Source organism: Canis lupus, chromosome 3, assembly GCF_048164855.1.
Source record: "Canis lupus baileyi chromosome 3, mCanLup2.hap1, whole genome shotgun sequence".
NCBI classification, from domain to species: Eukaryota; Metazoa; Chordata; class Mammalia; order Carnivora; family Canidae; genus Canis; species Canis lupus.
Window position 1 is genome coordinate 65,912,902 of NC_132840.1, and position 144,179 is coordinate 66,057,080.

The 144,179-nt window shown below is 38.4% G+C and overlaps 2 long non-coding RNA genes and 1 other non-coding gene across 5 annotated transcripts; 1 reads left to right on the forward strand and 2 right to left on the reverse strand.

The window, feature by feature from the left end:
* Positions 1 to 3,567: 3,567 nt before the first annotated feature.
* Positions 3,568 to 89,432, reverse strand: LOC140630911 (uncharacterized). Of its 3 annotated transcripts, none has more exons than XR_012028591.1 (8): positions 89,234 to 89,432; positions 88,337 to 88,444; positions 29,298 to 29,387; positions 28,197 to 28,272; positions 9,399 to 9,441; positions 8,855 to 9,076; positions 4,639 to 4,700; positions 3,568 to 3,953 (listed from the first exon to the last, which is right to left on the reverse strand). It is a non-coding gene; the product is annotated as an uncharacterized lncRNA (long non-coding RNA). The 3 variants fall into 3 exon arrangements; XR_012028590.1 differs by having other exon boundaries at positions 4,627 to 4,700; XR_012028589.1 differs by lacking the exons at positions 3,568 to 3,953; positions 4,639 to 4,700; positions 8,855 to 9,076; ... (1 more) ...; positions 28,197 to 28,272; positions 29,298 to 29,387 and adding exons at positions 53,618 to 54,988; positions 56,600 to 56,703; positions 59,938 to 60,064; positions 63,862 to 63,924.
* On the reverse strand, positions 6,950 to 7,056 carry LOC140631364 (U6 spliceosomal RNA). Its single transcript, XR_012028989.1, has one exon. It is a non-coding gene; the product is annotated as a U6 spliceosomal RNA (small nuclear RNA).
* LOC140630912 (uncharacterized) lies at positions 23,305 to 113,042 on the forward strand. The gene is made up of 5 exons (XR_012028592.1): positions 23,305 to 23,431; positions 26,124 to 26,197; positions 28,915 to 29,003; positions 111,942 to 112,010; positions 112,267 to 113,042. It is a non-coding gene; the product is annotated as an uncharacterized lncRNA (long non-coding RNA).
* The last annotated feature ends 31,137 nt before the right edge of the window (positions 113,043 to 144,179 follow it).

Genomic DNA, 144,179 nt, shown 5'->3' on the forward strand with positions numbered 1-144,179 from the left:
CAATCGGCTGTTGTAGACCAGTATGAGCTAGCTCACTACTGTCTATGTCAATCCTCAACACAACTAGTTGAGGTTACTAGCTGCTCCTTTTAGAGGAGGCACCATCTCTCTTATTCTCCATATTTCCTACCAAATCTGTGTCTCATATTTAGATGACCTGCTAGTCCACAGAGGGACTTTGTGTTTGTGACCTCTGGCTTAAGGAATAATTCTGTTGAGAATTAAGGCCTGCTACCTCAGAAAATGAAATGAGCTCAGTGTTATTTATGTGTGTACTGTGTAGTGAAGGCCTTGTGTTGCAAGAGCGGACCCAATCAGGACGGCATGACAAACCGGGGGCAAGAAAAGCAGACATGGACACAATGTGCCAATATCCACACATCTGAAGGGTGGAGCGCTCACCTTTTTCTGAAGAACAGCTTTGCAATGGGTGGTAGATAAAGGCTAGAGCAGGGATGGTGGCAACGCTAGGATAACAGTGTTAAGTCAAAAGAAACAGCCCCCCGGAGGCAGCCCCCTGGAATGTCTATGTAGAGCTGGTAACCTGAGCAAGCATCTAGGGATCTGAAATGGTCTTGTACTTCCCCAGGTGCCTCTGGGGATGTGTGGCCAGATAGCTGCCATACCCACTCTGGCCCTCTGTATATTCTATGCTCTGCTTTCAGGAACCAAGGCTGAGCCTGCCCAGAAATGCCCCATATGATGGTGAGGGGTGAAGATGGTACAACTTTAAGGTGGTGCTGTTCCATAGACTGTGCCTTAGATGGTCCCTCCTTAGCCTCCAGCATATAGCCTGTACAACCATACCTGTGTGAAAATAAGACCAACCAACTTTGCTCAGAGCTCACTATAGCAAGGGAGTCAGCCACCATCACTTGCATTTTGATGGAAACTCAAAGATAAGCAGAGGAGTGGGAAAGTTTTATAGTGGAAATAATGGGAAGCCTCAGGTGTGCCTTGATTGGGAGCTGTTGGTGTGGGGGGAGCTGTAGGTGGGCCAAATGGAAGCCTATAGGCTTGACATCTTGTATGATTGGTTAAGGGTGCATATTTGGCTCTCTCTGGTTGGCCCTAAATTAGAATGAGGGGCAAAAATTAGGAAGCTGGGACACTGGGTGGCTCAGGGGTTGAGCGTCTGTCTGCCTTTGGTTCAGGTCATGATCCTAAGATTCGGAATTGAGTCCCGCATCAGGCTCCTTGAATGGAGCCTGCTTCTCCCTTTGCCTGTGTCTCTGCCTCTCTCTCTCTTTCTCTCTCTCTCTCTGTTTCTCATGAATAAATAAATAAAATCTTTAAAAAAAAAGAATTTAAGAAGCTGTCAGTTATTAATCAAGTCCAGTCATTTTGAGCTGGATTGTTACAGAAGTTATTGCTTGGTTTCCTGAATTGTTAGTAAAGATAGCAATCCAGCTTCCTACAAGTCTGACTTAAATAGCTGGTAGACTTCCTAGGCTGATTATTGCAAATAAGGGGGTTGCTCCAGGTTGTGGGTCAGTGTTCTATTTTCACATATGGTCTGGGCATTGTCTATTTGTATATTCAGTCTCAGATGGTGGCCCTGACTGCCCTTCTCAGAGACTGCCTTTTCTCTGTTATACATTTTATTTCTGAGAGTATTTGTAAATATCTGTCAATATTAGGTCCTCCAACAATTAAATGAAATTTTACAAAATGCATGTTTTAGGTGGTATGATATTTATGGTAAGAAACATATATTTGGTCTTCATCCACTATTCCTGGCACATAGCTCCTAAAGCCCTAGGAATTTCATAAGTTATGCTAACTAGATGAATTTTGGAAAGCTGAGAATGAGAGTTGGTTGTCAGGGGAACCCAACCTCTCAACCTTCAGGGAGAGGAGAGGGGCTGAGGATTGAGTTAAATCACCAGCATTCACTAATTTAATCAACAGAGCTTCCATTAACCCAAAAGGATGGGGTTCCAGTTTGGTGAACACGAGGAGATGCAGGAAGGGTGCATTCCTAGAGCATGGAAGCTCCATGCCCCTTCCCACATACCTTGCTGTAGGCATCCATCTACATAAGTTAAATCCCTTTATAATGAACTGGTAATATAATTAGTAAAATGTTTCTCTGAGTTCTGTGAGTGCTCTAACAAATTAATCGAACCCAAGAAGGTAGTCATTGGAACCTCTGATCTGTAACCAGTTAGTCAGAAGCACAGGGGACCACCCATACCTACAAATTGCATCTGAAGTGGGAGGTAAGGGGTCAGTCTTGTAGGACTGAGGCCTTAACCTGTGGGATCTGGTGCTATCTCCAGTGTCAGAATTGAGTTGAATTATAAGATATTCAGTTGGTGTCAAAGAATTGCTTGGTGTTGTGGAAAAAAACTCCACATGTTGGAAATGGATAATACCAGAATCCTAGCAGTGGGAAAGGGAGATTGATGGAGGTGGCATAGAATAGACCATATCATTGAGCTGCAAAGGGAAGACAGGAGAACACACAGAGAAAGCCTGGCGCTAGCAACAGGTCATGCTCAAGAGACTGGGCACTCCTCTATGCTGGCTCTATTGTATTTTGGTGTTGCTCAAGTCTATTGTATTTTGGTGCCACTTAGTCTTTACTGGAGGAGTTTCCATCTAAAGTGATAACTGAACTTAGCTGCCCAACTTGAAATATCTAGACCAGCAAAGGGGTTCAATATATCTTAGCAAAGCAGTAAAGTGTAATATGCCCATAGCCAACACGGTAGCTTTTTAGGCCATGCTGTTGACCTCGAATCAGGCCTGGATCAGAGTCCAGCCTCTGTCGTCTCTGGTCAATTGACTCAGCTCTTGTTCCCATGCAGAGCAGCACACACACTGAACTGCCATTTGGATTCCTTTTAAAACTTGACAAATGGTGTACAGGGAGTTGTGCTTCCAAATTTCTTTGGTTTCATATTAGAGAGGAGTTCTTGAAAGTTGGAATTCCTGGATTCTGCTTTTTATTCCACTTCTATCTTGCAACTATCTCTTCAGTATTTTGTTTTTCTCCAACCCTCAGACATTGGTCTTCCCCACCCTTTTAAATAAAATTCCAACTTTTAAAGATATTTCCTTTGCTAATTAGAAGCAATAAAGTAATTTCTCTCTAGTTTTGGCTTATCTTAATGAAGCATGAAGACTTTCCCTCCCATTTTTCTGCTTTCTCTTCCGCCTCTCTATTTTTCCTTATTTCTTCTTTTTAGCTTATCTATGTGTCTTTTGGCTTAGCTATGCCTGTGTTATTGGGTAGTGTTGATGGGAATTTAGAAGGCAAGAGTATGTTATTGAATTTGCTTTGCCCTGCATTTAATACCGTTCAATATCCAGCTATGTTTTCTGGTTTGACAGCAGTGCCACCAGAAAATAGTTTCTCCCCCCAGATGACACACTGAACTTTTAAATTTCAAACCATCTATGCTAGATCTCTAGCAGAAAAAAAAGAGTCATATAATTTTGCATTATTTGTGGTGATGTCTGCTCAAATACATTAAGAGGTATAGAAAAGCAAAGGAAATGGATTGGGAACCACAAGGCATCCAAGGTTGTAAGGATACTGGGAAGTTACTGGGATTTTTTTTATTTTTTATTTTTTTTTACCACTGTGTAATATAAGGTAAGTAGTTGATAACCAAACAATGCTTTGTGTTAAGGTTTAAATGGTAGGTGTCCTCATGCTAATTGTCCTCAGACAGACACATTTTTAAAAAGTCTCTCCATCTCCCCTTTTGGACATATACTCCCTTTGGAACATATGACTCAAAAGTGAGCACAAAGTGCTTTCTCAAGAAGAAAAATTCACTCTATCCTTCTGGCAATCTTCCTCCTGCCAAGGTGGTCCATGACTCAGCAAATTTTGCCATTTGTCTCATTAGCTGGGTGGCTTTAGTAGATGGTGTCATTCTGTGCCCTTTACCCAACGGTGCAGTGATCACCAGCTGCTCTCAACCTCAGCTGCTGTATCCCTAAGGGTTCCAACAGAGAAACAGAACCAGTGGGGGAAAGAGAGAGAGAGAAATTGATTGATTGATTGCAAGGATTGACCACATGATTCTGAGTGCTGGCTAGGCAAATCTGGAGAAATCCATAGGCTGTCAGGAAGGACAAGCTAGACTCCATAGGCTGAATTTGCCCCCAAACTATTGTCTATAAACAGAATTTCTTCCTCTCCAGGGAAACCTCAGTTCTGCTCTTAAGCCTTCTAACTGCTTGAATCAGGCCCACCCAGACTATCTAGGATGATCTTCCTTACTTACTGTAAACTGATTATGGACTTTAATCACATCTGCAAATACCTTTACAGCTATACCCAGTGTTTTACTGGGTAACTAGAGACCACACTTAGTCAAGTACCCATATAAAACTGTCACAGCTGCTCTTCCTCCAGAGAATTGCTCTCAGGTGATGGGAGCTGCCTGGCTTGGAGGGATATGTCCCCAACTGAGGAGCATGCCAGTCATGCACTGGCTGCAGGGTCACAAAGACCTGCTTATTCTCTTTTAAGATGGGGATGGTTTGTGGTTCAGTTTACATGAATTATTATAGATGACATATAGTATGACTATCTAATATGTTACATATTATTATTATATAATAAATAATATTATAATATTATATATTAAATTCATAAATACATACATCCTAAATTACCATTGCCTTGTGTGCCAGAAACCAGCTTTGTTTTCACCAAATCATTTTTCCTTTTCTTCTTCCTGGGCACATAAGAGGACAACGTTATTTTAGGGTGGACCATGTGACTAGATCTTTCAGCTGCTATAAGCAGATGTGATGTGTGTCACTCAAGGCCAAAATATAGAAGGGCAAAAAAAAGTGTGGGTTCTCTGCATTTTCTGTTTCCTTCTGTGGCTACCTGGATAGTGTGAAAAGTTTAAATGCTGTAGATGCTCGAGGTAGTGTAGCTCTGTGATACTAACAGCAGTGCAAGTCCATGTGTCAATGCCTAGGAGGAAACTGCCTTGGAGTCATTAGACCTGGTGTGGATTTTCATAAGCAAAGATTGAACCTTTCCATGTTATGCCTCTAAAATTTTAGGATTTGTTTGTTACTAACCTAACATATATACACCTTTTCTTCTTCTCCTAGGGTGAAAGATACTATATCCACCTAAAGTTTTTGGTTTTGTCCTTGGTTTTTGTTTGTTTGTTTGTTTTAAGATACAATGTAAGTAAGCAATTTTCTGAAAATGCAGACAATGTAAGCAATTTTCTGAAGCCACCCTGCATTTTTATACTTCCATGATCATTCCAGTAATGTGTCCTCTTGGTCTAGAAAGTCCCAGCACAGACTTGCAATCAGTCTAGTCCCTATTCTACTCTTTAGAGGCATAGTCCTACCTAGATTACTTACGTTTCTCATTAATAAGAAAATGATAATTCCTAGTCAAAGTGTTGGGGGTTTTTTTGGACTTAATAAATCAGTGTTCACAGAAGCCCCTAGTGTAATCTGATTCAGAAGTTAAAATGCCTAGCAGAAACTCATTAATGGTTTTGCTGTCTTCCCCCCTGCCCCTTATTAAAAAAGCCTAGACATCCTTCAAGGCTTACTTCAAATGTAACCTCTTCTTGCTTAAATGTTTTCCATTTTTCCTTTGCAGTCACTAGGCACAATATATGCTCCTTTGTTTAGCTTTATTTCGTTCTGCCTAGAATTAGAGCTATTTGTTCACACATCTTACAGCTTTCTAGTAGATTTTCAATTCTTCAAGGGCAGAAAGACCTGTCTCTTTCATCTTTGCATTTTCTCCTTCCTCCTCACAGCACCCAGTGAGTGCCTGGCAAGTAGGAGGTTCTCAACAATATTTATTAAAATGGAATGAAATGAAACCTAAAGGGTTTTGCAAATAAAAATGGACCTGTCTTTTCCCAGAACCTCCAAAGGCATTTTGGAAAGGAGGGCAAATGAGATAGGCAAAGTGTACCCAGTGTACATTCTTTAAATCATTTGCAAGGTTAAAACGGAAGGTTCATGCTGTCTGAAAGCTATGACAAGGAATATTTGCAGTTAACCAAGTTTTATGAGGCAGTCATTCTACATGGATTTTACACAGCTCTGCTGGTAGCAAAGACATGCCACAGAGATATTTGATATTTTTCTTTACAGACCTCATTCCACTCAGCTCTGGACTCAGAGCTTCACTTAGCTTGCATAATGGCTGTCAGAAGAGGGAAGAAGCCTGCAACTTAAAGTCTCAGAAGGTGGCGAAAGAGAGAATGAAACCTGCAAAGGCGTTTTGGCTTTCATTGCCTTTTCACAGCTTTGACCACAGGGTTTAAAAATAATTGCAATAGCAGAGATTTAGATACTTAGGAGAGAACAGAAGCATGTGTTTTTAAGTGTTTGCTGTCATTCTTCTTAGATAAGCCATAATTATTAGAATAGCTCATGGAATTATGGTTGGAACAATTTTTAAAGCTGAGTTTTATAAATTTAGCTTTATAAAATTTAGTTTCGTTTTGTTTTTAAATATTTTATTTATTTATTCATGAGAGACACAGAGAGAGAGAGAAGCAGAGACACAGGCAGAGGGAGAAGCAGGCTGCCTGTGGGGGCCTGATGCAGGACTCGATCCTGGGACCCTGGGATCACCACCTGAATCAAAGGCAGATGCTCAATCACTGAACCACCCAGGTGCCTCAAATTTAGTTTTATAATAGAGGAATGGCAAAATATATTATGATCCATTAATTCTAAGGAATATTCTGAGACCTTTAAAATATCATATTTTTGCAGGGTATTTATCAACTGAGAAAAAGGTAAGAAGGAGCACGTTATCCAACCAGAGCAGCCCAGTTAAATATGTATGTCTAAAAAAGGATGTGTGTGCATATGCACGGAGAAAGCCTAGAAGGAAATATATCAAAGCAATAATATCTGTTATTTTAGGTTTTTGACTGGCAAAACTGTTGTGGGTAATTTTCAGGTGTTCTTTTTTGTTTTTGTTTTTAAATATGGAAGCTTCACAAATTTGCATGTCATCCTTGTACAGGGGCCATGCTAATCTTTTCCACATCATTCCAATTTTAATATATGTGCTGCTGAAGTGAGCACAACTTTGATGTTTTTATAATTACTTTTCTGTGTCTCACTTTATATTTCTATAGGATTTTCTCTGAATTTTCCCCTTATATGTGCTATAAAAACAGAAAAAAATCAGAAAACAAAAGATGGCTTATTTTGACTTAATGTGATAGCTTCCCTTTAGGCAGTTAGTATAGGTTTGGCACTAAGCATTTTTCATAAGTTATCTTATTTCATCTTCATAAAAATCCTGCTATTATTTATATTTATTTACCAATGCAAAGAATCAAGGCATGGAAAGCTTAAGGAGCATGGTTGTGGTAACCCAGGTAGAAAGTGGCAGCACTCAGATTTCACATCCACTGATGCACTCCAGAACTGTGCTATTAACATTAGACTCCAGGCAACTCCTAAGATGCACAGAGGGGAGAGGATATTCATGGTGAAAGGCCCTTGTATTATTTGGGAGGAATTCTGTTCCTAGCCTAGCCTGCTGAACACAGTGAGAAAGACTGAGGACTGATCTTGAAATGGAGGAAAGATGATCTCTGAATTAACAAGGTAGTAGGACTGACTGGTAATACACATTGTATTATTATCCAAAACAGGTCCCCAATTTTTGATGGCCTGATTGATGGCTCCAGAAATTGATGGTATTTGAAGGTTTTGACAGGAGAGTGGTAGTCAACCCTGTCCTTTTTTTTTTAATAAGAAAAATATGTTTGTTTTGTAATGTGTGTTACAGTAAAAAGGTCATATCCTTAACATATATAAAGCTCTTCCAAACCAATAAAAATGAAGAGTACAAGAACAGCCACTTACAAAAGAACATGTATGACCAGAGAGCCCATGGAAATAATAATCTTTCTCATTAAGCATTTCATAATCAAGCAATAAAATGTGATACCTATTTCTCTTTTCAAATTGATAAATGATTGACATACAGCACTGTATGAGTATTAGACATACAACCTAATGATTTGATACATGAATGTAACACAAAATGACTACCAAAACAAGTGAATATCCATCACCACACACAATTACAAATTATTTTTTAACTCCATTCTATTCAACAAATATTATTTGAGACTGTATCCTAGGGACAAGTCTTCATGTAGGTGGTTTTAAAGGCTGGATGGGGGCAACGGGAGACTAGGGGCAGCCAGGACTGCAGGTAAGGAGAGAGGTCAGGTTGGGCTCAGCACATGAACAAGAATGCTGAGTGCTATCTGCATGCTGCCTTCCAGTTTCTGATGTGATTTATTTATTTTTATTTTATCCACTGAAGATCCTTATAAAAGGGAAACACAAGCAGTATTTAAGAAGTACTCACTATATGCTAGGGACTATGCTAGAATTTTTGCTCATTCTGGCTCATATAACCTCCTGAAAAGTTCCTTTTAGGAGGTCATGGTTACATACTAGCCACCTTAAGCTCAGAAGAGTGAATGAACACATTGTGAGCTCTGGAAACCCCCAGCATCCACATGTAGAGCTCTACCCACTGTACCACACTGCATGGGCTCTGGGTCACCTAAGCCTGACATATTGGTCACCTAAGGCTGACATATTGTGTCCCTCTCTTGCATTTCCACAAGAGAGAGAGATGTTCTTTTTTTTTTTTTTTTTTTTTTTTTTTTAGATTTTATATATTTATTCATGAGAGACACTCAGAGAGAGGCAGAGGGAGAAGCAGGCTCCCTGTGGGGAGCCCATTGTGGCACTCGATTCCGGGACCCTGGGATCACAACCTGAGCCAAAGGCAGATGTTCAATCACGGAGCCACCCAGGTGCCCAAGAGAGATGTTGTTAATCAACTTGGTACCTCTTTCAGCTTTTTTCTCATCTGTAAAAGGAGTTCCAGTTTGCACATGGTCACCTGGTAGTTTCTCAGAAAATCTCTCCCATTATTCACCAACTGGGTCAGGATCCACTTGAGACATTCATGGCACAGTGGTGCAGGCCGTAGACTTTGGGTTTAACTTTTTTCTCCTCATTAGCCTCCACTGGAATTGTGCTCAATAAAGTTCACTGCATGGGCTGATGCCTGTTTTTAGAAACAGTTTTATTGAAATATAGCTATGTTCATTTGTTTACATACACCTATGGCTGTTGTTATGCTGCAATGGCAGAATTGAATAGTTACCAGAGAGACTGGCCTTCCAGGTCCAAAGTATTTAGTATCTGGCCCTTTACCAAAAAAACAAACAAACAAAAAACCCACCCTAATCATAATACCCTTTGTCCTATTGTCTACTTGGGTCCCCTACTGCTCTTCCTACCGACTGCAGTTTTAGTTCAGTGCCATCTTAGAAGCCCACCATCTTTAAGCCAGCCCTGTCTACTCCCTGTCCCAACCCATCTTTTACCTTGGATAGGAGTTTGAGGAGAACACAGGAGCGTAGCTCAGGTCTTGGAGAAGTCCCCACAATTACAAGAAAAGAGGAAAAACAGAACTGTCAGAGGGCTTACGGAAACTAAGAGCCAACAACAGACAGATTTCAAAACTAGGCAAAAAAACAAAAGACAGGCATTTAATGGCGTCTAGAGTTGCAAACACACTTGAGAAAAGTGAGCAATGAGAAAGGCTGCTGAACTTGACCCTTAGCCGTTTACAGGTGACCTTTGGAACTGAAGTGTCCCTTGAATGACGTGGGTGGAAACCAAATTTCTGGCAATGAAGAAGCTAATGATTTGGATTTCCAGAATGGACTTTGAATTACTGGCTGAGGAGGTTAGCACTTCCTGCCTGCCTAATTTCTCATGGGCAATTTTGTGATTTTGTTTCCTTATTTAACTTCTCTACACAGTAAGAAGCGCTAGTTACGCTCATCATTTGTAATCAAGCAGCTGTTGCCTCTGGAGGCTCTCTGGACAATCCACGTGTCTGCTTCCCCAGGAGCTCTGAGTGTTTGGTTTCACACAAGTTTTTCTTTTTTCCCTTTTTTGAAAGTGTGGAGATATAGTCTGTGCCCTGGTATGTGCTCCTTGAATTCCTTGATAGGAGAAGCCTTGGAATGTTAATGAGGTCACTCCTTTCCTGGTGGACAGAGAGATCAATGGCTTTCAGGTGTTAATGAGAGGTCCTCAAAATTTATGCCCATTGTTAGAGAGCTGATGGCTCCCTGCTGAACTGTTAGACCTTTCTTAAATGGACAACCAAAGACATTTTTTCAGCCCTGCATAAATTTCAGTCATCAGGCTCGGATATGCAGTACATGCATCAGAAATTCCAGCTGTCTCAGTTATGAACTTCTTTCAAACTTTCATGTCTCTGACCTCAGATAGAATTGGTCCTCTCCCTTCCAACCACTCGTTTGATCCCCATTTCTATCACCTCCTGGCATGCACCCATCATTTATCCCATTTCTTTAATGTTTTTAACTTCTACCTCTCCACTGTGTCTTCTCTTCAACCTACAAATATATTTAAGCTGCTCCCTCCCTAAAAAAATTTCTCATGTTATCTGCCTTTTTCTCAAGTTATTGCAGTCCGTGCAATCACACACTCCCCTTTTACAGCAAACTGTTTGAAAGAGAACACTAACTCTAGGTATTATTCCCTCACTATTTTTCTTGCCTTCATCCAACTGGTGTGGGTCCCTGTTAAAAATACTCTGGAAAGGTCATTACTGATCTAACTGCCAAATCCACTGACTTCTTTCTCTTCCATCAGGCCCCTCAGGCATCTGGTCCCTTTCCTGAAACCCTCTTACATCACGTGCTAGGGATCCAATGGTTTCCTGGTTCTTCTCCCCTTCTGATCACTTGCTTCTTAGTCGTTTTTGTGAAATCCTGTTTCTCTCTTCCTTCATGCTATGTCTTCTCAGAGTTCTGTTCCAGGCCTTCTTTTCTTTATTTACAAATTCTTCCCGGGCTTCTTCATCCTCATTAATGATTTCATCTACCTTTCAAATGCTCAAAAAACTCCCAAACCTGTATCTCTGGTCTTTCTCTCCCTCTCCTGAGTTCAAGATTAGTGATACCAGTTAGTCATTTTTGCAATGATGGGAGCTTTTTTTCTGTACCAGGTGATGCAGTAGCCACTAGCTTCGTGTGGCTATTAAACATTTGAAATGTGACTACAGTAATGAATCAAATTTTAAGACTTATTTTTTATTTTTTATTTTGAGAGAGAGAGAGAGGGATCCCTGGGTGGCGCAGCGGTTTAGCGCCTGCCCTTGGCCCAGGGCGCGATCCTGGAGACCCGGGATCGAATCCCACGTCGGGCTCCCGGTGCATGGAGCCTGCTTCTCCCTCTGCCTAAGTCTCTGCCTCTCTCTCCCTCTCTCTGTGACTATCATAAATAAATAAAAAAAAGAACTCACCTGACCTTGTAGCTATGATTTCTGCATTTCCCCCTTTACAAAGCAGACTTTAAAAAAAAATTAAAAAAAAAAAAAAGAGAGAGAGAGAGCATGCATGGGTGGAGGGAAGGGCAGATAGAGAATCTCAAGTAGGCTCCATCCTCAGGGCAGAGCCTGGGTCTCTGAGATCTCACAACCCTGAGATCATACCTGAGCTGAAATCAAGAGTCAGAGGCTTAACCAAACCGAGCCACCCAGGAGCTTCGAACTTTATGTTTTATTTAATTTTAGCCAATCTGAATTTCAGCAGCCACACATGAATTTCAGCAGCCACACAAATACTACTGTATTTGATAACACAGCTAAAGACCCTTTAATTTAAATTCCCTATTAGATATCTCTTTTATTTTTTTCTATAACATATCCCAAACCAAGCCCATCACCTAATTCCCCAAATATCTCCTCCTGTTATATTCCCCATTTCATTAAAATGGCATCACCATCTGAACATTTACCAAATGTCAAATCTGATTTTTTTCCCTCACCTCACACTGATAATCAATTGTTTCTGTTGGCAAAGTATTCCTAAAATCTGATTCTCTTTTACTGCTAATGATTCCTTAATTGCTAACTATATGTCCAACATTCATTATTAATGGCTTTTAATGCATTTTCCAATCACTTCCTACACATGTGCACATGTGCACACACACACACACACACTCATGCTTGATATTTGCCATTATAAGTGCTAAGACACACCCAGTACAGCCAGGGAGATAATCTTAATTAAAAGTTTGAAAAGAACAAGATAACGAGATACCTTAAAGAACTATTAAAAATGTTGAATTCCTTAGACTGTTGTGTTCTCTGGGCACTCTTTGTAATCTCACCTCCCTGTTATCTTATACTCCACTTGTGGCACATGACAATGTTGCAATGGAGACTGCTAATTCTTCACTTTTCCTGTTCCTTTAAGATCAATCAGTAGTTTACTTCTATTCCTCCTTACTGTCTAGTGATTTGAGCAGCAACCAGATTGTGGCCAGAAACTACTTTGAGGGATGGCCTTCCAGTTCTACTGAAACCATACAACGGTCCCTAAGACAGTGTCATCTGGTTGCAAGTGTCAGAGCCAAGTGCCCCTAGAGTCATAATAGTTATATTATATTAGTTCCTCAAAAGTTGATCTTAGAGTTGCCATGTGACCTAGCAATTCCATTTCTAGGAATCTATCTAAAGGAATCAAAATATGCGTTCACAGAAAAAAAGTGCACATAAATGTTAATAGAGGCATTATTCATAATAGCCAAAAGATAAGGACAGCCTAAAGATTCATCAACTGATGATGGATAAACAAAATGTGGTATATTTATAAGATGGAACATCATTCAGGGACGCCTGGGTGGCTCAGTCGGTTAAGCACCTGCCTTTGGCTCAGGCCATGATCTCAAGTCCTGGGATCGATCCCGTGTCAGGCTCCCTGCTCATGAGTCCACTTCTCCCTTTCCCTCTGCTCCTCATGCCATCCCCACCCCCTGCTTGTACTCTCTCTCACTCTCTCTCAAATAAATAAAATCTTAAAAAAGAAAAAGATGGAACACCATTCAGCTGTAAAAAGGAACAAAGTACAGATACATGCTACAACACAGATTAAGTTTAAAAACATAATGCTAATTTACAAAATCTAGACACAAAGTTCACATATTATGTGAAGTATCCAAAATAGGAAAATCCACAGAGACAGGAAATAGTTTAGTAACCACTAAGCTATTTGTCATGGAGTGGGGAGGGAAAGATGGAGAGTGAACTAAATGGGCATGGGGTTTCTTTAGGAAGGGATGAAAATGTTCTGGAATTTATTGATAAATTCTATAGTGGTGATGATTATACCACCTTGCGAATATACCAAAAAAAATGGACAATTTAAAAGGGTGACTTTCATAGCATATGAATTATGTCTCAAAAAGAAAAAGAAAGAAAGAGAAAAAAGAAAGAGGACCTATATATGCAACTATGACATAACCCAACAATTGTACTCTTGGTCATTCATCCCACAGAAATGAAACCTTAGGTTCATTAAAATACATGAGTATTCATAACATGAGTATTCATAATAGCTTTATTCTAATAGTCAAAACTAGAAACAATCCCGACGTTCTTCTATGGGTGAATGGTTAGTCCATTCACTGTGTACATTCATACCAGGGAATGATACTAGCAATAAAAAAACATACACCATTGGTATAATCAACCACCTGGATGAAATGCCAGAAAATTATGCCTAGTGAAAAAACAGCCAATCCTCAGTTCTTACCTACTGTATAATTCCATTTCTGTAGCATTATTGTAATGACAGAGAAATGAGAAATAGGTTAATGATTGGCAAGGGTGAAGAATGGGGAGGGGAGGCGTGAGAGGGAGGGATGTATGACTCTAACAGAGCAACAGATACGATCCTTGTGGTGATGGAAATGCCCCACATCTTGGTTTTATCAATATCCGTATCTTGGTTGTGATACTGTGCTATCGTTTTGCTGATGCTATCACTGGGGGAAACGAGGGGAAGAGCATGGGGCTCTCTCAGTATTACTTCTTACAATTGTATGCAAATCTACAATGAACCTAACATTTAAAGGCTTAATTAAAAATAAAAAACAACCTCTAAAGTTGGCATCTGGAGGTACTTGCCAATTTAAACTCAGTGGAAGAACTTGAATACCCTAAGATATAACTGTGCCACTTAAATTCTCTGTAGAAGTAATCAGCTTGAAAGAAAATGCTAGGGAGATTGCACATTTGCTGAGCAGGAGCCAAATGTGACCATGAGATGGGGAGGGTCAAGTCAAAGGCATCTGTCAGTGTAAGGGTGTGTTTTGCGAGAGAGTTTAGCTGATAGGAAAACCTCAAAACTCCAGGCAGGATCATCTGACTTTGGAAAAGAGATTTTAATGATCAGTTTTATGTGGCAACTCGGCAAGGCTATAGGCCCCACTTACTCAGCTAAACACTAACAATCTAGGTGTTGCTCTGAAGGTGTTTTGTAGAGATGATTAACATTTATAATCAGGAAACTCGAAGTAAGGAGATTATCCTAAATAATCTGCGTGGGACTTATTCAAGCTGTAGAAAGGCCTCAAGGGCAGAACTGAGTTTTCCCTGAAGAAGAAGAAATTCTAGGGGTGAGGGGTGGGCAAAATGTTTGAAGGGGAATGGGAGATACAGGTTTCCAGTTAGGGAATGAACAGGTCACAAGGATGAAAGGCACAGTAGAGGGATTATAGTCAGTGACACCATCACAGTGTTGTACTATGGCAACTACACTTGTGGTGAGGACAGCACAATGTACAGAGAAGTGGAATCACTATATTATTCACTGGAAACTGGTCTAACTTTGTATGTTAACTGTACTCCAATAAAAAATTTTTTTAAGTAAAGAAGAAATTCCACCTGCTGATCGCAATTTCGGTTCATACAGATTCGTGTGTATGCTTGACAATTCCACTCTGCTCTTTTTGGTGGCCTACCCTATAGATTTTGGATTTGCCTGGCAACCCCTGCAATTGCATAACCTATTTCCATGCAATAAATATCTTAATCTATATCTTAATATATATAGAGATAATATATATATAATATATATAATCTATATCTTAATATATATATATATCTTAATATATAATATTATATATATATATAGTTGACCCCTGAATAACACTGTACAGGTCCCTTAATATGCAATGGGTTTTATTTTTTGTGTTTATATGTGTATATAAATACAGTGCAGTACTGCAAATGTATTTTTCTTCCTTATGATTTTCTTAATAACATTTTATTTTTAGTTTATTTTATTATATAAATATTGTAATAATACACAAATAAAATGTAGGTTAATCAACTGTTGGTGTTATCAGTAAGTCTCTGGTCAACAATAGACTATTAGTAGTTAAGTTTGGAGGGGGAGTCAAAGTTATATGTAAATTTTCAAAGGCACAAGGGGCAGGTGTCCTTAACCTCTGGGTTGCTCAAGGGTCAACTGTATGTTGCAAGCAATAAATCTCTTTATCTCTCTCTCTGTATATATATGTGTGTATCTCACCTGTTCTTACCCTCTAGTGAGACCCTACCTAATATAAGAAATCGTTATATTTAAAAAAACAAAACAAAACAAAACCTCTTTTTTCATCTAGCAGACTCCAGAAGTGTTTTGAAAACAACTCTGCAGACCCAAATTTTATTATGTTGTAGCTTTGATTTATTTCCTGGAAGCCTATGAGTTATAATAAAACTCTAATTCCTACAGTCAATTAGAAAATAATGGAGTTAAGTCTAAAAGAACTCCCCCTAAATTTAAAGACCAAATGGGAGTGAGTTGTTTGATCTTCAGTTTTGATGAGACATTATCAGCTACAAGATGGAAATGGCCTATATTGCCAAAAATAAACTCTTTTTCTTTCTTTCTTTCTTTCTTTCTTTCTTTCTTTCTTTCTTTCTTTCTTTCTTTCTTTCTTTCTCTTTCTTTCTTCTTTCTTTCTTTCTTTCTTTCTTTCTTTCTTTCTTTCTTTCTTTCTTTCTTTCTTTCTTTCTTTCTTCCTTTCCTTTCCTTTCCTTTCCTTTCCTTTCCTTTCCTTTCCTTTCCTTTCCTTTCCTTTCCTTTCCTTTCCTTTCCTTTCCTCTCTCTTTCTCTTCTTTCTTTCTTTCTTTCTTTCTTTCTTTCTTTCTTTCTTTCTTTCTTTCTTTCTTTCTTTCTTTCTTTCTTTCTTTCTTTCTTTCTTTCTTCTTTCTTTCCTTTTCTTTTTCTTTCTTTCTTTCCTCTGTCAGTTTCTTTTATCCTCCTGTCTTGTGTTTATCAAACTTCTATTGAAACTTGGCCACGTCAGGCTAGGTGCTAGATACTGATATTACAAATACAAGGAAGCTGAGTCCTATCTGGCTTCCAGGTCCTGCTTATGGTCTCTCATGGAAGAAATGAGCATAATTGACTAATATAAAGAGTGCCTTGTGGGGATCCCTGGGTGGCTCAGTGGTTTAGCGCCTGCCTTTGGCCCAGAGCACGATCCTGGAGTCCTGGGATCAAGTCCCATGTCGGGCTCCCGGCATGGAGCCTGCTTCTCCCTCCTGTGTCTCTGCCTCTCTCTCTGTGTCTATCATGAATAAATAAATAAAATCTTTAAAAAAAATAAATAAAGAGTGCCTTGCCCTAAGGAAAGAGATTAGTCTCCACCACCATCTTTGGAGATTCATTTTCCATTTTGGGGCAGGGTGAGGGGCATCCATGACATCATTTGTTCATGATTTTGAGGAACCTTTGAAACCTTTGAACTATTTTAACTGCATGCCCAACAGCACATTTGACATCAAAGAACAGAGTGGCAAATTCTGAGTTCTTAACATTCTTTACTCATGAACTATGCATTCCCTGCTGATAACATTAGGAAATTTATTTTACTAAAGCAAAATTTCTGGAATTACTCCCTATTGCATCTTGTCTGTCCTTTTTTCTGCATAGGCTGAACATGAATATATGATTATACTTTCTCACACAATATAGTGCAAGTTCATATTTTAGATGGCAAAGTAGTGGGCTCTGTGACATGAAACCTCTATTCAGGTTTTGATTTCACCTCTATTTTAAAACTCTATCTGATGTTCAAAAATAAGTTTTTGTTTTTGTTATTGTATCTGTAGTATGATTTTAAACCAGCAGAAGAGTTCTTTTTCTTTGCCAGGTTTTTGACATAAAAATAAAGACACTATGGCTTTCATTAGGACTCATGACTTTAATTTACTTGTTTAGGGTCTTCTCAGAGCAGTTAACCAGTTAAGAGGATGGCTTTGGGGATAGTATGGCAGGCTTATACCACAAGAGCCTGAGTTTCCTTTTGTGAAACAGGGATAATAGTTAATTCTGCAAGGCTTAAATGAAGCGGCTAGCTAAGAAATACACCTAGCATGCAGTGAGTACTCTATGAATATTAGCCATGGTTATATCGTCCCAGCAGTATTTTATAAGTACCCTATTGGTTATAGCATGTGTCCTATAATGCTCACACATCATGGAATTTTTAGGAAGACAGGCAGCCCATCATTGCTAACACTGTGTAATCAAGGTAAACCCTAATCTTCAAAACACTCTCTCTCTCTCTCTATATATATATATAACACTTACTATTTTTAAAGCATTCACCTCCTCATCTGCTTTACTTAACCATTTATATGGCCTGCAAAGGCACATCTAGTTTTCCATTCCACCAAGAAGTGGTTCTTCAAGAAACGGAGGAAGGTTCTCAAGCTTACAATCTCAAACATGGAAGACCTTGAACTAGAACTTCAGTTCTTTTGAGTCTAAATTTTCCCATCACATCTCACTTATTTTGTCTAATTCAAAAATTCACATTCCTTGAAAGTGAAGAATTTGAGTCTAATAAAAACATCCCCATTTTTTCAGTGACCTCCTTTTTAACATGCCTCACCGAAGAGTGGAGATACACAGACTATGTCTCTCAGGATTTACTCTGATTGCGCTGCCTGAGATGTACTCTTCTGTACAAATATCTCAGTTATTCTGTCTTCCAAGACACAGCTCAGTGCTCATATCTTCTTGATCACTCTTGCCTGTTCTTTTGTCTGTCCAACTCTCTGAACATTTATCCTATCCTCCTTTTTATTGTTAGTTACCTTTTTATATGCATGCCTATTTCTTCAATGTGACCATTAACATCCTTATGCAGAGGGACCATAGCATAGCACAGTACAGTTATTTGATGATGAAGACTGTGATAATGATAGTGATAATGATTACAATACCTACTGTAATCTCTCCAAGTAACCTTTTTGATGGTTTGTGCCCTATGGCAGTGACCTTGGCAAGCCATCATCAATTGGTCACCAATTGGTCACCTGTTCACTTGTATTCATTCATTTGACCAATATTTTCTGAGACTATATACTAGACCCTATCTACTTTCTAAGGTTATAAAGACAAAGAAGGTCTGAACTCAGGGACTTGCATTCTAATGGAAGAGACAGACTTAAAAGCAAATATGCAAGGTGGTATTATATATATTTCAAGTGCTAGAATAGTAATACTACTAGGATGGCAAAAATGAGGGAAAGATTTCTAAGTTATTAATGAGGGGAGAGATGGGTTCAAGAAAAACTTGAAGAGAAGAGAAGAGATAGAGAAGAGATGTGGTTCAGAGAAGAGCAAGTCCTAGAAAATGAGTAGGTGGGACAAGCTTACTTACATCTGTTTTTTTTTTTTTTTCCCCCTGCTATTGGCAGCTAGTACATCCCAAGGCATGACAAGACCACTAGTTTAAAGTGCCTGGAGCTAAAACAGAACTGGAGATTTTGACCTTCAACAACTGAGTAGAAGGTAATGACATGATCTAATTTAAAGAAATAAATTACCCGTTATTTGGAGAAGTTGACTGTGAGATGACCCAGAATTATATTAAGATCATTGTGGCCTGCTTATTCAGAAGAACAAGCCACTCTGTGGGATTCTAAAGAGCTCATTAAGAAAAACAGACTTGCTCTGTCTTTGAGACTTTCACAGAAATGGTGTGTAGATATGTCTCATTGTACAGTAGTAGGCAAAATCTCAATGTAACATATTTTACTCAGTATGTGGTACCCTGTGCCAGGTACCATTATAGGAGCTGAGACTATAGGAATGAATAAAGTAGAAACAAATTATTTCATTCCTGAAGCTTACATTCTAGTGGGAGGAAATCAGTAGTAAGCAAATAAGTAAATGATTTAGTGCATTAGGAAAAGAAAGTGTTATGGAGAAAAATAAAGTGGGGAAGGGCGGTAGGGAGTATTGAGTGGGGCGAGTAAGCAAGTTGCAATTTTTATTTTATTTTTAAATAATTTTATTTATTTATTCATGAGAGACACACACACACACAGAGGCAGAGACACAGGCAGAAGGAGAGGCAGGCTCCATGCAGGGAGCCTGACGTGGGACTCGATCCTGGGTCTCCAGGATCACACCCTGGGCTTCAGGCGGCGCTAAACTGCTGGACCACCGGGGCTGCCCGCAAGTTGCAATTTTTAATTGACTGATTTGAAGAGGTCTCACTCAAAAGGAGGCAATCAAGCCAAAATATGAAAGAGATGAGGGCCCAAGCAATGTAAATGGGAGAAGGGAATTCTAGGCTAAATAAACAACAGTATGTGCAAATGCCCTGGGGTAGGACTATGCCTGGTCCATTAAGGAACATCAAGGAGCCAATGTGGCAGGAATGGAATAAGTGAGGGGAAGGACATGAGGTTAGCAAGGTAATTAGGAGACAGATTATGTAGGGCTTTTATCTTTTTTGAGTATGTTGTCTTTAACTCTGAATAACATGGGGAGGCATTGGAACTTTAAAGCATGATCTGTCTTTTGTTTCAGTGGAATAATGTAAGCCGCTGTATTGAATATATTCTCTCAGAGAGCAAGGGGCAGAATTAGAAAGAATAGTTAGGAGAGGGCAGTCCCGGTGGCTCAGCGGTTTGGTGCCCCCTTCGGCTCAGTGCGTGATCCTGAAGATCCGGAATCGAGTACTACATCGGACTCCCTGCATGGAGCCTGCTTCTCCCTCTGCCTCTCTCTCTCTGTGTCTCTCATGAATGAATAAATAAAATCTTAAAAAAAAAAATAGGAGATGTTTCTTGATAATCCAGGTAAGAAATAATGTGGCTGGGTCCATGATGGTAGCAGAGATATGTATAATGACAATAGGTCAGAATCTAAACACAATTTGAATATAAAGTAAACAGGATTTGCTGATGGTGAGATATATTGTAGGAGACAAAATAAAAAGTAAAAAATGCTTTTGATCTCATCTGTTTGCCATTAACTGAGATGGGGAGGAATAGGGGAGAAGCAAGTTCTGAAGTAAGATCAAGTTTTGGACATACTGTATATGAGATATTTACTGGACATTTAAGTAGAAATGTTGAATAGCAATCAAATGTATGAAGCAAGGAATTAGGGGAAAAATCATGTTACAGATCCAAATTTTTGAGTCATTGGCACATAGATGGTATCTAAAGTCATAAGACAGGATGAGATCACCAATGAAACCAGTTGAAATACAGAAGAAAATCCTGGGGTACCCAGATTAGGGGCTGTGAATATGAAAGGAGCCAGCAAGAAGTCTAAGAAAGAGTAGCCATTAAGGCAGGAAGAAAGATATGTGGAACGTGTGCTATGCTGGAAGCCAAGCAAAAGAGGTTACAGAAGGATGTATCCAATATTATATCCAATATTTCAGTAGATCAAGATGAATGAGAAGGGAGAACAATCACAATCACGGCACTTAGCAACATTGTAATCATTGGTGACTTGATAGAAACACTTTTCAGTGTGGAGTGATGGTGAAGAAAACCTAACTAGACTGGATTTAAAAGAGAATGAGGACAGAGAAATTGGATACAGCAAATATAGACAACTTTTAAATGAGTTTTCTTTAAAGTAATCAGAGAATGGAGCTAAGGTTAGGGAATATAGTGTATTTCGTTTGTTTGTTTGTAAGGGGATATAATATTATAACCCTAAAATCTGTATGACCCCGTATCCTTATTGGAAGAATGAAACTATATTCCAGAGTAGGGACAGACCAAAATCTGGGTACCTATATCACTATGCTTCCCCTGTAAAAGACTAAAAGTTCTAAGAGATTGAATTCTTTCAGAAGAATTTTTCACCTTAATTTAACTGACATAGCAATCAGAAGAGTTTGACTTAAAGTAAACCAAATTGTAAAATCATAAGCCTTAAAGCTGACAACCAAAGTTAGGATTCAACAGTGATACCCCTGGTTGATTTCACTCTTAGAAGAACATTGGCAGCCTAATGACAACTTTGAAACAATAAAGATTTGGTGACCAAGCTATGAAATTTTGATCACATCAGTCTTCGCATTTAATTTAAGGATTATGCTTGGGAGAATCACAAAATATGGGAGTAAAAGCAGCTTTGAAGAGGATTTAATTTAATGTGCATCTTTTATCAATTGGTCACTTGAACCCCCAAAGAATAAAATGACTTAACTGAAATCACAAAGCCAGTAAAACAGAGCTGGGACCAGACCCTGGCTCTTATGATCCCCGCAGGGGCCCGGTGCTATGTCTCAGGCTCATTTCACCTGGGAGAGTGCTCTGCTGATGCCTAAGTGGCCTGTGTATCAGTTTATATGGCAATTTTCCATGAAGAACAGACATGATTAGAAAAAGCTGCTAATTTAGCTGGTAAATGCTGAAGTCAACACTTTGTTGATTGCTTTCCCTGGCAGTCAGCAGCTAAAATAAAGAATTAATGCCCCAAAGCTGTCTCATTCATATGTATTTATAGAGCACCTTCTGTATGCCAAGCATCATGCAGACCTCTAAGAGGGATATGATGAATTCTGTGCTTTCTTAGGGCTTATGTCATTTCCAGAGAGGAGAGGGAGAAAGGCGACTGACAATTTCTGGGCTGGGCACCTTTATGAATAATCCCTTCTTAAATTTCAGCATAGCCACATGGGGTGGGAATGGTCATTCCCTTCTTACAGGTACATAAAACTGGGGGTAAGCAAGGTTAATCATGTTGCTCAAAAAGAGCTATTCTGGACACACATTGCTGACTGTGGAGATCGTGTTTTCTTCGTGCACACCCAGTGGGCAACTGGAATCTGATATTTTACATACATGGTAAGGGGCTCTTTCATGTGGGAAACTACATTTTTGAGGGCCTAGAAAGAAGATTGAGGAAAAGATTCTAACAACTCAAGAGAAACTTGCATGTGGCTTGAACCAGTAACTCAAAGAAGGGGTGATGTGCTGTCCTTTTCTGTCTGGTAGGGGAGGGGTAGGGAAGAGGGCCTGGGAAGTCCCTGCAATTAGTTACTCAGACTTGCATTATTCTAACACAGGAAACTGACTAATTTTCATGATGCCCCAACACTAGATGAGAATTTCTTAACAAGCAGGTTACAAATTTTAATGTTTAGAGTTAGTGACCAGTCATGTTGTTCTATCTTTGGAAAAGTTGAGTTTCAATAACTTGAGGGACAGTAGATTTAAATAAATGGGTATTAAGTATAGTGGCAGAAAACATATATCTAGGAGTTGGGATACGTAGATTTTAGTCCTAAATCTGCCTCTTCCTGGCTCTGAAACTAGTGGCAAATCACTTTGGTAAGACTCCCAGGGTCCTACTTTGCTCATCTTTATTTTTTTTTTTAATTTTTTTTAATTTATTTATTATAGTCACAGAGAGAGAGAGAGAGAGAGAGAGAGAGAGAGAGGCAGAGACACAGGCAGAGGGAGAAGCAGGCTCCATGCACCGGGAGCCCGACGTGGGATTCGATCCCGGGTCTCCAGGATCGTGCCCTGGGCCAAAGGCAGGCGCCAAACCGCTGCGCCACCCAGGGATTCCCTCATCTTTAAAATGAACATAATGATGAGTGCTACTGGACATGATTCTTGAGAACAACTGAGATATGTAAAAGTGCTTTATAAACTCGAATATTGGAGTGACTGGGTGGCTCAGTTGGTTAAGCATCTGCCTTCAGCTCAGGTCATGATCTCAGGGTCCTGGGATCGAGCCCTATGTTGGGCTCCCTGCTGAGCAGGGAGCCTGCTTCTCCCTCTTCCTCTTTGTCTGCTATTCTTTCTCTCTCTGTGTCTGTCAAATAAATAAATAAAATCTTTTAAAAAAAACCCTCTAGAACACCAGTACAGATCTCAGTTATCATCATTTTATAAGTATTCTTAAATTTCTGATTGCAGTATAAGGTATTTTGAACATATGAGGGTTATTCAGGAATATTTAGTCATCTCTGCTGGTCCTTCTGAGAGTCTTTGCTTTTGAGTGACATAGAATTGCAAGATCCATTATATCTCTTGGGCCACTTCAAAGAATCCCTGGCTCTCAGAAGTTCTAGAGCCCTTGGAGGAAACAATGAATCTTGGAGTACCTTGGACTCCAGCCAAATTCCCAGGTGCTCTCCCGTGCCAGACCTCACAGTGGACATGGGATTATATAGGCTTTAGAAATGTGATAGTTTTTGGTGGTGCTGTGTGTTGATCATCAAAATCACACTGAAAATGAAAAATGTAGGCATTCTTTTTTTATTATTTATTTATTCATGAGAGACACACAGAGAGAGGCAGAGACATAGGCAGAGAAAAAAAGCAGGCTCCTCACAGGGAGCCCGATGTGGGACTGGATCCCGGGACTCCAGGATCACGCCCTGAGCCGAAGGCAGATGCCTAACTGCTGAGCCACGCAGGCGTCCCAATGTAGGCATTCTTAATGAAAATATATGCAACTATTAATGTGTTGAGCCTGGGTCACTGTACTTGATTATGTACTGTTGGTTCCTTGGAAATTTGGAATTTCCAATGTGTAACTGTTCCTAGCAACAGTTGTTCCTTGGAATTAATATGAAGGACGTGATTATTAGAAACATCCATCCTTGCATGGAAATCTATATCATTGGCTTATTTTGTGCAGAAATTTCATTTAAAATCTACAAAAGAAAAGATAGAAGGTGAAGTATTGTACTAGAAATGTGAGAAGATTTAATTAGAATTGTGGCTCACTTTTTCTTTTAAATTAAATGATTCCACATCTTTATTGTTTCCCACCTCATTATTGCATTCATGATGGCAATGGATGAAAGGTAAATTGTTCTGATTTAATGGGTTGAAGTTACTGCAGAGGGATTTGATAGTCAGAGTTCTTAGCTTTTGTAATTGAAATAGATTTGCACTAAAGATACACTGTTAACAATTTAAATAAAATGTTTTTTATCAGCTAAGAACAATTTTCATGGGACAAATTTAAGTCTGTACCTTTCTGACTTTGTGGGCAAAGAATTTGATTAAAATTGACCAGCTAAGTGTGACTGCCCTTTAGAGCAATGGAACATTCTAATGAAAAACCCATTTGCTGGGGACCATGTACTGGTGAGCTGTAGCTGACTGGAGTCACTGTGTGGTTTTGGCTGAGGAGCTGTTCTCTCTGTGAAAAGGAGAAGAGGGAGGCAGTAATAACTTGCATGGGCCAAAGTTGGCCAGATGAGATTGCAGTCACCTTGGTCGGGAATTGCTTGATTACAAGCAAGAGAAATCTGTTCAAAAGTGCTTTAATATAAATGAGACACCAATTGCTAAGAAACAGGGTATCTTTCAAAGCAGGGAGTGTAATCAGCCTCATGGGAGGCTGAAACCAGAGCCTGGACAGCAGGTGGGAGCCCAGGCAGCCTGTTTGCTTGTCAACTTATTTCTACATCAGCCCTTAGATTCACATGGTCTCTTACCATTGCCTCTTTTGGCATATCTGATTCATTTTTTATCTCTCTAGACACCAGCTTTCTCTGGCTACTTGCACATGGGCCCAATGAAGCCATCCTAGACCAAGGTGATGGAGCCAAGTCCTTGAAGTCTTTTGCATTCTGATTCAATTTCTTAGAGTTTAAGGCCTACTTAATTCACTCTGAAACTGGTAGTATAGTCTGGCCTTCAGGATCCCTGGAATTCTAAGTGAGTACCAGAAGTCCAGGGAGATGCTCTGAGGGCTGGGCCCCAACATATCGGCATGGCTTGGTAGGGAGGAATCTGAGAAAAATTGAAAAGTTAACACGTGCTCTTGTCTTTCTCCATGGTTTCCATCTGAGTGCCATCACCCCACTGGGGGCATCTGCTGCCCTCACACTGCCTCCTCTGATCCCCATGTTCTCTCTTTCTATAGACTCATTTCAATGATCTTCATTGGTTTTTACCTTCTCAGCTATGACCTCTCATTTATTCAGCTGTGATCTGACACCATCTAACAAACATAGAGTCCTCCACAATTTACAAAGAATACTTGTTTTCAAAAGTGTTGACTCAAATGATGAGAATGCCAGATGCAAGACAGGAGTCATGTGAGGCCAGAAGAGTCTTGACATAAATGTGAAGTCAGAAATATTTGGATTTGAATCCCACTTCTGTTACTTTTAGTTGTGAGAACTTAAACTTGGATGGCATCTCTGCTCTAGCATGTTCAATCATTTCATTTCTACTTACTGCACAGAGTTACCATAAGCATTGAATGAGGTAAAGTGGAGGCCTGGGTGGCTCAGTGGTTGAGCGTCTGCCTTTGGCTCAGGGCGTGATCCTGGAGTCCAGGGATTGAGTCCCACATCAGGCTTCCTGCATGAAGCCTGCTTCTCCCTCTGCCTACGTCTCTGCCTCTCTCTGTGTCTCTCATAAACAAACAAACGAATGAATGAATAAATAAATAAATAAATTCTTTTAAAAAAAGAATTAGGTAAAATATGCAGGTATATTAAGTACCCAGATTTGCTAGGTTTTCAATAAGTGATAACCCCTCAATCTTCTCCGTTCCCCGTGCCCTTCACTCACATCTCATTACAAGAATGGTCACTTTTTAGAGTGAGCTCAACACCTGGTGGGAACGTTTAGAAACTCTACGGCTTCTCCTTCCAAGGCAGGTAATTTCCCTTCCGTATGCACAGATTGGAGACAGGCTATCACACTCTTCCAGTGAAAGGTTGGTTACAACGTCCAAGACAAAAGGTTCCAAAGCAAAGAGCCATTTCAGATCTAAAAGGTGTCTGTGGGCATCATGGACCAAGGAAAAGATGGGGACACATTTCTAGTGATACCACCTTTTAACCCTGGAAGCTCCTTTTTAAGATAACTGTATTAACGTTATATATATAACTCAGGTATATACCCAAACATAGCCATAGTCATGAAAATAATAATCTTATGAACAAGTGCTGCATTTTTGCCACAGGTCCTATATCTACCATATCAAGGGTAGCATTTCATCTCATGCAAAACCCTCGGAGTCATTATCCCACTTTACAGGTAAGGAAGGAAGACTTAGATCTGTTCAGTAACCTGTCTGAAGTTTGAGTGTATTAAAAGATATAGGGATTCCAACTGCAAAAATGATGCTTCTAACCCACTTACAGCATGTTGCTGTGTGCTCCACTGTTTCGCGTGTTGCTCTCATTGTCCTCAGCCCCAATCACAGCGCTCACCAAGTCACCTGGGAGGTCCAGTTCCCCATGAACCCTAGCCCCGCTGGGCTGCATGGAGAAACTGCAGCCCCATAGCTGAGATCCACACCCCATCCATCTCATAGATGTAGAACTCTTGCCACTAACAGGCATACTGAAATTCTGTTACAAATGCAGAATTTCACCCCAGATGTACTGAATAAGAACTGGCATTTTAAAAAGCTTCCCAGGTGGTTTCTGTGCATACTAAAGTTTGAGAAACACTGATCTGGTGTGTGAACCACAGTGGATGCAGATTATCTTAATTGCTTGGGTATTTTTCAACGTGTTAATCTCCTTTCTGCATTAGCTCTAATGTTTGATCCCTGTTGGGAATCTCTGTCATGGAGCTTTTCACCTCCCTCTCCTTTCCTAGCTTTATTCAATAGCAGTTTCTTCATTGATTGAGGGGATTTGGGAACTAGGACAGAATTTAGTTTTGAGGGGAGTCTTTTGTCCCACCCCAAAGAGAAGGCACCGCTCAGGTCCTCTACCACAGAGGTCAGGCCCCCTGACTGGGAAAGAAAGCATTCACAGCTCAGAAGAATGAAGAGATGTCTTAACTGGCTTGCTGAATTTGAGCCTTCTCTCTTCTGTTCTCCTTTCCACTTCGGGCTTGAATACAATTACAGTTGCAGGCATGACACTTGTCCATCTCTAGGTGAGACGTGCTAAAGATGTCAGCGGCTGTGCACCGAGTTGGCTGCTTTCAGAACATTTCTGTCTTATTTTTAAGAGCAAAGAGAACCAGAGAAGGGTAATTGATGCCTTTAAGGTAGTAACAGAGGGGCACTGGGTCCTTCACTCTGGCAAAACAGAGATTTCAAGTAATTCTTAATACGTGGCTTTTAAATTGCATGGAGGTTGGTGAAAATAGGTCAAGCTGTCCTTGGTGCTGGCCAATCAATTATAATAGATGACTTTTAAATCTTTTAAAAAATTCTACAATTTAGAGATGCAGCAGAACAGGAGAGCTTCCCAGACTCTCTCCATCTCCGTTCCTTTCACTGAAGCCTGGCTTAGAAGGCCCCAGGAAGGATGTGGAGACCCTATGAAGGCTGGCTCCCCGGCTGCTGACAGTAGAGCTCAGATAAGGAGGCTGGGAACCCTGGAAGAGGGAATTCTGAGAAATCTGACTATTGCCTCTCATGGCTTCACAGTAGTTCTTGGGGAGAAGACTTAGCCATCATTTGTACTACAAATCACTTTGTTCTTTGGTTATAAAACTAATACATGCTCATTATAGAGAATTTAGAAAACACAGAAAGATCCATAGAGGGAAATAAAAATTGCCTGTAATCCCACTAGCCGGAATAATTATTTATATTGGGTTATAGTTCTGTTCAGCTATACACATTTTCTTCCACTTCACATCTTCATGATCATTAATAAACGTTGTTAAAAATGTGACTTTAATGATTGCTTCATATAAATGTGCCCAGTCTTACTTATGCAAGATTACTAAATTGATCATTTTAGCTATTTCTAATTCTTAGCTATTAAAAATATCTGTTATGAATGCTCTCTAACACAGGTCTTTAACCATCTGTGATTAGCCCCTTGGAATACAATCCTAGGAGCAGGATTATAAAGTGAAAGATGTAATTCATTTTAAAGTTTTGGATACATATTGCCTATTCGCTCCCTGGAAAGGTTGCTTCCAGTTTGCAGCTTATTAGTACCTATTGTGACCTTTTCAGATAAAGTCGTCAGTATGCTTTGACTCATAAATAATAATAACAACAGCTAATTCAAAGTGATTTAAACAGAAAGGAGATTTAGTGGTTTAAGTAAATGGATGATACCTTCCTTGTTTCTTCCCTGTGTTAGTTTTATCCTCAGTCTGAGATGGCTGCTGGCAAAGTGCTGCTGCTTTTATACCTAGAGGAGAAAGACAGTTCAGTCCCACAACTACAGATAAAAGCCATTCTGATTGGCCAGGAAAGGCTAGGATTACCAGGCTAGGGTAATTCTGTTACCTGATGGATGCTACCACTGAGCACCCTAGGAAGGGAGGCAGCCAAGTGAAGTCAGGCCCACCCTTGCCATACTGTTGCTCACAACAGCAAATGTATGTCATGCATGTTGGCAAGGCAACCACTATAGTCTTTATATCCTGTTAAATATTGTCAGTTTAAAAGCTTTACTAACATGATAGGCAAAAGTGATATTCCACTGCTATTTTACTTTGCATTTCTTTGATAATAATCAAAGAAAGCTTTAGTTTATTTTAAAAACTATTTAATGGCCATTTGTATGTCTTCTTTGGTGAACTGCTTCTTCAGGCCCTTTTCTGAGATTTTCCTGGATTCAATCCTTTCACTTGGTGGCACCTGGGTGGCTCAGTCAATTAAGCTCCCGACTCTTGATTTCGGCTCAAGTCATGATCTCAGGGTTGTGAGATTGAAATCCATGCCAGGCTCCACACTGGGCAAGGAGCCTGCTGAAGATTCTCTCTTTCCCTCTGCTCCTTTCACCTCCTCTCTTAAAAAAAATTAAATAAAAATTCTATTCTCTTTACAGATTGTAAAATTGTATTTATGAGCTTGAACATGGAGAACAGTGGCTCTCATCCTGGTTGCACATTAAACTCATCTAGGGAATTTCAAAAGGTATGATGTCATTAACCACCTCCAAAGATACTGATTTAATTCATACAATGTATGTTTTAATCTCTCCCCTGGAGATTCTAAATTATACCCAGGATTGAGAAATGTTAACCTTTTGAAATGCCCTCTCTCAACACTCAAATCTACCTGTATCTCTTTCAAATCCGACTAAACTTTTATTCTTTTATAGATTACTCTGAAATCCTACAAAGATATCATAAATAGCTCACGTAAGATGAAGCACTTATTCAAACACTGGAAAAAAACAGAATGAGATGAATATTCATAACCACTTACTATACATAAGTCAAGCAATCAGCAGCTTCTCCAGCAGGGTCAGTGCAGCAGTGCTCAGACTTGCTGGAATCATTATTGGCCTCTTCCTTTCTGATTAAGGAGAAAAGGCAAAGATGTCCCCGAGAAACCAAAGCCAGAAACAGTATATTTGTAAACAGGGAGCTAAACAGGAACGTGTTCCTGTTGAAAAGCAGGAAAATATTTACCTCTTCTTTGGTTGTTTATGGCACTTTAGCTGTACTACAGAAACAAATGGTGTTATGCTTGGTTTATTCCCACTCCTAAAGAGTCCGAGGAAATGTGAGCAGACATTTCTTTTAACAAATGACAGTGCTTCTATTAAGCAGCTATTCTGCATGCATCTGCCTTCTCTAGGTTTGGGGAATAGCAGGGTACTTGTTATTCCCAGGATGTGTTAAGTCAATGAAATCAAATGAGAAACTTTGTTCCTTCCAACATTGTGCTGACAAATTGGTTGGATTTTTTTTTTTTTTAAATCAGAAACACCTCACTGCTTCAAATCATCAATCAGGAGAAATTGTTTCATAAATGTTCCTTTTCTTGGCTGTAACTAAGATATGCTTCCTCCTTCAGTGTTCAGAGGGCTATTAAGGTCTTTGAATACTAAGAGGAAAGCTAGCATTCCATCCCAGTGGTTCCTGCCATTGCCTCTAAGTATTTATTTGATAAATAATCATGTATACTTGAAATCTTACTTTATGCATCCATCCTTGATTGATTATCTTTAATTATCTCAGTCTTCTAATAGATGTATCCATAAGCAGTTTGCTAATGTTTTATTTATCAAATTATAAAAATATTTGGCATTTTAAACAAACACATAAACACCATCTGTGCAAACTGTTGCAACTATTACTAGAGGTAAGTACTCAGTAATGAAGCATGGTGACATTAACAAGTACTTTCATTGTCCTCAGGGACAATGACAAGGTGAATGTGTTTCAAAGGAAGGCAAGACAAGCATAGTCCGTCTAGAAACCCTCCCCTATATAAGACAGAACTTTGTGCTTTATACATTTTAACTCAGACTTGCATACCTGCTTGTCCTAAAGGTATAATGGAAATGCCTAAAGGAGTTTATTATTCTAGTAGCCTAATTTTACCTACCAAGCCCAGAGCAGTATGCAGTTAATGAAAGGAAGTCTTTTTTTTTTTCTTGCTTCCTTGAGAGTTAATAATACAAAAATGCAGATTTTTGAAAAATATAATCAGTCCCTGAGGAGATTGCTCCCATCTTTACAATTTGCAAATCCAGCAAAGTGCAGCAAACTGTGCAGTTTAGCAATCAGTGAAGAATCCCAGCCCTCAAAGAGGCAACATAGTTTATTACTTTCTGAAAATTCAAATGTCCAAGCCCTGGGAAAGATATGGCTAAGATTTTTCTTGTCTGGCAGACAAGAGGAAAAGATAGGCAGTAGCCTAGGTGATACTCAATATAATATTTTCTTGAAGTGGAAGGCAAAAATAAACAAAATTCTAGAATAGACTCTTGTACCTATGACCCAAAAGATACTGAAAGAGCCTCTGGCTATTTTTGGAAGCACTTCTGTTCCTACCCTGTTTTCCTAGACAGATGCCTTCCCTTCTTATACATGCCCACTGTCCTCTTTTAAGTAGAGGAGTACAGCAGAAAGAGCAAGGGCTTATGAGCCAAAGAGGACTTTGTACAAATATCCATCACAGACACACTGTGTGACCTTGAAAAAGTTATTGACCTATTTCTTTCTTTGTGATATTGATACAATTCATCAACTTTATTCAGATTTCACCAGTTTTATATGCACTCACATGTGTGTGTGCATGTAGCTTCATGTAATCATCACAAGAGTCAAGACCCAAAACATTTCCAATCATAAAGAATCCTTGTGCCACTGATTTATATAGCTAAATCCATCCCAATCCCTAACTCTTTACAACCACTACCCTAACTCCATACAACACTACTCCATAATTGTCATTTCAAGAATGTTAAAGAGATGGAATCCTATACTAGGTAACTTTTTGAGATAGGCTTTATTTTTTTGAGATAGACTTTATTAACTCAGCATAATTTTCTTAAGAGATAGCAAACCTGTGTCTATTAATAGCTCATTCCTTTTTATTGCTGAATAGTATTCTGCAGATCAAATGTTTTCTTTCCATTTCTTATTTTTAATTTTCTTTTTCTTTAATTCTAGCATAATGAACATACAGTGTTATATTAGTTTCAGGTGTAACAACATAGTGATTCAACAATTCTATACATCATCCAAGTGCTCATCATGACAAGTGCCCTCCTTCATTCTCATCACTAATTTCACCCAGCTCCCCACTGGTAACCCTCAGTATGTTCTCTGTAGTTAAGAATCTGTTTCTTGGTTTCTCTCTTTATCTCTTTCCGTTTTTCCATTGCTTATTTGTTTTGTTTCTTAAATTATACATATGAGTGAAATCATGTATTTGTCTTTATCTGGCTGACTTATTTCTCTTAGCATTATACTGTCTAGCTCCACCCATGTTGTTGCAAATGGCAAGATTTCTTTTTATATATGTGTGTATATATATACATATACACACACACCAGATTATCTATTGTGCATGTGTATCTCACATTTTCTTTGTCCATTTATCTATTGATGGACACAGAAATAAATCCACAATTATATGATCAATTAATATTTGACAAGCAAGAAAGAATATCCGATGGAAAAAAGACAAGCTCTTCAAGAAACAGTGTTGGAAAAACAGGTCAACTACATGCAAAAGAATGAAGCTGGACCACTTTCCTACATCATACACAAAAATAAACTCAAAATGGATTAAAGACCCAAATGTGAGACCTGAAACCATAAAAATCCTAGAAGAGAGCAGAGGCAGTGATGTCTCTGACATTGGCTGTAGCAACATTTTCCTAGATATGTCTCCTGAAGCAAGGGAAATAAAAGCAAAAATAAACTGTTGGGACTACACCAAAATAAAAGGCTTCTACACAGCAAAGGAAACAACCAACAAAATGAAAAGGCAGCCTACTGAATGGGAGAAGATATTTGCAAATGACATGTCTGATAAAGGGTTAGTATACAAAATATATAAAGAACTTCTAAAACTCAACCCAAAAAAACAAATAATCCAACGAAAAATGGGCAGAAGACATGAAGAGTCATTTCTCCAAAGATGACACCCAGATAACCAACAGGCACATAAAAAGTTGCTCAACATCACATATCATCGGGAAAATGTAAATCAAAACCACAATGAGATGTCACCTTACATCTGTCAGAATGGCTAAAATTAACAACATCGGAAACAACAGGTGTTGGTGGGGATGTGGAGAAAGGGGAAGTCTCTTGTGCTATTGATGGGAATGAAAACTGGTGCAGCCACTGGAGACCAGTATGGAGTTCCTCAAAAAATTAAAAATATGATCCAATAATTACACTAATGGGTATTTAACCAAAGAATGTGAAAACATCAAGTTAAAAAGATATGTGTGTGCACTCCTATGTTTGTAGCAGCATTATTTACAATAGTTGTTATTGATCTTTTTATTTTTTATGTAAAGGGAGGGAGGAGAAGAGCAGAGGGGGAGGGAGAGAGAGAATCCTAAGCAAGCTCCATGTCCAGTGCAGAGCCTGACACAGACCTCGATCTCACAACCCTGAGATCATGACCTAAGCAGAAATTAAGAGTCAGACACTTAACTGACTGAGCCACCCAGGCACCCGATATTGACCTTTTAGACTCAGTTTTCTCAACAGAAAGATTGGCCTAAATAAAAGTAGGAGCTCAAACAATATAAAGGAAAGATGGGAGGGAGAGGAAGAGATAGAGACAGACAGAGATGGGAAAGAGAAGAGAGAAGGGGAATAGAGAGAAGCTGGAGGAAGAATGGGAGGGAAGTAGGAATATGGATGTTATTAGCATTGAATGAAATAATTTCTTAACCAACCTTAGTTTCTTATCCATTCTCTTTTCCTTCAGCTTCTCCCAGTTCATCTCCCTTTACTTTCTGCTCAGAGCACCAGCAACACCCAGTCAAAGCCTTTGATATAAGGACCATCCAGCTCTAGGGTTGCTGATGGACCTAACCATGTAGCCCATTTATAGCAGAGCATGGGGATGACATATGGCATTGGTCTGTTTGAGTCAGGTTAGTGTTACCTGAGGCTGCCTTCATTGAAGGTTGAACATCCCAAATACTATTGGAGCAGGCTGCTAGTAAACCATGTGCTGTTGTTAGACTTTTATTCAATTTCCCCTGTCCCAACTAAGGCTTATTTAAAAATTATCATTATTGTGCTCTACAGAGGAAGAAAAGTAAAACATAAAACCAAAAAAATCTCAGGGTTTTTTCTAGGAGTGGTGGGCATGGGGGAAAATAGGGTCAATAAAAGACATTAGCATTTGTTAAACGCTTACTAAGTGCTACTCAGTTTGTGATTTATATATCTTAGTTAATCATTATAACAATATCACAAGGTAGGTATGGCTATAGATCATCTCTTTTTACAGAGACAATGGAAGCACAGAGAGATTAAGAATTCTCAACTAGACCTTGAGCTAGGGAATGTGGAGCTGAAATTGAAACCCAGACACTCTTATTATAGAATTATTGAGCTTAATTTTATGCTGAGAGTGGGTATAGGCTTGGAGTTGAACAGACATGAGGTCAAGTATTGACCCTGCCATATGAGGGCCAAATGGCATTGATCTGCTACTTAAACTTTGTGAATCTTCTTTTGTAAAATGGAGATGCTAACAGAACTTTGCATCAGAGGTCTGGTTGAATGTTAAATGAGGTAATGCATGTAAAAACCCTTAGTATGGGACTTCAGATACAGAGTCATCTTTCTATAAGTGCTAGCTATGAATAGCCTCATTTTATGATCGAGGTGACATAAATAGCAACATTACTTTGTTTTAATTTGTTAATTTTTGTACATTCATCGGCACATAGGCACAATTGATGATGGTGCAACTGTTAAATACTTTTTAAGACACTAATTCTTACTTTGAAAAAATGCATATTCTGAAAATTTCTCCTGCATTCAGATGAAATGGTTTCTGCTATTATGGTAAACTCCTAAATAGGACTTAAAAATCATCCTGGAGAGAAGTGGACTGTGTACAATAATAAATTGCTACCCTATTATCCTGCTTTCTTAATACTATCTAATCCTTGTTGTTTGGTCTAGGTCATTAAGAAACTATATCTGTAGGGCTTAAAGGAAGGCAATGTTGTGGAAAAAAATTAGAGTTCAAAATTCAGATACTAAGATTCTTTTTGCTCACAAACTCAAGGCAAATACATGCTTTCTTTTCCCATGTTGGATATATTTGAGCACCGGCCACCTTTGATCTTTCTTTGAAAAGGGACATGCCACAAAATAATGGCTCCATGAGGAAACAACGTTAAAATGGTGCCAACTGTATCAAACCTAGTTTCATGACTATGTACCATTTATTGGCTCCGTGCTAGTAGATTGAGTAAAATGAGGGAAACAATTTAAGTACCTTTTCTGCCTTTTAATGATATGTTGAAAAGCATTTCCAATTCTCCTAAATGCCCCCAATCATCATACCTGAATAGTGTTTCAACTCTGCAATTTGAACCATTTCCTGAGCTGTTTCCGATCAATGTATATTGTTTTCACACCAGCTAATTCTAAAGAGTTCTAAGTAATTTTCATCTTTAGCAAAAAGGCCTGTAGGTAGGAAAAATGAAGGCTTCCAGGGGTGAAATACAGGTAAAGAGAGCCATGAAAGGGAAAAGAAAGTGAGGTCACTTAGGCCCCTGAACAGAGGCTGGGAAGGGGGCATCTTTGGGAAGAACACTGGGGTGGTTTTTCTAATTGCTAGCCCCATCCCCACCACTTTAAAGTGCCCATGACTCCCAGGAAGGGAAAAAACAGCATCTCTTTTCTCCCAAACCATGTGGAAACTAAAAAGATTCTTTGAAAAAAAGGTTGTCATGGTTTGAAGCATGCTTTTTTCATTTAATAGTGTTCAAACCAAAAAGAAGGAGGAGATAATGATCACACTGGATCTCTTTCCCACGTGCCAATGAAGTAAACACTTCTGTGTCATTTTTGATACTCATCAGAAACAGAAGGTAGTGACAGAAGATAAGAGAGGATGAGAGAGGAGGGGGAGGGGAAGTAGAGGCATGGAAGGAGGAGAGAAAGAGACTGGTCAAAGGGATGATCATGGTTGAAATCCCTACTTTGCCTGATGGATTTTTTCAGAGGCTATTCTATCCCATAGATTACATAAGCCTCCAAAAGGCCACTGCACTGTGTTACCAGCCATGACACAGCCTTGGGCCAGTTCTGGAAATGGTTACATGCACTTTAGTGTCCTCCCAAGAAAATCAAGGTGACTGGACTCTATGCGTGTTATTTGTAGAGACTTAATTTTAAGCACAAACTGAAGAATCAATGGTTATTTGCTACTTGCAAACAAGTCATATATGTAGGGACACATTCAGAACAGAACCAGTGGTACTATTCTTAGTAAAGAATTCTTAGGAAAGTCATCTCTTGTATTTATCAGAGAGAACGTGTGATGGCCAGACACACACATGGACAAAGACATTCAGGTCCTGGGCTTTTCTAGAGAAGAAAGAGAGAGAGAGAGAGAGAGAGAGAGAGAGATGATGTGACGGGCAGCCATAGAAACATTCCTCACCCAATACATCGAGGGCTTGAAGGACTCCTGTAAGTCTGGAAACTCCAATTTAAGGTGAAGGAAACTACATTCTGAATCAGAAATGATTTGTCCGATGTCAAAGGTGAATGTTTATTGTCTGGCATAAATAGTAAAAAACCCTGGTTTCTCAATCAGTCATTTTTTTAAAAATCACCCTCTGTTGCTTCTCAAAGAGCTAGGAGATCTGGGCCCCCATGTCTTTCTGCCAGTGTTAAGGACACGTGACTGCTCTGCCCCCATCACCGTCTTTCTGAGGCATCCCTAGCCTGCCCACTCCACACACAAGACCCACGAATACCCAATTTGGTCAGTTTTTTTCTGTGCAATATTTTTGAGTCTTTGTAAATTGGCATTTGGATGAAGAGGAGAGGGTGTTTGGTGCTAACAAACAAAATTACCATAGCAAATGCCACAGCGTTTTCTAGAAATTAAAATCTAGTGCACTCAGAATACCTTGTCCATAGTCTTTCAAATAATGACAGTCACAGTGATTCTTTTTTACCATGTAAACATCTAGAATTCCTATCTCTTTCATGTTAGGAAGTTAAATGATTATTTCTTCCTGTCTCTTCCTGTCTCCATCCTTTGATTACCTCACTGTATCAAATCAATCATCCCTATTTTATTGTGTCCACTATATGGACTATCACCTGGCACCACTTGTTACCTGCTCCCTTCAGGACAGAGGAAAAGCAATGTAACTCTGGACCTGCAGATCCAGAAATTCTTCCAGCATCTTCCCCATGGCCTGCCTAGGGGATTTCATTCACTGATTTTGCTAACTAGTGTCTGTATCTTACAGGTGCAGGAGGTTACCAAAACCAAAAAATAAATATGCTCCCTGTCCCCAGAGAGCTTTTAGCTCAAAGGAGAAGACAGATCCCTGTAGTATCAAGATCACCTGTGGCCCTGTTAGAAATGAGACTCTCACATGCATTTCATTGAATCAGAATCTGCATTTTAATGAGATTCCTGGGTGATTCCAATGCACATTAAAGTTTTGGGAGCTCTGATATCGACATCAGATAAGGAACTATAATGCAGCATGGCCTTTACCAATAACTGGGAAAATAAAAGATATTTGCTGTAGAAGCACACAGATGGGCACTTAACTCAGATTTGATGAGTCAAAGAGGACTACTGAAGCTGAAATCTGAAGGACACATTTATGTGCATATGTGTTAGGGAGGGGTAGTTAGGGAATACGGAGTGATTTGTTAGAATATGTCAGGTGCTGCTACAGTAACTAACAACCCCAAATTTTAGTGGCTTGAAAATATCAACAATTTCTTTCCCTCTCATTGTACTTATTTATTGTGGACCAAACTCAAAAACAAAACTGAAGGGAGACTCCACCTCTGCTTTTATGTTCTCTGAGACACAAGCAAAGGAATACAGTGACTTACACACTGGCTCTTCAGTCATCAGCCCAGGAGCAGTGCAAGATACTTCTGTGTAAATTCCATTAGCCAAATAGATTGACATGGCCATGACTAATTATAAGGGGGCAGGAAAATATAACCATGCCATGTTTGGATGGGGAAAGAGCTAGAATACTGGTAAACAATCCTTATGACTGCTATGATGGAAATAACCATTAAGGAAGTATTTCAGAAAAAGGAAGTAGTGTGTCCAAGAGACAACAGAGAGCAAAAACTATTCTAGGCTCTGATTGAACTTTTGAGGTTCAGAATGGGGTTCAAAAGGAAGAATTATAAAAGGTAAAGCTTGAGAATTAGGGCAGGAGAAGATTACTCAGAGCCTCATAAGCTCTATTAAATAACTTAGAATTTTATCTTAAAAGGTATGAGGAATCCCTGGAAGATTTTAAAGTTCATAGCAATGCCATCAGATCAGCATTTGAGAAGATCACTCTGGAGGGAATACTCTGGAGGGAAACAGGAATAGATTCATTCATTCATTTATCAAATATAATACCAGGAGTCAGGCACTGTGTTGGGTTGAGGAAGAAATGAAAACATATCAGATCCTTGACTTTGGACCATGAAATACAGTAGTTGCAGGGAGAACATTTAGCAGTACCCAGGCAAGCAGTAAGAATGCCCTAGACTAAGGTAGGAAGATATTGGAGATGGGGGTAGAGAGAAGTGGGCATATCTGAGAAAAAGCTATTGGGTATGGGTGGTAAAGGAGGGGGAGAATTCTATAAAAAGATTTTTCCTATGATTTAGGCTACAGGGTGGATGGTGATGTCATTTACTGAGATGGGGAACACTGCTGAAGGAGTAGACATGGGCAGGAAAGAAGTTGGATGAGTTCCATTGGGTCCCAGTGTTTGAGCTTATAACTTGGTTCCTGTTTTTATTTGTTTATATCAGCTGAATTTCATAATAATTTTATTTAAGTACTTAGTACATAATTTTTAGCTAACCTCTTGGATTTGGTGACTGGACATTGGAAATATTCTCTAGTTTGGACCCTGGCACTATGCTTTGGTATCCTATCCTTAGCTTTCCCCACAAGTTTCTGGATATTAAGTGAAGTTAGAGAAATTTGGAAGGCATTGGTATCACCTCACCCAGGAATGAGGAGGAGCTCATTCAGATAACTTTAGTAGTGCTCATTCAGTTCGAGGCTGTTATGGACTAAACGTTTGTGTACCCTCAAAATTCATATGTTGAAATCCTAACCCCCCAGTGTGATAGTATTTGGAACTGGGGCCTTTGGGAAGAGATTAGGTCAAGAGGGTGGAATCCTCATGAATGGGATTAGTGCCCTTATAGAAGAGACCCTGGTCCTCCTACTATGTAAGGGCACAGTAAGAAGAGGGCTGTGAACTAGGAAGTAGCTTCTCACTAGACACCAAAGCTGCCATTACTTTGATTTTGGACTTTCCATGCTCCACAACTGTGAGAAATAAATTTCTGTTGTTTATAAGCCACTTACCTATAGAATTTTGCTATAGAACCACAAACTAAAACAGAGACCTTTAAACCATCTATCTTATTCATGGATGTTTGTATTCCATTATGTAGTATTAAAAGCTAAGAGCCATATCAACATTTTCATGGCTTTGGATATCCAGGTGTAGGTGAGGATAGTGGATTAATGGGAATTTTTCTTCAGTGTTTCTGGGGGTTTATATGGCATATAGATCTCCTGGCATGGTTAATCCTCTTCCAGGTATACACGCTTGAGACCCTTATGCACATATGTCTGGGAAACATGGACAGTAATATACATATTGCAGAACAGTAATAATTAAGGTTGGAAAAATCCAAATATCCAGAAAAGGTAAAGTGTATGAAGAAATTTTGTATATTCATAAAACATTATATCTATAGTAATGAACATTACCAAAATCACAGCTTTGATCAACATTATAGATAATTTTCACAAACATAATGCTAAGCAAGACAAGAAAAAATACACAAAGCTGCCATATTACTTAGGGATGCGTGCTTAAGTGGTATATCATAAAGAAAAGTAGCAATATGATTATCAAAAGTGTCAGGATAACCCTTACCTTTCTTTGGAGGGAAGTTTGGAATTGGGTAAGGGGGAGGCACCCAAGGGTTGAGAGCTTCTGGAGCTGCCAATGCTCTATTTCTTGAAGTTAATTGTTATACTTTAGGGGAGAGGAATTAACCTAAATTCTGTTTTAAAATTTTGATTGTGAATTCAGAGGTTAAATCTTGTCTTCATGTGGGTCCTAGAATCTCTATGTTCATCAAAAGAGAGAGAGAGATTTGTAGCAGTAGATTGAGCTGGAGAAAAGTGGACAAAGGAATTGGCAGATACTGGATTATAGAAACTGGTGAGAAGAGATTAATGAAATGGGGTCTTTTGACTAGCTTTGTTCTGGGGATGGGCACACTGCTCTTCCCCCTGAAATCCAAGGTCATATCTTTTTCTTTTCCCTTATTCTGCCAAAATGGGGCATCCTATAACTTGATTCTTTTCTTTAAATTTGGCTCAGTCACAGTGGTTTTGGGAGCCTTCCATTCATCAGAGGGCAGAACATGCCCCAGAGTCACCTTGGCAGTATACACATATGTAGAGTGATAGTTTCCTAAAGGTCTTTGTCTGAATTGCAATTGCGTACATTTCTTCTTTGTAAATTCTTATTATAATGCTTTTATTTTCTGATTACTAACATAATACATGAGATCTATATGTACTAACTTATAAAGGCCACTAAGATGTAACATTGAATTTTTAGAAAAGCAAGTTATAGCTATGTACAGAAAAATGCCATTTTTAAAATTATACATTTCTATATGAGTGTACATGTGTGCCAGTGCATGGCGGGGAGGGATGATTTTTAACCCCAGAGGACATTTGGCAATGTATGGAGATATCTCTGGTTGTCATAACCAAGAGGTGGGTTCATGCTGTGCACCTCTAATCTAGCAAACAGAAATCCAGGTGTCTATGAAATATCCTACAGTACACAGAACAGCACACCCTCACTCCTAAAAAGCTACCCTGCCCTAAAATGTCCACAGCGCTGCAGATGAGAAGCCCCTCTATTAATAAAAATTAGGAATAATGTCAATTTCTGGGGAGGGGGTTGAAATGGTAAGGTATTTAAGGAGTATTTTAGCTTTATCTGAGTTTTTAAGTAAGAAAGTAAGTTTTATATTCTATAAAATATTAATAAGCATAATAAAGCATGAAAGTAATATGTGTATGTTATAAAAATTGGAAAATAGTTATAAAGAAAGATTAGTATAGTTAAAAAGAAAATTAAAACTATACAAAATTTACCATCTAGAGGTATCTGGCATTATTTCTCTGTAAGGATTTTTTCTATGTGTATATCTGTGCATATATAGAATTATATTTTTTAAATGATGTTCACACTCTACATAAAGTTTGATATATTTTACCACCTATGTTATATCCTGAACATCTTCCCATGTCAATAAATATTCTTTAAAAGCAGAATTTTAAGTGGCTGTGAAGCATGCGCTCTACATAAATGTACCAGAGCCACATTTCTAAAATAAATTCCAAACTATTTGTAATAAGGGAGTGTGTGTAAGTTTAGAATATATTCAAAGTGGAGGTGAATTTCTTTGGTTTTTGGAGAGAATAAGCCATAGTACAAAATGCCAACTTGAGATTTTAGTCAGATGATGACCTCATTCCATTTTCAACACTGGACAAATTATCAGAAATTAATAGATAACACACATTTGGAAATGGAAATTTGAGAGCTGGATGCCAACTTAGAAAATATATTACTTAGTAATGTTGCTACAGCAAGAAGCCTACTAAAATACTAGTAATTGCCACTTGTGGTTTAATTATTCCATTTTCTCAAGAACATAGTTTGGAGCTCAAATATGCATATTGGGTAGCGATTAACCTTCAGTGGTAATGTGGAGGACACCAAATAGCTTATTTAAGCATCTCCCTTCTCAAAATGCCACTAAAATGAATTAAATTCCAATTTCTATTCATGGATTAGAGCAAATTGCTCATTACGGCTGGACGGATGGAGACCTTGTGACAAGTGGGAGGACACTGGGGGAGGAAATAACTGCCTGCAAGAGGTTTGTGCCCATCTAAAGATGAGGAAGGTGGAAGAGCAGAGACCTCGGGAGCCCGCAGGCACTCTGACTTCCCCAAGCTTGGCTTTCCCACACCTGGACAAGCCTGTTAATTCGGCGCTGGCTGGCTTGAAAATGCTTCGAGATCTCTGCCAGGTTCTCATTTGCCCTACCTCTGCCCCGTCCACTTGACCTTGCATGCTTCAGACTAGCAGGACGACACAGTGGAACAGTTGGAATTAGCTTTCTAAAGCACCATAAACTCAGCAAATATTTCTCTCCCCTCTGGCAACGCAGTGATGAGGTCATGATTCTGAGGTGAGACAATGTGTGAAAACAGTCCCGTTTCTCTCTGGCTAAGGGGGAAGACTCTGGAATCCGAATCCTCACTGGTCAGCCATGCAGGTCTGGGCATGTCACCTGAACTCCCTGTACCTCAGCTTCCTCTGTCTGCCCCATAGTGAGAGCCCTGACACCCATTTCTTTTCATTGCTGAAGGATTACATGAGATGATATAGAAAGCAGTGTGCTGGGTATAGAGACAAGCTCAGTCCCAACAGTGGTACAGCTCTCTGTTGTCACCCCCACCCCCATTCAACTGCTGAGCTAAGTACAGAAGAATGGAAAGAGAAGAATGAGAGCATTGGGGAAGGTGTCATGGAGAACATTCATCTGTCATGGTCTCCGAGCCTCTCTCTAACCTGCTCAGACTCATGTACCTCTTGGTGGACCTGTTTCTTTTCTGGCTTTGCTTTGGCATGCTGGCTAGGCTGGTTTATCTTCTCCTTCTGGTTTAGGAGGGTTAGGGAAAGGAAGAACAGCTTTCTGACACAGTATCTCCAGGGGAATTGTCATTTACACATTCATTCATCCATTCATCCACTCATTCATATATTCAAATGCTCAAAAATATTGATTGGATACCTTCTCTCTGGGCTAGACATGAGATAAGGAGGTGAACAAAATGCACACCATATTCTGGAAAAGCTCGGCGTGTATTGAAATAAGGAGATATTTGAACGAACTCAAATGATGAGCCCTGTTAGCAAGAAAAACAAAGCAAAACCAAAAAAAGAAATCACTGACCCCCTTCTCTATATGACCTTCTCCTGCTTCCTTTTTTAGAAAACATCTGCCTCTTTCCACAGCTGCTGGTGAAGAGGCGGAACGTCGATATTCAACCTACAAAAGCTGTGCCTTACGTACCAATTGTTGAACATCTCGCAGAACATTGTTTGGAAATCTTGAAGAAGTAAATCTTTTACTAGCCTGGTCTCTCAGAATGCATTGGCATTCATTCCTGTTCGGGTCTCTCCCTTTATTTATATTGAAAGGAAAGTATGTCAACATTAAGGAAAAACTTGTGAAGTTTGAGTTGGATCCAGTTCTAGAACTTAACTCCAATGTTGGGAAGTATTGATTTCTGGACCAAACTCTCTGTAAGGTTATTGTGATGAATTTCCTAATTGTTTGAAATGTTTGGCTGTATGTTTGGTTGTGGGTTTGTCTTTAGGGCTGAGATATTTTTTCTCATTGGTCTTACTTAAAATGATTCCTTTTTGGCTTATCCTGGGAACTTTGTAACAGAAGCTATGACTTGGATACTTGGTAGAAATAGTAGATGTCAGAATCACATCTAGAAAACTACCATGAACAAGTTCAGCTCCACTGAAATTCTTAGACTGTGGAGTAGCTCCCCTAATGGTGTGATGACTCAGACTGAATCAGACATGGAATATGCATTACAGAATGGTATTTGGGAAAAGCACCAACTTGCAGGCCTGAGAAGGACATGAGTTCTCCACAAACAACTGGGTCCTGGGGTTAAGCAGAAAACCCTTTGAGGGAACAGTAAATGTAGTGAGCACTGAAGATCTGGAGATCTGTCCCTCTGCAGCTTCCAGGTGGACTGCCCAGTGATTGTCTAAGCAAAGTAACTACTAGACACAGCCTCCTAAGTCAGTTTGGCCTTTCTTATGATTGAATCACCTGACTTCCTCACTCGTTGTCCTCACCTCTTTCAGATCAACGTATTAGGAGCTCTTCAGCATTCACAGGCCTAACTTTTCTTCAGGCTCTAGATCCAACTATTTTCCTGAGTTTTAGGAAACCCAAGGATTCCTATGTTCTACATCTTCCACCTTGTTCTGGTCCCATTCTGACCTTGTACCTCAGACCTAATGGATGTATTCTGACCAGTTCTTGATGTCTGAACATTTATTTCATACACTGATTTCAGTAATTGGATCTCTACGTTAATATCTTGACCCATTCAGGTTCCTTTGGGACTGGGCTTCTCCCTTGCATTAGAAAATTTTCTTAAGGACAAGACTCAGGGTTCTGAATGCTAATTTCCATACTACTTGAAACTCAAAGCTAGATCCCTGCATGGAGACTTCACTATTCTCAGGAACACCCACCTGCAGCCCTAGCTGGCACTACTTGTGTATCTACCTAATATGTACTATGTGCTGCGTTCATATCTCAGTCTTCTTTATTACTCTACCTGTCCATCCCTCCCACCTCTAATTCCCTATTGGTACCACATAACATGATCTGAAATTTGTTCATCTGAGTACCTATGGTGGGTGCTTTGGACACAATAGTGTATAGGACTGAGGACATCTCAGTGCTTTTCATCCAGTGAGGCATGCAGACAAGGAGATGAGCAATTATGACAGCATGAAATGCTGCTGTAGGGAAAATGTTGGGTGCTCTGGAAGCATTTGTGTGGGGGAAGCAGACATGTAGTTTGGACATAAGATGAGAGATTCTGGAGGTAGTGATATTTAAACCAACACTGGAAGGTTAAGCCAGACAATGGGAAAAGGCAAGAGAAAGAGTAAGGAGACATTATATCAGACAGAAAATTAGATTAGTTGAAGACCAATGAATAAGAGAAAGTGAAGATGACCTATCTGAGGAGTTGACCAAAAGCTTGAGAGAATGAGCGATGAGAAAAGAGGCTGAATAGGGCCCAGACCACACAGGTAGCAAGCTTGTTCTCTATCCTAACAGCAGCGAGAAAGCCTTGAATACTTTTAGATAGGGAAGTGGCATGCCATGTGGGGGTATGGACTCCTCATCCTGGCCCCCCTGATCTGGTACATTCTGTTTACAACCAAAATCAGCATTCTAGCAAGCATTTCTGTCAATTACCATTGAAGGTTTTGTCAGGATAGGCTAGAAAAGCTTTATTCATGCCATGTAAGTATAGTCTCACCTTGATAGTTGATATGGATGGTTCTACTAAAAATAACTCTCTCGTATTTGATGGCCACAGGCAATTTGGGGGGCTGATAACTTTGTTATGCTTTCTAATGACTCTGAGGTGTATTTTGAAATATCAGTCCACAAAAGGCATCTTATTGTGGGAAATGAAGCCAGATTGTTCTCCAGATGCCATCTTCAGAAAGAAAACATTGAAGTCTAATTAAAATGCAGCCTAAGCTATATTTCACTGAGGCTTTATAATAAGTATTTCCAATAGCTAGAGAAAAAAAAATACTCTTCCTGATAATCTATGTCCACACTCTTCCAGCCAGCCTTATGTTTATTTTTAAATATTGAAAGAGAGAGCAAGTGAACTTTCAAGAATCCAGTCATATCTTCTATAAATACACAATATTCACTAATTAATTTTTTAATAAATATTTCTGAAAACCTGTTAACTCCTAGGTAGCTTATAAAGCTGACAGAAGGATTTTTTTCTCCCTCTGGAGAAAAAGCAACGAAAACATTAGAACCAACTTTTAGGAAGAAAGAGTTAATATAACATATGAATAAGATACTGCAATCCGCAAGACTATAACTATCATCTACTTTCTTCACTTTTCTATTTAGTTGGAGCTAGAAATGAGGGGGTAAGACAGAAACTGCTTCTTCCTATAACAGAAATGAGGACTGTCTTTTCTACTCTAGGCCTTTGCTCTGACTTTGATCATTATCCTCCCTTCATCTCTGTCTCTCTGTCTCTGTCTGTCTCTCTCTCTCTCACACACACACACACAAACGCATATATGCACACACCCACAAATATGCTCACATATAATCAACCAGATACTATATAGGTGACAACTGTTTCTTTGTTCTTGTTTTTTATTTTATTTATTTATTTTTAAAGATTTTATTTATTTATTCATGAGAGACACACAGAGAGAGAGAGAGACAGAGACACAGGCAGAGGGAGAAGTAGGCTCCATGCAGGGAGCCCAATGCAGGACTTGATCCTGGGACTGCTGGATCATGCCCTGGGCCGAAGGCAGGGGCTAAACCACTGAGCCACCCAGGGATCCCCAGCTCTTGTTTTTTATTTTATTTTATTTATTTATTTATTTATTTATTTATTTATTTAGTACAGAGATTTAAACAATTTCACTTATTTTCCTTAAGAAATTTCAAAACAATTCAAGAAACATGAAGTACATTATATTCAGGAGACTTTACTATTCAAGAACTACAAAACTCACTTTTTAATTCTGTCACAGAAAATGAAAGAAGAAAAACAAAGAGAATACAGGAGAGAAAATGAATATATTTACATATAGGAGTGTATACCTATATCTGTATGTACACATACCTTTATGAGATATACTCATATATTGGGGGTAAAGGCTACACAGCAGAAGGACACCACAAAGGGAGCTTCAGAGGCAACTACACAGTACAGGAAGTAGAAATCCAGAAACCTGCAGCGCAGGGGTGGGGGAAGGGGAGACAACAACATGGAGCCTTTGTTTTTTGTTATTGTTTTTTTTTTTTTTTTTTTTTTAAGCATGGAGCCTTTGGATAGACCTTCCTCTCCCAGACTGAGAGCATTAGAACTGGTGAGCACTGCCTATAACTACTCTTCAATACCCCAGTGAACTCTTCATCATTTGGAAATCATCTTTTTTCCTGGACAAAATTAATTCTTTTTTCCAGCCTTTTTGTTTAGATTTGCTGAGATATTGCTGATACACAAAAATTTGCACACATTTAATATACACATCTTGATGAGTTTGAACATATGCATACACTCATGATACCATCACCAGAATCAAGGTACTGAACATATCCATCACTTCTAAAAATGTTTCTTGTGTTCTCGTGTGTGTGTGTGTGTGTGTGTGTGTGAAAAGCATTTAACATGAGATCTGTCATTTTAAGATTTTTTAAAGTACACAATACCATGTTGTTAACAGTAGATATTATGTCATACTACAATAATTCTTTAGAATTTATTCTTGAATAACTGAAACCTTAATACTCATTAAACAATGAATGTTCCACCTCTAACTTCCCCAGTCCCTAGCAACCACCAATCTATTCTTTGCTTCTAGGACTTTTGACAGTTTTAGATACCTCTTATAAGTGGAATTCTGCAGTAATTTCTCCTTCTGTGACTAACATATTTCATTGGCAAAATATTCTCTAGGTTTCTCCATTTGTTGCAAATGGCAGGATATCCTTTTTAAAGGCTGAATAATATTCCTCCATATTTAGAGAACACATCAAAAATAATTATAATTGTTTCTTCTTTCTTTTATAAGTTACAAATTTTCATTTTTTTTTTTTTTGAGGCAGAGATCAACTCCAGAAGCCATAGGTTCTCCAGTCCTGTTGTCCAGGGCTCTTGGATGCATAGTCTTCCCTCTACTCTTTGTTGTTGTTGCCTTTGTTGTTGCTCTGAGGGTTGCTATCTATATTTTCTGGTTGATGACCTGTCTTAGTGGCATGCATGAAACCTGTAGGTATAATCTGGCCCCTTTAGGCTTGTGCTTCTTCAGAATCCTGCATATTGCTTCTTCCTTCTCTAGCTGCAGATAAACATAACAAAGAGATAGGCAAGGCAAGATATCCTCAGTACTTACCATGGTATTGGGGTTACGGCAGGCACCAAACAAATATTTTAGGAATATTAAATAAGTTAGAAACTGTGCTTTTTTCCCCCACTTAAAAAAAATTAAGCAATATACAAAAAATCTCTGGTATTTACATTTCAAATCCTATTAGTTTTTGATGTCCTCAACTGAAGTTCCCTGTATTGTCTCATGTTGATTAGTTCTTGAAATCAGCTTGGATTCGGGGTATTTGTTAGCCTCAAAATATTTTTAACATTTTAATTGTGTTATTCAGAAATGCAATTGCCCTTTGTTCTTTAAGTATTTTTTTCTCATTTTCACTTGAAACCGGGAATGTTTGGTCATTCTCCCTTGGGGGGTAAACAGAATTAGTTGGATAACCCTGATCTGAGTGTGCTTTAGGACATAACTCTTCTTTTTTTCTCTATGAGGATTTGCAAAGACATGCCCTGAACCATTTATCTGAATGTAAGACACTGGAAGATAAAATGAGCACATTTGCATCTTAGGACTCTTGCTGTAACCCCAAATATATTACTAGCTATCAGTTCCATTGTCAAGCTTCAGTGCAACTCTTCTTGGCAAGCGATTTTATTTAAGTCTTTCTTTCTTTTCTTCTGAAAGCTTTTTTTTTTTTTTTAAGCTTTTCTAATATAAGATATAAGATTGGAGTATAGCAATGGCCTTCACTGCCTTTTCTTTCTCCCCTTCCCAACCATGAGCAGCCATACAGGAGATTAAGGGATGAACTGGAAAGAAGCCAGCCTGTAGCCTTTCCATTCTTCTCGCTCCCCTGCCTTTCTCTATGTTTCCTTTACCCTCATTCAAATTTCAAGGTGAAGTGAGGCTCTGAGGAGGGCAGGTGGATGGTCGCTATATGAAAGTGAATTGGATGACAACAGAACCCAGAGGACAAGGATGTGTCATCCTGTGTTTACTACAGTTAAAATGCTTTTCAGTATTTTTGCATTGCAAGAGTGCATAGATTTTTATAAAATACACTTGATTATATAATCTAATCCTCATTCCAACTCTGAAAGCCAGGTGTAGGGCAAACTACTACATAGCTGTTCTTGCTTTTCTGCCTCAGCCCATAAAAATAAGAACTTTACTTATCTTAGAATTCTCAGACGATAAGTCCTTTCTTCTATCCCTCACTGGTTTCTTTCCATGGGAAAAGAGTGCTCTGACTAATTTGTGGTATGACAAGACATCAATCAGTCTGGACTTTTCCATTTTATTGGGTTTATGCATTTACAATTTTGCATAAAGTGACCTCAGCACCCTGAGCTTTAACTTCTCTTTGACTTGCTCTTTGGACTCTATGGACTTAATAGCTGACAGCAAGTCATGGTTCTCCATGGTACTGACCCATTTAGTGTCTACACAGCAGCCCGAAGTTTCTTGGGCATTCATAAGATCTAGGACTTTCAGCCACTTCAAACCCCAACAAAAGATTTTATTATTTCCATGTTCAGATGTGGAAAATGTCCCAGAGAGGTTAATAACTCGTTCAAATCCTTATAGCCAGTAGAAGGATTGAAGTTTAAATGCAGGTGTACCTTGGCTCCAAGCACACACCTTTTTATTGTTATTGTCCTGTAACATTGGCCCTGCAGATCATATGCCAACACTGTGGTTGGAAAACACCAGAACGCATTTTTCTGCTTGTAGAGGACAACGTGTTTTCCTAAAATGGTTAATCTGAGTTCTAAAATGTACATATGAAACAAGTACAGATAATCATCAGATGGGACTTCATCATGTTTTTGGAGTTCTCTGTCACTCCTCTATCACTAGGAAATTAGAGAATTCTGTGTCTCACCATCACAATTTTCCCCAGCCCCTCATGGGCAGCAAGTGAAGCTGAAGTCTCTTCTCTTGCTTAATTTTTGTAATCTAGTCGTTTATATATATATTTATATATATAATATATATATAAATATATAAATATCACATACTCATATTATCATATGAGTATCGTATGAGTAAATCATATGTATTAGGAAAATCATGAGAAAAATAGGCCACATGATAGTCACAGTTCTTTGAAGGTCAGCAGCTATACTGACCCACCAGAGAGGCAAGAACTCTTTTTTATGGTTATGAGACTTGAAAGATAAAAGTCTGGTGGTGCTTGTTGCCATGGGTTCTAAGGACAGCCAACCTCAGAGAACAGAGTCTGTAAAGGGGATGTGGAAGGAAGCAGGTGTCCTGAGGGTACACAAACCTCAGATTCCTGCCGCTCCCTGCCGTTCCTTCTGCAAGCCCATTCTCCTTAAACTGATGAGTGGGTTTTTCGTTGCTTAGAACTGGAAACCTACAAATGTAGCCCAGACTGTCATCATGTTGTAATATTGTGATATCGCATCCTTATGTTTCTTGATTCAAACCTTTCTCTCTCTAAAGGTCATTAGCTGGATATGGATTTGGTTGGGGTTTTGTGCCCCAGACCTCCCAAATTTCTGTGTGGTTGAGATCATCTTGAGAAGTACCTCATGCTACATGACCCCCAGAAGAAATAAGCATGGAGAATGGGCCTTTTCCATCTCCAGCTTGAGATGGGAAATGTCAATCTACTCTTGGAGACAGAAGACTAGAGGCACTTATGGGAAGAGCCTTCTGTCGTGGAAGGGGGGTTATGGGATGCAGACTAGGCTGATACATAAAGGAGCGTGGGTGTGCACTGTGGGTGTTTTCACACTTCTGGGAGAAGATTGCAGTCCAAAGCACAGCAATGAGGAGTATAACCAAATTTGAAAATGCAGGCGCCATGTGTGTCTTGAGCCTTCAGCAGTAAGACCACATCTCTGAATGTGTGGGAAGGGCACATACACTTTGCCAAGGTTTTATATCAAGGCAGTAATGAAAGTCACAGGTTAACTGGATCTCCTAAAAACACAGCAGGTTCTAGAATCTTCCCTCGCTCATGCTATTTTCACTAAAAAGTTGCATTTTTTAATTTATGGCCAGAGTGCCATCCCCCCTTTATATTTTCTTCCTTACCTCATAGCTGGTTGCTAATAAGTAATAAAATGAGCAAAGGCTGACAGCAGGAAAAAGAAGCAGAGAAGCAAATGGCATGGATCAGCCCAAACAACACGGACTTTCCCTGAGTAATCAAGAGTGCTGATTTGCAAAAGTATCATGCATCCTAAACAGCATGCTTTTCAAAGGCTGCACGCTCTCCAGTAATTACCTAACCAATAGGCACAATCCTCTGCATTGAGATTTGCCGTTTGCAGGTGGAGAAACAAGAGGTAGAGCCAGTGAGGGAATTGCTTTGTTAAGAAATCCTTGCATGTGTATCGCTTTTTATAGCTCCACAGTGAACTCTCACATTCATTATCCTGTATATGCCAGCAATGCTGTAAGATAGTTAGAAGAGATACAGTTTTTCACATGCAGTGGGTGGGAAAGCTCAGACTCAGAGAGGTTCTCTGGGCAGCCCAAGATCACACTCATGGACTGTCTTGGAGGTGGGACTTCAAACTGGCACCTGCATTACTGGCTTAGGAGTCTTATTACATGATCTGGGCTCCAGATCAGGAGTGTTGGCCCTTTGGACAACCCACATTTTTTGAGTGATTTTTTTCCCCTGAATATTTAACTAAGACAAGACTTTTATAGAACATTTATAACACAAAATGCACACAAATCACTCAAAACCAACAGTCTGGAGATTGGATGTTCAAAATATTTTAGCATGTATTTTTTCTTACATTTTTCTTGTATAATAACAATTCTAACATAAAAATATGCTAGGCACTACTTACATACTTTATACATATTAATTTATTTAATTCCCACAATAACCCTTTGAGGAAGGAACTATTATTCATTTTATGAATGAAGAAACTGAGGCATAGAAAGGTTAAGAAATTTGCCCAAGGGTACCTACCTACTGCATGTGACTCTTGAGCTTATGCTCTTAATTACAGTAATATATAAATACTCCCTACTATAACACACATGTATACACTCACACACGTGTGTGTAAACACACAAATTTGGGATCGTGCTTTTCAGTTCTTTGGAAGCTTCTTTTTGCATTTTTTAAAATATTTATTGCATCACATTATTAATCTAGGATAAAATATTTGCATATATATTTTAGATTTACTAAAATTTTCTTGACCTTCCCTTATTAATATGTATTTAATTTTCTTCTCTTTTTTCTTCATAAATAAAAGTTAAGATTCTTTTCTTTTTAAGATTTTATTTATTTGAGATAGAGAGGGAGAAAGCACAAGCAGGGGCTGTGGTAGGCAGAGAGAGAGAGAGAGAACCAGACTCCCCGCTGAGCAAGGAGCCTAATGTGGGGCTCAATCCCAAGACCCTGAGATCATGACCTGAGCTGAAGGTAGATCCTTTACCGACTGAGCCACGCAGATGCCCCAAAAGTGAGCATTCTTAAACATAGTCCACTTTTCCCAGCTCTGATTATTTTCTTAAGATAAATTCTTAGCTTCTGATTCAAATTTGACACATCTCCTTCCAGTAGCTTTTCTTTGCATGCTTACAATGTTAAGATTAAAATCACTTATAATTTTCACCCTGCTTTTTAATTTACTACCATAATGGTCATTTTCACATTTCATTTAAAGAGGTAATATATGTGTTAATATGACAAAAGCTAAATTGATATGAAGAGAGTGAAGGAAACAACGAAACACAAGAAGATTTGTGAGGCACCTGGGTCGCTCAGTTGGTTGAGCATCTAACCCTTGATAGAATCCTGCGATGATGATGACGGGCTTCCCGCTCAGCAGGGAGTCTGCTTGTCACCCTCTTCCTCTGCCCCTTCTTCTCCCTCTACTCCTGCTCTCTCTCTCTGAAATAAGTAAATAAATCTTAAACAAACAAACAAAAAAAGAAATTGTCGGCAATGGTGACTTATTCTCAGTTTTACTCTCCCTCGAATCCATCCTTCACACCATGGCTAGAGTTGTCTCTCTAATATGAAAAAGCACCATGCTGTCCTCTGCCCACAGCTCTCAGTGGCTCTGGGCACCCACAAGTTATTACCCAAATTCTTCTGCAGGGCACACGGTGTGCTTCATGACCCAGATAAAGGTTCATGGGAGACCATCTAGTCACCTCACAGGAAAATTTAAGGTTCTGCACCATACTATTTCTCATACCCAGTTTTTTTTTTTTTAAGTTTAACTGATATGTAACATTGTGTTAGTTACCGGTATACAACATAATGACTCAATATTTGTATATATTGCAAACTAATCACCACAACAAATCTAGTTAACATCCATCAGCACACATACTTAACAAATTTTTTTTTCTTGTGATGAGGACTTTTATGATTTACTCTCTTAGTAACTTTCAAATATGCACCACAGTATTGTTAACTATAGTCATCATGCTGTACATTTCATCCCCATGACTTATTTGTTTTATAACTGGAACTTTATAGCTTTTGACCCCTTCACCCATTTTGCCTACCTTGTGCCTCAGGCAACCACCAATTTTTCTTTGTATCTACGAGCTTTTTTTTTTTTAATCCCACGTATGGGAGATATCATACTATATTTGTCTTTCTCTGACTTATTTCACTTAGCATAATGCTCTCAGGTTCCACCTGTGTTATTGCAAATGACAAGATTTCATTCTCTGTTATGGCTGAATTGCATTCTCCTAAGTCCTACCTTTTGATGGTCCTCTTCCCTGGAATGCTTTCTCTTTCTTCTTCCCCAGATTGACCTTGTTAATTCTGTAGGACCCCGTTCAGATATTATTTCCTTCAGGAAGAATTTTTTCTTGGACTCCACTACACTCTGAGTTGAATAGATGAACCCCATCTGTTAATCACATGGCACCGTGGGGACAAGAGAGAAGCTTGGGAAGCCCTCCAATATGGGGAATAAATCCACTCAGGGACACAGTCTGCAGAGGCATTATATTTGAGGTTTTCCCCAGGCTCTCTGTAAGGAGTATTGTTCCTCTTGAGTGATCAAGGAATCCCGTAGGACTCCTTGATCAGAATTTCCCTGGATCATGAGAAGTCACTGGGGAAGGCCCCTTGTGACTGCTTTTCTTTGCCCCCTCCTTCAATAGCCCACCAGCTTTCCTGGTGCAGAAGTCAGTCTGTGTCTTAGAAGACTTTTCAAAAACGGTTCTCTACCTCTGCTGCTATGATTGCCAATAACTCTCTTTAGCTTCTGGTTTAGATTCATGAGAAAAACAGATTTCCTACAGGATAATAACTGTTTTTATTAGTTTTCTATACCTTTGTACAAATGAGAGTCTGAAAAAAGGAGAGAGAGAAGGAAGGGGACACAGAGCATTCTGAAATTTGCTGAAGGCTATATAGAATTAGTCTACCCTAGGGGTTGCAGCCACCGACCCTAGACAGTGAGTATCAGTGGGACCTGGGACTGGGACTCACCAGGACTTGCTAAAGTCCTGTACCCACAGGGGCTTGACTTGACTCTTTAGCCCCTGTTCATAAGGGCTCATTGTCTCCTCATTTGAGATCCCATAGGGATTACCTCTGCATCCCATGCTGGGATCTGGACAATTCCAAATGCAATTAAGCAATCCATTATTGCCTAGAGGATTTGTTGCTTATGGAAGATATAGCAGCTGAGATCATAAAGAATCTATCTTCCTCTCTGTGGTTTCTTTGTAGATAGTTTAACGTCACTTATTTCAGCAGTATCTGACTCTGCGAATGGGACAGCATCTGTGTGTTGCTTTTTTTAACCTTATTGCCTTGGTCAAAATCAAAGTAATCTTATTATAGATATTATTTCCTGTCCTCCCTATGCAGATCTTTATTTCAAGTCCCATCATGACACAGCTTACTGGAACCAGCATCCAAAATAGCTTAGCCCTCAAAGCAAATATTGCTCCTTTAATGGAAGGGCCTGGGACTAGAAGTCAGACTGGGATGATACTCTGCTTTCTTATACAGGCTGTCATGATCTGGATCAAATAATTTCACCACTGAGTTGCTATTTCCTCCTGAATCAGGAAAGTGGTATCTCCCTCCTTCGTCCAGGTGCTGATGGAGAGCAGTTGAAAAATGTCCCCAAGGCATCGGAGTTACATAGTTGCTTTTTCTAGTAGCATCTCTATCTTAGTAAAAGTTCTCTGGGGCTCATGTGGCTCAGGTAAAAATTGCCTTTCATCTATTTCTTCCTTGCTTTCCAGATAATCCGTGGCTAAAATTAGCAATGCTTAGTTCAGTAAAAAATATTGTTGCAGCAGGCAGCCATGGAAACGGTGTTTGAGCAGCTTGCCCTTCAGGGAGCTGCCTTTTGTGGGATATGCTTTCTCACTGATTAAATGAAACAACTCACTGCTTTTGAAACTGAGGTTTGAAACGAGTTAAGAGTACAGGCAAATCTTTCAAAAGAACCATCCTCCTCATTTTTTCCCCTTAATTTCCATCAAGGAAGGAAAAAATCAAGTGTCAGAATTTGCTTTTGAATAGAGTATGGGAAGATTAATCTGTTGACCCACCATCCTGCATCTGAGGTGTCTTTTCAGTAGTAATAGCAGGTAATGATATTAACATTAATTAATGCCTTCCTCCATAGATGATTTTGTAGTTCACAAAAGAAGCTTTCCTCTGCACTGCCACTGAAGTCTGATGAGAAGTCTAGAAGGTAAAGAGAACGTGATGGAGATATTCTTGAACAGATGAGGACACTCTTTGTTATTCACTTGCTAGTGACTGGAGACCATGGAATGAGAGCTCATGTCTCTCATTCCTGGTTCCAATGTTCTTTTGCATTCCCTGGCCTATCTCCTTGTACCTGGGGGTACCAAATCCAAGCAGCCGAGGTCAGACTCGTGTCCAATTGTTTGCATTTAATAAACTCTCAGCTTCATCCTGCTTAATCTCCCTGACTTCTAGAATTGCCCCCCTCTCAGAGAGCAGAGCCCTCCTCGTGCCCCCTGGGAAGGAGCCACATTCTGACCTGTTATTCTAAAGGACCCTTCCTCTGGGTCCTTATTTTCTTCTGATTTCTACCATACTCATTCATCCCTTTCTTTCCAGACTCTGCTGTCCTGCCAAAGATATCTAAGTTCGTTCACCAAAATGTGTTTATAGAGCCTAATGAATTAATAGATCCAAGGCAGAGACTTGTGGACTTTAATAGACTCTAATTGCTTAGGCTCTAGTCAATGGCTTCTTCATGCAAATTTGGCCAACCAGACTAAGGTCAGGAGCCTACCCCAGCGTCTTCCACTAGGGCCACACTGGTGACTGAAGGGTAATGATGTTGGGGAGAATGAGTATAAAAAATAAACTATTCCTATGAAAAAGTTTATCTTTTTTGCTGTTGGGTAAAGCATCCTTAGGAAATGGAAGGTTATGTTATTCAAATGATTTAATATTTTAAAAAATGTTTTTATTTAGTATTTTGAAGCTTACTATCACTATAATTTATCAGATAGATTTCTGTCCCCCTTGCTCCACTCCTCTCCTCCATCCAAAATGCTTCAATAGCTTCCCCAAAAGCTCTGTGGGCCAGAGTGAAGTTGCCCATCTCTGCAGCCACTATAGTCACAGGCAGCTGGCTTTCCTCTTGTCCTGGCTACCTGACCAGAGCTCCATCTTTGGGTCTTTAAGCCCACATGCCACTGCCACTGTATGCCATGAGGAGAGGGAAAAACTCATAATAGTTTCCTCGGCTCAGGAACTATCCAGCCCTGTTGCACTAAGATTTGTTTCTACTCTATTAATAGAGTATGATGATTAATTTGATGAGCTTTCAAAATTGGTGTCATTATCAATTGTGCTGTGTGGAGATTCTCAGCCCTCAGAAGTGTATGGGAAGGCAGTTTGCATAAGGGTCTCCTCAGGTATTCAGGTATTCATTCAAGGTTGCAAGAGAAGGTGTACTGTGTTGGCATAACCCTGACTGTCAAATTCACTGTGCAAAGTGGGTCAGAGAAAACAGCCACACATAGGACTTGTAGTTCTGTGTCAAAATTTGTGTATTCTGATTATATGAACATAGTGTTTTTTTCCTCCATGAAATCGTCCCTGTGTCTCTTCCACCCTCCACTCTGGTCTCCTCTGGGTTCCCATAGTATCCCGTGCTTATCTCTGAGGTCTTATCAATCTGTACTTTTCCCTTATTCTTAATCATTTATCTCTCTAGCTCCAGTATCTGCTATTATATCTGTTGTATGAATTTAGGTTAAGAGCTTGCACAAAAATACAAGACAAATAGATCTCATTTTACATCTTAATTCTCACCAGCTAAAGGTGCCAGGGTAGAAATCGTGCACTGGTTGATTGCTAATGCGTGATGCAGGTATGGATGAGGTCCAGGTGCCTCCAGTCTAGGGATAGATGCACCTCTAGTTAAAAAAAAAAAAAAAAAAGAATGTGGCATGTTGAGAACACTTGCATGCTGTGACTTTCATATGTGCTCTAATTTAGAAAATGCTATCTTTTAAAGGTCTGAATGGATAGATACAGATTCAGAAGGCCACTCTGCTTAGGTTTTCACCTTTACCCTCTATTCCGAATAGAAAGGTTCTTAGGTTTCTTTTTTTTTTTTTTATAAATTTTTATTTATTTATGATAGTCACACACAGATAGAGAGAGAGAGGCAGAGACACAGGCAGAGGGAGAAGCAGGCTCCATGCACCAGGAGCCCGACGTGGGATTCGATCCCGGGTCTCCAGGATCGCGCCCTGGGCCAAAGGCAGGCGCCAAACCGCTGCGCCACCCAGGGATCCCGGTTCTTAGGTTTCTAAGAGTAATATAAGCTAAATTCTTTAGGAGAGTTCATCCCTACAATACTCTTTTTGAAAATTCTTGCCTCTTAGTTGAAATATTGTGAAATGGGAAAAAATACAAAGAAAACATTGTGAAATGTTTCACATTTCAGATATAATGAATCCCATATCCTAGGAAAAAAAATACATATATTGTGAAGCCTTTCTTTCTTCCTTTCATTCTTTCTTTCTTTCTTTCTTTCTTTCTTTCTTTCTTCTTTCTTTCTTTCTTTCTTTCTTTCTTTCTTTCTTTCTTTCTTTCTTTCTCTTTTCTTTCTTTTAGAGCGAGAGTGTGAGATAGAGAGAGAGAGCATGTACGGGGGTGAGGGAGGATAGGAGAGAAAGAGAGAGAAGCAGGTTCCTCACAGAGCAGGGAGCCCAACATGGGGCTCGAGCCCAGGACCCTAGGATCACACCCTGAGCTGAAAGCAGCTGCTTAACCAACTGAGCCACACAGATGCCCCTGAAGCTTTTATTTTCAGTACTGTGATAGCTTCAGTTTCTATGTCTGGAATTATATTAGGTTCTTGTATTATCTTATATTTGCTCTCTCCATAATAAAATCAAATATTTATATATAACATGTATATTGTCAGTGTATATAAAGCCATATATATTGCTAGTATTACTACTAAGTGATTGAGTATATGTATTTGGTTGCACATTACCAGATATCTAGTAGGGATCCACCATAAACTGTTATCTTATGAACATCTAACACTTCTTTCAATTGAAATATGTACATAATTAACTTACATACCTAAACTAGAAAACTACTATTTTTCTCATTTAGAAAAAAGTAAATCATTACTGATGACCCTAATAAAGACTAAATTATAATTATAACATTTATAAAATATAAAACTGATATTTTTAAATGTGAAATTATTTTTTTTTAATTTTTTAAACTAGAAATATAATTTAAATATAAAATAAGCAACATAGAAGATTGAAGTCCTGGGTAAAACATCCTGGTGTTAATGGTGAGTGGTCTTAACCAGGGTGAGAAAATGAGTACCTAAATGTCCTGTCCTCCATTTATTAGTGCTCACCCCCTTCTGAACCTCTGAGAAACATCCTTGCTGGGTCAAAATTAATATTCATTACTTTTCTTGGCTGTAACAGAGACAGCTAGTGATCTGCTCTCCTTATCTTTTCGGAAATAGAACCCTCAAGTTTTTTTTTTTTTAAGATTTATTTTATTTTATTCATAGAGACACAGAGAGAGAGAGAGGGAGAGAGAGAGGCAGAGACACAGGCAGAAGGAGAAGCAGGCACCATTCAGAGAGCCTGATGTGGGACTAGATCCAGGGTCTCCAGGATCATGCCCTGGGCTGCAGGCGGCGCTAAACCACTGCGCCACCGGGGCTGCCCAGAACCCTCAAGTTTTATTTGGTATGTTCATTCTCCAAATTCCCTCTCAGCTAAGTGTACCCTGTGTGACTAGGTTCTTTTTTTGTTTTGTTTTAAGATTTTATTGATTTATACATGAGAGAGACAGAGAGAGAGGCAGAGGGAGAAGCAGGCTCCCTGTGGGGACCCCGATGTGGGACCCAATCCCGGGACCCCAGGATCATGACCTGAGCCGAAGGCAGATGCTCAACCACTGAGCCACGCAGGCGCCCTGTGTGACTAAGTTCTGACTAACAGGGGTAGTGATGTGGCCATTAGCAGTCATGTCTTCACTTCTTTTCTCCATTTCTGCTAGCTGGGGATGTGAAAGTGGGAACTAGAGAAGTCCTCTCAGACAAAAGATGGAAGCTGTATGCGGAGGGTGGCAAGTCTGGTAGAAGCCCAAGTCCTTGATATCATGGAGCTTTCTGGTCGGTCTTGGCCTGCCTATGCTCCACACATTTTGTGACAGGAACATACACTCTCTTATTTAAACCACAAGTATTTTAACTTTGGTTCTATCCTAACCCTTACAGTGGCTTCCTTAGTCACTCTTCCTAATCAGACATTAAACTCAGGATGTGTTTGCCCTGGAGTGGGATTGGCTTTGGAAGACTACACTGGAAGAGCAAAGGTGACCTTGGCCACATCACAAACACCAGATAGTAGAACACACCATCTCCTATCTTCTCTCCTATCTTCTCTCACAAATGGGGATGAAACGGTTGAAATGAAGGGCTTTGTTGTAAGCCCTTGTTCAAACCTAGGTTTGAACCGTAAGTCTGCCTTAAAATCTGTCTTTTTTGGGTTTGACTTAATTGCCCGTGACCGAGATGGTTAGCATATTAATCAAGATTCTCCAGAGAAATAGAACCAATGGAAGATAGATAGATGATAGATAGATGATAGATAGATAGATAGATAGATAGGTAGATGATAGATAAATAGATAAAGAGATTTATGATAGGAATTGCCATGTCATGAAGAGAGTGAGGGGAGAATCTGAAGTTTCAGGCATAAGGTGAAAGGGAAGAAAGAGATCATTGAGTCTCTACTCAGGTGGGAGGGGTAGTGATTCCTGCCATGTAGGTAGGATGAGGGGTAAGCCCTAGAGAAGAGTTACTTGGTGCTGCCAGCTTAATACAGCCACACAGGCCAGATGATCCAGCTGGGAGGCTGGCTTCAGTTATTGGTAAAAGCTGAGAGAGACAACATAGATAAGACCTGAATGGAAGGTAAACCCCTTGACCCCTGTGGTTACTCCACTTGCAGGCTCATGATTTTTCTCATATGCTTGTTTTAAATCTGCTTCCTGCACAGAGACTCAAGCTGTCAAGGAACTGGACAGGCTAAACACAGAGATGCCTCCTCTCCACAGACTTCTCTTGCCAGCGCCATTCCCCTTGGTCTCTTTCTCACCTTCATATGCACCTGTGCTGCAGTTCTGTCCACAGCGGACATATACTCATTCAGTTGTTTCTTCCTTTCCTTGCTGTGTTTTCTACCAGACCTGTGAGGATTCTTCTGATTTCTCTAGCTGTCAGCTCTGCTTAACGTTAGAATGAGTTAAGAGAGACCATGAGATAGAACAAAACTTTGAAATAACATGGACATTAAGGGAATTAAGTAACCTAGGCAGGCTTATGAATTTCACATAGCTTGGGACTGACTTATGTACCCCAGAAAAGCAGTCATGTATCAACACCTGCAGGATTTGAAGCTACAGGGGAAATATTTGAAAATTGTTGTGCTCTGATGTTTGAGCACATCTGAGCATGTAACAGAGGGGTTTCTCTGTACCTTCTCTCGGACTCTGGAGAAGTACAAGTGAGATTAGGGATATTGGCCTGGCATTCCAGAGTTGAATCTGGTCCACAGAATAGCAAGTAGCATTTGCCCAAAGATTTCTTAGAATTTGACTGATACACATCTATCTATGCCTTGTTTCAACAACAGATTTTATTGTTCACTAAATCTTGGATCGGGTGTCCTATGTGTGCAGGCTTATTTGTGTAAGTCATTGAGTAAATGGGAGTGGATTCTTCCTCTCATTAGCATGGCCAGTGCAGACCAGAGCAAGCACCTATTGCATATGGACTATTGTTATTATATGCCTGGCTTACCCCCAACCCAAAACCCAACCCCCTAACCACACCCCCTGACACCAATACATTGTACACTCTATAGAGCAAGGACGGATCTTTTTGTACCTCTCTTTACCACATAGTATCCAGCAAACTTGCAACAGAATATATCTTTAAATTGTATTTTCTAAAGATGGCTGCACCAACACATCTCATCTTACTTGCTCTGCTCGCAGTATGATGTTGACCCTACTCCCATTGAGAAGTAGGGTCTTGTTCTTTTCCCTTGAATCTGAGCGGCCCTGTGACTACAAACAAAGTGACACTACATGACTCCTGAAGCTGTTATAAAATGGCAGTACAGCTTCTACATTATCCTCTTTGGATGCTTGCTCTTGAAACCCAGCTACCATGTTGTGAGAAGCCTGAGCCACCATGGAGAGGTAGAGAGGCCACGGGTAAGTGTTCCCAGTGACAGCTCCAGTTGAGGGGTTGAGATCCCAGCTGTGAGCTAATATCAACCTTCAGACATGTAAATCAACAAGCCTTTAATTGATTCCAATTGATTCGCACTCCTGAAAGCACCCTAGTTAGTGCCTCTGAAACAGAGACTGCCTGCTGAACCCTCCTCACATTGCAGACTAATGAGCTAAATAATTGTTTTAAGACTAAGTTTTGGGGTAATTTGTTATGATGCAACTGATACCCCAAATAACACCTATTATTTCCTCTCTGCTGGTATATGTCTTCATGGTCTCATCTTCTCTCCTATCCTGGAACCTAGGCTTCTTAGAGTCTGGAGCTTTTTCAGTCAAAACTTCTAGAATTTTCTTTCATGCCATACAAAATTTCATATTAAGTTCCTGGCTGTTGTCCTTACATGGTCTTAGATATCCAGTCTTCATATGCTTGGTCATCCTATTTCTTTGTCATGCATGCTTACTGTTACCTGTGCTCACCCAAGTCTTACTCATTTTCAAGACTGAGTTAGATCCCATGAAGAATTTCCTGATTCCTTCAGGCAGAAGAGATGTCTCCTCTTCTAAATGCCCATAGAATTAGAGACAAATTTCTCTCATTAGTATTATCATCTTCTGCCTTATGTTACAGTTACTTCTTTACAGAAGTTTCTCCACTTCTAGATTGTAGTGTTTGTCTTTATATCCATTCATATATACAAAAATACTTATGGAATGTTTACTTCTTGCCACACAATGTGCCAAACACAGTGTAAAAAGCAGCAAACAAAGGAAGAAGTGGTCCTACCCTGTTTGGACTTTCAGTCAAGTGAGAGAAACACAAAAAATAAACAAATCCTTGACGATTATTCTTTTCTAGGGGTTTTTAACTAAGTCACTAACATTGAGGATCTAACATGGTACCCCATTTCCCTTGCACTCCTGGGAGGCAACCTGGAAAAACTGGAGATCTGGGTTTGAGTGCCATCAGCCTACTTACTATCTGAGTAGGAGCAAGGGCTTTGATTCTTTATGTATTACTGTCCTCATTGTTCAAATGGAGATACTTTTTTCAGCTGCATAATATTTTTGCTATTATTAATGAAAAATCTCATATAAACTTTGTGCTGAATATATATATATATACTCCTCTTGCTTAATATGCAGCCCCACTTTTTGGCTTATACTCAAGTAAGGAGGCTGACCAACTGACATCTGTTATATGGATCTTGTACTTGTTTTTTTGTTTTGTTTTGTTTTAAAGATTTTATTTATTCGTGAGAGACACACAGAGAGAGGCAGAGACATAGAGGGAGGAGCAGGCTCCCCATGGAAAGCCTGATGAGGGACTCAGTCCCAGGATCCTAGGATCATGACCTGAGCCAAAAGCATACCCTCAACCACTGAGCCACTCAGGTGCCCCTGGACCTTGTATTTCTGTACATAAAAAACCTTTTCAGGTGTGAGGGTGCTGAATTTTAAGCCAACTTTTGGTGCCATCTGGAGAGAAAGGTAGGAGGACCTCACTCTTTGTCACATGACTGACTCCTTACTCATTATGTAAAATTCAGACCTCGTGGCACCTCCTCGGGAAAACTATCACTAAATTGAATCTCCTTGGGTTTTAGGCTTCACAGCACCCTGTATTTCTCCATGACTTTGTCACAACTGCAATCAATTACTTAAAAAAAAACAAAAACAAAAAACAAAAAACCTAGCACTTCTGTTAGACTACAAGCTCAGTAAAGGCAGGGACTAGATCTGTGCCATGATCACCAGCACTAAATAAAGTGTCTGCCATATAGTGTTCAAAGAATATTTATAAAATTAATGAATTGGGGAAGGCTTTACAGTTGTAGCTGGAACCCCAAGAGATAAGTAAGCTCAATAACTATCAATAATTTTTCTTTATCCAATGGCCACTCCCCCAACTACTCTTGGAGACCATTCTCCTTGAGCATTTTTGATCTACCCTCAGAAGATTCTGAGGTCAGAGGGTGGAACCTCACTTTAATGGACTCAGAGGAAGAATGACCAATTTTATTTTGCCAGCTAACAGTTTTTTTCTGAACACCACCTCTAGATTTTTTGTGATGACCTATGGAAGGTATAAGAAGTGAACTTCTTAAAGCCTGATGGTGCAGTCAAACCAGCAAGCTGCTTCCAGCTGAGTCTGTAATAGCAAACCCCAAAAGGTAACTGACAATTTGAGAGAGTTATAGCTGGACTAACTATAGTCCCTGAGACAGTCATGCTATGGGACCATAGCCTTCCAGACACATCAAACCCCAAGACCATTAGAAGTTGAGCAGCTCAGAGAATTTTAACTTAAAAAAAAGTAGGTAACAGCTGTCCTGCCCTGTCATGGGCAGGTAATAGGCCATTCTCCCAAGATACTCTAAAATAGCCTTTTCTAGTCTCTGCTCATAGCCAAAATGGTTGCAATAAAATATCTTCCTCTTCAAAGTATGAGTCCAGATACAGCAGTGTAACAAATAAAAGTAACACTTGGAATCTTTTTGTGAATATTAGCATTAATTATTTCTGTAGAAATATGAGGCTACAGTCCTCATGATCTAGCTAAATAAACACTACAGTCATCACCAAAAATGCAGTTCATGGTGCCAGATCTGCTTCCTTGCTCATTAATGGGGCCTGCCAAAGCTTCACAGTATAAAGCTAAGTGTAGTCAGAATTAACATATCTACTGACCTAAGACCCTTAGTACAAGGAAGATTTATTAGAATATTAGACCATAATTTTAATTCAGGTTACTCAACTTCCATAAAAATCTCACATACCTTTTATATTTTAACATGTTGGAAGGGGCTGTCCTTGCATAGGATTAGAAAGATCTGCTGGGGCTAGAAGAGAATTAAAAAGAACTGGTACTTGTCATAGGCTGACTTTCATGTATCTGAAAAATATTGTACAGAAATTGAATAGAGTCTATTACCATTTTGCTCTTGTATTTTTTGTGTGCTAGATCCTGAGAAAATTCATTCAACTCTGCTTCTTTTTTGTTGGAGATGTATAACTGCTATTAACATGAAATAGGGAGGAAAAGCAAGGCTAACGCATCTCATTTTCCCAGAAAAATTTTTTCCTCTGAGATGCAAAAGGCTTTCTCTTCATCTTGCATGCAGAAATATTCTTTTCCAGTTTCTGTGAAGTTTCCTTGCCTAATGAGATCTGAATATTGCACCAACTGGTGGAAACATTTCTTAGTTCCTTAGTCTTATTCTGAAAATGAATACTATTTTTGCTTCCAATAGTCCCGGGTTAGAGAAATATCTTATACTGTTGATATTGAAAATGCACAGATGATACCTTTATAATAAAGTCTTTCATTTAACAAAAATTTAATGAGCACTGCACTAGGCATTGTTGGGATAGAAAATCCAGTGAAGAGAGAACTTCTATTTCCAGCCAAAATTGAAGAACCATAAATACCCTCATGAATAAACCAGAAATATACACAATACAAATCAAACAATGGTTTAAAAACATTAAACATCAGGCAATAATGGACAGTGATTCCTGTGAGATGTGAAATAGATGAAGTGAGACCTACAATTGCTTCATCTTAAAGCCTTGAAAGAATTTCCAGGCTAATGCACAGGTAAGAAGTCAGAAGGAACCTAAATGACTCCCTGTGTTGGGAAAACAAAACTGAAAGTTCAGAAAGTCCAAAGGATTAGAATTCAGAGGATTGTGTACTAGAAATCAGAGAACCCTAAAGATCTACAGAAGGTGCCCTTTGAGTATTCAGCAGAGTATTAATCTATGCATACCTGTGAAGAAACAAGCTATGATGGAGAAAGATTCATCTGAAAGAAATAAGACTGTTTGTAGTGGTTATACATGGGTAGGACTAGTGCCTATCACCACAGCCAGACTAGAAATCCTTATGACTCACAGAGTATGACACAGAATACACAGTCTGTCTTAAGAGTGGGAAACAATTAGTCCTGGTATGAGCAATGCACTGGTCCTGCTTGATAAATCTTAAAAGAAGACCTGAAATGATAAAGATTTTAAGTAACTTAACTGCATTCCAGAATGAAGCTCAAGAATATTTGTAAGAATACAAAAGTATAAGCATACAACAAGTTAAAATTCAGTGTTTGACATCCAATATAATACTTCTAGATACACAAAGAAACAGGAAAGTAAGACTGTCAATGACAACACTCAGACAAGTGAAACTGATCCAGTAGTGACATAGAGGTTAAAATTTGCAGCCAAAGACATTAAAATATAAGGAATAATTACTGTATATATTTGAAATATTAAAGAAAGAAAAAGAAGACTATAAAACCTAAATCAAACTTTTGTGGATGACAACTACAATGTGGGAGATAAAAAATACACTGGATAGGATTAACCATAGATTAGACACTGCAGAAGAAAATATTAGTGAACTCGAAGATGTAGCAACAGAGCAACAGAAACAATCCAAAATAAAACACGGAAAAATATTAATTTAAAAAAATCAAACAGTGCATTGCGTCCTGTAGAACAACTCCTTATGACCATATGTTAATATGGATAATTAGAATTCCAAAGAGGAGAAGAAAAGTGAAAGATAGAGAAAAATTTTGAAAAAGTAATAGCTAAAACTTTCCCAAACTTGCTGAAAATTGTGAATCCAATATCCAAAATGCTCAATTCCAGACACAGGAAACAAGAAGAAAAAAACCTACACCAAACACTTCAATTTCAAAAAATTGCTAAAAATTAGGAATATAGAAAAAAATCTTAAAAGCTGGCAGAGGAAAAAAGACATCATATAGTAAGGAAGAAAGATTAAGATACCAGCATATAAAGCATGTAAGAATATGCCATTTCTCCTGGGAAACAATAAAACCAAAAGACAGTGGAGCAACATCTTTTTCTTTAACATTTTTAATTTATTCACTCATGAGAGATACAGAATGAGAGGCAGAGACATAGGCAGAGGGAGAAGCAGACTCCTCACAGGGAGTCTGATGTGGGACTCAATCCTAGGACCCCAGGGATCATGCTCTGAGCCAAAGGCAGACACTCAACCACTGAGCCACCCAGGCATCCCATGAAGCAACATCTTTAAAGTACTGAGAAAAAAAAATGAACTGAAAAAATCTTGAAAGACAAAAAAGAATTCTATAGCCAGCAAAATATCACTCAGAAGTGAAAGTGAAAGACTTTTCCAGACAAATGAAAGTGGAAATAATTTATCTCTAACAAGGAATGCTAAACAACATCCTTAAGACAGAAGGAAAATTATACCAAATGGAAATACAAATCTACATAAAGAAATGAAGAGTCCTGGGAATGGTAACTACAAGGATAAATATAGTCTGTTTAATTTTTGTGATCTCTTTAAAAAGGTAATTGACTCTTCAAATAACATTGAACATAGAGTGGAGTTCTAATACTCATACAAATCAAATGTGTCACATTAACAGCACAGAGCCTGGGAGGAAAAAATTAGAAGTATAATTATTTAGGACTTTTATACTATAATAAAGGTAGTTCATTTTCACTTGATCATACTTGAATAAGTTAAAGCTGTATACTATAAACACTAAGAAATTAGAAAAAGAAGTTTCAGTTAACACAAATGGAAAAAAATAAGAGTAAAGGGAAATCAGTGTCTTAGAAAACATATACTACACAGATGAATAAAAAATAGTTCTAGCTTTTATGTTTAGATATTAATTTTTGTTTATGATGTGAAATTAATTGAAAAAAGTTACTTTCCCATCGGTACATTTTTGAAAATCAATTGACCATGTGTTTGTGAGTCTATAATTGGACTCTCTAATCTGTTCCATTGATATATTTGATATCTCTGTGCAAATGTGGCATAAAATATGCATTCTTTTTTTCAAAGATTTTATTTATTTATTCATAAGAGACACACAGAGAGAGGCAGAGACACAGGCAGAGGGAGAAGTAGGCTCCATGCAGGGAGCCCAATATGGGACTCAATCCTAGGACCCCGGGGATCACGACTTGAGCCAAAGGCAGATGCTCAACCACTGAGCCACCCAGATGTCCCCAAAATATGCCATTCTTAATCACAGTGGCTTTATATTAAGTTTTGAAATGACTTATTGTGGATCTTCCTGCTCTATTCTTTTATTCTTTTTTCTTTGTTTTGACTATTCTACCTCCTTCATTTTTCCAAGTCACTTTTAGAATTAGCTTGTAAATTTCTTCAAAAACAATTCCTTCTGAGATTTTTATTGTAATTGTTTCAAATCTATAGATCTATAATTCTTCTATAGGAAGAATTGACATCATGAACATTATTTTGTCTTCCAATCAATGAATGTGATATATCTGACCACTTCTTTAGAATATCTTTAAATATTTAAATATTTAGAAATTCTCAGCAATGCTTTATAATTTTCAGTATAGATATCTTGCTATCCATGGGGATCCCTGGGTGGCTCAGTGGTTTAGCGCCTGCCTTTGGCCCAGGGCATAATCCTGGAGTCCCAGGATCGAGTCCCACGTCAGGCTCCCGGCATGGAGCCTGCTTCTCCCTCTGCCTGTGTCTCTGCCTCTCTCTCTCTGTCTACATCTATCATGAATAAATAAATATAATCTAAAAAAAAAGATATCTTGCTATCTTTTACTAAATTTATTGTTAAGAATTTTAAATTTGATGATAGTTGTTTTTTCCTAAAGTTTCATTTTCCAATTACTATTTGTATTATAGATTCAATTAATTTTAGTATATTAACCTGTATCCTGCTAATTTAGAATTAAGATGCTTTGGGTGGAAAACTCTATGCTATATATGATAATGCACTTTCATGAATTCAAGCACTTACTGCATGCCTCATATATGCCAGAAATGTCCTGGATTATTTTCTGATGGAAATTTGATGATTGAGTTATTGCTTAGGGCCATTTTACCTGTCTTACTTTTTCTACCCACTTAATTCTGAGTTAGTATTATAGCATTATGTTCTATAATATAATTTCATGATATAACTTATTTTTAAAAATTATATAAGTAGAATTTGGACTAAACCATGAGGCCTAGATACCAGTCCATGATGTTAGTGGTCTATTTTGTTTTTTAATAGAGCTATAATTCTAGTTTAAGTTTACTCTAATTATTTTATTCTACCTTTTTGATGATTTTATAAATTTTGCTTATATTTTTGGATAAATATACTGCAGTGTAGTAGTAAGAGAATTGAATGTTGAGGCTCTAACTGACTCAGATACTTTGTGTAGTTAGTGATTCTTTCTTTGGATATAAAACACAAGTATTTCTTAGATAAGACACAGATAGAAGGCCTGATCTTTCTGCCCCTCCTTGATGAGTTATTCTGAAATGATTAACAGAGATGAAGTAAAAAATAAGGAGGTTTTCAGTCTACAATTCCAGATACAGCTTTTCATGTCAGTAGTAGCTCCCAGGATGTGGCAATCCCAACTGTTTTGTATAGGATCAGATACTAGATGCCCTAATAGTATCCTTGAGGCATTTTGCCTCAAACATCTTCTTTGTGTCAGCAGTTGGACAGCTCCAAATTATGGCCTTGACCAACCAACCTCAGCACCACTCAGAGAAGCCATTTCATAACGGGGTACATACCGATCCTCTTTTTTCTTTTTTTTTTTTTTTGAGAGAAATCTACAATGAGATATAAACACTGAGGTTCATTAAACACCATAAATATATAAAATCAAAACAAACATCGCAAAATGTAATACCTACAATATATAATGCCCACAAAATACAGTATGTATAATTTTGTATTCTACTTAATTCTTAAACAAGAACCACAACCACCTTAATTGGTTTCATGACTAATGAGGTACAAATTGCCATCTTAAAAAATATTACTCTAGAAGTAGCAACTATATGGAGACATAATCTTTAATAAAAGAGTTTAAGAATTAAACAAATTTCAGGTTTAGAGGAATGAATAATTCCCAACAATTTGAATATGAGGATCCCATATATTTATATATGAAACCTAATCAGAGATTCTTATAATAGAAAATAACACAGTTAAAAATGATATCCTAATGATTTCTGCACCACTGCCAGACATTTTTGGTAGCATTTTGTTTATTTCAGCATACATCTCCATATAATCACACCTCCCCAAAATTATTTACTTATTACACTGATACACAAAAGAACATGACTGGATATTTTTTAGCTTACTAGAGCATATGTTCTGCTTTTTCTTTTTTTTATCTCATGGAAAAAAATGACTTTGATTTAGGTTTTTGGAATTACATGCATCTGGATTTAGATGCACTGAGGTAAGTGCATGTGCATACACACACACACACACACACACACACACATCCCTTTGTTGTCTGCTTTCAGCTACCAACAACTCAGCTCCCCAGCTTGATATATTATTCCCAATTCTAACTCAAGAGTTAGGTCAGAGGATGATGCCAGAGTCCCACATGTAAAAAACTACCCACGAAAATGTTTTTGGGAAGGCTACTTGTGTAGCTTGGCAAGTCCAACATGGGCAGCATCTCCTCCAGTAGCAGCACAGATCTCAAATCTCAAGTGAGAACTCAGGAAGCCCCTGACTTGTGTTGGTGGTCAAGTTGTGTGAAAAATATGAAATCTTAAAAACTAGACTGACAGCAGCACAATGAGATTCATAGACTATGAAAGGCAGAATTATATCTCCCATTTTGCTCCAGAGCATAAGATCACTGAAAGGACACGCACATCGCTGACCGGTGGAATCATCTACTGTTTCCATTAGGATTATGTTTGCCCCAACTAACAACACTATAAAACAAAAATACTCCAATGGCGTAAGCATGTAGAAGCTCATTTGCTCCATGCAATAAGGTACGTAGACAGTCTAGAACAGCTTTTGCCGGCTCACCTATGCAACCAGAGACCTGGTCTTTAACTCTTCCTTCCACTATCCATAGCATATTGGCCTTTATCTACATTCTTATAGCTTCATGAGATCAAGATGACTGCTCAGACTTCGTATGCACATTTTTGGCAGTAAAGGTGTAGGACAAAAAAGCTGAGAGGAAAAGTAACTTCTCTCACAGAGGCTGCACAGGAAGCCCTCACTAGAGACTTTCACAGACATCTTATTGGCCAGGAATGGCCATTTCCTTGCTGGTAGAGAAAATGTAAAATCAAGTATTTTTAGTGGGCATATTGGTACCCTGCATTAAAATAAGTAAAACGGAAATTAACAGATGACTCTCTTTCTCTCTCTCCCTCTCTATTTTTTTCTCTGAGTGCATGAGTTCATGCACTGAGTTCAATTAAATACACTCCATGTATGACATGAGTCCACTATAATTCATTTACGAATACTAGAGAAGAAAATTTGGGAGGGAATTAAAATTTATTGAATATCTCAAATGTGTTAGGCATGTTGTTAGGCTGTGTGTGTGTATACATACAGATACACACATTTTATATATGTGATATATAAAATAAATATATTACCCTATGTATATTTTCTTATATATAATATATTATCCTTTATCACCCATTGTCCTATTATATATTACTTATATATATAATCCTAAAAAATCCTATAATAAAGGTATCATAAATATTGCTTATGTCTATGCTACGGATTAAGAAAATGATGCTCAGAAAGATTAAGGAGGTTGCCTACAGCCTCAGCCTCTTAGAGCAAAATTAGAGTTAGGATTCAGACATAATTCTGTCCATAGCCTATGCTGCCTCACATTGATAAGATAAAACAGGCAAGAAAAAATATGCATGCAGTGTTTAGTAGTCTGCACAAAATTTTAAAGTGATTATTACTGAGACACTCAAGTCACCAGAACAATATATTCAGCCAGAAAATAGTCTCTTGTGCCCAGTAGTTCATATGTAAATTTTGAGTACCTTCCAAGTCCAGTTCTAATGTGACAGGGGCTTGGAGAACCTGTTGCCAAGCAAGCAGCAGGGCTACATTTTTTACTCAACTGACTAGCTGTTCTGATGTCATTTAGGAATAGCCTGAGGGTAAATGCATCTTCTTGCTCCTGTTTCCTGAATCCCAGATGAACAGGGTTTTGTCAGAACCCCACGTCAGGCACAGCTTTGGCACAAATCCCAGAGCCACCATGTGGCCACCACAATGCTCAAACTCTTTCCATTCTGGCATAGTGAAAGCCAGATCTGTTCTGAATTGGAAAAGAGAGTGTGACATTGTTCCCAGAGGAGGAGATGGTGGAAATAAAATAAATTTCACTGTTATTATCAAAATATAGCTTGCATATTTCATTAGTAGGGAATTTAGGAGCATTTCAGGTATTGTTTATTAACATGGCTCTGGGATCATTTTCACCATATTCCACCTTCGACAGGGCATGCATAGAATAACAGGGTTTTCTGCATAATGTACAACTGTTTAAAGCTGTGTTATCTCTGAGGAAAATGAGATTTTCATCTACTAAAAAAATACAATAAGAAATGGATTTGTTTAAAATTGGATTGAGTTCAACACAGATATGCAAAACTACTGCTAGAATATTTGCATCTTGCCTCCTTTAAGAAAGTAACCAGGATGAGATCTCACAGTCATTTGAAAAACTGAAACTGTCTTCTCATTATTACCTAGTTACTGGTACACTGCTTCTACTACCTCTAATGATCAATTCTCATGGCAGCATCATACACTGTTTCTTCAAGTGGGAGGGAAAATGACAATCATCATTCTGCCTGTGGCTAATGCCTGTTGAGACCAATCCCTTTTGGGGAAGTGGGGGAACTGATAATAATTCCCTCTGTGATTTTCTCCAGGGCTGGGCAATATCTACACCCAAGGCCAAATAGGGAAACTTGTATTTGTAGTCACAAGTAGAAAGTTTGGCAACAAATATAGGTGGCCAGTAAACCCCCAATCCTACCTTTGAGGCTCTGAAAATCATCCGAATGAACAGAAAATCATTAACCATGGACTTTTCTGCCAATATAAGAAATACAAGAGAAGCTAGGATTTGCTCTTCATGTTGTGTGGGTGTGCCATTTTATTCTGTGCTCCCCTCGCTCAGGGAAAATGCAGGAAGTAAGGATTTTTTACAGATCCCCAACTTAGTATTTTTCAAGGCACTTAACATGCTTTTCTTTACCCTCACAGGAGATAGGTATTATTATTTTCATTGCACAGAAGAGGAAACTGAAGTTGTCAGTGGTAAAGAAACTTCTGGGGATCCCTGGGTGGCGCAGCGGTTTGGCGCCTGCCTTTGGCCCAGGGCACGATCCTGGAGACCCGGGATTGAATTCCACATCGGGCTCCCGGTGCATGGAGCCTGCCTCTCCCTCTGCCTGTGTCTCTGCCTCTCTCTCTCTCTCTCTCTCACTGCGTGCCTATCATAAATAAAAAAAAAATTAAGAAACTTCTGCATGGTCTCAAGATAATAAATAACAAGCCAAAATATGAACACATATCAGACTAGTTCCAAAAACCATTTTCTTTTTCTGTATCATGTTCAGAGATGGGAAAAACTAGTTGTGAGAAATGAAAGGTGACATTCCCATGGCAGAGCATATTCTACATTGGGGGCCTCATATTCTAGAAGGGGAATGGAGAAGCTGAAGGTCATTTTGAAGAAGGGTGACTTGGAATGGAGAGGCGTCTGGACATTATGACATAAGGAAAAGTCAGAGAAAGATAGGAAATGAAGAAGACTTGATCAAGGATCTTAATGAACATTCTCAGTGTAAGAAGGGCTTACACCGGGCAGAAGGATTGCCCACATCCCCAGGACCAATGTATAGCTGTTAGAGGAAAACATAATCCACCATAGGAAAGGATTTGTTGTAATTTGATAATAGTTCCAAAGCTGAATAGTCCATATCATATGGTGTTGACCCAGAGGCTTAACCTCCTGAATCTAAGAGGCTGAAAAGGGAACTTCTGCGCTGGGTAGAACATAGAATGAGGTGCCCTCCATGGAAGCTCCCACCATTTTTCTTTGATTCCGTGATCATAACTCTATGTGAGTTAAAAGTCGTGCATGACTTTTGCTTCTAGTGTAGAAACATTATTGGCATAGTCATTGTGGAGCAAACAAAGATGATAATGAGAAGTGAGCAGCAAGAGGAACAGGAGTAAAAAAATGATTTAGTCAAGAAGAAGCCAAGTCAGAAATAGGATTTCTGACCATGTTCCCCTTCTTACATCAGATATTCTTGAAAATAAAGAATCAAGTTTATAAATCTGTACTTGTAGATCAAAGGGGAAACAAGGAAAGAAGGGAAATGGCAAGATTAGAAAATTAGATTGGGCAATTAGATTATAAAACTGAAAGCAGTCAGGGGGAAATTTAAGGGCTTTTGGAGCTTAGTGATCATGTCTTATTCTTCTACTTGCCCAGTACATCCTCTACCACCTATTCTTGGCACACAGAACTTATTATATATTTGTTGGAACTCTCAGAAGGGGGATAAACCTTAATAAAAGACAGAATTCAGAAAAATGGAGAGACATGAAAGGAAATTGCATGCATTGTGCAAAAGGAAATATTTTATTCCATGCACACTCTACCCATTGTGGAAGTTAACAAATGCCTGCCTGAATATGAGCTGATCATGTGCCTAGAAAAGAAGATGCTATGTATTCTTTTGCTGATACAGAGAAATGTGAAAGATGTAGAGGCAAACCAGCATATCTAAAACCAGCATATCTGCTGTCTGAAAGAAATGGCATAGGGTAGAAGTATGGCTTTTTTGTTGAATCAGACCCAATACTGGGAATGCCATTCATAGACCCCATTGACTGGGCTGAAAAATCAGGAAATTCCTTAAGGATAAGTTTCCACGTATTGCCTGTGTGAGCCTACCATAGTGATCTGTGCTGATTGAGCTAGGGGCAGATTTCTTTTTTTTCTTTTTAAAGTTTTTATTTTAATTCCAGTTAGTTAACATATAGTGTAGTATCAGTTTCAGGTGTACCATGTAGTGATTCAATACTTCCATACATCACCGGGTGCTCATCACTGCAAGTGCCCTTAAGCCAGAGGCTTCTATCTATGCTTTATTCAGAATCATATTAGAGGTCTGTCAGCATAGACATTTTTTACTGGTGATTTGCCAAATAGATTAGCTTTAGGATTGTCAGATTCAGCAAATGAAAATACAGGACTCCCAGTTAAATTTGAATTTCAGATACATCATTTTTTAGCATAGCAAATATTGCATAGCATCACAAATATTGCATGGGTCATATTTATATAAACATATAGTTACTGTTTATCAGAAATTCAAATTTAATTGGGTATATTGTATTTCATCTGGCATGCCTCATCAGATTGGAGCTCAAGACAGAAAGTTTCACAGTAACAGAAAAATAGGAATTCTAGAACAAGAGACACAGCTGAACAAATGGATGGAATTCATGAGTAGGAAGCAATAGTCGGCTACTGCTGGAGGAACCAAAAATGCTCCAAGCACTAGAGCTGCCACTGTGTGAAGAGGATGCTGTGGTACCCCTGATAACATCCCAGTTCCTCATGAAGTCTAACCATGTCCTGCTAAGACAGCTGCCCAGTCTACTGCTCCATGACTTCAAGTAATAAGCCCCCAGTATCTGGGAGAATTAGTGCATTTCTATTATTGACAGGATATAACTGATAGAATATAACTCTTAGAGACACTGTTACTTACCTCCTCAATATTCATCCCCCCCTTTTTCCTTACCGTCAAAACCCTGACTTCAATTGGGACAGTAATATGCTGATATGATCTAAATCAAGCTCGACAACCTGGTTCCCTGTTCCACAGCCTCTCCCAGACAAAAAGGGCAGGTGTTGCCGGCTTGGTCCCTCTCACGACCCTCTGCCCACCTCAAGGAGGAACTGATGGGAAAAACTGCAGCAGCCTTCAGGCCACCGTGATGCAGCAAGCACAAACAGTCAAAGCTAACATTCTAAATGAGAGCATCATTGAGCAGCTGACGCAGCACCAGCAACCACCTCCTAACAGTTATATATCTTTTTATATAAGGAAAACAAATCCTCATTTGCTTATGCCACCATTAATTGAGGTTTCTGTTACTTGCAGCCGTATCCAGTCCTAACTAATAAATCAACCAAAGGAATCATCTTAGAATCTGCTGAAACTATCATACTTCAAGTTCCTTTACAAAGCATGACAAATAAGAAGATAGGATTACCTCCCAATATGCCATGATTATTCGTCACTTCATAAATCTTTTTAGAATTGTTCCTACACATAATTCCTTCTTATTCTTCTCTACTTACCTGAACTCTTTCATTAAATATTATCTCTTTTCTGAGAGATTCTCTTATCTTTGCCCACATTGATCCTCTTTCTATTCTGACAGTATTTATAGTCTGAAACTTGAAACACTTATGTAATGCTTGGAGAATGCAGCCCTCCCTTGCTTTACAGCTTAATTTTTGTGCTGCTATGTATGGAACCTATCCTTTTATTGAATGGTAAACTTCTGGAAGGTAAACACTATGCTCTTATTTTTGTGTTTTAGTGTCTAACACAATATTTTCTAGGTAAAAATACTAAGGGAGTCTTGACAATGCCACTAATAATGTTGTCAAAGAATATTTGGCGGGATTTGTAAGACCCCTGGCCATGATTCTAGAGTATAGGCTGTACTAGATAGGTGTAGCCATGGCCTGAAAGAGAACCAAGGAAGGCAGAAGTAAGCAGCTATGTGACTTTGGCAAGTTACTTAACATCCCTGAACCTTCTCTTCTACAAAATAGAGTCTCACTATAAAGATGAGAAATGATGTTGGTAAGTGCATTCCCCTGTGCCGGTCACATAAAAAACATTAGAATCATTAAAATTCAGCCTTAGTCTCCTAATATGTATGCTAGCCAAATTCAAAAATCTTTTGGTGGCATTGAGAAAGGATAAAATTCCATATTTTGCTCAACAAAATGGATGGGAATGGGAGAAGGATAGTACATTTAAAACACACTGGACTGGTAAACAAGAGATGTACTTCTAAGTCTAATCCAGTGGCTAACTGGCTGTGTGATCTTGGGTAGGTCACTTAACTGGTTTGAAATTCAGTTTTCTATTTGTATAATGTGGATAATGGGACTCGATTTGCCTGCTTTGTGGAGATATTACAAAAATCATGTGAAATAATGTATGAAAATGTATTTTGAGAAATACAAACCATTATATTAACTGCAGGGTGGAAGAGAGAATCTATTGATTCAAAAATCATCAATAGATGCAAATTTATTCATAGCTTGAAAAATCTTGTTCAAATTTCAAACTCACATTGAATGATTTAGCAAAACTCCAGCACTTAAGAAAGTGTTCAGCGACAGAACGAGCTAGACTTTAATTAAATGGAACCGAGATGAAATTAAAACAGAAAACTCATTTCCCTTGAATGAAATGCAAATGCATTTAAACACACCAAATAGTAGTACTATTTCATTTTTTAAGGAACACTTGTGAAAAACATTAGCCACACTGAGAAGAACTGTCAAGACTTCAAACCTACAGTGTTAGACTGGAAGAGACCGGGGCACCAATTCTACCTGGTATGGACATTACACACCATAGTGAGCTCTCACATTCATGCTCTGTGTGACTCAAGATCATTAATACAGACTCAAGATCAAGGACTACAAACTTCCCATCAGTACTGTCTATCACTTTATTTCCAATAATGTTTGGAGGTATGATCATGCATTTTTGTTTATTTGGTGGGTTGGTTAAGGTAGGGAAGGATGTGCAGTTGAAAAAAAAAAACATGCAAAACTAGGTATGTTTGAAAAGGGTCTCATTTCCACCTCGGGTCAGCAGACCTCCCTGGAGAAGTCTTTACAATGACAGGAGTCTATACCAATGCCAATGCATTTGACATTTCTCTTCTGAGATGATCATTCCACCTTCTTGATCGAATTCTCCCTCATTTCCCCATCTGGAAGGAATTGCTTGGTCTTTTAAGCTACTGGAGCAGATCTAATCTATGCTAACCATCCATAAACTCTTCATTCTCTTGTAGTGAAGTATTTGTGTGTATGCAGTATGGCCCATAGTGGATTATGAACTCTTAAATGGCCTGCTAAATATGTTTTCACAACCTAACTCCAAGGGTTTCTAGGCCAATATCTTTAATAAAGGAAGCAAATGATAAGTACACTGGGTGATAGTTATGCAACCAAGCCTCTACTTTTGCTAGAGCTCTAACCAGTGGCTATTAGTCTAAGGCTCATTGACTCCCACAAGGTCAATGAGTGATCTTTCACAGTATTCATGAATACGAGGTCTGTCCTTTGCTGTCTACCCATCTGTCACTATCATCTATTTATCTGTCTACTTATGTTAATTGGTCTGGTGAGATGAATGATCTCTGACTTTCATCAGAATCTCAAAAAGACTTAAGAATCATTGCATTCCATCCACATTCATATTGTAGACTTTCCTCCAGTAGTTCCTGACTTTGCCTGAACATTCAGACAGCTTTTAAAATATATAGCTATTGCTTCACGCGTTATTATATCTTTGATGGAGGGTAAAGCATAAGCACAGGTGCTTTTTGAAATTCCCTAGAAGATTCTCATGTGTAAACAAAGTTGATCCTCAATCTTTAGTCACTGGGTATTGGAACTCTCTGAGGCTGGACTGCTACCCTGACCCCTATTCTGTGGAAGTCCTGATCATTCCTACAGGTAGTAATTTTCTAGGGCTTGTTCTTAATTCAGCCCTTAATCCATGACTTTTGTGCCTCAGACTCCAAAATACTCCCTTAGGTCATTTAAAATTTCTGTCACTATACTCAGTGCTCTCTTATCCTTTTAATTCTAGCAGGGAACATGGCACATTTAAAAAATATCATCTGTGTACCTAGAAGGAAGAAACATGAACTGTAGCGTTCAAGGGAACATGTCCCTATATGGACATGTGTAAGCACAAAATGACCTTGGACCCCCCCAAAAAATGACCTTGGAATGGGTAGCTGTAGTGATAATTATATCAGTCCCTCTAGCTTTTTGTCCTTTGGGGTTTGCTTTCCATGATTTGCCAGGAGACCCAGAGTTTGATTGCGCTCTCCCATTCCCCTTATGTTAAGAATCGACAGCATTTGGAACAGAAACAGGTTTCTGAGACATTGTCAGATCTCTTCTGGGGATTTTTTGTGACTAGAGTGTTTATCTCCATTTGCCATTTCCTGTAATTAGGCAGCATATCACACATCGGATTCTTTGAAGGACAATTATTCATTGTGTGTATCATACAGACTCTTTGCTTCTCTGCCTTTCTGAGGCAACCTCTTTGGACATTTCACTCCCTATTAGCAATTCTGCCGTAGTGTGATATGTAGAAAAAGCAGAAAAAGAGACTTAAATCTAAGTGTTGTTGTTTTCTCACATCTTTGCTCAGGATCAGGAAGGTGAAGAAGTCAGATTTCATAGCTCAGGTTTGTTTTACAATCCCTGGTGGATGTCTATTCAAGACATTCCAGTCCAAAATATACAGATATTTTGAAAGGTTAGCTCACTTCTTAAATGTCTTCTTAAACTATTTTTTTTCTTCATTTACTGAAAGTGGCAGGTGATTTTAACTTCTACTTTTAGTTCCCCTGAATAATTCTTCTGATGCTAAGCATCCCAATACCAGTGACAGCTTGTATGTGGCCAGGATGAACTGACCAACATAAAAAAACTCCCAGAGAGAAAAAGCAGGACATTTCAAGGTCCCACATATTAGGAGGAAGAATCACACAAGCAGAGGCTGACAAGTGAGTGGCTAATGGAAAATGTGACCAAAAATATGTCTGACCAGAGAAAGTCACAGAGCTAGTAGAAGTTCCTGTATTTATGAGGTGAGTTGCTAGTTCTGATAGAGCACCCACAGGGTGCCAAGTGTTGGGAAATCAGCCTCAGTGGGATATGTAATCATGAAAGAACAGCATGACAGGAACAATGACTAGCAGCCTTTATAATCAGTGTGGACCAAAGTCATGGGGAGAGTGGATCCTGCATCATTATGAAATAAACAGATCCTAGAGGCAAAATTATTAATATTTAGGAAACTAGAGCTCATTGGTGAAGCATCTCATTGGTGAAGCATGTTGGCCTTTCCATCACTCTTTCTTCTGGGGACATTAACTTATACTGCTAAGGCTTTAGGGGAGAACTATGGGATAGCAATATAAGATGTGGGCTTAAGATTCAGTCAAAGATTCAATTCTGCCACCTATTAGCTATGTGATTTTGATATTTTTTAAACTTCTATAAGTCTGGCACAAATAAGTATTGATCTCTATTAACTCCCATTAATAATAATAACATTGTTATTATTATAGCAATCATCAATATATATTCAGCATACAGTGTTATCCTAGGCACTGAGTTTGCCAATGGACCTAGCTCCTGAAATCTGAGAATAGCCTAGCCAAGTGAGAAGACTAAGTTTTCATGACATAAAGACCTTAACTCTAGTCTGAGCCCTACTGATTGTCCTTTTATGACTTGGGAAAAGTTATCTTTGCCATTTTATTTTATTTTTTATTAAAAAAAGGATTTTTAGAATTTATTTATTTATTTAGAGAGAGCACATGAGCAGGGGGAAGGGTAGAGGGAAAGGGACAGAGGAAATCCTCAAGCAGACTCCACACTGACTGTAGAGCCTGACATGGGGCTCAATCCCAGAACCCTAAGATCATGACCTGAGCCGAGATCAAGAGTTGGATGCTTAACTAACTGTGCCACCCAGGCACCCCATATCTTTCCATTTTAAACTGCAGTTTCCTCATTTTAAAAATGGAAGTAATAATGGCTACCTAAAAGTTTTATAAGAATGAAATAACGGTATCACATGCTGCATTGTTAGTAAATGTCTGGTGTGTAATGGGTTCAGAGAGTAATCATAGCTCTTTCCACCCCCTGCCATCCCCCAGCCACTGAATGACAAGGTTGATATTGACAGTGGCAAGGCACAGTCTGACCCAAGCATAAGCATTGAGCAAATGCACAGATTAAGATTGAATGCACATGCTTGGTCAGGTAGTGGAATTAGAGTGGAACAGTGAGTGATGAAACCAGCATTGAAGTTGACACCATGGACACGGAAGGTTCAAGAAACATTCTCTACAGTAGGAAAGATTATTTTAACCAACATCGTAGGAAAGCATAGGGGAAGGTTAATTTCTGTAGGCTTCCAGAGACCTTACAAAGGGCTAAGAGCTAATCATCTTGTGAATATACTTGGTCTGGGATGTTCATAAGATATAGCTATTTTATAATACTTAGTACTGAAAGCCTGTGCAGAGGTCCAATGGATGGAAAAGACATTTTATTGCTGTTGTTCTAAATATAACCATCAGAAAATTAATAGGTTGGCTCTCTTAAGTTGACCTTTTCATAAAAGTGTATATCTTGTTTATTTAAGTAGCGTCTGCTGTCTTCGTTATAGTTAGTGCTAGGAAATGGCATTGATTGAGAATTGAAATGAACTCACCAAGAAACTCTGTATTTGTATTTGCTTTTTCCTCAAGATTAATTTTTAAAATCAACATCTCTTTTTCTGATGGGCCGACAGTCTCTAACAAGAACAGTTAAATAAACAAATCATTAGGCTGAGAACAGACGTGCCACCACAGGTCCAATCGCCCAATTTAACTGATCACTGATGGATCTTAGTCATGACATATGACTTCCAATTTTCCAGAAAGCAAAATGTCTGCACTGTTTTGTCAATTATTGTAAAGAGTGGCAGCTTACAAATATGTTAAATCAAAAAAAAGAAAGAAAAAGTTGTAACATGTCACTGGCGCTTGTTTTCTGAGATCTGTTCTCTTTTCTTTGTCAATAACGTATTTCTGTTGGGTTATATAAATACAGCATGTTGCTGTAATCAGTATCTGCTCTGTATGAACATGCTTTTAGGAGCAGGCAGTGGCTGTAATACTCGTTATTCAAACCTCCAATTTTTCTTCTATTGAATAACAGCTTTTATTTGTAGCCTTAGTGTTGATTCCATTCCAACCTCTTTTCTCAAGATGGAGGAGGATGAGCCCCTAGGGTCCTTCTACTGCTTTGCTAGCTAGGAATTATTTTCTAGTAATGTAAGCAGGAGGTGCTTTTTCTCCAGGGTGAAGCATTAAATCCCAACACATGCCTTCCTGGGGCCTTAACCGAGTTCGGAGTGCTCTTGCTGAATCAATTTTGGGCAGGGAATCAGCTTTCTCTGTATTTAGCAGATGTGCCTGGCACATGACAGGGAAAATCAGATTTTCCAAGGGTGTTGGCAATATTATTCTGCAAACCTTAGTTAAGAGGTATGATAGAGGTGAGATAAAGGGCCTCAATTTATTTCTTAGACAAACTGTCTAAAGGAGAAATAGGTTTGGAATGTAGGAGGCAATTGTCCCCTCTTGGCTGCTTTGCTAATTTAAACAAAAAAATGGCCTTACCAAAATACTTTTATAATGGAGGCAATACTCAAGAATGATCAAATAGTATCTCCCATCTACTCATGATGGAAAAATAAAAATATTAAACTCTGTCCTGTTATGGAGTATATTTTAGAAAAACACCTCCCTTTCTGAGTAAGGGCCAAAGCTAACTTGTAGGGTGTTTTGTAAAATGTATCAACAGGTGTGAGAAGTTGATGTTGGACTTCCTGGGTATGGATTGTACACTTAATCTATAAATAATCAGGAGAATGATAATAGCTATTATTCTTCAAATAGTTGCTGTATGTCAGTTTCTGGCTAAGCCATTGGCATATGTAACTCAGTTATTCCTGCCAGCTACACTATGAAGTAGGTGTAACCCCTTTATTCTAGGTGATGAATGTAATGATTCAGGTAACTTGCAGAAGGTCCTACAGTTAAAAAAAAAAAGTGATAGAGACAATGATTGAATCCAAATCTGATGCCAAATTTTGTACTCTAAGCCTATGATGGCTACATTTATGAGTCAGCTTGCCTGACCTAGAGGATGCTCAGGTAGCTGGTGGGAGTTGACTGGGGCAGCTTAGCTGGAATAAGTGTGACTCTCATCTTCCTCTTGGGACAAGCAAGGAAGCAGAACAATAACTGGGTTCCAAGAAAGTAAGCCCCATCATGTAAGTAGTTTCTAAGCCTTTGCACAAGTGGTGTCCATTTCTTCAGTCAAATAAATCACATGACCAAACTCAAAGTCAGAAGTAAGGAAATATATTGCATCTTTACAGTAGAAATGATTGCAAAGTCACTGAAAGAGGTCATGGCTTCAAGGATGGTGAAGAATTGGAGCCATTAATGCAACCCACCATGAATATAAACATATTTTAAATGACATAGGCAAATTACCCAATTTTCCCTATAATGGGATGTAAAATTGATGCCCTAGAAGATGAACCATATTTATTTTATCAATCTCATCTCCAATATGTGGCTAATAATGATATCATTGGGAGAAGTACATTGCTAAGCCCAGAGCCTGACAGTAGTAGCCCTTTGATAAATGTTAACTGTTATCAATATTATTACTTCTGGGATTAGATTGAAATATATACCCTCATAATACTTCCCCCTGCTTTTCAAAATTGAACTATCATTAATCTACGCTCTAGGAATTAGCCCTGGCTTTTGAAACAAATCTGATCAGCTTCCCAGATTATGCCATATTTATGCCTCCTAGCACATCATCACATATGTCAGTTTGAGAAGTTCAAACTCTTGCTTTGAGAATCAAGATTATAGGAATTTTTATACCAGATTTCTGGAGGAAGTGTCAATTGTTTTATCTTTTCCAGTTCTCCCCTCTAAGCCTGCCTTTTTGGAAATAGGCATATTCAGAGGTCCCCGAAACTGACTTTCCCCTGTAGTCAAACAAACAGATGCATTTCTCTGTCTTTCCTTGATGAAAGGGGGCCACTTCCAAATACAGTTGTCCTTACCCACATTACATTTATTAATTGGAAATAAAAATTAACTTGGATATAAATTCATTGTAAGTAGATCGATATTTTCCTCTGCTCCCTGCTGCAATTTCCTTACTCAGAATTGTAACACATTTACTACATTCAGCACCTAGGCCTTCAGTGGGTATATTCTGTAAATCAATGCCTCATAATATAATTCAAACTAATCCCATAATTGAATCTAATTAAGAACAGCTTCAGATAATTATTATAGAATTATCGAAAGTAGAGATTGAAGAGATTTGTTCATTTATCCCATGTACCCCTGCTGAGACTAGGGTTCCCTGTAGCTTTTCCTTCTAGTGATCTGTCTGGTCTTGTTTTGAAGTCTTAAAGAATTAATCTGTCTGATGTTTTATTTGAGACTCCACTTAGAAGTATAAGAGGTTTCACTGGTTATTTTAACATAATATTTATTGTCAGTAGTACTTGTCTCTCATCATTCTGTTAAGATATGTATTTCATTTTTGGAGTCATAGGACAATCTAGACTACAATACATTCCCAAGAGAGAAAATGAAATTCTTTGAGAAAATGTATGCAGTGACTTAAAATATGATTATATATCGGCTGATTTAATGAAAAGTACAGCCAGATCCAGTACTCACAGAAAACTTGATTTTTCCTTCTCTTGGCTCTGTTTTTCTCTGATCAGTTTCCATTTCTGGTAGATGGTCCCAAAGAAGTGGCAAAGGTCAACCTTGATTGCGCCAGGCTTTCATATGAGATCCATTCTTTGCCAATGTCTATATCAGTCCCCCTCAAAGTTTGGTGATTGGCTCTGGGTTAGATGCCTACCCTTGACCAATTCTATCCCAACTTAGATGGGATATTCTGATTGATTAGCCTATGTCACATATCTACCACCATGGTAGGAATGATAGGACCCCTTGATCAATAAGGTTTGTAGAACCATAACGAAAAGAAGAAAGGATTAGTTCCCATAAGTAATGGACTTAGGGGCACAAAAATAAAATATATAGGTATTTTCCACTTATCTTAATTTTATTCTATTTGAATGGATTGCAACTTCTTCTATCTTATTTCCTTAGGAGTTAAACTATAAGGGTGCCCTCCTCTGCTATTTCAGCTATTTGAAGTGTACAATAAAAAGGTTTGCTTTTGCTGAATTCTGAAGACATCTTTGAGAACCAAGTGATTAAACATGCTACCTGTGGAGGGAACACCTTGATATTTCAAGCATCCAAATTAGCCTGATCTGAGAAGGACATAAAGGGAATGTATTAGGGGTAGGGGGAAAGAATGAGGTGAAGAAGGAGGGAATTACATATCCCTTTCCAATTCAGAAATCTTAAAATCAAATGATTTTTTTTTTCTTGAGAGAGAGAGAGAGAAAGAGAAAGGGCAAGCACCAGCATAAGGGACAGAGGGAAAGGGAGAGTCTTTTTTAAACAAAGATTTTACTTATTTATTTATTTGAGAGAGAATGAGAGCACAAGCAGGAAGAAGGGACAGAAGGAGAGGGAGAAGCAGGATCTCCGCTGTGCAGAGAGCCTGATGCAGGGATCGGGCTTGATCCCAGGACCCTGGGATCATGATCTGAGCTGAAGGCAGATGCTTAACTGACTGAGCCACCTAGTTGTCCCAGAGAGAGAGTCTTAAGCAGGCTCCATGCTCAGCATAGAGCCTGACTTGGGGCTTGATCTCATGACCCTGAGATCATGACCTGAGCCAAAATCAAGAGTTGGGTGCTTAACTGACTGAGCCATCCAGGTGCCCATAAATGATTTTCTTAATAAGAGAATGATTCCTTAGATCCAGCTAAAATGTTGGGATACCTACCAATCTTAAAATATCATTCCCTCATGAATTCTTTTTCCTGAAGAAAGCTAAATTCTAATCAAAAGTTGTGTCTGCAGTCAAATAACACAGTCTCTTCAATAAATGGTGCTGGGAAAATTGGACATCCACATGCAGAAGAATGAAACTAGACCACTCTCTTGCACCATACACAAAGATAAACTCAAAATGGATGAAAGATCTAAATGCGAGACAAGATTCCATCAAAATCCTAGAGGAGAACACAGGCAACACCCTTTTGGAACTTGGCCACAGTAACTTCTTGCAAGATTCATCCATGAAGGCAAGAGAAACAAAAACAAAAATGAACTATTGGGACTTCATCAAGATAAGAAGCTTTTGCACAGCAAAGGATACAGTCAACAAAACTAAAAGACAACCTACAGAATGGGAGAAGATATTTGCAAATGACATATCAGATAAAGGGCTAGTTTCCAAGATCTATAAAGAACTTATTAAACTCAACAGCAAAGAAACAAACAATCCAATCATGAAATGGGCATGACAGAAAAGACATGAACAGAAATCTCACAGTGGAAGACATCGACATGGCCAACAAGCACATGAGAAAATGCTCTGCATCACTTGCCATCAGGGAAATACAAATCAAAACCACAATGAGATACCACCTCACACCAGTGAGAATGGGGAAAATTAACAAAGCAGGAAACCACAAATGTTGGAGAGGATGTGGAGAAAGGGGAACCCTCTTGCACTGTTGGTGGGAATGTGAACTGGTGCAGCCACTCTGGAAAACTATGTGGAGGTTCCTCAAAGAGTTAAAAATAGATCTGCCCTACGACCCAGCAATTGCACTGCTGGGGATTTACCCCAAAGATACAGATGCAGTGAAACGCCGGGACACCTGCACCCCGATGTTTATAGCAGCAATGCCCACAATAGCCAAACTGTGGAAGGAGCCTCAGTGTCCATCAAAAGATGAATGGATAAAGAAGATGTGGTCTATGTATACAATGGAATATTCCTCAGCCATTAGAAATGACAAATACCCACCATTTGCTTCCACGTGGATGGAACTGGATGGTATTATGCTGAGTGAAATAAGTCAATCGGAGAAGGACAAACACTATATGGTCTCATTCATTTGGGGAATATAAAAAATAGTGAAAGGGAATAGGAGAGAGGAAGGGGAGAGGAGAAAAATGAGTGGAAAATATCAGAAAGGGAGACAGAACATGAGAGACTCTGAACTCTGGGAAACGAACTAGGGGTGGTGGAAGGGGAGGTGGGTGGGGGGTGGGGGTGACTGGGTGACAGTCACTGAGGTGGGCACTTGACGGGATGAGCACTGGGTGTTATTCTGTATGTTGGCAAATTGAACACCAATAAAAAATAAATTTATTAAAAATGTCAGGAAGCAAAAAAAAAAAAGTTGTGTCTGACTTCTGTTGGCAGGTCTGACCTTGTGGGTGGAGGAAGTTGTAGGGTAGGTTCAGTCATGGCAACCTAAGTAAAATGTTCACTTTTTGCAGATGACATGATACTATATATAGAAAACCCTAAAGACTCCACTAAAAAAGTGCTATAAGTGATGAATTAATCATGGATTGGAAGAAGAAGTATCACTAAAATGTCCAAACTACCCAAAGCAATTTACAGATATAGTGCAATCCTTATCAAAATACCAATGGCATTTTCCAGAGAACTAGAACAAACAATCCTGAATTTGTGTGTGAAATCACAAAAGACACCAAATAGCTAAAGGAATTTTGATAAAGAGAAACAAAACTAGAGTTATCACAATTCTATGATTTTTCAATTTATATTACAAAGCTGTAGTAATCAAAACAGTATGGTACTGGAACAAAAATAGATACATAGATCAATAGAGTAGAATAGAAAACCCAGAAATAAACCCACAATTATACGGTCAATTAATCTTCAACAAAGGAGGAAAAAGCATTGTGATGGGAAAAAGAGTTTCTTCAACAAATGGTGCCAGAAAAACTGAACATCTGCATGCAAAAGAATAAAACTGCATTACTTTCTTGTACCATACAGAAAAAAAAAACTCAAAATGGATTAAGGATCCAAATGTGAGACCTGAAACCATAGAAATCCTAGGAGAGAGCACAGTCATTAATGTCTCTGACATTGGCTGTAACATCTTTCTAGGTAATGTCTCCTGAGGCAAGGGAAACAAAAGCAAAAATAAACTATTGAGACTACATCAAAAAAAAAAAAAAAAGAAAAAGAAAAAGAAAAAAGCTTCTGCACAGCAAAGTAAACAACCAACAAAACTAAAGACAATCTACCAAATGGGAGAAGATATTTGCAAATGATGTATTCAATAGAGGGTTAGTATCCAAAAAATATAAAGAACTTACATAACTCAACATCAAAAGCCCAAATAATCCAATTAAAAATGGGCAGAAGACTTGAACTTATGTTTGGAAAAATTGTAGTATTGCAAGTGTTTTTAATATACATTGAAAAAATATCTGATAGGAAGCTAATAAATTTAAATGAATAAAAAACAGCCTGGTCTATCAGTGAGTTTGTCTTGTGCATTATTTCCAACATGTGAGGCAAATAAAAATGTAGAGAAGGGCTAGCAGCTAGGAAGAACCTCCATGCAATACCAAAATGTGTGCAGCTTGAGAATAATGGTCAAATCTGAAAGAGTGATTGAAGTCACTAAGATTTTTCAAAGGCTTTGTTTGAAAATCGGAGATTGGCATTAAAGAATGAGACTTCTCCCAGAAAGACTAGTTATCTGGCTCCTGGGCTAGCATCTACTCAAGTGGTTATTCAAAGTTTAATGATTATTACTATTATTTAAAATAGCACAGGTTAGGTCTATTAAAAATGATGGAATTGTGTCACTCTTTGGTATATTACAAAACTACCTTCCAACTCCAATCCATAACCACTTATCTAAAGAGGTGAAGTATCTTAGTATCAGATGATTTCGACTGTTGGAATTAACCGTAAGTAATTTATACTTGGTTGCATCATAATTTGTACAACAAAATATCTTTAAAAAGGAGTATCTTTAAAATCTTGGACAATGATTTTTATTACCTTCTCAGGCCCTTCCACCTTATCCCTCCTATACCCTGAAATCTCTTATATACATCCAGCATTCACGGGTTCCTGGGATTTGCTAACCTATCCATAAACTCTAGAAGAATATTTAGAGCATATGGAGCATGTTTCTCTTCCAGTTAGTTACCAAGCATAATTAGCACCTTAGGCTAGGGATAAATTTTATATCTTGCTTAATGAATCAACAAGTAATGACGTCATCCTAATATAGTATATGTTCCTTATCTTCCTTTCCATCTATATCGCTAGAAACTTTCAGAGCTAGCACTCCAGCTATATAGGATTTAGGCTGTTTGCTTTCCAAATAAATTACACAATACCAGGATTTCCTAACTTGATGATACCTTAGACTTCACTTGATCCATTTAGCTAATGGAAAAGACCCTAATAATAGGGTACGTGAGAGAATCCTGTTCTTGGCATCTGGAGAAATCTCTACTTACTGTGCCAGATGTATTCATGAGGTCAGGGCCAATGACAGAAGATGCTCCTTACCTGCCTGTGCTCTTATGTGATGAGGATTGGGGGATGGGTAGAAGAAGAATAGAAGGCGTACTGGATTAGTAATACACATAGACTGTCCTTTCAGGATGATGCTTACACCTGAAAAAACAAGAACATAAGTGCAAGTCTGGTCTCTCTATTATTACTTAACTATTTAGCACTTGATGTGTCTGGGGATCATCGTAGTAATTACTCTCTTCTCCTTGAGGTGGGTAGAGAGTAACAAATATAAAACTGCCCCCAACTACCATCCATCTCCCTTAAACCAAGATTATCATACTACTCTTTGCAAGGAGTCTTATCTTTCCTGGGCTAATCCTTATATTCTTCTAATCTTTTTAAACTTAATTTTTTAAAAAAGATTTTATTTATTTATTCATGAGAGATGAGAGACACACACAGAGAGAGGCATAGACACAGGCAGAGGGAGAAGCAGGCTTCCTTTGGGGAGCCTGATGTGGGACTTGATCCCGGATCCTGGGATCATGCCCTGAGCCAAAGGAAGACGCTCAACCACTGAGCCACCCAGGTGTCCCTAAACTTTATTTTTGTCCGAGCTATGTAGGCACATAGTTTAAAAAATCAAAATTTTCACAAGCATTATAATTTAAAACAAAACTAAACAGCCATCATCTGCCTAATTCTTTGCCCTTTCCTGCTTCCCAGAAACAGTCACTTTTTGTTTATTTTAGTATTTACTAAAATATCCAAGATATCTTGGAGTAACAAGATTATTTTACCACTTTTTGATTTGGGAAGGTTTTGGTGTTAATGATTATAGTTTTATGGAAGCTGAGAACTTCGCTCTTTTTTACCATCTCTTCTTTATTTGTGCCCCATTTTTCTGAAATTGCCATAATTATGATTAAACTGGCATTTAGTACTTACTTTAGTAGGACAGTGTAAACACTATGCACAGCTCAACTTTGTAGTATGTGAAAATTACTTTTACTTTCTCGCATTTATTTTGTTTACCTGGAGTTAAAAATTGTATTCTGTTTGCTTAGTTTTTTGTACGCACTTATGAATTCATTATCAAACTCATGAGTCATCTAGAATCTTCTCTCAGTATATGCAGACACGTCAGACATCTTGTCAATTTCATCTCCTTGGAAACATCTTTATCATAGTTTTCTGCCCAATTCCTAAATGGAATCTGGTCTTTATGTTCCACAGCTGTCACTTGGGGGTTGCCCTTTACCATTGACCTGGGGACTCCTTTGCCTTTCTCTTGAGTTTGATCTGATCCTTAGATCACACCTTTTCCTTTTTCTTGGCCTAGTGCCTTGTTTTCATGGGGCACATTCTCTAGCAGCCTCCTCATAAAGGGTACTGAGGGGTGGGGAAGAGACTTTCTGAGATCTTGCACGTATGCTGTATCGTCTGTCCTTCTACAATTGTGGGGGCATGGATCTATTCTGGTTCTCAGTGCTGCTGTTGAGGACTCCAAAGCCATTCTGAATTATTGTGTTCCATAAAAGACAGGTGCTTAGTCTCCGATGGTCTTTCATATCTTTTCTTTATCCCTAGTGTTGTTAAATTTCACAGTAATGCATTTACACGGTGGGCTTTTCTTCACCTATTGTTCTGAATGCTTAGTGCATCCTTTAATCTAAAAATTCATAGACTTTAAACATTTGGGGATAATTTCTTTGCTCATCTTCTCCCTTTATTTTGTCTGTTCTCTCTTTCTATATTTCCTATGATTTAGAAGTGGAACCTCCTGAATTAATTCTTTAACTTTCTTTTTTCTAAGTCTCTTATTTGGTACCCTTTTTCTTTCTTTCTTTGCTCTACTTTTTGTGTAATTATCTTGTTTTTCAGCTTTATTGAGGTATAACTGACAAAATTGTAAAATATTGGAAGTATACAAGGTACTGACTTGATGCATGAACACAAGTATTTCATCACCTCACGTTTACGTTTTTTGTTTTTTGTTTTTTTTTTTTTTGGTGAGAACATTTATGTTCTATTCTTTTAGAAAGTTTCAATTATGTAGTGGAGTATTCTCAAATGCAGTCACCATGTACTACATAACTTTTTTCTATCATCCTTTACATTGAAGTATTCTTTGGTTTGATTTTTTATTGTTGTTTGTTTTACTTTCTACCACAATTGTTTGTAATTTATATGAGGTCTTTATTATTCATTAGAATTCTTTTTTATTAACCTTGCTCTTGGTTCTTACTCTTTTTCCTTTTGCCTCTTTTGAAGTTTTCACTGTCATTCTCAGTATTAGTTTCTTTAAGACAGTCTTTCTAATTTAAAAAAGTATATATTTCCTGAGATGTCTGACTATCCTTAGCCATCTGTTCATACTTTAAAATGACATTGTTTAAAAGCTAATTGGTTTTATTGCGACGATGTCAATTTTCTGGTTTTGATAACTCACTACAGTTATTTAATAGTGTTAGCCACTGGGGGAGCTGGGTGATGGGTACATAGGACTTCTCTATGCTGTATTTTGCAACTCTATTAAGTTTACAGTTTAACACTGGGCTACACAGATGCACAAATCTCCTGCAACTTGGCCAGAGTCCTGGCTATTGAGGAAACTGTGTTATACATCTGATATAGATATTCACATAATCTCTCCACTTCTGGTATGGTCCCCTTACTCTGACCTATGCCTAAGGTATCCCATTTGAAGGCTCTTTATATGTGCTTTCTGAAGAATGAACCTCCTGTTTTCTCTTGAAGTGGGAGGGGGCTAGTTGCCTGGCTATATGGAATGGGTAGAGGGGTGTGACCTGCAGATCTAGTTGTTTCAGTTAGTCCCTTTTATTTTTAGTGTTATCCAGGACATCAATTCTTAAAGAGCCTCTTGCCTCCAATTCCTAACACTATCATGAATTTTGTCTGCTTCTTGGCTTTATTCACTACTAAGTCAATTACCATTCATCTATCGGTTTTTGTTATTTTGTTGATGCTGGACTTTATTTTGTTGTTTTTCTTCAAATTTTTATGGGCTTTTGTAATTTTTTTTTAAAAGTCTCCTACTTTTATGTTAGTGAGGTTTCCTGGAGGAAATCGAATAAATGCTATCTGCCAAGCTAATCTTAAAGTAAAAGTCTACCGAAGCCAAAAGCTTAAGCAGGGTTTCGTGAGCTATACAACAATAAGAAATGGATAGCAAGGGTTATACACTAAAGAACTATCCTCACTGTGTGAATCCAGACCAGAATTTCAGACAAAGGCAGTTAACTTCTGCAGAGGAAGGTTTTCCTTCATTAAAACAACAAACAAACAAAAATCTTGATCCTACCTTTTATAATAAACAATAGCCTATCTCAAAGAGCTCAATCTTGTCAAACAGCAGTTTATGACAAATACAAACTAAGAGAATTCAGCTCAGAAATGTTAATATCTGGTCTGTATAATTACTGTGGTGCAATGGTAGATATCTCTGCTTTCACATATTTGTTCAACAAATATTCATTGAGCTCCTGATATGTGTTTAAGATATCTTCGCACTAAAGTTAAAACTTAACTACAACACATAACCACTGCTGTTGCCTAAAAGAAATATGAAGGGGAAAATGGCAGAACTCATAATATTAACGATTACAATCTCCTTTAAAGCACTAAAGAATGTTAAATTAGGAAAAGACCATGCATATTATGTAATCTTAATTTCCTCACCAAATGTATGAAGAATTATTATAAATAACAATAGTCATGATCCCCTCTTCTATCTGTTAAGTGTAATTATATTCCAGTGTCCAAATAGTGGCAATTTATGATTTAAATAGCCACTCTAGGGCAATAAAGAGTTCATTAAATATACATATATATGTGTATATATATATATATATATATATATATATATATATATATAATGCATGTATGTATGTGTGTATGGTACCAAATTAGTATGTAAATTATATACCAAATAATTGTCATGCCCTTATTTATTTTTTTTAAAGATTTTATTTATTTATTCATGAGGGACACAGAGAGAGAGGCAGAGACATAGGCAGAGGGAGAAGCAGGTTCCCTGCAGGGAACCCAATGGGGAACTTGAACCCCGGAATCACAACCTGAGCCAAAGGCAGACGCTCAACCACTGAGACACCCAGATGCCCCTGTCATGCCCTTATTTCTTCATTGTTGCAAAGTAGCTAGTTCAATTCAAAGTTCCTGATTTTTTAAAAAAAGGAATTTGAAGTCCCCTGGTATTAAGACAGACTTCTAAAGTATTTGCAAAATCCTTTTACTTGCTGGGTGAATTTTGATACTTCACATGAAATGAAAATTCACAAAGTGCAATAAGGCACTTCAGTGTTTGGCACTATGCAGGGTATTCCTCAGTCACTTTCATAAATATCATTTGCCTATAGCTTAGAAAACTTCACTCAACTACCAGAAACTTCTTCCTATATCTTAGAGAAAATTTAAGTCTTCCTTATTTACATAATTGGAAATAGCCCAATAGTCAAGAACACAGACTCTGGAGCTAGATTATCTGAGTTCAAATTGTGGCTCTACCATTTACTGACTCTGTAATTGTGACCAACAAGCCCCTTATATTCTCTATGCCTCAGTTTCTCCATCTGTAAAATAGGAACAGTGGTAGCATGATTAGTGTAAGATTATCTGTATGAAGCACTTTGAACTATATTTGGCCCTTAGCATTATCATTATTGCCTGAAATATAACATACAGGGAAAAAAATTAACTGGAATTAATCTTTCAGAAAGATTATTCAGGTCCTTTACTCTGCAACATACGTTTCTCTTTCCTTCAGTTGTTAAAATTTATTTCCTAGTGAAAATATGGAGCCTCTTACAATCTCTTTCTTATTTCCTTAATACTTTATCAATTTCTTATACTTTTACAGAGCTTTGATGGTTTGCAAGCCAGTTTCCCACTTTTTTTCAGCCATCAGGTCAATGCCATGATTATAATTATTTCATTTTCAAGATAAACAAATAGATTTGGATGGTGGGTGACTTGTTCAAGGTCCACACTTAAATCCAGGTCTTATAATCACAAGTCCTGTGCTCTTCTCATTATATCAAATGGCTTCTTTATAAACAACAAGAGATGAGAAATTATCAATGTCAATTTCTACATATTTACTTTTAATAAAGTGACTTTGGATCCTTGTTTTGGAAGGATATGCTCATAGCAATGACTTCATGTATAAGGAGGTAGCTAAAAAGAAGAATTCACCCAGGGCAATTTTACACTGTGGAAATCAGAGGCTACAGCTCTTGGCAGCAGCTCTTTCTTTGGGTGATTCAATCTCCTAAAATTCTGGTGAGCCAAAAGCATTGCTTAAGAAGGGAACAACTAAGTCTCTAGCTGCCAATCCCAACATTATTCAGAGTGAGATGTCAAGATGTGTATAGTTTTAAAATGTATGCCCATGCTTATTTTATAAACTTCAAGTACAAATTTCAGAGAGGGATAGTATATTTTTTAAAAGTTTGTAAACACTTGAAGGACCTGAAAGACCAGATTAGTATTGAAAGTATTGGCTTATAAGCATAGAAGTGTGGCAACACCTGATTCCATCATCTTTATCTGTTTTGTAATTTCCCATCCTTACCCCTGGTAAGGCAAAGCACATCAAAGTGAACCATTGAGATATGATCAGTATTAGTGAAGACTGGGCTTTTGTCCAGTAGGTGCTGAGATATGTCCAGTATCAACCTGCCACACAAGAGGAAGAGTCTCACCAACCTTGACCAAAAGAGAAGGAAGCAAGAGGAACTGGGGTAACACAGTATCCAAAGGAAGCAGAGAAGCAGAAGGAGGAAGAGATGCAAGAACAGAACCCAGACACAATGTTGGAGAGCAAATCTATGATCAAAGTTGATCGATGGCAACTGCAAGGAAACATTTTCTGTCCATTTTAGCACTTCCAGTGTATTCATAAGTGGCTACTATGAAGATTGTTTTTTCCTTCCTTGGAGAAGGTGCCACTCCACCATGGCTCCAGACACTATGGGGCCAAACACAGGACAACATAGGCATGATTATTCCTGAGCATGAGATGAAAATTGTAAATAGAATGAACTTCTCAAGAGGCTGAAAAACTGTGCAATCAATGCACTAAATTTTCTCCTTTTTCGAAGCATAAATGAGCCAACAAGTCAACTCCCTATCAAAGAAAACCCTGCTTGAAGATAGGACATCAGAACATCAACAAGATAATACTGCTAAGAACTTTCTGAACCCCTGGATTCTTTGTGCAATGAAAACCTTCCACAGTATCTAGAGCATTAAAACATTGAAAACACAGTTGAATGAATTGTTTCATTCTTCAATACCTAACACTTCTGCATAATGAGATCCTCACTCGTGTATCTTCTGCTTCAAATATTTTATTTTAACTATAAATGGTACATTAAAAAAAGACCTTAAAAGCTAGCAGACATGTTTTGTTTTTGTTCCTTTTGCATTGTCTCAGCCTATAAATCATTGTGACTATTAAAATATAAACACCATGCACAAGTCTAAAGTTCAGGTGCAGACTCTGTCCAATCATGAAGTGTGACCAGAAAGACTTGAGGCTGAGTTGTGGCCCTGGGCGTCCTCAGCTCAACCTCTACTTGATGGAGGAGCTACCTCACTTGAATGTGAAGGCTTAACTCAGCTCCAAGGGAAGTTGCTGCAAAGCTAGAATGGAACACCTCCTTCACTTGAGCAGTTCATGTGTTCAGGGATAGTTTGGGGAAAACAACTCCTTATTTGGAGCCATTTAATTTTCTTTGTCTTCTCCTTTCCTCGGGACCTCAGGTGACACCCTACCGGAGGCTAGGGGCCATCTAGAATTGCCCACTGATATGTGCCCCCCCAGGAAGCCCACCCACGGCCCAAGGTACCCAGCTTTCCACCTTTAATGCAGACCAGCACTTGGGCATCTCATGTTGGCCTTGTTTTAAGAAGTAGCTCTGCCTTTTTCCAGGTAACACATTTCCCAAGCCTGAAGTGGCACAAGCAAACCCAATTTCTGAAAGCTCAATTTCTGGGCATAAAGATAGTGTGAAATAAAATGCAACTCCTAACTGGGAAACGAAGGGTTGTGGAAGGGGAGGTGGGTCGGGGGATGGGGTAACTGGGTGACAGGCAATAAGGAGGGCACCTGATAGGATGAACACTAGGTGTATGTTATACTATATGTTGGCAAATTGAATTTTAATTAAAAAATAAAAATTAAAAATAAAAATAAAAATAAAAATAAATGTGGTATATGATTTTTTATGAAAACCCAGGACCAAGAATAGAGAAAAGAGCAGTAGGGGAAATCTCTGCTCTTCCTATCAGTCATCACTACCCCTTCCACCTGGGGTCCTTTACCAGAGCTGCTTTTATAGCAATGCAATTGGTAGATTCATCTTTTATTTCTACAAGTACAAGGTTGTGGGGAGTGAAAGAAAAGACTCCCGTATAACTGCTCATAAAATGCATGTTTGAGTATTTTCATGCCCGGACCAGATGGGGATGTGAGACACAGGTTAAGGGCGCCCTGGACTTGGTCTTAGTAATACTTTTCTTCTTGGCATGGACATTCTAACCAGGTAGCGAATGTTTTTGGGTAATTAGATGCATTGACCCGTTTCTAGAAAGTGAAAGGTAAATCAGTACCTTGTGTGATTGTGGGAGGGCAGGATCCAGCTGGATAGAGAGGAGTGATGGAGAAGCCCCACCCTTTGTGGTGGGCTGGCACATCTCAGAGGGGCTCATTCTTTGAGCTGGGATGGCATCCAGCATCAGTGATGGGTGGTTTCAAACAGGCTCGCTCTAATATGCAGATCCAATGAGCCAGAGAGAAAGGCCCACATCAGGCAGCTGCATCCCCCACGTTATCAATCAGCTGCAGTTTCTACCTCACAGCATCTGCTATGTGGGATTTGGATGCAAGTACAACTACATGCTAGGCAGCTGCAGAGTTTAAATAATCATTGCCCCTGACTTAGGAAGGTCATACCATTCCATGGTGTTAGATGTCAGTGTTGTAGACTCTTGTGGCAATCCACGCAGAATGGATGCTGGGCCCAATTTCTTTGTCTTAGTGAATCTGATTTTCTCTGTTTTTCAAGAAGCAGCACAGAGTGAAGTCAGTGAGAAGCCAAAGGGAGTTGCTGCTGTGCTCAGTCAGATTTAAATGGAACTGATTAGCTTCACTTATACCCCAGAGATTCCTGGAACCTGGATCAGGCTGTTCGTGCCCCAACGGCACCTAGGACCAGGAGGTGGCTGAATCAGAAGAGCAGCATTACATGCAGATAAAATTCATACTCTCCCTTTGAATGGAGCAGCCAGAGAGAAGGAGAGAAGAAAGTCAGAAAAGGTAGACACAAACTGCTCTTGTTGGCAACTGCCTTGGTGTCTAGAGGAAGGGGAGGCTGCAAGAGGGCCAGGGAAGGAGAGTCTGGTGAGCACTTGGGCACAACTGCGGGGGCTGACATCACACTTGCCTCTTTCCATATCCAAGCCCCATCATTCCTCATTCATTCACTACATTAGTTGTCAAAAGCAAATTCCTTTTTCTCAAGAACAAAGTGAAAATTGTAGTCATATCTGACCTTAGAGAGCACTTGTGAGGATCAATGGAAATAATGGTTTTGTGGGTTTTTTGTTTGTTTGGGGGGGATTTATTTTATTTATTTTTTTGGTTTATTTTATTTTATTTTTATTTTCTAAATAGTGAACATAGTGTTACATTAGTTTCAGGTTACAGTATAATGATTCAACAATTCTGTACGTGACTCAGTGCTCTTCATGATAAGTGCACTTTTTTTTTAAAGATTTTATTTATTTATTCATGAAAGGCAGAGACACAGGCAGAGGGAGAAGCAGGCTCCATGCAGGGAGCCCAATGCGGGACTTGATCTCGGGTCTCCAGGATCAGGCCTTGGGCCAAAGGCGGTGCTAAACTGCTGAGCCACCGGGCTGCCCAATAGGTGCACTCTTAATCCCCATCACCTAGTTCCCCCATCCCTCCACCTACTTCCCCTCTGGTGACCATCTGTTCTATATAGTTAAGAGTCTGTTTTTGGTTGCCTCTTTTTTCCCTTTGTTCATTTGTTTGGTTTCTCAAATTTCACATATGAGTGAAATCATCTGTTTTTCTCTGACTGACTTACTTAATTTAGCATTATACCCTAGATTCCATCCATGTTGTTGCAAATGGCAAGATTTCATTCTTTTCTTATGCCTGAATAATATTCCATCGTATATATACGCCACACCTTCCTTATCCATTCATCTATGGATGGACACTTAGGCTGCTTCCATCATTTGTCTGTTATAAATAATACTGTAATAAACATAGGGATGCATCTATCTTTTCAAATTAGTGTTTTTGTATTCTTCGGGTAAATACCCAGTGGTAAATTACTAGATCATACAATAATTCTATTTTTATTTATTTATTTATTTATTTATTTATTTATTTTTAATAATTCTATTTTTAATCTTTTGAAGCACCTCCATCCTGTTTTCCACAGTGGCTGTACCCATTTGCATTCCCACCAACAGCACACACAGGTTCAAGGAAATAATGTTTTGTAAGTTATTTGTCACCATACCTGGCACATAATGAGCATCAGTAGGTCACCAGTAATGGTGTCACAGCCACTGCCAAGTACATGAAAAGTATCTCTCCTCTCAGGGTCATTGTAACTTTTTTTCTAAGGGCAAAGGAAGGTCCCAAAGGCAGACTGTTACTCCAAGCCATCAACCTTACTGGCAGTGCAAGTAATTATGTCAAAATAAAACGAAGACAACAAAAACTTGAACTAGAAATGGTAGAAGGGGAAAATTTATTTCAAGGATCATGGAATGTCTCAGGGAAATGTAGTTGGGCCTCAGGAATACCTGAAACCAGAAGGTAGGGATGTCACTGCCTTGTGTTGTTGAGCAGGATTCTCTTGCCCTGGTTTTGGGGAATACAGAGTCAGACCTGCAGAAAGTGAAGGGAGTTGCTACTACAACTCAGGCCCTGTCCCTAATTTTTTCTTCTTAGTTTGTTTCATTTTCCCTTTTTGCTGAGGTCGTGGCTGTGCAGCCACGTAGGAGCTTAAGAGAATCTCAGATTCACATGTTACAGCCTAGGTACCCAGAGAGACTAACTTATCTTTGTCAGATCCAGTTACAAACAACAAAGGAAAGACAGTAATTGTCCAGGTAGGGCAAGAAATCCACCTTTAGATTATAACCACGTCTGTGAGAGGCATAGCTTGGGTCAGGTGCGCAGAGCTGGATCAACCACCATGGTCATGGGGGCAGAATCAGGTCAGGTTAACACAGGAGCTCTCATGATGACCATGTAAATGGGAATGAAGGAGACGGTTCCTAGAAAAAGTGGAGTTCTTGGCAGGCAGAGTTTAAGAGAACTCAGCCCAGAGCCCTTCTTGTGCTATAAGGGTGATGTGATGAAAGCTGATTCCTATTTCCATGTCCCTGGATTCCTTGAAACTGTCATGTTAACCTGCTTTATAGAGAGGCAAAATGAACTATCATCAGGGTGAACTTAGGGTTCTTATAATCTTGGAAAGGAGTGAAGGATTGAAGGAACTTTGAAAAAAAAGAAAAAGACATTGCACCACTTTTTTGAAATGACTCATTTGGAGTCATCTGACCCAAGGCAAACAACTTAGGATTTACTTGATCTCTATTTATTGATAAAATGCAGAAGTTGATATATGGGTTTGGATCTTGGCTGTGCTGCAAAATAGTTGTATGACCCAGGGTAGGTTATTAACCTTGGTTTCTTCATGTGTATAAGGAAGATAATGCAATGATACAATCTACGTAGTGTTGGGAGAACTGAGGAAATACATATTTAGCATGCTTAGTAGAGTATAGATGATATAGTACTCAGGAAACATGAGCTACTATTGTTTATACCTCTTAATTTCTCATTTAACTGACTTACAATATACAACCTTAAATTACAGCTATCAGTGTCTTTCTCCTTCTTCAGAGATTATAAACTCCTATCAGGCCTGGGTCACTTCTTATTTGTCTTTATATCCTAGGCCTCCAATAGTGGAACTTCACTAAATATTGACCAAATAAATGTTGACTGGGCTAGATGGCCATCTGTACTCTTTCCACTGTCTCTTGGGGGCACTGCAAACAGGCATTAGACAATGGTAACACAACTGAGCCATATATTGTGAGCTCGCATCTTCCCCAATTTCAGATAAATTGGTTCCATTTATTCCTTCAGTTTATTCATTCAACAACTTTTTATTGAATGTTTACTAATATTCTATAAATGAGCCAATTTCTGCTTCTCTGGTGATGAACAATGAGCTCTTGCCTCCACAGAGTTGATAAGAAATATCCTGTGCTAGTGCCAGGTTTAATGCCCCTGTGTGCAAACCCATCAGCCCTGGATTATAACTTCTGTTTCTTTCTTTATCTGCCTCACTTGTCAGTGACCTTCTTGAGGACAGAAGGCATGTATTTTACTTCTGTGACTAGCTCAGTGATTTTTACATAACAGGGTTCAATAAATGGTGAACCAATGGATGAATGATTTCCTAGAATTATCCTAGAAGACCCTGATAACCTTTGAATAGATTCATCTATATTGAATCTGCATGTCCTTTGAGTGTGATGGGAAAAACAGTGAATTTTACAGGTTGGGCCTTTTGAGCTTTCCATGTTTTGCATGAATGGCTTGAGTGATAGATATGCCCATGGTCTCTGAAGCAAACAAAACAAAGCAAAGCAAAACAAAACTTAACAGTGAGAATAAAATTTGATTTCAAGAAAATGCCCCTTTCTCTAATCTTTCAGCATTCTCTTTTCTTGGAGAAGAGGTATACCTTCTCTCTCCAACCTTAGCTCTTTGCCCTTGAGCTGAAACTTATATTATTAATCATTTGAAACTATTGTTTCCATGGAGATAGCCTAGCAACTTCTAGACTTGGATTTAGCACTGAATAAGCCATACTATTGATAGATATTACATTTTTAACTTCTTGATCCATGAAAGTTAAATATATTTAGTATCTAGTTCATTAACAAGTTCTTTTTCCTCTGATTTCAATAAAAACAAAATAAAGCACCTTATTTTTCTAAAGCCAGGAGTGATTGTGTAAGACTGCCCATGAAGTAATAGTTTCATTATTTGTGATTTGTTTAGTGAACTTATATATAGCCAGGCACCATTCCAACTGTTTTAGAAATATTTAATTCACTTAATCGCCATAACAACCTTATTAGGCGTGTGCTAATATCTACATTCTATATATGAGGAAACTGGGGACATTAAGAGGTTGTATAAATAAGAGAACTGGCAAGTGGGTACATTTATGATACATTTCTATTCCTTGGACATGTGCTGAATCCTCTCACCCTGAAAACCTGCTGCAGGTCCAGTTCTCATTCATTCCCTGCCTACCACCACTCTTTGTATTCCTCTATCCTGCCCCAAGGACATATGCTGTTGTCTGAGACATGTTTTAAAGCTTGCAAATTATTATATGGTTGTAGTTTACCTTAAAATCCTTTGGCATCTATAGACAAGTACATTATCATGCATGTCATAGGCAGTGCAAGCTTCAACTCTAGGGACAATCACTTAATTGAATTGAAAATGCACCTTGCAGGAGTGGTCAGCTAGGAAGGTATCAGAAAGGCCACGGTCAGGGACAGTGCGGACAGCTGCACTGGTATCACTTTGCTGGTGTCCTTCAAAACAAAAAGCTTGGCTAATTGATGTAACAAATGACACACATAATTTTATTCTCAGTGAAAATAGTGCCTTGTCAGTTAACTTGATAAATATTAGAAATGGACATTCATTCATGGAATTATAGGTATTCAATCTATGTAGATTGGCTTAGGTATTTTAGAAATATTTCCTGTCTTTGCTTGAGGAGAACATAAAACTCTAGCAAGCCTGGTAGTGAATGCTGTCTGTCCCACATCCATTTTCCAGCCAGTTCCCGAAGGATTTCTGGTCGGCTGATGCCAACTGTTAAGTAACAGAATCCTGCCTCTGGAGTCTTGTCCTAAATATTTCTGGTGACCCTTCCTGTGAAATGGCGCACAGAGCACTTGCAATGACAGAGAGCTGGGACTTCATTGAGCTTGAGGGACGTGTGTCATCAGCCACATTGGACTTGGTTACTAATGTACATTATTTAGTAAATGTCTCCCTATATGGCAGAATGTACTCTGAGACTTGTTTGCATTAGTAAGTTTTAACCTTGTTGTAGTTAAGATTGTGGGGATGGGCCTAACCCTTACCTACTTCAAATTTCTTTTAAGCCTACTGTAGTCTATCAAAAAAGAAGCTGAGTTGTCCGTGGTGAAATGATCGAAAGTCAGTTCACAACAGGCATAACAGAAAGTAAGAAAGATTTCATCCCTCCTGCTTCCTGGCCTCTCCCTTCCAGATTGGCCTGAGGCCCTTTCCTTAACATATTTTTCTACATGGTGGTGTGTGTGTGTGTGTGTGTGTGTGTGTGTAATGATGGTAGTCATCCTTGTCCCTTCCTTTATAATATAGAAACATCTCTAGGTTTCAAATATTACATTTGTTTTCTTCTTTTGTTCTGCTATTAGATGATTAACCCACAATGAGCTAGCCAAGGCAAATGCTTGAAGTTGGCCAATTGTATCTTCAGAGCTCCAAATGCCTATAAGTGCTCTCATGGCAAGATGCTTAGAGGTGTTCATTCTCTCCCTGTCCCCGACACTTCTCAAGGAAGGGTTCACAATGAGGTGCTCTTGATGGGTAAGAGAACAAAAACAGGAAAACACAGCATGGTTTTCCAGATACCCACACTCAAAAAATGTTTATTGAGCAACCCCTGTCTCTTACGAGGTACATACTAACAGGTGAGCATAGAAAGATTCAAACTCAAAACCTGTCAGAGGGTGACTAGGTATCATTTCTTCACAGCCAATTTTTCCCTCTCTGCTTTTGAATTTACTACTGGTGCATGGTAGCAGAGGCTATTACCCCACCAAAGCCAGCATTTCCTGGGCTAAAGGAAATTCCTAAAGAAGTGCGCATTATATAAATTCTGGGAACAGAATTAGTTCTGTGCTTGAAAACCTGCCTTCTAAATTATCTTCCTTCTAAGTCACTTCTGGGTAAAGTGCAGCAAAAAAAAAAAAAAAAAAAAAAAAAAAAAAAAAAAAAACCCAAAAACCAAAAACCAAAACAAAAAAACCAGAAGGAGATTTTTTTTAATTCTAATTTTGCTCCCTAAAATCACATATGATATCCCACCTGCAGGGCGCTGCCCCAACAGGCAGAGAACACAATCTGCTATGTTGATGAAGCCATCCTCCCTTAGTCAGGCAGCATGGCCCAGCTGGAGGGTTCTGGCTCCCTACCTGATTGCAGTTAAGTGCTGAATGCAAAGTCTTCTGGGAATTGGCACCTCCTTGAACCTGGCCCATGTTTTGATTACAGAAGCCAAAAATAGGTAAGCAACCGCGGAGCTCCAGGTAGGAGGCACTGCAGACAGAAGGCATCCGCTTTTGCCTTGAGTAGGAGACAGTCTTTAAGAGATGCAAGTTCTAACACCAGCCCCATCACAGCCTGTGATTTAGTATTTATGGGGGATGGGGGTGTGAGAGGCGATTTAGGGAGGAGTACTACATGCCCAGACCTTGCATAGGGGCTTGAAGATTTAAAAACTAAGGAAAACGTTATGAATTCTTCATATATATATAATATATAATGTATATTATATATGTATTATTTCTTGCTATTCAAATGTAAAATATTATTGTAGCAAGAATATGGAGGTGCTCCTTGAAATGAATGCATTATACATGGAATTCTATGCTTACCTCAGTTCCTAGCTTCTATACCTTCTTTCATCAGGCAGGCCAGGTCTTATACCTTGAGAATTCTTTCACTTGATTCTTCCATTTCTCTGTTTGTATAGGGCCTCTTTGTTTTATAGGAGCCATTCCTGGTCCTCTCTTTTTCATCACTGCCTGGGACTAGAAATTAAAAATTCCTCACAGCAGGATGTCCTAAGTGCCTGGCTGTCCTGTCACCACCTCTTCATTCTTCTTTTCCTCTCTTCTTTTTCTTTCCTGTTTTCCTCTGGTCCCTAAAGTAATGGAATAGTGAGAAGACAGCAGAGAATTTGAAGTAGACACCCCAAGAGTGCGGTGATATCTAGCATTTCCTGATGATTAGTAATGCTGAGCACCATTTCATATATCTGTTGGCTAGCTCTATGTCTTTTTGTTTGGAAAAAAATGTTCTCATATTCTCTGTCCATTTTTTAGTTGGATTTTTTGTTTGTTTATTTGTGTGCTTTTGTTCTGTGAAACAGATGCCTACTATTTTAAGGAGCTGTTTTAAATCTTATCCCTTCACCCTAGATTAAGAACATCTCCAAACCTTCATTTTACAGGTGAGAATAAGTCTATGTATAGTTGTCTTCATTCAACTATGAGAACAAAAATACACTTCCAAAAGCCATGCTGATTCTCTGATACTGGCTAGCTTCATGATCCTGGGCAAGTTATCTGACCAATGTATGCCCAAGTTTCAACAACAGGCTCTTGTGATGATTAAATGAGTCAATACATGTAAAGTGATAAAAAAATTTCTTGGCTTACAGTAAGCTTTCAATAACTGTACATTATTAGCACTATTAGTAGTGATAATTGTGTTCACTGAATGCCAAAGAACTTCCAGTAACATGAGGGTCCGAACTCTTTCTGTGCAGCTTTAATAAAAATAAAGACTACTTTTCAAGATCCATCATCTCTATCTACTTCCTATCATCTCATCTCAAAGAGTAAAGTCCTGAGAGATGGCAGGCAAGAGAAACGAGAATGAAAAGTTCATAAGCCTGAAAGTCAGGACAACCAGTTTTTAATGAGTACCTGTCACTAACTAGCTGTGTGACTCTGGATAGCTAATAGGGCCTTTCTGGGTATCTTAATGACTTTCTTACTGTCTTATTAACTATCTCTTGAAGGTAAGTTCTAGCTTTAACACCTCAGGAATCTGTGTTCTGCATCAATGGCTACAGAGTGAGGGGAGGCATTTACAGAGCTCAGAGAGTCTTTCTCTTTCCTAGTACTTCACATTTGGCTGACTTCCTTGAACCTGACACTGGAAAAAGAAACTCAGAACATTTTAATTTATGGCCCAAACAAAAAGTACTCTTAATTAAAATTTAGAAGCCAATTCCATGGACAATGTCTGGAAGTGAGCCCAGAAGAAAAGAAAGATTATGGCATAACCAAATAAGCCTGTAAAAGTTTAAAAAGTGGTTGAAGAGAAATAAATGTGTATCTATGCAAATCAAGATAAGGTAATTTGGGGATAAAAGAGGGTCCATTATAAACTGACTTGGGCATTCAGCCTTGGCTCAGCCAAGTGGTCAAGGAATTATACATAATCAACAAGTTTCTCACTTTTCACTTTACAGGGTTATCTCTGGACAGGAACATATGTCAAAGCACAGAGGAGTGCTTGTCTTTTTAAGAGACTCTTATCAAGGGGAGCTATGAGGAAACTTTTAGGATCATAGATTATTATCTTGATAGGGGCTTCATAGGTATACATGTCAAAACATCAAATTGTACACTTTAAATCATGCAGTTTGTAATATGTCACCTATACCTCAATAAAATTGTTTAAAAAAAATCTACTACAACACTATAATCACCTAATTCTTCTTGATCCTATTCTTATGTTCCATGTGGGGTCTACCTGAGAGGATCAACTCTGGCACACACCTGGAACATCATCAGGTTTCTGGCCAAACTCCATCTCAATAGCACCCTAACTTCATCTCAGATAATAGCAAGAACAGTGGCTTGCACCTTTGCACAAGGTGATCCTTCTTTCCTGTTCTACCCTTCCTCCTCCTGGCCTAGTACAGCATCTTGGTGATTGGATAGGACTCTGCTGGACTAAAGAACCATATTAAAAACAAAAGGACCAACAGTGGAATCAGCTAAAACAATGGACAGACCTTGAGACTAGTAGAAATAATAGAAAAGTGTCAAAGGAAGAGGTATATGTCCAACGAAGCCATGGTGGTTTATCTAAACCTCCACAGCCTCTGTTGGGCATAACTGAGTATGAGAAACCCTATCATGCAGAAGATTGGAAACTCCACTGACAAAGCTCTGCAGAAAGCAGCAGCAAGATAGAGGAACATGATCATTTTATCTTATAGTTATGTAAAACTGAATGTAACTCAGGGTTGGTAGAGATCCTTGTTTAATGATTGCTTGGGAAGACTTGTAAATATGTATTAAGCATATGCTTTTTATTATAATGTGAAAGGAACTAATGAAATAATGCACATGAATGTGGTTTGTAAAGTATAAAGCATGAATAACATGAAGCACTAAACATCTTTAGTACAGCTCAGAAGAACTAATGGTTATGGACGAAACACAAACACATCCTAATGATGCAGGAGGCACAGAAGCAGAATATAGAAATCAAAAGAGGTCTGAATGTCTTTAAATTCAGAAATAAACCCTATAAAGAGAATCACATAAAAAAAGAGCTTCCAAGGGGTAAGATCTACTGACCATCTTCATAAATTCTAAAGCACAAACATTTATTTTGAATTTATATGTGTGTGTATCCATCTATTTATCTGTATATTTATATATGTATGTTGTTGTTTTTATTGTTATATGCCTTACCATTTTGAATTCTATAAAAGGCAGAAATCTGGCTCCATGGTTCAGCCTGAGACTTAAACATCAACCAATAGCAAATCTGAGTACAAAAATAGTTATAGGTTATGTTGGTCAAGTCAGAAGCCACTCTTGCAAAAGGGACTGTGTGATTTGGCTTTAGACCATATTGAAGAATCCCTGTATTAGAGCAGCTCCAACTCATTTTATGCTTCAGTGCATTAAAGATAAATTTAAATTATACTTTTGGCTCCTGTGTTGCCTTTGGGGAACTCTCCTCTTCCACATCTAGTGAATGTGATGATCTAGCGTTTGTTGATGAGGACACCATCTCCTTGACCACAGTGGTTAGTTCAGGTATGTGCACATGACCCAGACTGGGTCAATGAGGACCATACCTGAGAGTTCTTCATATAATTATTGATAATAAGGTGACCTCTTTTCACCGGGGTTGTGAAGGTAGTCAGTCTGAAGCTGCTGGTGCCTACCACAAAAGGAAGAATTTATTTCAGAATGTAGCAAATAGGGGATGCCCGGGTGGCTCAGCGGTTAAGCGCCTGTCTTCAGCCCAGGGTGTAATCCTGGAGTCCTGGGATCGAGTCCCACATCGGGCTCCCCGCATGGAGCCTGCTTCTCTCTCTGCCTGTGTCTCTGCCTCTCTCTCTCTCTCTCTCTGTCTCTCATGAATAAATAAAATCTTAAAAAAAAAAAAAGAATGTAGCAAATATACAGAAAGGAAAACCAGCCTAGAGATGAATAAGCAGCATTTTTATGTCAATGTTTGAGCCTCTGGATCCAATCATTCTTTTTACTTTCTCCAGTTTTATTGAAAAAATAATTAACACACATCACTGTATGAGTTTAAGGTGTACAGCAGGATGGTTTGATTTACATGTGTTGTGAAATGATTATCACAATAAGTTAAGTTAACATCCATCTTCTCATATAGATACAATACAAAGAAAAGAAAGAAATTGTACTTTTGATGAGAACTCCTAGGATTTACTCAGTTAGCAACTTACCTATCTATTGTACAACAGGCTTAGCTATAGTCATTGTGTTGTGTGTCATATCTCTGATACTTATTTATCTTATCACTGGAAGTTTGTGCCTTTTAAATATCTTCCTCTAGTTTCCCTTCCTCCGCCCTCTGCCTCTGGTAACCACAAGTCTGATCTTTGTTTCTGTGAGTTTTAATGGTGTTGTAATAACATTGTATGGTGACAGATGTATGGATCCAATCATTCTTGAAAGCAGTTGCATCACTGCATTTTACAAGTGCGTAATACATAATTTCTGTATTTATGAAATGAATTTGAGCTGGTTTACTTCTCCTTGCAACCAATCAATGTTTACTAATATTATGAGATGGATTTAAAATGCAGGCCTCTCATCAAATTCTCTTCCTACCCAACTAGCAAGGAAAAACTAGCGTTCAATATAATAATATTTACCTTTGGGAATCTTAAAGGTCTTGGCCAAGAATTTAGGTCTGGAAGAGCTTAAAATAGCTCCTCAAAGAGATAAACCTTGTAGAAATTCTGGAGCAATGCATATTCCAATGCCTTCTTCTGGATGGAAGTGAAATAAAGCAATGTATATAGTTTAAGCACTTTTCAGTTCTTTTTATTCAGTCTAGAAAATGAAGTTATTCATTTATGTTGGCCATGTCTATCATATCATATTAAAGGGAGAAAGTTGTTTCTATTTTCCTTTATATTGTAAACACTCTAAAAGTTTATACATGAGTCGTGTCATGCTTGTATTCACAATAGAGAAGATTCCTTGGACCAGGCTGGGATTCAGGAACCCTAGTCTGTGTGTGTATTGTCATTTCTACAGTGAGGAACAGGGGGAAAAGCAAATACTTCTTATATTTCTTTTTTTTTTTTTTTTTTTTTTTTTTTTTTTTTTACTTCTTATATTTCTTTATTGTGCAAAACAAGCCTTTAAAATAGTCACATAAGGCATCATATCCTATTATGGTAAAACTTTCATTCTTCTGGAGTAAATACATAAAATATAGAGTCCAGTAAATTGTTTATTTCAAAAAGTCTCTAAATAAGAAGAAACTCCTTTAAATCTGTTTGGTAAGCTAGCTATGTGTTAGCCAACAGGGAGCCCATATCCCTGTCATATTTGATCAAGAAGAAACATTCAAGCTAATTTATGTTACAGAAATCTCATTGGTATAGATTTTACTGGAATCAATTCTTCAGAGAAGAAATTAAAATAGTTTTTACTAAATCAATATGAATTCTTAGGCCTGGAGCTTCCCTGAATTTAGAAAATGTAAACTAATCTTTGAATACAAATTGAATTCCTTGATAGTAGGCTGTGGAATACTAACCTATAGTGCTTATACATTTAAACACACATGCAGATACACATATGCACATACATTTATAAGAAGAATTTATAAGAATAATTGACATCTGAAATCTACTTACATTTACTTATTCATATTTACCTCTGGTTCTTCATCAATTTTCTTCCATTGTCCTCTGTCAGTAAGCAATAATAACATAAGTACTTGCCTGCAGCCAATTCTTTATATTCCTCTTATTCTGTTTATCTCAATCAACTTTTTTTTGCTGCCAATATTAAATATTCAAATACAAAGCAATTTTCTGTATTGTTATATGAGTTATCCAATTTCACTGTTTAAATGTCCAAATTAATTTGACAGTTATCCTAGTTAATTCAGCTTTAAAAATAACAAAATACATACACCATCTCCTGAGTGACCAATAATTGCTATAAGTCTATTTCCAAACATATGACCTATGCTGAATACAGATCCAGCCTTTAATTTCTTCCATTGGAAATGCATTTTAATAAAAGCATGACAGGGGGAATCATGACTTAGGAACTAAGATAATTAAGGAGAAAGGAGGATTGAGTTTGGGTCAGGTGATAGATGGCATGAGTCTCAGAGATGCTGGATTTTAGGAAGGAAGGAGAGTAAGTCTGGGAGTGGAAGAAATGGATGACACCCACCCCACATCTAGGCCCAGTGATATGCAGGCTGTGGAAGTCAGAATCAAACTTTAGGTAGGACAAAAAGGTGGGGAGAACATTCAGAACAGGTTCTAAAGATGAGAAAGTTTTGCTGACACCTGGCCTTCAGTTTTAGAAAGCATAGTCCATCAGTTTTAGGAGCTGGGAAGGATAGTATGGAGTTGTAAGGGGCATGTGAGGAGCTTGATGGGTTGAGGGTGAGAGTAGAGTGACCGTAGAGTCCTAGCCATCTCCTTTTTTTTTTTTTCATTTTTATTTATTTATGATAATCACACAGAGAGAGAGAGAGAGAGGCAGAGACATAGGCAGAGGGAGAAGCAGGCTCCATGCACCGGGAGCCTGACGTGGGATTCGATCCCGGGTCTCCAGGATCGCGCCCTGGGCCAAAGGCAGGCGCTAAACCGCTGCGCCACCCAGGGATCCCCTAGCCATCTCCTGATGACAAGTGTAAACTGAGTAGTGGGGATGGTCCGCTCTTAAGATGATACCTAACTGCTGTGATAAGTTAGTAAAAGTATTTTATGAATTAAAGATTTCTGTTCTTTTATAAGCTTCTGAATACACTTTTGATTTTCATTTGGAAAATGTATATTGAAGAAGTATGACTTTCTAAGAACAGAGATAGGACAGATAGCTAGATGTAATGTATAATGCTTGGTTAGATATTGATTGATTGACTTGTATTGACTTGTATTGAGGTAGAGTTGGCACACACTACATCAGTTTCAGACGTGCAACATAGTGATTTGACACCTCTATATATTCTGCTATGTTCACAAGTGTAGCTACCATCTATCACAATGTCTTTGACTACATTCCCTATGCTATACCTTTCACCTTCATAACTTACTAATTCCATCACTGGAAGCCTGTATCTTCCTCTTATCTTCACCCATTTTGCCCATGCCCCCACCTTCTCCCCTCTGGCAACCACTAGAATTTGTTCTCTGTATTTATGGGTCTCTTTGTGCTTTATTGTTTGCTCATTTGTTTTGTTTTTTAGGTTCCATATATAAGTGAAACCTTATGGTATTTGTCTTTCTCTGACTGACTTATTTCTCTTAGCCTAATATCCTCTAGTCCATCTATATTATCACAAGTGGCAAGTCTCATTCTACTTTATGTCTAAGGAATATTCCATCATATGCTGCATTTTCCCTATCCATTCATCTATCAATGGACAATTATGTTGCTTCCATATTTCAGCTATTGTAAATAATGCTACAATGAACATATGAGTGCATATATCTTTTTAAGTTAGTGTTTTCATTTTCTTTGGGTAAATACCAGAATTACTGGATCCTATGGTTATCTCTTTTTTAATTTTTTGATGAATCTCCATAGTGTTCTCCACAGTAGCTGCACCAGTTGACATTCTCACCAATAGTCCACAAAGAAACCGTTTTCTTCATATCCTCTCCCAAATTTGTTACGTTTTGTCTTTTTGATACTAGCCATTCTTACAGGTGTAAGGTTATGCTGCATTGTGGTTTTGAATTACATTTCCCTGATGGTTAGTGAATTTGAATATCTTTTTTTTCATATGTTGGCCATCTGTATGCCTTCTTTGGAAAACATCTATTCAGGTTCTCTGCTCTCCCCCTTTTTTTGGAAGAGAGAGAAAGAGATTGAGAGAGCATGTAGGGAGGGGAGCAAAGGGAGAGAGAGAATCTTAAGCAGTTCCGTGCTCAGTGCGGAGCTTTACATGGGGCTCAACCTCATGAGCCTGAGATCAGGACCTGAGCCAAAATCAAGTTAGACCCTTAACCAACAGAGCCACCCAAGCATCCCCCTCTGCCCATTTTTAAATTGGATTGTTTGTTTTTGTGGTGTTGAGTTTTACAATTTCTTTGTATGTTTTGGATATTAGTACCTTATTGAATATATCATTTGCAAATATATTCTCCCATTCAGTAGGTTGCTTTTTTGTTGTTGGTGGTGGTGGTGGTGGTTTTTTCTCTGTGCGAAAGCTTTTTATTTTGGTGTAGTCCCACTATTTTATTTTTGCTTTTGTTTCCCTTGCCTCGGGAGACATATCTAGAAAAATGTTGCTATGGCCAATATCCAAGAGATTACTGCCTATGTTTTTTTCTCTAGGACTTTTATGGTTTCAGGTGTCACATTTGGGTTTTCAATCCATTTTTATTTTATCTTTGTGTATGGTGTTAGAAAGTGGTCTGGTTTCATTCTTTTGCATATAACTGCCCAATTTTCTCAACACCATTTGTTGAAGAGACTCTTTTCCCTATTGTATATTCTTGCCTCCTTTGTCATAGATTAACTGACCATATAAGTATGGGTTTATTTCTGGACTTTCTATTCTTTTCCATTGATCTATGTGCCTATTTTTGGCGCCAGTACCATACTGTTTTTGATTATTGTAGCTTTGTGGTATATCTTGAAGTCTGGGATTGTGGTATATCCAACTTTGTTTCTCTTTCTCGAGATTGATTTGGCTATTTGGGGTCTTTGTGGTTCCAACAAATTTTAGGATTGCATGTTCTAGTTCAGTGGAAAATGCTGTTGGTATTTCAATAGGGATTGCATTGAATCTGTAGATTGCCTTGAGTACTACAGACATTTTAAGAATATTAATTCTCCCACTCCATGTGCATGATGTAAGTTTCCATTTATTTTTGTCATCTTCATTTTTCTTATCAATATTTTATGTTTTTTAGAGTACAAATTTTTCACCTTCTCGGCTAAGTTTATTCCTAGACATTTTATTCTTTTTGGTGCAATGGTACATAGAATTTTCTTAATTTCTCTTTCTGCTACTTTGTTATTAGTGTATAGAAATACAACTGATTTCTGTATATTAATTTTGTATCCTGCAACTTTACTGAATTCATTTATTACTTCTAATAGTTTTTTGATGGGGGCTTTGCAGTTTTATATATATAGTATTATGTTATCTGTAAATAGTGATGATTTTACTTCTTCCTTTCCAATTTAGATCCCTTCTGATCTTTTCCTTGCCTGATTGCTGTGGCTACAATTTCCAGTACTATGTTGAATAAAAGTGGTGAGCATGAGCATTTTTGTCTCATTCCTTATCTTGGAGGAAAAGCTCTTAGTTTTTTATGTTAACTGTAGGTCTGTCATATGTGGCCTTTATTATACTGAGATATGTTTTCTCTAAACTTTCTTTGTTGAGAGATTTTCATCATGAATGAATATTGAATTTTGTCAAATAATTTTTCTGCATTATTGAGATGATCTTCTGATGATTTTTATCCTTCATTTTGCTAATGTGATGTATCATACTGATTGATTTGCAGATATTGAAGCATCTTTCCATCCCTGGAATAAAACCCACTTGATTGTGAAGAATGATCCTTTTAATGTATTGTTGAATGTGGTCTGCTAATATTTTGTTGAGGACTGTTGCATTGCTGTTCATCAGGGATTTTGGTCTGTAGGTGTTTTATTTTGTTTTGTTTTGGTAGTTTCTTTGCCTGGTTTTGTTATCAGGGTAATGCTAGCCTCATACAATGTATTTGGAAGCTTTTCTCCCTCTTCTGTTTTTTGGACTACTTTGAGGAGAATACGTATCAACTCTCCTTTAAATGTTTGGTAAAATTCACTTGTGAAGCCACCTGGTCCTATACTTTTGTTTGTTGGGAATTTTTTGATTGCAGATTCAATTTTGTTTCTGGGAAATCAGTCTGTTCAAGATCCTGAATTTTTCAAGTAATATAAAGAAAAAAGAAAGAAGAAAGGAAGAGACAGCTATAGAGAAAATTTAGGGGAAAACTAAAGATTTTTCCATATGAACTGTGTTTTAGATGATATAGTTATTCATGTAACATTTCTTGGGTGTGATAATGGCACTGTAATTATTTGAAAAATGTCTCTGTTCTTAGGTGAAATGGGTTGAAGTATTTAGTTATGATGTCTGAAATATTCAAATGCTCTAGCAAAAATGGAAAGAAAGGGAGACAAAAAAACAAAAGTGGGAAAATATTACCAATAGAGTAATCCAGCTGAAGTGTATATGGGCGTTCATTGTACTATCTTTAAATTGTCTGTAGATGTGACATTTTTCAAAATAAAAATTTAGGAAACAAAGCCTCAACTCTTCATATTGTTAAGTCTTATATATCAACTCGCCTAAAAAACAGTGTGTGCCAGCACCCTTCACAAATTTCTTAAGTAGATTTTGTGATTTCTTCTTAATTGGCCATGTTGTTTTAATAAACCCACAAGACTGTTTCTGCTAAATTACAGAGAAAAGTCACATAAAAGAAAAATGGCATTTGTGATCCAAAGGGGGGAAAATCATTCGTTTAAAATGTTAGCTTATTTCGTGTCTTTGTTATGCTCAGCAAGTTGTGTCACTTAGTTATTTTTAATCCCAGTTAGGTTTAAATTTATTTTAGAAGGACAAGTGAAATAGACCCCAGCAGGGTTTGTCCTTATCAATTTATATTTCTAGTCAAGCTGCATTTTATTCTGTTTAAATGTGTTTGGAATTATTTTAGCCTGAGGATAAAAGCCCCTTTAAAAATTAGATGGTAAGTTGAAAGACTGATGAAGCTATTGTTTTTTTAAATAGACATGCTCATTTGGAACTTCTTGATTTTTTTATGGGAATGAGTAACGGAAGGAAGGGTGAACTTGGAGTGATTTAAAAATGGCTTCTAGAAAACTCTCTCGCATTTCAATAGAAGTTGCCTTGAATGTGTGTTGTGTATGTCCTTTTGCTTCTTCTGCATTTCAATCTTGCCACAAAGGGAAGAGCAGAAGCGGGGGCTCGCATGTGTGGTTTTTAAAGAAAAATTAATCTCTTCATCAGCTAGAACTAAACATTTGATCTTTGCAAGTTTCTCAGAAAGGCTTTTAATACCAAGGCGCTCCTAAGGAGGAGAGCCAGAGGTGGAGCTGCAAAGAAGCCCACAAGGCCTGCCCTCTAAGAATACTTACTCCTTGCAGTGTGGACCACAGCTCCAGCACCACTTTGGAGCTGGTAGGAAGTGCAGAGTGTGAGGCCTTATTTCTGAATTAGTGTATCAGAATCTGCATTTTAATAAGATGCCAAATTGATTCATATGCCTATTAAAGTTTGAAAAGCACTTTTCTGAAAGAATAGGCTTTCTGCATGAGCTATTACACCATAGACTCACCTAGGGAACCGCAATTACTGTTGCCTGGTGTGGTGGGTTGAATTGTGTTCCTGCCCTCATCCCCATCAAGAAAAGAGATCTGCTGAGACCCTAACCTGCAGTGCCTGTGAATGTGACCTACTTTGAAATAGGGTTTTTGCAAATGTAACCCAGTTACAATGAGGTCATATTAGACATCCAACTGGTGTCTTATAAAAAGAGTAGAGAGACACAGAGATACAGAGATGCAGAAGAGACACCTGGAAAAAGGCCATGTGACAACAGAGGCAGAGATAGCATGATGCAGGTACAAGTTAAGGAACACCAAGGGGAGTTGACAACCAATAGAAGCCAGGAAAAAGCAAGGATCATCCCTTTGAGAGAAAGCATGACTCTGCCAACACTTTGATTTCAGACAAATTTCTGTTAAGTTACCAAGTATGTGGCAATCTGTTATGGCAGCCTCAGGAAATTAATATACCTGTGCCTGAAGTCCAGAAATTCTGATTGGATTATTAGGGGTACATCCACGGCATTGGTATTTTAGAAAGCTCTATGATTCTAATGTGCAGGCAAGGTTGAAAGTAACTACTCTAAATGTTCAGAGCAGATAAGAAAGCAAGTTAGAGTTTCTCTAACTCTGAGAAATAGTCAAGGAAATTAGGAAATGATAAAAAAAAATGTACATTAGTGAAGATGGAACTGACTCTTCCCAGGTATTTTTATTTCTTAAAATTATACTCAAAATAGTATGCATATGCACATATATATATAAAACTTATATATGATAGTGTCCATTATTTCCTTTGCTTTGAAGACTAATATTTCAATAGAAAACATAATAATTCAGTGAAATCAGATTGACTCATTTTATTACACCTGCAAGAGGATTTTTTATTGTGCTAGAAGGCCAGGCCCCACCATCCCTCTACCACCAGGATAGTGTTTTAGAGGAAAGAAATAGTCTGTTATATTCTGTTATATTCTGATCTAACAAAGCCAAGCCCCAAAAGTGAAAGCAAATGTCCTAGCCCACAGTTCTGATCTTTTCCACATTTGTGAAATTGAAACTTAATCTGTGAATTTAGCTATAAGCATTCTCATGTACAATGTTTATTGTTTACAGGAATTTTATAGGAACATTGAGGAGAAACCATTAAATGTGTTATAAACAACACATTATTATTAGACGAGAAGGCACTGAAAAGAGCTAACCTGATTCACATCCTACAGTGGCAAGTTATTAGTTTGCCTGTGTGTTGAGAAACGTATGAAAAATAAGGCTGCACCTCTCTTCTACCATATCTTAATTGGCAGAGAATTTGACAATTCACACATCATATTTAGGCAATCTGTCCTAATAACAAACATATGAAGCTTCTACTCCTTGACCTGAATCAACTATAAAACTGTAGAAAATATCTGGAAAGATTGTTATGTACTACATAGTAGGATTATGAGTAGATTTTTAAAACTTCATACTTCATTTTGCTTACCCATGTTTCTTTGTTTTTCTACCATAAGTAGCTACCGCATTTTTAATTAAAAAATTATTGTTTATAATTGATAATAAAAGGGCTAGGATGACTTTCAGCAGAAGAGAAAAGGTTATCACACATCTTCAACCCGGGAAAGCACACCATCCCAGGTCCTGCTAATAGCTAGTAAACTTTACTCTTATGAAAGTCATGTCTTAACCAGAGCTCCCAAGGGAATAAGCATGGGAGATAGAGATTCAATGATGATGCTGATCTTGAGTTCAACACAAAGATTAAACACGAAGGAGCAGGGCTTAACAAAAGGAACACATGAAAGGTGAAATATTCACAGGATTTTCTAAGTCATGCCACAAAACCTGGATACAGTGAGCTTAGAATTGGCCATATTAAAGACTCAGGGAAAATGCCCCAAATGGTGATTTGTCCCCAGTCACCAAAGGTGATTGACACTTCCCTCTGAGTTTCAGCTGTACAGTACCTTCTAAACTTTCCTGGAGAAAAGCAAAAGAAAAATTAATGTAAGTCAACAAATTAATGCACCTAAATTCTGTCATTATGACTCAGTAGAGAGAGAATCATAGAAGAGAAACACACTCATGTTGTATATCAATAGTTAAGAAAGGGAAAGGAGTTAAGTTTAATGGAGCACTAGATCCTGCAAGGCAATGTAATAGAAACTTTGTATATGAAAGCCCATTCAGTTATTACAACTGCCATATGAAGTGGATAATGAAAGCCAGCCTCAGAGAATCTTGACTCACCCCTGGTCACAAATTTAACTGCCAGAGCTACGTGATAACACTAAAACTTACTGACTTCGAATCTGGGAAAGACTTGACTTTTAAACTCACAACACAAAGATGAGCATGAAAGACCAGGGATGAGGATTTCCATAGAGCTCTGTTTAATAATACCAGTTTAATGGAAACCACTGAACTGAAACGATGATGAGGAAAAAAAAAAACAGGCTAAAGAAAATGGAAGCATAAGAAAGACAAAAACTAAGATAATAAATAAGCAGTTAAAAGAATTTCAAAAAGATTTAAAGGCAAATTAAAAATAAAGTACTGTACAGCTATAACTCATATAGGGAAGTGTCAATAACCTTTGGTGGTTGGGGACAAATCACTATTTGGTGCATTTTCCCTGAGTCTTTGATATGGCCAACTCTAAGCTCACTGTATCCAGGTTTTCTGGCATGACTTAGAAACTCGTGGTGAATATTTACCTTTTGATGTGTTGCTTTTGTTAAGACCATGACTAAGTTAATTTAGGAAGGCAGCAAGTTGGGTAAACAGTAATATAGCAAGTCTATAGACTGTAGTAAAGGGGGAAAAACTGAAGAGGGCCTACCATTAGTACATGATGTGTGTATTTACTGATAAATAGTGGTGATATTCTTTGAAATCCCACATTTCCACATAAACACCATCTTATATTACTAGTGACTATGGCAGACAGGGCAGAGAAGTTCACAGCCTAAACTGCCTGAGGATGAATGGACAGTTGAGCTCCATTTGTCCCACAGAACCTTGGAGGTTTATAAGATCCGGTATCACCAGGTATCAGAGAGAGCAAGAATGGGATGTGATGATAAAAACACTCATCAAACCACGAATAGAAGGAAACTTCCTAAACCTAATGAATGGCATCTATAAAAAAATACACAGCTATCATTATATTTAGCGGTGGAAAAACTGAAAGCCTTCCTCCTAAGATCAAGAACAAGACAAGGATGTCCACTCCTACCACCTCTATTTGATAGTGTACTAGAGGCCCTAGTCAGGGTAATTAGTCAAGAAAAAGAAATAAGAGGCATCCAGATTGCAGAGGAAGAAGTTAAACTATCTCTGAGATGACATGATCTTGTATATAGAAAAACCTAAAAAACCCACCAAAAAACTATCAGAGCTAATAAACAATTTCAGCAAGGTTGTAGGATACAAAATTAACATGCATGATTCAATTGTGTTTCTACACATGAGCAATAAACAGTCCAAAGATGAAATTAAAAAAGCAGTTCCATTTAACATAGCCATCAAATAAAATATTTAGAAAAAATAATAAAAGAAGAGTAAGACTTATACACTGATAATTATAAAACATGATTGAAAGAAATTAAATAAGACATAAATAAATGGAAAGCTATCTATCTAGAAAATACTTGATCACAGATCATCATTATGAGGCTGTAGATAGATGGTTATTTTTGAGATTAAACAGCCTCAGAGAAAAATAAACTCTTGGCATCTGAGACTGCACAATAATAATGACCATTGCTCAATTTCTCTAAAGTAAAACCTGTCAAGGAACAAAATCTATAACCATGTACACTGTCTTCCAAAAACTAAAGGTTAAGGGATGCCTGGATGGCTCAGCTGTTGAGCGCCTGCCTTTAGCTCAGGATGTGATCCTGGAGTCCCAGGATCGAGTCCCACATTAGGCTCCCTGCATGGAGCCTGCTTCTCCCTCTGCCTATTTCTCTGCCTCTCTCTCTATGTGTCTCTCATGAATAAATAGATAAAATCTTTTTAAAAACCCCAAAATTAAAGGTAATAGCCACAATAGCCAAACTATGGAAAGTGCTAAGAAACATTTGAGAAATATCTCCTACATGAGAGACATGTTACAATGACATAATGGAGATAACAGAGTAAAAATAAAATAATACAAGACTAAATAAAGCTCTCTAACCTATTAAACAAGGGAAAATACTATTTTAAAAAAGAAAAATGAGAATAGGAGCTCTTAGAGATAAATGAAAAACTGCAAAAAAAATCACCAAAAGGATTAGAAAACCAAAATTAATACCTATCTAGCTGAATTCCTGGGAAATACAAATCAAAACCACAATGAGGTATCACCTCACACCAGTCAGAATGGCTATAATGGACAAGGCAGGTAACAACAGATGTTGATAAGGATGAGGAGAAAGGGGAACCCTCGTGCAATGTTGTGCAAGCTGATATAGCCACTCTGGAAATCAGTATGGAAATTCTTCAAAAAGTTGAAAATAGAGCTAATCTATTATCCAGCAATTTCACTACTGAGTATTTACCCCAAAGATACAACTGTAGTAATCTGAAGGGGCACCACAAGATTTGTGGCATTGGCACTCAATGCCCACAATAGCCAAACTATGGAAAGTGCTGAGATGTCCTTCAGCAGATGAATGGATAAAGAAGATGTGATATAGATATATAGAAATATATAATATATATATGTACATATACATCATGGAATACTACATACAATGGAATATATTATATATGTTATATTATATATATATATATATATATATATATATATATATATAAAATGGAAAACTACTTAGCCATCAAAAAATGAAATCTTCCCATTTGCAATGATGTGGATGGAACTAGAGGATATTATGCTGAGTGAAATAAGTCAGAGGAAGACAATTATCATATGATCTCCCTCATATGTGAAATTTAAGAAACAAAACAGCAGATCATAGGAGAAGAGAGGAAAAAATAAAACAAGATGAAATCAGAGAGGGAGACAAACCATAAGAGGAAATGAACTGAGGGTCGCTGGAGGGGAGGTGAGGGTGAAGGGATGGGGTAATTGTGTGATGGGCGTTACGGTGGGTACGTTATGTGATGAGCACTGGGTGTTGTATGCAACTGATGAATCACTGACCTTTACCTCTGAAATCAATAATACATTATATGTTAATTAATTGAATTTAAATAAAAATTTTAGAAAAGGAAACCAAAATTGAGCAAGTCACCCAAAAACAAGAGTAAAAAGAAACTGAGTATGTGAAAACAGATGTGAGAGTCACAGGAAATCAATCCAAGACATTCAATACCTAGAAAGAGAAAAGTAAGAAATCAGAAAATTCAAAAGGGATTTTGTCACAGGTCAGTTTTCTGATGACACAGAATGAGACTGGAATCAGTGAGCAGGATGTTTCCTGGAACATACCGCTAGGAAGAACACCTTTGAGGGGTGAGGAAGGTGGGAGAGGCGGAGAGAAAGGCTCACCCGTGCAGTGGATGCAGTTGCCATAGAGATCTCAGGGGACTCTGTAGCTGATTTGGCCCTTCAGAAGAGTGTTGCCTGAGGCCAGAAGCCCGGTCTTCATAACCGCACATGGACCAGTCATCGGATGCAACTGTCCCAACATGGGCTGTAACTCTGGGAAAGCCAGTGAGGGCTAGTCCTGGAGCAGACTCAGAGCCTTCAGCATCAGCCACTCCAGCAAATGAATGTGCTTGTCCTGATCAGGGATCCCCAGTTAGAGACCAGCATCCCTTTTATGTCTAAAAACTAAACTCAAGGAGATCCCCTACAAAGTAGAACAAAGAGCCAAAGATGGAATCTGAGAGAAAAACATCAGTCCAGGAGACCAAACCCTGGAGCTCCAGATAGACAACTGAGAAAATGGAGAGGAGGAAAGTAGTAAAAGTAATAGAGATAATTTTCCAGAACTGAGAGACCTAAAGGTCTCCAGAATGATTTCACCTTGTGTATACATATACACAAGATAGATGCCTGTACCTATGGATGCAGATACACTTGTAAGAAACAGAGAAAGTCAAATAAAATGAAGAGACAGACGGAATACATTCCAAATGAAAAAACAAGATAAAACCCCGGGGGGGGAAAAAAACCTATAAAAAGAAGAGATAATTTACCTGATAAAGAGTTGTATATATTCAATATATACACTTGTATATTGGCATTATCTTTTATTCTTTTGGAAAGTGATATGGCAAGTAATTTCAAGAGCCATAAAAAAGCATGTTTTTGACTCAAACACTAGCCTCTATAGATTTATCTTGAGTAAAGAATTAAAAAGAATGAATGTTATGTTTAAGAATATGTTTGTTGTTGAGGTGCCTGGGTAGCTCAGTTGGTTAAGCATCTGCCTTGGGCTCAGGTCACTATCCCAGGGTCCTGGGATGGATCCCCAAGTTGAAGAGTTGAGCTCCCTGTTGAGTCTGATCCTCCCTCTCCCTCTGCCTGCCACTCCCCCTGCTTGTGCTCTTTCTCTTTGTCTCTCTCTCAAATAAATACAGTCAAGTGGATTTCCTTGGATTTCTTGTCCCCTCTGAAGTTCCCCTCTTCTCCAGTTGCATCAGATATGACACATGTGAATTGGTCTTTGACTTCTCTCCACGTCACTTTGCTCTAAGTATTACACTTCAGTCTGCCGTTGTCCCCATTACACACACATGCATACACACACCATGGACTGACCCCATCAGACTGTTAACTCTGTGTTTCCATCTAGTCCTCCTCATATGCTAGGGTGCTACAACTTGCATCCTGCTGACTTTACATTCAGGAGTGCTCCCTCTCTCAAAATGCATACATCGCAATTTTTCCAAGTATATAGTGCAATTCAGATTGATTATCTTTTCTCTCTAAACCTGAGATTAGGGGAGAAAAAAAACCAGGGGCTTTGCCTCTCTGTCATCAGCTCTAGCTCATCCGATTTCATTAATGCTGCCTGTTTATTGTCACCTCACCAAGCCCGAGGGCCAGGAAGCAGCACAATGAGATGGTACCACATGAACAGCCCAGAGGCAGGAAAGCACTTGGGAGGAGGAGTGTATGTATTGAGACAATCTGAGGTTAATGCCTGCATGAAACAAATACACATGTAGCTCTGATCTGTGGCAAAGAAGCCCATGAGAATCTAAAAAGGTCACCATGGAAAGCTCTCAGTAGCTGTAATCGGCATGAGAGGAAATATGATGACTTGGGAGTGTTTTTTTTTTTAAACATGTTATTTTTAAAAAAAATATTTATTTATTCACAAGAGACAGAGAGAGAGAGAGAGAGGCAGAGACACAGGCAGAGGGAGAAGCAGGCTCCGTGCAGGGAGCCCGACGTGGGACTCGATCCTGGGTCTCCAAGATCACACCCTGGGCTGAAGGCGGCGCTAAACAGCTGAGCCACTTGGGCTGCCCCAGGAGTGTTTGAAGACATCTTGTTCTGTGTAAACCTAAAGGAATAGACAAGACAAAGAAAATACAGGACTTGCTTTGGCTGGTATTAGCCGAAGGAAAGACAGAGCCTGTGAATGCTTTCTGCTGCTGTGGTAAAGCATTACTGTTCATTATGTCAACTTTGATTTAGTTCAGAGACACTATTGTGGCACACTAAGTGTAGGTGGCAACATGCTAAGAACACTACAACTCTGCCTACAACACCCAGGTTAATCTTGTGCCATCTCTCTCCCTCTACCACCTCCTTTGTACCGTGCCTCGAGTTGCTAGGGCCATCTGAGTGGAATCCGTGGTCAGTGCAGAACTTCCCATGGGCTCTAGATCTACTCCACGGGGATGAAAGAACTGTCTCAGTAATTTAGAAATGCCTTCTGACTCCTATCCATCTAAAGAAGTCAGCTTTTTCTTGGGGCCTGAAAGCATTTCAATCATTTTCTTTCAGCAATTTATACCCCATGCACCTATCACTCTATGCTATGGTTAACCCCAAGTGTAGGTCTGAATTGGGTAAGCAGCCATTTTTTTTAACAATGCCTCCAGCCAAGATTAGAGAGAAAAGTAACTTAAAAATACAGAGGGAAGAATTCATCCTTATAAGACTTCCAGACCGATGCATTTTATATAGATAGAGAGACTGTAGATATACACATATAAATACTTTATGCACACACACACACACACACACACACACACCCTAGCCAGATATCCAAAGTAAAGCAACTTTTAATTGCACCTGGCAGAAAGAGGTTGTATGCAAGAATGAACAAAAAGACACAGATACATTTGATGCTGTGATTTATAGTAACAAACATGGTGATATCTGGCAGTGTCTAGTCAGGCCCCTCCACATGTTTATCTGGACACTTAATAATTGAGTTTTACATGTCTGGTCATATATAATTGTTCTAAAAAGAAACGTCCAAAGTGTGTCAAAAGCAGGAACCAGCTTGTGCAATCAGGGCTCAAACATAGTTGCGTCTAAACCCAGGAGCTCAAGTATTCCAGGATTTTTTTAAAGATTTATTTATTTACTTATTTATGATAGACATAGAGAGAGAGAGAGGCAGAGACACAGGCAGAGGGAGAAGTAGGCTCCATGCCAGGAGCCCGACAGGGGACTCGATCCCGGGACCCCAGGATCCCGCCCTGGGCCAGAGGCAGGCGCTAAACTGCTGAGCCACCCAGGGATCCCCCAGTATTCTAGGATTTATGACACAGGAGGCTTTATTCATTCAAAAGTAAAATTCAAAACTAGAAAACGTGAAAGAAACAAAAAAACAAAGAAACAAAGAAACGTTGTCATTTTCATGACACTGCTCTATTTAGTACTTTATCAGAGTCATAAACCCTTAGAAAAGAAGTCAGCTCTAACAAAGATCCAGTCAAATCTCTGTTCTATTTGCAAGTGACATATCAGATAAAAGGCTAGTATCAAAATCTGTAAAGAACTTCTTAAACTCAACACCCAAAGAACAAATAATCCAGTCAAGAACTGGGCAAAAGACATGAACAGGCATTTCTCCAAAGAAGACATACAAATGGCCAGCAGACATAAAAAATGCTCAACATCACTCAGCCATCAAGGAAATACAAATCAAAACTACAATGAGATAGCACACCACACCAGTCAGAATGGCCAAAATGAACAAAGCAGAAAATGACAGATGTTGGTGAGGATATGGAGAAAGGGGAACCCTCCTACACTGCGGGTTGGGAATGCAAGCTGGTGCAGTCACCCTGGAAAACAGTATGGAGATTCTTCAAAAAGTTGAAAATAGAACTACCCTACAACCCAGCAATTGCATTACTGGGTATTTACCTCAAAGATACAAATGTAGTGGTCCAAAGGGGTACCTGCACCCCAATGTTTAAAGCAGCAATGTCCACAATCGTCACGCTATGGAAAGAGCCCAGATGTCCATTGACAGATGAATGGATAAAGACGATGTGTTATAAGTATATACAATGGAATATTAGCCATCAAAAAATGAAATCTTGCCATTTGCAATGATGTGGATGGAACTAGAGGCTATTATGCTAAGTGAAATAAGTCAATCAGAGGAAGACAATTATCATATGATCTCCCTCATATGTGGAATTTAAGAAGCAAAACAGAGGCTCAGAGAGGAAGAGAGGAAAATATAAAACAAGACAAAATCAGAGAGGGAGACAAACCATAAGAGACTCTTACTCATTGGAAACTAACTGAGGGTCACTGAAGGGGAGAGGGGTGGGGGGACAGGGTAAATGGGCGATGGGCATTTAGGAGGGCACATGATATGATGGACACTGGGTGTCATATGAGACTGGTGAGTCACTGACATCTACCTCTGAAATCAATAATAATTATATGTTAATTAATTGAATTTAAATAAAAATTTAAAAATCATTCAAAAAAATCTATTTCTGTTCTTGCATTTATGTATGCATGTACTCATCAAATCATCAAACTAATTCCACCCTATAAAAAGGAATAGGGCATAGATCCTATTCAGCTACTAATAAGCTCAGGTACAAACCTAGTGTTGGACCTTGGCTGATTATTATCTTTAACTAGTAGCCATAGTTATCTAATTAGAAATACTGTGGTGATTTAAGTTCACAGGCTTTGCAATTACATAGACCTGAGGGTCAGACTAAATCTTAATTCCACCACTTACTACATCACCTCAGGCAAGGTCATTACCATGGAAGATTGCCATAAAGAATAAGTAAGAAAACACACCACAAGTATTCTCTTTTTTTTCTAGTAGTAGATTTTAATACATATCTCTCAGTAACAGAATAAGGCACAAAATCAGTAAAAAAAAAAAAAAGTGAACAGCATTCTTAAAAACTGACCTACTTGGCATATCATAAAAATAGCTAGGCAGTCTTTGGGTGTTTAGAAATCAAACACAATTCTTCTATATAACCCGTGAGTCAGAAAAGAAATCACAATTACAACACTAATTTTAAACTGAGGATTAATGAAAATAATACGTATCAAAATTTGCAGAATCTGTAACAGGTCACACCACAGGTATTCTATATGGTGCCTAGCACATAGTGGGTATTTAATTATACCTATCGGTACCAATTGTAATAGAACAGTATATTACAGTATAGTGGAATTAAGGTAATTTGCTGGATATCTAATAGTTTAGAATGGTAAAATACCTTTGGAAATTAGATCATTCATGTGCTTATTTTATTTTCTTTTGCACTTATTTCAAACACAATGCCACGTGTACTTGGAGTAAAAATGATTTTATTATCTATCCCCTCTCTGGCCCCTTGGCCGTATTCAACAGATGGGCATATTGTTGGGTGGATGGGAGAGAAGGGAACTAGAATATTTTCAGTCAAAAAGGGCATGATAAAAAAAAAAAAAAAAAGGGCATGATTTAGGGGTACTTGTTGGCTCAGTGGGTTAAGCATCTGCCTTTGGCTCAGGTCATGATCTTGGGATTCCTGCTTAATGGGGAGGCTACTTTTCCCTCTCCCTCTGCCCCTCCCCCTGCTCATGCACGTGCTCTCTCAAATAAATAAATAAATAAAAACTCTAAAAAAAAAAGGAAAAAAAGGGCATGCATGATTTACTCCAAAAGGAACATATGAATAAGAAAGTTGGGGAGGAATGTAGGTGGAGAAAGCAAAGAGGAGCCCACAGGGGATAAGGTGAGAGGTAGTTTTGACAGTGAAACTTGTGGGTGGAAGAGTTTTAGAGGAAGCCTAGGGGATAGGGGATAGACACATAAGACATAGTGAAAAGGATTTGAAGAAAAATTAAATCTTGAGAAATTTCTTCTGAGGAAAAATAATTAGCTTTTTGAGGATCACGTCAGTACTGTAGACCAGCACAAGTGATGTTCTTTGAGAGACAAAAGTCAAGACTGGATTTGTTTTACCACTTTTAGTACTTCTACTAAAGGACTGTGTTTTTTCTCCTGTGACACCGTGACAAGTGCAGGTCAAACAGGGCCCTAGAATCCATATGGGTTACAGGGAGTCATGTAGTTAAATATGTAGCGACTGTTTACTGGATTTCAGAAAACAAATGAAACTTTCGAGGCCATCCTAGGTGAGCTTATAGCACATATATTCATTCCTGTACATTACCTGACATTAGTCACTGAAGGTCTGATATCTTGTGGTTCAACATGAACTTTCTCCCCCAGACTTTCCCTCTGTCTGTGCTTGGCCATTAGCCAGTTTATGATGCTGTGGGTGAGCCACCAAGGTGAATGCAATAGTAGAGGCATAGACATCTTTAGGGAAGAAAACTCTTAGGAAATATACTTTTAATTATTTAAAATAAAATAGGGGCACCTGGGTGGCACAGTCGGTTAAGTGTTAATAATTATATTAATTATAGCTGCAGCAGTTACCATGTATTGAGTAATTTAATAAGTAAAAGTGCTAAAGCTCAGAGAGAGTGTCTAACTTGCCCAATGTCACAAAGCTAAGAGATTGTTAAACTGGTTTTAAAACTCAATCAGGCCTGGCCTTCTTTTCTAATCTGTGTTGAGAGTGTATATTCAATAGAAAGAATCTGTAAGGTTATAAAAAAAAAGAGAAAAATAAAAATAACTTGTTACTCCTACTCCCAGATGTAACTACTGATAATATTTTAAAGTATGTTCTTCCCATCTTATTTCTTTGTATCTCCTTAATTCAAATTTAATTATTCTGTTTTGGTTCTCTCTCAGCTTATTCTCAATCAAGTAGAACACATCCCAGCATTTAAATACCAACAGAAACTACCTTGTTATTTCTTCCACGTTACCAAATGACAACAAAAAACTGTCAATCTACTTGTTCTGCCTTTTCTCCAGATTGGTCTGTTTCTTCTTTGATCTCCCTGAAACCACAAGCCTCTTTACCTTGTCAGCTTCTGAATTGTCTCTTAGCTTAACCAGAGGCTTTTCCCTTGGATATGACTAATGAACCCCTTGAGGCTGCCAGGGGAGGGAAAGGACTGGACAGCCTCACTAATAAAGCTCACAGACCCCCCACATTCAAACATGACAAATCAGGGAGCACACAGTATTTCCAAGATAATCCCAGTGAATTTATTTACAATTACCCTAATAAACCACTAGCCCTAATTAATAGCCTAGACAATGGGGATGAGTTTTCAGGTACTAAACAACGAGATGGATCTGAATTTTGATCCTGGTGCTACCATCTTCTACTGTGAAAATTACTTATTTCTCTAAGACTCAAATTTCATCATCTGGAAAATATGAGTAACTGCAAAATGGAGATAAATTTTCAGAGCTGCTATAGGATTAAATTATACAGTGTACATAAACTACCTAGAATATATTCAGGGTTTAACAGAAGTTAGTTCCTTCATCTCCTTAAGAATTATATGGTTAAGGGCACCCAGGTGGCTCAGTTGGTTAAGCATTCAACTCTTGATCTCACTCAGCTCAGGTCTGGATCTCAGGGTTGTGAGTTCAAGCCCCATGCTGGGCTCCACACCGGTTGTTGAACCTACTTAAAAAAATTATATGGTTAATTAAAGGTATCTATTTTTTAAATTAAAATGGTTTAATGATATTGAGACTAAAAATACATGTGTCAAGAGATATTGAAATATCATGGAGATATAATGATGTATCACTATATTTTAAAATAATTTAAATTTTTATTATTAAAAGCAATTAGGCATATGTAAAATCACAGAATGAACTTGACACTTTCCAGATTCGTTTTGGGTGAATATCACTGATGGCTAATTCAGTATTTCATGCTTTAATTACAAAATTATTTTCATAGGGGCATAAATACTTACCATCAAATATAATTTTGAACCACATGATTTTAGTTAATCACCATTAATTTGTCCTAAGTATTCTCATAATGATGTGCCTCTAGCTATTTTTCAGCTCATTTCCTAATTCTGGTCAAGAAGAACAGTGTAGGAAGTGGAATGGTGGGACTGTATAAATTCTACTCAGTAAGGCAAAATAAAGTGCAAGACCTGTAGTCCTAGAAAGTAAGAATGAAGTAATAAATACACATAAACAGCCAGATGATTTTTAAAAAGGAAAAAGTAGGGAGGATAATTTTTAAAATGACATATTCTTCTTGTTATACATAATGACCTGAGATTGGAAGTCTTTAAAAAATAAGGTGTCATAGTAGTTGCCAGGGGCCGCAGGGATGAAGAGGGATAAATAGGCAGATTTCTAGGGCAGTGAAAATACTCTGTATGATACTACATACGTGGTATATGTAGTGAATGACGGATGGTGAATACATATCATTATATATTTGTCTAGATGCACAGAATGTACACAACACCAAGAGTGAACTGTTATGCAACTATGGACTTCAGATGATTGTATGTATGGGTGTAGGCTCATCAGTTGTAACAAATGTACCCCTCTGGTAAAGAATGTTGGTAGTGGAGAAGACTGCATGTGAGTGGGGGCAGGGGCACACGGGAAATCTCTGTACCTTCCTCTTAATTTTTCTGTGAGCTTAAAAATGCTCTAAAATATAGTATTTTTTTAAAAATGAGGTGTAAGGTTAGTGAACCCAACTACTGTGTTGCTGTGTATATTTGGGGATTTGTCCTTTGATAATACTTGTAGAGACAGAACAGTGACTTGAAATGGACAAAATAGGGAGGCACATAGAGTCCAGAAATCCAAAGAAAGCAAAGCTCAACCAAAAATTAAAATACAAAATAAGGCAGCCCGGGTGGCTCAGTGGTTTAGTGCCGCCTTCAGCCCAGGGTGTGATCCTGGAGACCCGGGATAGAGTCCCACGTCAGGCTCCCTGCATGGAGCCTGCTTCTCCCTCTGCCTGTGTCTCTGCCTCTCTCTCTCTCTCTCTCTTTGTGTCTCTCATGAATAAATAAATAAAATATTTTAAAAAAACCAGATCCTCTTTATTAAAAAAATAACAAATAAAAAAATAAAATAAAATACAAAATAATAAATAGAGGGAAATAGTCTATAAGCACCCAAAACTCGAACCTTGTGTTTTTCTTTGGCCAACTTTGGCTTTGGTGCCATTGTGACCCATGCCAACAAACTTCACTACAGAATAAGTAAGATCAGCTCACAGCAAGACTACATCAGCCCCCCATGAGCTCACAGCAAGACTACATCAAGACCTCCATGAGTCACATGGGGCCCATTGGTGCTTAGGCAGATGCTGAGAGTGAAGCTCCCAGAGTAAATTCAAAGGCTTACGGTTCTAAATTCCCCAGGAAGATTCAATGACCCAAGGAAAAAGCTGGCAAGGCCCACCACATTTATCTCAAGATGCTCTTTCTCTCCCCTGCCCTTGGCTGCTATTCCACCTTTGTGGTGTTTGTATTCTAATGTCCGCATAGGAGGTTTGCTGAAAAAGTGGCTCTGCAGCCTGATAGGGGTTGTGCCATTCATCCTACCAGGGTCTAGGTGACAAGCGTAGTAATTAAGAATGGAAGAAATGCCAACAGCAAGAACAGATTGGAATAGAAGACTGATTACTGGCCAAGCAGGTTGCTTGCCTTCCCAGAGCCTGGCCTGTTACCGAGCGGAGCAGGAGAGACCATCAATAAATAAATGTCACCTTCGGGGCAAATATACGATCCACATTGCTCACGATGAGGCACTGTCCGGCTGGGCTTGGCATCCCTGGGAATGAATGGCTTGCAACAGAGGCTTAGCATCTGAGTCATGATAACGGTGTGCAGCCTTCGGAAAGGAATATTTCCTATGTGACTAGAGCCTGCAATGAGCCTCCAGTGGCTTCTCTCCAGAGATACTGTAGTTTGGCACCCATGTCATAAAACAAACCAAAATGAAGGAAATCAGGAAACAGAAATCTGAAGAAAATGACCTCTCCATGTTCCCGAAAACATCCAACACTACAAAGGAAAAGAAAATGCTTGCAAGGATGTAGGAACTGCTTTTTCACTTGGAAAAAAAAGCATATACTCAACCTGAATATTGAAGACCCAGGAAAGAAAGGACCAAACTGTATTTTGTTTTCTTCCTATTCTCATCCTCTCCGAGCCTCCATCTGAATCTGGTGGTGGGAAAATTTACTACTCTTTAAACAGAATCTTTTCTCTGTCAAGTTGCAAATTGCTTCAAAGAGCTTTTCATGATTTTTAATTTCACCAACATGAAATTGGTAATTATTTATGGCTTATCATGCCCAAGATAAGATTTCTGGAGATACAAGCTAATTTAGAAGTGAAGTAATTTCTCCTGAAATAAAAGTTTACTTCCTAATCATGAGAAGATTTATCTTGGCTCTTTCTGGGTTGTGAAAGAAAATGAAAGTCCTGAATGAGGCTTTCTCCATTCAAATTTTAATAAGAAAAATTCATTCATAGTAAGGAGATCCACTCTCTCTCTCCTTCTATCTTGATAGGCAGGTAGATAGATATAGATGATATAGATATAGATATAGATATAGATATAGATAGATATAGATTAGTCTATTTAAAAATTAGAGGCAGACTATATAAAACACTGGTTCACTCCGAAAATGGACGTACCCAGCACTAGGAGCTGCGCTTGACGTTGTCCTGAGACAGGAAGATCAAAAACCTGGACCATGTAGGTCATACGTTTTGTTTAAAAATAGTGATTAGTGTAAATTAAAGAAGAAATAAGCTACGAAAACTGACATTTTGCTTCTGGCTGGCAAAGTAGCTGAATCTTATTATAAAATCAGTTGTCACCATGGACCTGAACTGGGTTAACTGTTAATGAATGTCATTCAGGGCACTGTGGTCCTTCATGCTAGTCAAAGGCGGCTCTCCCACAACAGGACTTATTAATAGAATCCTGAAATCTATGCATGCCATTAAGTACACAGAATGGTGGTAGCTTATTTCTAAGTACCTAGGTATGAAAGTATTTAAGACTTATGAGGAAACAACCCAAAGTCAGTCTCCCTAAATATAGCAAATGTGACATGTATCCTTGTCCATGGGTTTCTTCTTTGGGGCCAGAGAGGGTGGAAGGAGATTAAACTTCACTATACATGATTTTTTTCTTGGATTTGCATCCATCTAAAAAAATGTAGGCAAACCATTACTTGCTATCACAGCTCCACAAGATCGGCAGCATTGTCAGATCTTGCAAATAATTTTATTTTGTTTTTATTTTATTTTTTAAGATTTTATTTATTTATTAATGAGCGACACAGAGAAAGGCAGAGACATAGGCGGAGGGAGAAGCAGGCTCCCCGCAGGGAACCTGATGCCAGACTCCATCCCAGGATCCAGACCTGGCCAAAGGCAGACATTCAACCACTGAGCCACCCAAGTGCCCCTCATGCAAATAATTTTAAATGGGGGAGGAGATGGACTGTTTTTAGTGAAAACATACTATGTGCCAGGCACTGTGCTAAGGGTTTCATATCTTGTTATCTTATTTAATCATTAACCCATTTAAGCAACCCTAAGCAAATAAAATTATTCTTTATTCCACAGATGAAAACCAGAAACCAGGGATCCCTGGATATCCGGGATAGCTCAGTGGTTTAGCGCCTGCCTTCGGCTCGGGGCATGATCCTGAAGTCCCAGGATCAGGTCCCACATCAGGCTCCCTGAATGGAGCCTGCTTCTCCCTCTACCTGTGTCTCTGCCTCTCTCTCTCTCTCTCTCTCTCTGTCTCTCATGAATAAATAAATAAAATCTTTAAAAAAAACTATTAAAAAAAAAAAAAGAAAAGAAAACCGGAAACCAGGTGAGGCATATACTTGTTAGTTAGGTTAACACAGTAAGTGGCAGCATTAGGACTAGAATCCAGGCAGCTCTTCCGTGGAGCCCATGCCCTTGACTACTATGCACACCACTTTTTCAAGTTGATCAAATTCAACTCATATAGATCTGCTTATATCACTTAATTAACCCCCTTTAAGGAGAGTTATATAAATATATATGCATCTTTTATCTTTTATATAAATATATATGCATACCAAAAGAGATAAATTAATAAATTAGATGATGGTTATTCGTGATACGAAAATGAAACAAAAACAGCAAAAACTTCCACTTGACAATCCTAAAACTTGGGCTCTGAACTTGGGGTTCAGAGATGGTATTTAGGAATTTCATGAACTACAAAAGTTATGTTCAGAACTATGCATCCATAGCTTTCCTTCTGTTCTCAGAATTCCACAATCATAGATAGCCTCTGGCCAAGACACCTGGGAAATTCAAAAAAGGGATGGGGAGGGGCAAGGGGAAAGCGTATGGATTATATAACATAGAGAGTTCTAGAAGCTGCACTGGGTAACCTCCATGAAGTGGTCAAAGAAAGGGCCACTGTGGTAGAAGATCCTAGTCGACGAGCCTGACAGAAGATTTAAGGAAGTTGCAATCTCAGATGGTGCTGGGAATGGAGAGAAGTAGTGTGGGGATGAGTAGGAAGGAGTGCTGTGGAAGTCAGAGCAGAGCCATAGAGATATTGTCTCCCAGAGATCAAAGAGGCTCCCTTGCAGGTGCATATTACCACATCTGCTCTCAGCAGCAGGCAGTTCTTGCGCCTTCTGAAGTGAAAATGTGAGTGGAAGCATCCTACCTTGTTGTGAGGGATTCGCCATCCATAGGAAGCTCCTTGTATTAAAACTATTGCCTCTCAATCTGGAAGAAATGGACAAATTCCTAGAAACATACAAAGTACCAGAAATGAAACAGAAAGAAATAGAAAATTTGAACAGACCCATAACCAAAAAAAAAAAAAAAAAAAAAAAAAATCAGGAATCAAAAATCTCCCAACAAATAAAACTCCAAGGCCAGATGGCTTCCTAGAGGAACTCTACCAGACATCTAAAGAGTTAATACTAGGATGCCTGGGTGGTTCAGTGGGTTAAGGTTTAGTGTCTGCCTTTGGCTCAAGTCATGATCCTGGGGTCCTAAGATGGAGTCAGGCTTTTGCTCAGCGGGGAGTCTGCTTCTCTCTGTTCTTCTCTGTTCACAGAATGTAAAATCAATGTACAGTAATCTGTTGCATTAAAAAAAAAAAGATTTTATTTATTTGAGAGACAAAGAGCATGTATGGGGGAGGGGCAGAAGGAGAGGGAGAAGACTCCCCACTGAGCAGGAGTCCCTCTGTTGCATTTCTATACACCAATAATGAAGCAGCAGAAAGAGAAATCAAGGAATCTATTCCATCTGCAGTTACATCAAGATCATAAGATACCTAGGAATAAACCAAAGAGGTAAAAGATCTGTACTCTGAAAACTATAGAACACTTCTGAAAGAAATTGAAGAGGACACAGAAAAATGGAAAATAATTCTATGCTCATGGCTTGGAAGAACAAACAGTATTAAAATGTCTATACTGCCCAAAGCAATCTACAAATTATGTTAGCAACCTATATCAAAATACCACCAGCATTTTTCACAGAGCTAGAACAAAGAATCCTAAAATTTGTATGAAACCACAAAAGATCCCAAATCACCAAAGCAATCCCGAGAAAGAAATGCAAAGTTGGAGGCATCACAATTCCAGACTTTAAGCTATACTACAAAGCTGTAGTCCTCAAGATAATATGATACTGACACAAAAACAAACACATAGATCAATGGAACAGAAAAAAGACCCAGAAATGGATCCTCCACTATATGGTCAACTAATCTTTGACACAGCAGGAAAGAATATCCAATAGGAAAAAGGCAGTCTCTTCAACAAATGGTGTTGGGAAAGAAGAAGAATGAAACCAGACCACTTTCTTCCACCAAACACAAAAATAAATATGAAATGGATGAAAGGCCTAAATGTAAAACCAGAAAACATCACAATCCTAGAGGAGAACATGGGCAGCAACTGCTTTGATCTCAGCAAGTTCTTATCAGACATCTTACCGATGGCAAGGGAAACAAAAGCAAAAATGAAGTACTGGGGCTTCATCAAGATAAAAACCCTTCTGTATAGCAAAGGAAACAATCAATAAAACTAAAAGGCAGCCTATAGAATGGGAAAAGATACATGCAATTATCAGATAAAGGGCTATTATCCAAAATCTATAAAGAATTTAACAAACTCAACACCCAAAAAACAAATATCCAGTCAAGAAATGGGCAGAAGTCATGAATGGACACATTTTCAAAGAAGACATCTGGATGGCTAACAGACACATGAAAAATGCTCAGCATCAATCATCATGAGGGGAATACAAATCAAAATCACAATGAGATACTACCTCACATCTTTCAGAATGGCTAAAATTAACAATATAAGAAACAGTGTTTTGGCCAAGATGCAGAGAAAGGGGAACACTTTTGCACTGTTGGTAGGAATGCAAACTGGTATAGCCACTCTGGAGAACAGTATGGAGGTTCCACAAAAAGTTAAAAATAGAACCACCCTATAATCCAACAATTGCACTACAGGGTCTTTACCCAAAGGACACAAAACTACAGATCTGAAGTGGCACATGCATCCTGATGTTTATAGCAACATTATCAACAATAGCCAAACTATAGAGAGAGCCAAAATTTCCACCAACAGATGAATGGGTAAAGAAGATATGGTATATATATATATATATATATATATAATATAATATATATATTATATATATATATAAAATATATATATATAATGGAATAATACTTAGCCATCAAAAAGAATGAAATCTTACCATTTGCAATGATGTGGATAGAACTAGAATGAAGTATGCTAAATGAAATAAGGCAATCAGAGAAAGACAAATACCATATAATTTCACTCATATGTGGAATTTAAGAAATGAAACAGATGAACATAGGGAAAAGTGGAAAAAAGAAAAAACAGAGAGGAAAAAAATCATAAGAGACTCTTAATAATAGAGAACATACTGAGGATTGATGGAGGGAGGTGGGTGGGGGATAGGCTAGGTGGGTGATGGGGATTAAGGAGGCACTTGTGATGAGCACCAGGTGTTGTGATGAATCACTGAATTCTACTCCCTAAACCAATATTGCACTGTATGTTAACTGACTAGAATTAAAATAAAAGTTTAAAGTAAGATAAAATAAAATATAATTAAAAATTAAAAGGGAAAAAATAAAAATACAGCTGTTGCCCCTTATTCCTTTAGCCAGTGGAAAGCTGATGTTACTTCTTGTCAATCTTTGTGTTGTATAAACAGTGTGACCTGCCCAAAGCTGCTCAGTGAGCATGTGATTGTGATGCTGGAATTTGAGCCGAGATCTGTCTCTGAAATGCACATTCTGTCCATGATCCAGCACTTCCAGGGAGGCCTGACTGCTATTAAATGTCAAAAGAGTAAATAGAACTATGCAATGCTGTTCTCACCAAAATAGAATCATTATTGACCAGTTATTGATTAGCCATTCAGAGTCTGAGCAACATCTCTTCAAGCCCCTGGGAACTTAATGGGAGTAAGTTTGGGTCACTGTGTACATATCTCATGTTGATTGTTTCTTGACTATTTTCTTCAAGTTTTTTAAACTACTTCCTTCTTCATCTTATTTCTGTTGTTGGTTGTATCATTGAGCACAAAATCTCTTTATATAAGGAACTTAATGGTACTATCAAATTTCAGTTATGCAATTACTACACAGAAAATCCTACCGTAGCTATTGTGGAATAGACATCTTTTTAATTTCCAGTACAAATGTTGAGGTAAATATAGTACAGGAAATATCCAATTCCTTCCCTGGAGAAGTGTTCCACGAATAGTTGTTCAGACACAGTCGCCCAGAGATCCTTAGAACAGATCTTCTAGCCAGTTTAAAGATTTATTAGCTTCCTTTTGGACTAGGTGTACTATTGGTAGTGCTTTTCATGAAAGGTGACACACAACTTTTATTTCTGGTACTTTTCTTTGTTTTCTTCATTTCAAAAGTTACTAGCAGAAACACACATTAGCACATTTTAAAATATTAGACTGTGGAAAACAGTAAGTCATCAAAGCTCCACCTGTGACCAGAGCTAGCAGGTTAGTGTTACTACCTTCTGTCTTCTCCCTCTTGCCTACTTTTCTATTAGGCTATAGCAACATTACATATTTAATTTTTGCTTTTGCTTTTATCTGTTAATATTATAGTCTGAGTATTTTTTCATATAACCAGATAATCTACAAGGTCATTTTTTTTAAGAACTATAAAAATATATATCAAGTGAATGTGTCATAATCATTTACTAAATCCTCCACTGGGTACCAGTTGGGTTGTTTCTATTTTTATATTATAAATGTCACAAATATCTTCATCTATACAGATAATGTTTCCATATTTCAGTTTTATTTCTTTAAAGTATGAACCTAGAAATTGGAATACAGGGTTAAAAGGCAAACACACTTTTATGCCTCTTGATATTATTGACAGATATCAGGTCCTACAAAAAAAATTGGGATACATAAAAGCTTCTAGGACTAGGATAAATTGTCTGAAAGTGTGATATAATAGAGAGAAGACATGCACTTGGTAATAGGAACACAGGGTGTTCACTGCTGTGTTGTACATAAAGGCTGCATTGTACTGAGCTGTCTTCTGCAATATGTTAAAGTTATAAATACTGCAAAAGGATTAAAGTCTTACATAAGAATCCTAACAGATACATAATGCTAAATAGCTTTTCTAGTTCTACCAATTTACAACACCTCCAGAAACGAATAATGGTGACACTGTTACAAGAATGACATAGTATTGGTTTTTAAGCCTTTGATAATTTACTGAGAAAAACTTTGTTCTCATTTGCATTGATTTTATAGGTCAGCCGAACATTTCCCTATACATTGTTTCAGGAATGAATATGTATTGGTAGTCAGCCATTGAATTTTTGTAGGCACTTTTCCCTTAGAATCTACTTCTGTCCAGACTCCCCTGAATTATAGAACCCATATTTCTACTTCTCAAGGGACTTACTGTTATTCACGTAACATTGATGTTTACATTTCATTTACATTGTCACTTCCTCATAGCATGAATCTTTTCTCTGGTGTTTTATGTTTTGCAAACTGCCAGGGAACATTTGTGATACTCTATAAATAATAAATAATAGAAGTCCTGTAGTCCTCGGCCAGAGCCTTTGATCAAGGGCAGCTTTCAACTGAGTTCACATGAGGAGACGTAAAGAAGAAAAAGAAGGAACTTTCTCCATAGCTTGGCTATTTATGTGCAGTGATCAGCCAGGTTGCTGATCGGGAGGTGTCAGAAACACACCCCTACCAGCCCTCGGAGAAACTTCGTTCTGTGGTGGACACTCAAGGGCAGAGCTCTGCAGACTCTGCGATGTCACTTAAGTGGGTTGCCAGGAGGGGTGATTCAGTTCCCCTTAGTATTTTCTCTTTAGTGGGAGACCCCACATGTGTAGATGCCTCTCATCACAGCAGTTGTAGGCAAAGAGGGAGCTGGAACAGTGTTTGGGTCTTAATGTCAACTTTTCCAGGACAGAGTTTGAGCCAAGAAGCCCCAGCTGCCCCCTGAGCCACATCCAACCTGAGCAGTCAGTGCTAAGATGACACGAAGGGACCACAGCTCACACGCACTCACTTAATGCTTTGGTCTCAGAGGAACTGTCCTGTCACTGTTGACTGGTGGACGAAACAGACTGAAGATCTTGTGCAGAGTGCTCTAGAGGGTGTTCTCTTTCAGATTGGGAGGAAAGCATTCGACTTGCCTACTTTCCAAACAAAATCAAAACCATAAAACTTTAATCCATTGTGGTCACCCATTTAAAAAGAAAATAACACTTTTCAGTTCAGTGTCATGGCCCTTTGTTAAAGGCCCTTTTCTTCAGGGGAGAAAAATGTAGCCCTGAGACAGGAAAAGAGAACAGGGTGGAAACAAGGTGTACACAACAGAGAAGGAAAGAATATTGTCAAAGAGGGAAGAGGGGAAAGAGCCCTTGAGAAAGAAGTGGGTACAGAACAGGATCCAGACAAGGGGAGAGAGACTCAGGAACTTTGGAGGGACTGTGTGTCCAAGCCCAGCTAGCCGGAGCGACAGCAACTTCATCTACTAATTTTCTGAATGTCTGTGTTATTCACACTTAATCATGCTGAGCACTGAGAAATGCACAGAATTGTTGAATCACTGTGTCGTACACCTAAAACTAAGATAACACTGTATATTACCTACACTGGAATGAAAATAAAAGACTTTTTTTTAAAAAAAGGACCATGAGTATAGGCATTTTTAAGATTTTTGAAGCTGGTTTACTGTCTTTCCTGATAGGGTCTACCAATATACACTGAAATTCACAACCGGTAAATGTACCCGTATTGCTATAACCTTGCCAGCATTAGAAATACATAGATTTCTATACATATAGAAATTTTTTTTTACATCGTAATACTGTAGAACATGTAAAATATGCATGAAAGTGGAAAAAATAGTGTGACAAAATTGGTGAACATAATTTAACACCAACAGTTGCCAATGTATGGCCCATCTGGGTTTACCTCTAATCCTCACGGACTCCCCGCTCCTGTTTTGCTTTCATGCAGACTCCAGACATCAATACCATGTCAAATATTTCAGTATGAATCTCTGAAACATAATGTATTTAGATATATGTATAACCCCAATACTATTATTGCATCTAAACTATAACACTAGGAGCACCTGGGTGGCTCAGTCAGTTAAGTGTCTGACTTTGGCTCAGGTCATGATCTCAGGGTCCTGGGATGGAGCCCCACTTCCAGCTCCCTATTCAGCTGGGAGTCTGCTTATCCTCCCATCTCCTGCCCCTGCTTGTGCTCTCTTTCTCACATATATAAATACATAAATAAAATCTTAAAAATTAATAAACTATAACACAAATTCCTGAGAATACCAAGGCACCTGTGCTCAAATTTCCAAGCATCTTATTTACATCAGTGCTTAATTTTTTGTTTGTCTTTTTATTGTGGTTTTGTTTCTTGAATATATATCTAAATAAGAGCCAAAGCGATTGATGGTCTGTTTTTTAAGTCTCTTTTAACCTATGGATTCTCCTTGCTCTTTATTTTACTCACAGCCTATTGTTGAAGAAACCACTCATTTGTCCTGCAAGATTTCCTATGTTTGGGTTTTACTCCTTGCATTCCCATTGTGTTTTTTACTTGCTTCCGTCTCCTTTGTACTTCTTAATTTGGTACTTGGGGGTAGAGACGTGATCAGATTCAGATCTGATTTTTGAGGCAAGGCTATTTCATAGGCTGTGTTTGTTCTCCCCTTAGGAAACATGTTTGATTATCTTGGTTTTGAGGTTGTTAACAACCATTACCAATCAATGTCTAGACCCATTAATACACTGGAGGTTGTAAATGGTGATAATAATAATAATTCCACAATCCTTCCTTTTTTATTAGCTGAAAACTTCTGTAAAGAGAAACTCTTTTATCACTTTCTCAGTCATGAGGTGGGATAATTCTAATGGAAATAGTAAGATCAGCATCTTATTTTTTTTACCTAACTTATCAGGTTTCAAAATAATGATTTGGTTCACTAACATCTCTCAACAAGGATGAATAGGGTTTTTAAAAAATATATCATTATGAACTAACTCATGGATTTTATCATAACCAACATGTTTCAAGAATTTGAGTTCTCATCCTTATAGATATTCAAATTTCCCCACCTTCAGCCAGTAGAGACGATTTAAGTTTCCTCCTCAACCCTTTTGACATGACTTCAGAATCTTTGATAGTTTTCCTGCTTTCTGGTAGTGACAAGAGGTTCCAAGCTCATCTTGTGCATTTTCTGCCCCAAACTGGAAATCTATCAGTTCTCCAAGCAGCCATGTTTTCTCCTAGTGGGAAATGTTTTAACAACCTGGGATTAGGGATATTACCATTACTGTGTAGCCATCGTTTCAAGGCCTTTTCAGTAAACAGAGATACAAAACAAGAATTACATATTTGCAAGTTAAAATAAATCATGAGTTCATCTTCATACTTCTAATTAAATCAAGGATCACAGAAATTTTACTTAATCTCTTATACCTTATGTTTATGTCTCCTTCTTCCACACAAAGAATTTCAATTCTTGAAAACACTGGGAATGAGAAAAGTAGAATAGTACACAAGTACTCATTTGTTTTATCTTATAAATAGACACATGCCAGTCTCAGAAGAGCAATACCAACACTACCACCAAAAGCACAATTACTGTAAATACTAAAGTGGTTTTTTTCAGTGTATTTCATCTTTAGGTTATAACCCACTAGGAAATGCATGCAAATAATGTGCTGTGTGGTCACTTGGAATTGTTCTCTGTATGTGCATATTTATTTTAAATTTTTTTAAAGATTTTATTTATTCATGAGAGACACAGAAAGAGAGAGAGAGAGAAAGGCAAAGACATAGGCAGAGGGAGAAGCAGGCTCCCGGCGAGGAGCCCAATGCAAGACTCGATCCTAGGACCCCCGAAATCGCGACCCGAGCCAAAGGCAGACACTCAAATTACTGAGCCACCCAGGTGCCTTTTACTTTAAATTTTTAGAAATTGATTGTTTCTAAAAATTTCATCTCATAATTATGCAAAATATACCAAAGGTTTCAAAGTCAAATCTATAATGCAATGTATTCAAATAAGTCTAGCTTTTACCCTGTACCTTCCACTGTTCCCTTTCCTTCATTAGTAACCTGCTTTTTATAGTTTAACCTTTCCTTTTTTTTTTTTTTTTAAGATTTCATTTACTTACTTATAAGAGATACACAGAGAGAGAGGCAGAAACATAGGCAGAGGAAGAAGCAGGCTCCCTGTGGGGAGCCCGATGTGTGACTCAATCTCAGGACCCTGGGATCACAACCTGAGCCGAAGGAGGATGGTCAACCACTGAGCAACCCAGGTGCCCCTCCTTTTTTTTTTTTTTTTATTTTATAAAGCACATTCATATTTCCTTTTCCCACAGATTAAGCATTCTATACAAGTATTTCATTTTTTTCCCACTTACCCATCTATTGAGGAAAATAGGTTTTTCTAACTCCTTTCCAGCTGCATAGAACTCCATTAGGTGGATGTACCATAGTTTATCTGTCTAGTATCCCCTTGATAGACGTTTATGCTGCACCAATCTTTTGCTATTACAAATTGTTCTTCAATGACTAGCTTTGGTCATACATCTTTTCATATTTTTGCCAGTACATCTTTGGAATGAAATTCTGGAAGTTTGGTTGATGAGCTAAAGAGTAACTGCATTAGTTATTCTGCTTGGTATTGATATATTGCACTCCACAGGATGTATATCATCTCCTGTCTCCAGTGCAGCATATGACACTGTCTGTTTCCTCACAGCCTTGCTGAAAGATTGTTGTCTGACTTTTAAATGGTAACCAATCTAATAGGTGATAAATGGTATCTCAGTGCAGTTTTAATTTGTATATTTCTTATGAGAAATAAGGTTCATCATCTTTCATCTGGCTAAGAGAAATTTGCGTGTCTTTTTCTTCCAACTCTGCCTTCATTTCTCTGGGCTTTCTTTTCTCTATCTTCAGTAACTCTTTTTTATACATTAGAGATTTTTCTCTACTTTTAGGAACTTTTTATACTAAAGTTTTTAATTCTTTGTTTGTGACATATAGTTGTAAATATTTTCCCTGATTTGTCATTTGTCTTTTTCCTTTCTTTACAGTGTGTATATGAGTGTGTGTATTGCCATGCTATGTTTTTAATGTATAATTAAATTTGTCTCTCTTGTCTTATTTCTTGCTACTAGATCTTGAATCATGGTAGAAATATTTTTCCTATTTCTGGTAATAAAGAAATCCATGCATGTGTATTTCTAGTACTTGTATGGATTCTGTTTTTTTTATCTTAAATTTCAGATCCTTTTGGAATTTTTCCTTTTTAATGATATAAGAGATGAATCCAAATTTATCTTTTTCCATATATGTACATATATATACAATTATCTCAGCACTTATATTAGATGCTCTATTATTTTTCCTTTTTTTCTTAATTATATTTTGGTACTTAAGAGAGTTTGCATTTTGATCCAAAGATTAGTTTTATACTAATATTTTTACTAACCATCTTTTTTTTTAAAGATTTTATTTATTTATTCATGAGAGGCATGGAGAGAGAGAGAGGCAGAGACAGAGGCTGAGGGAGAAGGCTCCTGCAAGGAGCCTGATGTGGGACTCCATCCCCAGACCAAGGATCACGCCCTGAGCCGAAAGCAGACGCTCAACCGCTGAGTCATCCAGGCGTCCCTTTTATTCACCATCTTAAGCTCTCTCTCTCTCTCTCTCTCTTTTTTTTTTATTATTGTCTAGTGATTCCCCACTATAAATATATTGAAAATGGATTACTACCATTCTTTTCCTCCCCCTTCTTTCCCAGAATCTTGTTTGAAGTACTATCCTTTCACTGTTAATTAACAACTATAAAAGAATCAGCAGTCTTCTACTTCTCATATGCTGTCTCCATCCTTTTCCCTGCCCCATTTTTGATAGTTGTTCTCTACTTGCATTATTTCTCCCAGCATCTTTCTACTTTTATGAATGAATTTAGAGAGGTTCAAAAATAAGGCTGCCTCAAAGGCCATTTTTCCAGGACTCTCCTCTGTTTATTCTTAAAAAAAAAAAAAAAAATTATTTATTTATTTGAGAGAGAGTGAGAGCACAGGCACACAAGCCAGGGAAGAGGCAGAGGGAGAGGGAGAAGAAGCAGACTCTCCGCTGAGCAGAGAGCACATGGGCTTCATCTCAAGACCCTGGGATCATGACCTTGAGCTGAAGGCAGATGCATAACTGACTGAGACCTCCAGGTGCCCCTATTTATTCTTTCTTGACCAATTTCTTTCTTCTTATCCTTCTTTTTTTTTTTCTTCTTCTCTAGGTCAGCATTTCTCAGAGGATCAGGTTTGGAAATGTATGGAGGTGTTTTGGTGGCCGTGGTTATTAGGGAGCCCTATAGATATTTAAAGGACAGAGGCCAGGCACGCTCGACAGTCTGTAAGGCATAGAACAGTGCCATATGACAAAGAACTGTTCAATTTCCCACATTTGTCCATTTCCATGACTTTTAAATGTCCTATTGGATACTTATCTGAGTAAAAGAAAAAAGCTGATAATTTTTAAGCTTAAAATCTAACTCTGTATAATGTATAAATTCAAAGTATTTTTTGTGCAATATCATTTCAATACATACTGAATTTCTAGGAAAGCAACTACCATGTAACTCAAAAGAAGTTTTGTTTGGAACTGTGCCAAGAGTTTTTCATCATTTAAGAAACTTGTGTTGCTGATGGCAATGCCACTCACAGTGTTTGAGTAGCCAAGTACAACCAGCTTGTATCCAGCACATTTGGTTTTTTTTTGTTGTTTTTTTTTGTTTTGTTTTGTTTTGTTTTGTTTTGTTTTGTTTTATCCAGCACATTTGTGACTGCTGCATTCACAACAATTATTCACAAAAATGCATCTGACTACCTCATTTTGTTTTCTGGTACAGTCATTGTCCCAAATTTACATATTGAAATATATATTATTTTATAATAAGTTAGTGTATTTACTTGTTCTTTTTAACTGGGGCATGTTATTTTTTTTAAGATTTTATTTATGTTAGAGACAGAGAGAGCATGGGAGCAGTAGGAGGGGCAGAGGGAGGAAAGAAAGGAACCTCAAGCAGACTCCCTGCTGAATGCAGAGCCCATCTCAGGCCTCAATCCCAGGACCCAGAGATCATGACCTGAACCAAAATCAAGGGCCTTAACTTAACAAACTGAGCGACCCAACTGGGGCATATTATTGATTTTAAAAAATGATGGATGAAATTCCATTTCAAGATAGTAAATAACTACAAAATATGTGTTTTCATATACATCAAGCAGTAAGTCTAGTATTGAGAACTAGAAATTTGGACGGTCCTGAAAGCCAAAGAACAATAAGGAGGTGGTACCTTTGAACATCAACATCCACAAATGTGATGACCCAGAAGTAGAGACTGCATAGGACTCTGAGAGGGAGCTTCCTGTCCCTATTCTTGGCAGAGGCAAAGCCCTTTAAAGAGTGATGCTCACAGAGAAATTTGCTCTCAACCTACTGCTTGTAGAAGAGTGAGGGAAAAATGAAATAATGACATAGAAAATGTTAAGGAGCAATTGTAAACCAGATAAGCATAGATTACACACCAGCTGGACAATCACTGGCCAAGTGATGTCATGTCTTTATTTATGGAATGCTATAAGCCAGATTTCATTTACCCAGTAAAGCTAACAGTCTTTACCAAACATGTGGTTGTACATGGCATGTGTTAGATACCGTATAAGAAAAATGAAATGGGCAAAATTACGTTTGTACCAGCTCTTCGGCAGTCACATTTCTCCAAGGTCTGAACCTGACAGTGTTTAGCTAATAATATGACTGCTTCTTGATCTGTAATTCTAGATTGCATGACGGCAAGACTTAGCAACACCAAGCTAATCTGATTTCAACTCCTTTTGTTGGCTTCCAGGCTGATGTTGCTCAGTTTCAGTCATCCTCCCTGGGTCACAGACAAAAAAAAAAAAAAAACATTGAGCCAACCCAGTGGGATAGTGGGAGGCTTCGACTGATAAGAAAAATGCTGTAAGATTCCAGTCACGAATGGCTCATAAGTAGAGTGTGATGTTGTTGGTAAGTGGAGTCATCAGTGATGGATTACCAGTTTACATTTACTGTGTGATTCCAGTTGGTGGATCCCAAAGGACAGCCCGTTTTCAATAGGCCTTTGCCCTTGGT